Below are 141,394 nucleotides of genomic sequence, written 5' to 3'. Positions count from 1 at the left end.
GACATCTAAGGCAGGAGCTCTTTCAGAATCCTGCAACCACTTGGGCAAAATATCACAAATCTCCAGCAGATTTACAAGAGGTTACTTCTGCTTTCAGGTCCCTTAAACATGTCAGCTTAAACAGGAGAGAGCACAGCAACACATGATTATGGTTATGATTATTATTATTATTCACTCTATTTTATTCTTTTAAAGGCAGCAGGACCGTGTGAGTGTGCTTTACTTGTGCTGTCATCCTGAGTTCAAGTTAGTCACGCCATTGCCCCAACACAGAAAAAATTGATTGCAAAATGATTACCGGACATAGCTGGGACACAGGTGCTGCCAGTAGTGTTTAAAAATCAGCCAGCATGTAAGTTTTCTCAGTGTTTGGCTTAATATTCATTAGACTTTTATTTTAAAGCACTGCAGATGCCCTGTAAATGCAGAGGAACAAGACCTTTTGTTCTGAAAATTGAGTAGCAGAAGTACCTCAAAACTAGACTCAAGTACAACACTTGAGTCCAATTGTATAGCTTGAGGCATTCAAGCCATCAGTCCAGTTGAAACAGGAACTCGGAAAGCTGCTGCTCCATGGAAGAAAAAAGATTGAAGCGCAGCTCGAGTGGCTCTCAGTCCTATAGCTGGAAAGAGAACAGCATGCATGTACACACAAAGGCACAGAATGTCTTTTTGCAGTTGTTTTTTTAGTCACTTCCATCATTTATAGTTCATTTCCTGTTTGAATAATTGTAACTGTGTATTTCAGTCAGAGGATTTGTTTTCATCTCTTAGTAGTTGTTTGGCATCTTCCTCTCTTTTTTGTCAAATTTGCATGTCCAAGGAGTTAATCAATGTCTCCCTGTTTCTTGTTGGTCTCTTTTGCATTCACTTGTGCACCACTCTTTTTTGTTTTTTTAAAGTTCCCTGAGCCCCCTGAACCAGTAGGTCAGGCAGGCCTCCTATGCAATTATTTAAAAAATGTGCATTTATGCTTTAATTTGCAGATACCTGCCAGAGAATAGTAGTATCTATTATTGCTACTGTTACTCTACTTGGTTAAAGTAACTGTTACAAATAATCCAGCTGCATCTCTTCACCAAATGTTCAAACTTATCCTGCCTCACTTGGGCATCGAGGCCTTTTTAGTGACAGTGGAGCCAGGTGTCTCCTGCCAGTGCAACTAAAATAGTGTTTGGTAATTATCAGGCCGCTGAGAGTGGCACTGACAGCTTCCCACCGTGGTGTGTAAAGTCTCAGTGTTTGCATGCGCCTGCTGAATTTAACACTTTCCGCAGAACTTTGTGACACACCTTTGTTTTCGCATGTTTGTTCGTTGCTAATTGATGTCAACATCTGCTGCGATCCCTCAGCTGTAGTGTAAGTGTAATTCATGGGAACACAGGAACACGCAACGTATGAAATCGAAACCCAGTAATGATCCAAGAATCGTGTGATTAGGGTGTTGATGGGAACGCTACGTGCTCAGTATGTTTGTTACTTTATGGATCCATTATGTTGTAAACCAGAGGGTTTGAGTGGACCTCATTTAAATACTGTATGGCGTGATTTCACTTCCACACAACAAGGCAGTCACTATGGTCTGTATGTTTTTACAAGCACTTAAGTGTGTTAAGGCAACCGCTGTCCCACCCTGAGAAAGAAAGCAATGCACCTCAACTGGAACTCGCTGTGAAAGAGAGAGAAGAACCCTGGTGGCAGAGGATAATGGAATAAAATTCAGTGTGTGTCACAGCCTGCATATCCCGCCTACCCCCATGCATCACTTGACATATTTCCTAAAAATGGATTGTCTACCTGTGCAGTACGTGATATATCCATATTTCTATTTTTATCGCTGCCTTGTATTCACTGTTGGCTGCCATTGTGTTTGCACAGTTGGCTCAGTTTTGTTGCTCTGATGTTTAGTCGGAAAATAACCGTCAGGCCAGGTACAGTAAACAACAATGTGGTGCCATTTTGTCTGAGTCTTTTTATCAAACAATTTACAGCTTCCTGGTTTTGGATTTGGGGAGGGATGGGAAAATATCTTCTACACCACATTTCTTACCCACTCTTGCATATATTTTTTTTCTGATGAAGGCAAATGCATTAAGGTGCTTTTTGTATATCTGTGACTGACCAGGAAGACGGAAGGAACCTTCAGCCTTGGGCATTTTTAATTAATTAAATTAAAGATTAGCACAAAAAAATTGAAAAGTACTTAAGTAAAAAAAAAAAAGTACAATTTTGTAAGGGTTTAAAATTCATCCCCAAAATACTTGTGCATCTCAAAAATGTAGAATATCAAAAAAAGTTTTCAATAACTTGCATGCTCATTTCTTTTTGTTGCATGTTGAAGCTCTACTTGGAACCTTGTTAAGATCCAGCCATGCAAATTATGGTTTTTTGCCATTTTTCAAGTGGTCATAAACTTTTGGTCAGGACTGTATATTCCATAAACCTTTCTCAAGTAAAATATTTCATCCCTTTATTTATTTTAGTTATAAATCCAGTATCTCAGATTATTGAAAAACATTTTGAGTATCAGCTTATAACTATTCAAAAGGCATAAACATGGTGTATCCCTCAGTCTAATTCTATACATAAAACCCTGATCATGGAGAACACTTGAACGTTTTCCAGGCAGTCATAAACACTCTCCATGAGGAGGGAAAGACACAGTAAGTCTTTTCTATGGTGAGAGGTCAAACGCACTGCAAATTAAGAAAAGGATGTTTTTTGGGAAACATTAGCCTTTCAGAACAGCTCTGAATGCGACAAAAACCATATCTGTTTTAAGAGTCAACCAACTCCTAAACCAGTTAGAGCGTCGGAGGCTTCTTATCTGGACTAGTCTTTCTCCTAGATTCCAGAGAAAGATTGGAGAGGCACTGAATCCAAAGTGTTTGCAATCCCGTGTGAAATTTTTGCAGTCTGTGCCATCTCATCTTCTTGCATTGTTGGTCCAGTGTTTGATCACGTCCAAAGTCAATGCACAAGTTGGACTTTTCTGCATTGTAAATGAGAAATGTCCAAAATCTACATTGGATCTTTAGTCATTTGAGACCCTGGACTTGATTTGGGATTTCCATAAGCTATAAGCCATTATCATCTCAATTTAAAAAAAGCCTTGAAATATTTTGCTTTGTGTGTAATTAATATACGACCGTGGCTTAGGGGGTTGGGAAGGGCACCTGTAACCGGAAGGTCGCCGGTTCGATCCCCGGCCTCTCTGTCCTGGTCGTTGTGGCCTTGGGCAAGATACTTTACCCTACCGCCTACTGGTGTTGGCCAGAGGGGCCGATGGCGTGACATGACAGCCTCGCTTCTGTCAGTCTGCCCCAGGGCACCTGTGGCTACAACCGTAGCTTGCCTCCACCAGTGCATGAATGAATAATGTCATTGTAAAGCGCTTTGGGTGCCTTGAAAAGCGCTATATAAATCCAATGCATTATTATATTAAAAATATCCTTGTGAATTAAATTTTGAAAGATTTTTTTTCTTTTTACAATATTTATTTTTACAAATTCAAATCAACATTCCATGATTTAAATTATTAAATAGCCAGCCTTGATAGCCTGGGATTGGCCATCCAGAGGCTCTGCCCCTGACCACCACAGTGCACCCGTCCCCTACGGCGCCTCCGGCAGGTGGTGGGCCTACAGGAGGGCGGTCCCATGTGGTCTCTTTGGGCTGTTTCTTTAGGGTTCATTGCTTCTAAAGAGAGTTCATAGCAGCACTATAGACTCTCTATAGGCTTCTCTTTTTAGTATATTTATTTTATGTATTATTTTATTTTACTTTATTTATTATTCATTATTATTATCTGTGCGCTTATTATACTGGAGCTGACAGGGGGTGAAGGCCAGGTTAGCAAAAGAGAAGAGAAGTGATAATAACATAAAGAGAGGGAAAGAAAAAGACAGACCAAACGTCCACTGGGACACTTTCTGTTATTTTTGAGATGCACTAGTCAGTTATAAACATGTAATGTATGAGGGCTTTTGGCAATGCAGGTACAATGAAACATGATAAAATGTACAAATTTACAGTATAACTCTCATGTCATGTGAAACAGAATCCAGTAACAGAATTATGCTTTTAAGACCCACCAATTATCTCTGCTCTAAACACGGTGTTCCTGTTCAGAGGCGTTTGAGTCACTAACATCATTCCTGGAATGTAACCATAGTCTCGGTCATCATTAGTTTAGTAGCAAAGATAGCGGCCCTTACAAACCCAAGCCCCAACACATCACTACCAGCTTACTCACCGTTTCTTAGTCACGGAAAATGACCTAAGTGCTTTTGCAGCTTGTACTTTATGTACCTTCAGGATATGCATCAATCATTGAGAACAAATGCAAAAATTCTCCAAAGCATAGTCACTGCTAAAGCAGGTACAGGCTGAATGTGCCATGTACACAGCAGACACTCCTCGTGTTCTTTAATACAAGCTGAAAAACAAGAACATGGTTACACTTCATTTTCTAAACTCTGAAGTGAAGTGCTGTGATCTCAGCTGTCTGCTGGTGTCAGTGTAGGAAACCAGTGGCATTGGTTCACACATTGGAGACAAATTGAAGTTCAGGAAATAGCTTTATGGTCAGGGCCATCTTTTCTGGTTAGTGGGATTGAGGTAGATAAAGTGTAAACCACTAGGAAGATGCACAAACATTTACTTACTGAAACAAAAATGAATATTAGACTTCATTGAGGGACTGTTTGCACAATTAATAGAAGAAGCTATAATAACAGTGAATGGAAAACTGATCCAAATGATTGCTAAGGTGACTACAGGGGAGTAGTCACCTTAGCAACAGGGGTGACTCCTGGCTACTTCACCAACAAATGACGCACGATTGCAGGCTTTACATTGCACTGCAATTGAAACTCTGTGAATGTGACTTGGATTTACCCGTGAACAAGCCTCCTGGCCTGCTGTGCCCAGTCGGTCGCTTCAGACCAAGCACGTCAGTGAAGCCAGCCACACCCCCAAACATTTAAAACCCTCCTAATTATGGGATTATTTTCAAAATGAATACCAGCACATTGATCTGAAGAGTACATTTACATAATAATGTCACATTACTTGTGGAAAAAAAAAACTTACTGACATAGAGCCAAAGATTTTGTGGGGGCATCCCATGTGTAAAGCATTTTAAAGTACTTCTGCACTGGCTTCCATTTCAAATAGTGACTGATGTCTTTTGGCCTCTCTGTCCTACTGTCATTCCTACCAAGTCTGAATTGGTTGTGGCCACTTGACTAAAAGACACTCCTTATGCTTTTCAGCTGGTTCACAGTTTCCATCTGGAATATGAACATGAAGCACTTAAAGGCAGATAAAAACCGAATGATTACCAAAAGAAGGGTGGGATATTACAAGTTTCTATTACTTTTTCTTTTGCTTTTACTTTTTCTCACGTTAGCACAGAATCACCTGTGCTGACAGATCCAGCACACATGGTGCAACATTAGGATTTATTTAGACTTATCTTTGTGCCTCATCAAGAAAGGGAAAAAACGCCCCACTAAAGTTCACGCATGAACTCTAGACTATGTTGGGAAATTCATGTTGCAATATCGTTTACATGTAACATAAAGCGGGAGATCCATTTCTCTCTTGGCTGGCTGGACACATTACACCCACTCGCTTATCACGAATGCACCATGGTCTTGGTAAAGACCTCACAAAGACCTCATGACACCCCAACAGAGCACTTTGCTTTCAGACTGCTTGCTTATTTTTGGATATCAAAAGTAGAATGGGAGGCAGAGCCTTGTGCTTTCAGCTGCCTCTTCTGTGGAACCAGCTCCCAGTTTGGATTCTGGAGACAGACGCCCTTCCTGCTTTTAAGATTAGGCTTAAAATTTCCTTTTTTGATAAAGCATATAGTTAGTGCTGGATAAGGTGATGGTAAATCCTCAGTTTGTTACACTGCAATAGGCCTAGGCTGCTTTTTGTTTGTTGTCACAGCTTCCTGTTTCCTATCTCTTATTTTTATATTTCCTTTTCTTTCTTTTAAGACTCTGCATCCCTCTGCTCCAAATGCTGGAATCGTTTTAGCCAACAGCAGATAAACAGTGCTGCTGTATAACCCCCTCATTGACAGCCTGCACAAAGGCACAGGTGTAACTCTCACCAATGTAGAAGTTACAGATGAAAGGAGGTGGTTGCTGCCCGGCAGAGAGGGCCTCTTTGTTACCCAACGTTATTCCCATGCCACACTGACAACAAAGGCTCCCTTCAGCTTCTGCATCCAAGGTCAGAGGCCTTGTTCTTCCCAGCCAGGTGAGATAAAAGGAGGGTCCAGCTAACAGTCTTCCTGGGGGGGATCCGTCACCATCCTTATCCAGATCTGGTGTCCTACTTCACGAGAGAGCTCTGTCAAAAGACCCACAGGATGTTAAGCGTGGAATGTAACCCACCAGCATTTCTGAACCTTTGATTAATGCCAACGAGTCAAAAAAGCATCTTTAAAACGTAAACAGTTTCTCTTCCGATATGTACTTTAGATTTAAGTTTGGAATAAATCACATATTCTCTGCCAGCAGCATTTTCAGGGGTGTGTTAATGGGAACTGGTTAGTATAGTTTGGAGCATGCTTGATTTCATCGCCCTGGAAACAAAACCCACTTGATCCAATTATGTAATGACATAAGCCATATAGTCGCTGCTAAAAGAAGACTTTTCCAAATCCCCGAGGCACAGGATGCACAAGAAACACAACTCCATGCACAATCCACATTACAGCAACCTGTTTTTGCATCATACTAGTAATGTGTGCCATTCGGGAACACATTATACAAAATATTATCCCACAATTCATTTGTTTGTTTTTAATTTTACCTACAAAGGTTTCTGTAACTCACTGTGACATGACATAGACATGCAAAATGAGTTATTTCAATCTGATGCACTGATTATTACATTCATTTCAGTTTATACATTGAAGCAAATTTACACACAGAGTCATAATGAACAGAAAAAGACTGTGACTTTTCCTTTAAATGATCACTCTTTTATTCCATACTGAAAGAGGACACGCTTATTTTTCATGCCTCTAAAGTCATACGTTTGGAGGCGACTGGTGGGTGATCTCATAGTGAGCCCATAGACAAGGACAGGCAGGAATGACACACAAAATCCAAACAGAGTCATGTCTCCTCCACGTCAATGCAAGAGCCTCCATCTGGAAGCCTCTTTTAAAACTTCTGCAACTGACACTGGGCATGTCATGTCATCAACACTCCTCCCTGACGAAGGAAAAAAAAACGTCAGATGGAAAGTGTCAAGCAGCTATACGCCATCTGTTCTCTCCACCTCCGGGTTTTTTTAGAGCAGCACACTAGATGATCCAGTTTGAGAGCGCACGGAAAGGGAGATTTGATCGGGGCGGTTTTTTGTCATATTAGAGAAGAGCCCTGCACGTTATACACATGAGTATACATGAGGCAGTGTTTCGCCCCCAATTCTGTTGAAACATTTTATTTAAAAAAAATTCATGTACAATAATAATAATTTAGGTAGTCATGAGGGCATTTGGCCACTTTATGAGTCTTTTTAGCATCCATAAAATCAAAACACAAAGTTTTTATAAAGTTACAGTGTGTGATAATTAACACTTATAACACCACATGTTTTAATTCTTACTCAGTGGTTTTTAAAGATAAAACAAACATGACATAACTTGCTAATCTGGAAGCTTTCCAGCTGTCGATAAGAAAAGTTATTAATTTGGCAGCGATAAAGTGCTTTGATTGGGCAATAAGACTAGAAAAAAGCCATTTATCATTTACTATATGCTGAGCTGAGCTTTCAGTCTACCCACAGTGGCCTTTTAAAAGAAAAGGATAGTGGAGGATCCTAAAATGTGTTGTTGTATGCTTGCTGGTTTCAGAAAACCTGGATAAGGCCTGATCCTGGTTTGGAACAGCCTGTTGTGCTACAGTTATGACACTGAGGGCAGTCACACAATCAGAAGACTGCTTGACTAAGATCAGTGTAAATGCCAGATCCCAAATATGACTCCCAGTCAGGAGACTCATAGTGGGGCTTTTAATGTCCATGTAAATGTAACCGACTGTCTGAAATGGAGCAGTTTCTGTGTGCTGCTTTGTAAATCTGTTATAAAAGTCAACGAAAAATAATAATAAATTCCTCAAACGTGTCAATTTTTTTTGAGAATTAGTGAAAATAATATTGCAAAGTTCTGTCTAGTAAACATTTTACAGAAAAAAAGAACAAAACGAGTAGAAAATGAGGAAATACCCTGCTGCAAAATAACAAACACTGAAGTTTGAAGTGTGTTGAACTTTTACTTAAAAAAAATCATATTTCCCAGAAATGAAAACTAATTAGGGAAAACCTCAAAAAGAAACAGAATCTTGAACCGCACAACATATCTTATCCTAATCCCTGAGTCATGATAGGGGCCATTAGATTTTTTTAAGATTTTATCATCATCTTTAATGGGTCGGAAACCTGTGATAAGTCATGGGACTTCTCCAATGAACTGCTGTCAGTTGATTGGAACTTTCTAAATGTCCCACTGGGGGTTTTTCCAAGGCAAATGGCGTGCGACAACCCATGATGTCAGAGTTTCAAGATTACATGGGAAAGTAGGAGTTGCAAATCACCTGCTAAAGTTGACAGATTTTTGGCTACAAAGTCGACTCTGTTTCCAGTGTTGTATTACATTTTCAGCCTTTCCTTTCATTCTTACTGGAAGCAGTGCTATAAAAATCTGTTTCGGCCTTCTTTTAATTTGTATTGACCAAGATTTTCAAACTCTAAATAAGACTGAAAGACTCGTAGATAGAAAAAATAATTTGATAAGAGATTAAATTGCTTTTCAGGAGCTGCAGTACAAGCAACTGGCTATGGTTTCATGTGTGTCGTGGTTTTCCTTGCACGTGTGAGAAGGAATCATCAGAGCCTCAGATCCACTTCATCCACTCATCTGTCCCAGCCTCCCCCATCTCGTCTTCATCCAGTCAGCCTGAAAAACTGCACCACTGGGATACAGTGACATGATGTAGAATCATTCAGCATTACTGCTGTGCCATCACACACACGATATCCACGATATTCATTATATTCACAACATGAACGTATAACAGGAATTTCCTATTCTGTATTTTGAGGTAGGTTTAGTGTATTGTGAGTTTGAATCCAACTCAGTCACCTCAAAATATATCAGAATTTTCCAATAATTAAAAATGGGACAAAAAGCCATATTTTGACCACACCTAAAGAGACATAAATGTACATTTTGAAAAGCAAAACTAATTGGATGCATGGAAACATACGTCAGCTGGTTCACTCTGCTGGCAGTTTACTTTGCTCTCTTGTAAAAATGTGACATTATAATTAATGTCAGTGACATGCCAGCAGAGCAGTGCCGGGGAACTTTTCAGCTTGTTGCAACTTCTTGGCCGTTCTCGTGAAACCAGCAGTCACAGATTATTTCAAGTCATGGTTACGCAGCATTTCTTTAACATCCTGATTCATTCGTGCGACTTAGTTCCTGCCTAAACAGAAACGAGGAAGGGAGTCACCGTCCAGGGCTTACTGTTAATATTAACGCACCTTTCTTCTGAACTCTGAATTATTCGTTAGGTGGAATTTTATTTTTTTTTGTAGGCCTGCCGGAACAAATACAAAAAAAACAAGCATCTCTGATTTAATATTCCCGTAATAATAAAAGACAACATCTTTATAGGTGTTAGGGAAATGACATCACTTTCAACTCATGGAAATGAAAATTCGAGGAGCTGGAAAATGAACGAAATGAAATAGTTTTATTGGGAAATTTTCTTTGGGATTTTAATACGTTGAGCCTGTTGGTTTGGTCTGTGTCTTTCCTTTGTATTTTTATTAATTTGCAGTGAAAAAGTGCTTTACAAACTCGAGATGTGGGATTTAAAAGTAAACACTTAGGAGGGTGAATTTAAATACAGATTGTTTTATGAAAATTGCATAATAAACTAAATATATTTGACACCAGTTTTGACTAGATAGTTGTTTAAGCATTTGTTTAGGTTGAAAGATATATATTTAAGACAAGAGCAGCAATTATTGAGCTCAAATTTGTCTTTTTTTTCATCATAGAAGTTTCATTTATCTGATCCAATGTACAACTTTATGATTTCAAATACAAAAAAAGCACTGACAATGTGAACAGTATAAATTCACACATGGCCCTCTGGATACTGGCTTTCGTTTGCTGTGTTGATGGTTCTGGTGTTCTCAGTGCTATACTCCAGTGCCCACGCATAGTTTGCCTGCCTCCCTGCTGGTGTGCTGGTTCAGTGGCCAGTCAGGAGAACTCAGGTGCATCAGCACAGAAACCGAGGCTAGTGGAAGAACTGGCAACCAGCCAGACTACTATGGGAGGTCCTATATTCTCCTACACAGGAACACTCATAGTAGCCACATTACAGATGATAATCAGCCACAAAAAGAAAAAAAACCACTTAGAAAGTGGACCGTTTATGTGCATTTGGATTTTTTAGTACCCAAGAGAAAAGCTTAAGATTTGACTATTGAGACTTGCTGCTTATAGAGGAGACACTTCTATAGGTCACACAATTTATATAAGCTGTGCAGAAAGGCGTATCGCTCCTTGATCACAGAGAGCGTTTCGTAACCGCCCGAGGAGGCACCATCCTGCCCTGGATCGTGTTGTTTTTGTTTGTGTGTACGTGCAGCTTAAAAGTCACCCCATTGCTTCCATGACAAGTGCCATTTGACACACCGGTGTTTCTCTATTTAGACTGTAGTTCAGGCATTCCCCTACACTCGATAAAATCTCACTTGTACGTGTATATGAGTGTTTGGCCAGTGTTTGTCTCTATATCAGAGGGAGGTTTGTTGGAGGCAACATTACAAAGTAGGGACAACTGGGTTTCAGTTATCCTTCCTAACGCAGCGTGCATGACAGATTCAAATCTTTCAGATTTAATGAAACGTTGTGTCACCTGGTCACAAGAAGTGCAGATGAAGTACTATCTACATGAGGGGATCCTCATATCTTTTGACCTGCACAATTCCCATGATGCATGCCTGGTGTCACGTAGCACTCAGAACATGCCTGCAAAGTTCAGGTGACCATATTCACCTGTCGTTAATAATGAGGCGGAGCACCAAAATACATTTAATAACAAATGATCACCACCTTCTTTTGATATCCTACACTCACCTGTCCCTATGACTTGTAGGCCTGACCAAGAATTAGTCCAGAGAGGGCAGAAGACACGCCAAAAGCACACACACATAAAGAGATCAGAAACACAGATGAGCACCTTGGATCTAAAGAGCCGAGTGAGGATCACAAGAAAAACAAGTGATGATAATATCTTTAAACTAGTGAAGGGGAGAAAAAATAGATCAAAAATACCCCGATGTCATATTCCTGGTATGAAAGGGTTACAAAGAGGAATTGCACCCTTAATAACCATCTTTTGCAGGAGATTCGTGACCAGCTTAGAGATAGCGTGTGACTGTGCAGCCACGGTTACCCACACAGATAAAGGAGGACGGCTGTCGTGCACACAAAGACACCAGGTCTCACAGGTCATTCAGATGCCTGCACTTTCTTGGAAAGAGTGACAAGTATTAGGAAAGCTATGTGCAACCCCCCCTCACATGAGAGGGGAAATTCCATCTTTACACTTGTAAGTGTGCTCTTCACTCATTCACTGTTTATGTTTCGCTTCCCCTTTTAAGTTTAAGAGTAAAAAAAAAAGAGGTTTTGGATTCATTTAATGCACGTCTGTCATTTGAACAAGCGTATCCTTCGCATGCAAGCAGCAGGTGCTGTTTGGTCTGGCAGATAAAAACAGGTTAAGCCTCCCACACTATTTTTGCCCCAGTTTCTCTAAAAAGGCACAATCGCTTGAGCTGCAGACAGAGTCCTCTGAAGTAACGTGAGAAAGGATTGTTGTGATTTCTGATCAGGTTTGGTATGAGAGTACAACAGGCTTGCACACTGTTGCGTGTGAACCTCTGGCTCACTGCCAGATGAGACAGCGTTAAGGACAGGTTGCATAAGAACTGAGGTATGTTTTTATTTTGAAAGAGTGTGTGTCACGGAATATGGTTTAAATTAGAAATATGCCTGGTCAAGAGTCACGTAGGCAATTTATTTAGACAAGCGATGACACTGATGGTTTCCTGCTCTATCATCACCTTCTGGTGGTTAAGATAAGCAGGATACAGACAACGTGCACGCATTAAAAGGAAACTGGGGCTGTGGAAAATAGTGCACAGAGTCTGAATCACAATGAGGCAATGCATACATTTAGGGAAAGCTGCTATATTTGGGCTTTAGAAATATAAATTAAAGCTGTAAAGCCAAAACTATTATATTTGATACATGAGTTTTTGGGACCTTTCAGTGTGATTTTTTTTTTCTGAGAAACCTTTTGTGACTTTTTAAACCAATACATTGCACGATGTAGCAAAAAAAAAAAAAAATCTTACAAATGAAAACCTATATATGGAGACTAACATTTAATTTATTATTTTTTAATAGCTAAAGGATTAAAATAAAAACTCCAGTTTAAAAAAAATAAATAAGAATTTATTTCATGGACTATAGAATATATGTCATCAAGTTGTTTAAATCATGAAGACCGATGCACTATAGATGCTGAGTTCCAAAAAAACAGTGTAAAGGTTTTGTGTTTTGTAGAGTCACTGTGATCAGATTCTTCATTGATTTATTTTATTTTTCTATTTTATGCAATTATATAGTGATTTTGAATGTTTTAATATTCCCTATGATCTCCTGATTCCCTAAGATCTTTTATGTATTTCAAGTAAATATCACTTGTACTATTGTACTGCTTGCAAATATTTGTATTTATATTTTAACAAATTCTGAGTAAAGTTATAATCAAAGGTATTAGTAACTATTAACCGGGGAAAAAAAGAACTAAAATTGTTGTCATTACAAAGAGCCGGGTGAGGAATCTCATCTGCAACATATATCTGGTCGCAAGAATGCAATACCTCGTTTTAATGGCGCCATCGCGAGGAAAAACATCGCAATGCCCAGAGCTCTTTGAGTAAGTCATTTGAAATACTAAGTGTGCATCGTATTTAATAAGAAAGAGCACTTATCCTCATGCTAGTGCGCTTAATCATCATTGATAGTCACCTGACAGTCCCATTATGTCGTTTCCGAAAGTCTTAGTCAGAGATTAGCGGTCAGAGTTATCACGACATAACTGAAAGAACAAGGAAGAACAACTGTCAGAAAATGATTAACTTAAAAATGTTTATTTTGTTCCAACAAAATATAATAATTATATTAGGATTTGACTGTGGTTATTTAGCATTCTTTAAAAAAAAAAAAAGAAAAAAAAAGACCAAGTTTAAAATATGTGAGGGTAAGGCTTGCAAGTTAAACTAATCCTTACATGTTTGCCTTATAAAATCTACACAGATTTACCTACACTTTTTGTTTAATGCAAAATACAGTAGAAAAGGCGGTTTTGAAGTTCTGTATTTACATATTGTAATTACCCGCTAAGCACTTCCGGGAACTATCTGAAGGCTAATCGATTCACGTGACGATCATGTTCTTTTTAGTTTTCTCAAAAATTTGTTAACAATTAATGCCAGGGATACATAAGAGGGAATGACTAGGGAGGAATATAATAATAATAATAATAATAATAATAATAATAATAATAATAATAATAATAAAAACTGCATTAATTTGCATTTCATTCAAATTCAGGAGAAGCAGAAGTTGAATTAAGTATGTGAAGTCTCTCTCCATCCAACAGCCACATAGCAATGGGTTGATGTTAATTAGGACTACAACTCCCATGAATCGTTTCACTCGGCAGCACTTCCGCAAACGACCAGCGTTTTGGCGTAGAATGATAGAGCACTCCTCTACCGCTGACGGCATGGCTGTGAAGGCGATTTTGTTTGATTTGGACAACACGCTCATTGAAACGAGTCGGGCAGGTGAAGTGGCGCTAAAAAAGGTAATAAAATATATAAATTATTCACCTAGAATTTAAGTTATTTCCGTAAGCTAATTACAGTCGGGTTTTTCTAAGTTTTACATGGAAGAGCGTAGACTAGTGACGTCTTTCTGTCAACCCAATGATACATTTATTTTACTGTCTTCAGTTCGGGGCTCTTTATTGTCTATTTTAACTAACTGAGTGGCAGTTATGGACGTTTGCGCTGCTGTTGCCGCCTAGTTTTCACTTTTATTGTCCCATTGGCAGGACCGCATACGGAGTCCGGAAGGGGCCACTATTCAGCTAATCACTAAACAGCCAGGGGATCCGTTTGTCCTTCTTTCTAAAACTTTCGGAATAGCTGATCCTTGCAAACCAAAGTTTTGAACAGCTAGTGGATGGGTGAGCTCACAGACAGAGCAGTGCGTCTGAGAAGACCCTCCCCGACCCTCGCACTGTACAAGAGAATAAGGAAAAGGAGATTAGAAAAAAATAAGTTGTTTTATTTTTTTATTTATTTTTTTGCTACAAAAATTCCAAAGCCACTAAAGCATGGAAAAATCAGAAAATAAGCACATAATACATTTGAGGAACTAAAATCCTGTCGCACCTCAAAATTGCTTGTTTAGAATACCAGAATACTAAAGCCCCTACAACCACCTAAATAAATGCCCTTCTTTGTATCTTTGATTGTTGTTCAGCCACAGATGACTATTTTTATTTTTATTCTATGTTTTTTGCATTTGCTTAAAATGAAAAAAGGATTTTGGAGGCTAACATCTTGTGGCGAATTTCTGAATTTCATACAGACCAGTGAATTTTTGAAGACCACGCTGGGCCTTGATGACAGCACCGTCTGCACCATTTGTGACAAGTTCAAGCAGAAGCTGTTCCATGAGAGTTTTGACTGCTCAGCTGGTCAAACCATAGATGATGTCCGTGCGCATCACTGGGAGGAAAGCATCAAGGAGACTGTAGGGAATTGCTCTATGCCTTCTTTGCCAGCTCAGTGTTATAACATGTGGAAAAGCAGTCGCCTGGAGCTTCTCACTCTGTCTCCTCAAGTATGCAACCTCCTGAAACAGCTGCGCAGCAGTTACAAGCTGCTGCTGCTGACCAACGGGGTAGCACAGACCCAGAGAGAGAAAGTGGCGACGGCTGGATGTGAGGAGTTCTTCGATGCCATTGTGATCGCAGGAGAACACAAAGAGCAGAAACCATTCCCCTCCATCTTCAGGTTGTGTTTCAGCATGCTGGAGGTGGAGGCTCAGGACTGTGTGATGGTGGGAGATTCTCTGGACACAGACATTCAAGGGGGGTTGAATGCCGGAGTTCGGGCCACAGTTTGGATTAATAGTGCAGGGGGGGCTGTGTCAGACGGTTCAGTGAAGCCAGACTACACTATCACTACTGTTCTGGAATTGCCAGATATTCTGGCACAGCTGCAATAAGAACAACTGGTGAAGAGTGAATGAGTTTTACTTGAGATGTTGTGGGAATTTTTACCTATTGATATAACTGATTTAGATATGACTACTACTCCTATTAGTTTTCCAGTTTTCAACAAGGTCCATTTTAATTTAAGGTTTCTGGTTGGGATTTTAGACACTGTAATTTTGAACATAGAGTCTGTAACAAAATGTGTGTTGAAGCTTCACTATTATACACATGAGGTGGTCAAAGTAATTACATTTAGTTAAGAACTCTAGTACGGTTAAGATACTTGTAAAATTACGAGATTATTAAGCATGTTTTTGATTTGTTATGGTCAGGCACTGTTGGGTTCAAGGCATTTCAAACTGATGCTCTATTGTAATCACGTTAAATCTTTCCACAGCACGGTAATGTCATGCGCTTCTGTATTCAATTCAGTAATCACATTAGTTATAATTATTAGTTCAGTTACACAAAGTTACCTGCATGATGAAATAAAAACACGTGCTATAATCAGCTAATTTCAGCTTGTGTGCTGGGAGGAGTTAATTCACCCATTCATACGAATCACCAACCGTCCTATTAGTAGGTGACCTGCTCTATGGACTTTTGAAAATTGGAGATATGGACATTATTTCTGTTTTTATTGCACAAAAGTACAAGAGTGTACTGGTAAAGTGCAAACTGTGTCCAGGACAGAAACAACTGCATTATACTGCTAAGACAACATCATCTCATTGCAACCATCAGCACATACAGCACGCCCACACAAACTAACAGTGAGGAAGCCAAGCAGATGTTAAAGCTGAGCAGCCAAAGCCTGACCTTTAGTAGGTAACAAAGGCAGTAATGAGCAGTCAGCATTGTATCCTCCATTTCTACAGTAGAATCACAGTGCTGACCCATTCAAAGTCTTTTTGTTTAAACTTGATTTAGACTTCTTACTAATAAATCCAAAAACTACAACAAAGCAGTAGCTGGAAATGACGTACTGAACAGGTCGACAGTGTTGGTAGACTACTTCGAGCCAACATGTATTTACATTTCTAGGCACCTCAGGTTACACCAATGGTCACAGCATTTTCACTGAAGCATAAATCCCAGTAAGGTATATATAAGAGGCTGCTAATGTATTTAATGTCATGAGTGGTATAACAAATTACTTTCTCCAGTGAGTAATGTAACACATTACTTAAAAAAAAAAAAAAAGTAATGATCCCAACACTGTAGGCAACTCACCTTTTATCCAGAGCTGCTCACCCCTCCCTCTTTTCCACTGTTGTGATAAAATAGTTTTAGCCAGGTTTAATTTATTTTTATTTAATCAAGCTCGAAACAGTTTTGTTTGAAGAAAATACAATTTTGTGGGAAACGGACTCAGTGCCTTTACTTCATCCTGATCACTTTTACACTAATTTACTGTTAGTAGCACCTCAGTAAAGTATTAAGCATACACTATCCCCAAGGGGACATTTTCAGGACACTTTATATTTCCAGTGCATTTGGTGGTCATGCGTGAAATTTTAGTCCAATGTGGCACTTGTAGTATTTAATAATTTCTCTTAATGGATCTGAGTAGTCTTGACTTCTATTGTAGCAATGACAAATTAACCTGATACTGAACATTTTTATTCATCGCAGAAGATTGTCAACCCGTGCATCCCATCATACACTGATACTTGATCATGTTTTTTGGGCTAATAAAACTTCATGGACATCATGTTATGTCTTTGTCTTCTGTTGGCACGCATGATTCGAGCAGCTTTATTGAGACCCATCTGAACAACGTGTGCGGGGTTGGCGCTTTAAGGCATGAATCTTTACCTCCTATAAAATTCACTTGACTTCTAATTTGACTTTGATGTTCATTGCAGCAAGCTCAGCTACAAAGTAGCGGAAGACATAAGGAACAGACACCGAGTCAACCGAGTCACTTTTGCCACACAGGGTGCAGACAGTCTTACGGTGGCGCATGGATGACCAGTAGGGCGGCGGTTTCTCCAACAGAGGGGAGAGAAGGCTGCCACAGTCAACGCACACCTGAGCGACCGAGCGGTCTGAGCAGTTGAAGAGGCGATCGTGAAGTAAGAACGAAGAGCCGTGAGCCAGCAGGGCGTCTCGCTCCATCTCCCCGAAACGGATGCCTCCCTGCACGTTCCTTCCTCCTACAGGCTGATTGGTCACTTTGTCTCGTGCTCCTGTCGTCCTAACTTGAAACTTGTCGGAGACCATGTGACGTAGCCGCTGGTAGTAAACCACGCCGATGAAGATGTCCGCCTCTAGCTCCTGACCGCTCAGTCCGCTGTACAGCCTTTCCGTACCGTAGTAGTTGTAGCCGCCCGCCCGAAGCAGCTCGCCGAAGTAATCGAGCGCCGAGTTCTCCTCGGAAAAGGTGAAGGGTGTGGCGTCGTGGCCAAGGCCGTGTAGGGCGCCCGACTTGCCGGCCATGCTCTCAATGAGCATCCCGATTGTCATACGGGAGGGGAAGCCGTGGGGGTTGAACAAGATGTCCGGAGTCATCCCGCTTTCTGTGAAGGGCATGTCCTCCGCCGGCCACAGGCGGCTCAGGATGCCCTTCTGTCCGTGGCGGCTGGCAAACTTGTCACCGATGGTGGGATTTCGGGGCACTCGTACAGTGATGCAGACACGCTTGAAGCGGCCTGAGCCGCCGTCATTACTGCAGACCTTTATGTTGTCAACAATACAGGCCTCCTGACTCCTGCAAACAGAGAAAAGAAACCATAAAATGTGAATAAAACAGGTATTTTACAACTGAGCTGATGAAAAATGATCACACTGCTACAAAAATGTTGTCGCGTACTTGTAGTAGGAGATAAAGGTCTGTCCAGTGTTGAGGTTGATGTAGCTGTAGAAAGGGTCTCCATACTGAAGCACCGATCCGATGAAAGGCAGTCCATCAGCGTCTAGTTTTTCTTTCACTTTGGGGTCGCCTGGCTTGGTTCCAAACACCACGCCATCTTCTCCCTTCACCTTCTCTGCCAGGTCCACCAGCTCCGTCTTGTAGATACTTCCATGGGCAAAGCCTCTCTCCCATGACGACTTGTTCACAATCTGATGAAAACAACATGTGTCAAGATTTCAACCCTATGCGAATTAAAAATAGAGAACAGTTACATTTAACTCACCATGGCATCTTCCATGTCGTAGCCTGTGTAGGATATGACGGCCACGATGGCGTTGGTGCCGCTGGGGTAGTTGTCAAGGCCGTAGTGGTCGTACATATAAGGCCTGACTAGTGGGCTCTGTGGGGTCTGGAGCCGGTACAGCTTGTTATCAGAGCGATCCATGAAAGAGTGTAGCGGGAAGCCCATAGTCTGCTTACCTGAAATAAGGCGAATGAGCACAGTGGTTCATGGAAAATGTGCATACAGGGCAGGTTTGCTCAAAATTGTCAAAGAAAAGATTGAAATAACCTACCCATCTGACACTGGTACATGTTCCTGGGACTCTGGTTGTGGTCCGAGTATGGGATGAAGTTTGCCACCACACTGAGCATACTGTGAGGGAAGAGCTCCTGGTGTGTGGTTACTCTTGGTTCAATCTCATTCTCCAAGATTCCGACATTGATGTAAAGCTGCAGGCAAAGGAGAAAAGGTGCGTGGACTAAAACTGTGCTCTTACAGCTACAAAAAAAAAAAAAAAAAACTCCACTTTTAACACATTACCTGTTCAAAGGTGCCAATCAACTCTTGCTTGCCAAAAGCCAAGTTCTGTACAGGCCGCACCATGCGACAAGGTGTTGTGAAGAGGAACAGGCCTGGATATAAGCTGGCCTTGCCTGTTTTGGGAACCAGGACAATCTCTGTCCAGGGAGGAATCTTCTTCTCTCTTAACACCTGGAGGTATAAGTTTTAAAGATCAGTTTTCTGCACAGTATACACAGGTGACACCAAACAGGAGTTAGTATACCATGAACCTGCAACAGACAGTGCACAAGTGAAGTGAAGAGGAGAGTGCAAAGAGGGTGGAGTGGATGGAGACCAGTGTCAGAGGTGATAGCAACAAGAGCAAAAGGGATATAAGTAGGTAGCAAGACCTGCTCTGATGAACTGACAAAAAGAGGTGGAGCTTATGTTATCATAGCTTTTCACTGGGAGAGACCAGGATGGAGGCAATAAGAAATTAGTATAAACGAAGAGAGGCAAGGCTGAGATGGTTTGGATGTGCAGAGGAGGGACAGTGGATATACTGGACAAAGGATGTTGAAGATAAAGCTGCCAGGCAGGAGAAAAGGAGCAAGGTCCCAGAAAAGATACATGGATGGACATGCAGAGGGCCGATGTGACAGGGGAGGATGCTAGGGATGGAGGCAGATGATCCACTGTGGTGCAGCTAAAGGGAGCAGCTGACAGAAGACAATACCTTGAACCTGCGCAGTGATTCAACCACAACTGGAGCCAAGTCAGCCTCCACCCAGCCAACAACAGCACCGTCCAGGACCACAGGGTAGCAGTCTGCAAAGGCCCGGCCAGGAGTTCCATCCACTGGAGTGACACCTAAAAGAGCAGATACAACAAATGCATTTCAACCCAGTGACACGTGCAGAGACTTTACCTGGCCAGGCCTACGAAATATATCAATGACTGCCTGAGTAAATCTTTTATTTCAGCATTACTTTAACGATGTTTCCCTACAGGCAGGTCACTGTTATTGGAGTACCTTACAAAAAGTATTATTTAACAACTGATTCATGAAAGTATTGCTGTGTCTCTTATTTGCACACACATGTGCCGACCTCTCCTCTGTAATTGTCACAAATCTATAGAGTCTAGTTCTGTGGTAGACAAAGGACTAGCTTTTGGTCCTGGGTAAGATTGTACAACAACTGCCTGAAGTCAGTCCTCACCAAGCGAACAGAGCAGACCAGGCAGTGACGTGGTGGACAAGGTCAATGCCACAATTTCACAGCTGGCTGTCATGTGGTTCATGAGTCCACAAGGCTCGCCGTCTGGAGTGTGGACAGGACACAGGAAGCCCCAGGACTCGGGCAGCAGCTTACGCACAGAGGTGGTCCTCATCTTAGCGAACGCTGCTCCTCTGTGCACGCAGCGGAAGTGAGACAGGTAGCGAATGAAGTTCAGCTTGTCAGCTACAACGCACAGCCCGGTGTTCTGCAGCATGCCCAGACCTGTGGGAGGAGGGGGCACATTTTTAGATGAATGAATGTTTTAGTGAATTTTCAAAGCTGACCATGTATTAGTCTTGGACAGGACCTGTCTTAGACTGGAGGTTTCCGGTGGCCAGCAGATATTCAAATGATCTGGTCAAGTCAGTTCCCATGTTGAGCATCTTTATCATCATTTCAGAGCTCCATCCTCCGGTCACTTTGCTGCCTCTCTTGTCAAAGGACAGCTTCACAGACACCAACCATGCAGTCAGTCTCTCCTGCAAAAACATTTGAGTGGTTAAATCACACAACTGAAGGCTTAAGTGGAAGAAGACACTTCGTGTGAGCACTGTGGACAGTGTTGGGAAGGTTACTTTTAAAATGTATTCCACTGCAGATTACAGAATACATGCCCCAAAATGTATTTTCCACCGCCGTGGAATTACCAAAAGAGGGCATAGCCTAACATATGAATCAGGAAAAGACCGCCGTGTAATCCATTTATTTCAACAAAGTAAATGTATTCTGAATACCACCTTTTTAAACGGTAACTGTAACGGAATACAGTTACTCATATTTTGTATTTTAAATGCGTAATGCCGGTACAGTGGTCCCTCGTTTACTACGGGAGTTATGTTCCAAAAATAACCCGCGATAGGTGAAATCCGCGAAGTAGCCAACTTTATTTTTTTACAATTATAATAGATGTTTTAAGGCTGTAAAACCACTCACTACACAGTTTATACACTTTTCTCAGACAGGCATGAACATTTTCACACTTTTCACTGTTGTTTAAACATTTTCAAAGTTCAAACCTTCGTAGAAAAATAAGTCCAGTATTATAGAATGAAACCAAATCACCCGCGGTTGCCTTTAATGGTGCAAAACGTCTCGTCGACATTGTTGTGTTTGTTGGGGAGAAAACTTACAAACATACAGTGCAGCACTTCAGAGTCACACTGCTAGCGATCGAAGATTTATCTAAATTTAACAAGCTGAACGCATTCTGTACTAAACAGGAGACACGGCACGAAATTGATTGACAATGGTCTACAGCCAATCAGGATGCAGAACACAATGTGCTGGAAAAAAAAAAAACAAAAAAACAAAAAAAAAAAACACACACACATGGAAAATTGCACCAAAAAAATCATCGAAACAGCGAGGCCGTGATAGGTGAATCGCATTACAGCGAGGGACCACTGTGCATGTATTCCGTTACTCCCCAACACTGACTGTGGATATGGAGCAGTCAGGTAAAAGGACAAGAAGTAGTCCACAGAAAAGAAACATGAATGTAGTGAAGGAGGACATGCAGAGGGCTGCTGTGAAAGATGTTAGCGATCGGGTGAGATGGAGGCAAATGATCTGCCTAAGAGGAGCAGCTGAAATGCTACTACAGTCCTCCTGCTCAGCAAAAGAGAAAGGACAAAGACAAAAGAAAACTACGAAAAATATTGAAGATTCTTGCCTTCAGAAACATGAGGTAGAGCTGACCAGGAGTGAGCACTTCCTGGCACACGATGCTGTCGGGGTTTTCTTCCATGCACTCCTGCTTGGCAAAAGTGAAGAGCTTCCTTGTCATCAGACACAGCAGGTAGAACTTCTCCACATCTGACTTCAGGTGGATGCAGATACACTCACTGATCAAAACAGAGTAAGACCCTTTTTTTAAATAAACATACCACCAAAAAAAAGCAGAATAGTGTCAACTGTATCCATCCCCAGAGCTTACTTTAACAAGAAGTTGGCACACTGTTCATTTGTGTACCACTCAGGGAGGTTCATCTTAACCCTGAAGCGCTCTCCGAGGTAATTGAGCACCTTGCTGCGGGTGGTGCAGTTCTCCTCCGTGACGATGCGCAGCATCTCAGAAACACAGGTCTTGTAGAAAGAATTGTCCTCGCGGCCTTTGATCAGCTCCTGGTAGATCTGGAAGTCTGTGAAGTCCACCAGAGCCTGAGGAACATGACAGCAAATGAGCACACAATGAGCCTAAAGCATTTTTATCATAATCTGTTCTGTAATGAAAGCTTGTTCACCTTTAACGCAAAGCCTAGTGGGAGGAAGAAGAGCTCTTTCTGGTAGATGAAGTTCAGCATCACAGTCCCGTTTTCCAGATAATGCAGGTTCATGTTGATGGCTGTGTGCTCCTCCCTCACGCAACGCATAGAAATACCTGTGAGGAGAAAAAGCCAGTGAAAACATGCAGGCGTGGAGTCATTGCTGCACTGTTTTCTTTAGAAGTAATACTTACCGTACTGAGTGTAACCCTGACCCCTGTTCTTCCACTTGGGTCTTGACATGGCGATAGGATAGTTCCTCCTTGGCATTATCAGCATGCGGATAACCTTCTCAATTCCATTCACAATGAAATAACCTCCCATTTCCTGTCAAAGTTGAGGCTGGTATTATAGGACAATATTTAAACCCATCCTGGCTCAGTTTGAAAGTACAACTGCCATATCCTACCTCGGCTTCTTCGTGATGCTCTACGAGCTCTTTGGGGGACATGCCATGCAGGTTACACAGCTTGGACTTCACCATGATGGGCACATGACCCAGAGACTGCTTGATGATGCCTTTGGGAACTCCGTTGATCGACCAGCTGACGTCTGCCTGAAGTGAGGCAACACTCACCCAGTCAATATGGATTATTTTAATGTTGCTCTGGGAATATAAACACGACTCAGGCTTACCACTATTTTCCCTTTGTACGAGCATCTTCTTCCCCGGCACTCTGCTGGGAACACCTTCATTTCCTTGCAGATGTTCCCTTTGGCAACCACTGGGTTTTGGATGGCAGCTTCAACGAAACCAAGGCTGATCCGTTCATTTTTGAACATGAACTCTAAGGGGGGGATGGCCTGGGAAAGGTGACAGAAAAGTGAGAAACGTAAGAAAGGCAAAGATTATGGGAAGCAACTGCAAGAGGGATGTTCACAGCAGGTTGAGCTGAGAAAATACTGCTGGAGCTGATATCAGCAGCTAGTCGCCCAGCAGGAAACCAAATTCTTCACTCACTCATTTCATCGTTGTTATGGTGGCTTTCACTAACCTACCTACCTACCTACCTACAGTAACTCACTGCATATGACTGCACGGCGTGTTCAAGACAAGCTTACACAACTCCGAGTCACACAGTGTACGTAACTAATCGCAGTTTTAACTAGTTGGGGTTAATCGCTGGTCTTAATGAAGTGATTCATCACATTGTTGAAAACTTTAAAGAAACTTTTGCTGACCTGCACAACGCGGTTGAGTCCGTCTATGACCGCCTGGTCAAACGACTCGATGTGAGCTTTGGTCAGATCCTGAATGGCAGCATGCTGGGTGTCCTTCATGTGGCCAAAGCTTCCATCTGTCAAATTTTTCAGACTCGGACCTTTAGGAAGATCACTCCACTTACTTGAAAAATCCATGCTTACGCTTGTTTACCACATGTGCATGGTTGACACAGGAAGCACATGCCCTACACAGGAAGAGAAGCGTTTTCTTCTTCGCTTACGTTTTTTGAGTGTAAGTAGACTCGCTCACTGCTAGCTTAGCGCCATCTTCTGGGAGTAGTTATGCATAAAAATTCGTTTAGCTCAAGTGAAGCGAGTGGTGGTGATTGCGACCCTCTTCCAGGTGGAGGCGTTGTGGGACCAACAAACAGCGGTGGTTTTCAATGGAAAGAGAGGACAGAGAAACTGTGTTGATGGTGTTATAAGCTATAGAAAACATGATGTATGAGGTTGTGTGCTGGGTGTATATTTATGAGGAGAGGAGAAATAGTGTAAAAAGACTGGGTCCCGCTGTATTACTCAGGCTGCACTACAGCGTCTATTCACAGGCGCGATCCCACTACTGAGCGGCACGGGGGCTTTGACCTGCTTCGTTTCCGACCTGGGCCGGTGCACCCCTCCTTAGGCGACCTGGTGGTCCCGAGCTCCCCCAGGAGCACCATATCGATGCCGAACTTAGTGCGGACACCCGATCGGCATAGTCCGCTGCAGCTCAGAGCTCCTGAGCTCAAACGATCCGCCAGCCTCAGCCTCCCGGTAGCTTGGATTACAGGCGCGCGCCACCGCACCCGGCGAGAGGTGCTCTCGTTTATGCAGGCTTTAAGGTGTCTACACGTGACGTCATCAGAGAGGGACGCTCTATCCTCGCGGCACCTGCTCATTTAAAATAACATTATTATTATTCCATAAATAAAAAGGCTAAAGGTAAAGATTAAATCATAATGTTTCACATTACAAATTCAATTCAATTTTTTTTATATAGCGCCACACTGTAACAACCAATGTCTCAAGGCGCTTCATATTGTAAGGTAAACACGCTACAATAATAGAAGAATACAAGAAAATGACATATTGTAATGTAATAAAAGTGGATTGAAAATATGATTCAAAGTCTCACCAAGTTCAACCATTTTACTTTTCAAGGCTAAATGTTAGTAGGACACGTCCACAGATCAAACTGAAAAACATTTTCCCCTCCAAATCACTTTCGTGAAGACAATTCTTTGTCTTCCTGACCTTTGTCAGCTCCAGTTTGTAAAATCAATCTGTACTGGTTATCTTGACACATAATCCACAACTCCACTTATTACACTTTGGTTGCAGCAATCATTTTACACTACAACATTTAGTAAAGAAAAACAACAATAGTCTCCTTGAGCTGAGGAGTTGTTAATAAAACTGCTCTGTGCTGAGTCTGCATAATGACAGGAGGGTTTGTATGAATGCAAAAACTTTCATATAAAACAACTCTATTACCAGTTTGCTTCGTGCACAGGGAGTGGCAGTTTGAATATCCAGTGTCTGTACTGAATGATGCTACTTTAAGTGCTTGGTGATTTGGTGGACTGCCTCTATGTGATTAACAGACTGAAATAATGTTGTCCATGTTTCTCATCTTATCTGCTTTGCAATAAACGGTTCTTTAAAACTTCTTTAACGACTGAGCCTTTGCCTTGGGTTTGATGACTAAAGTCTCCACTCTAAAACGGGTGGATTATATTAAAATCTATGATTATTCACTCCAAATTATTTTTAGACACTATAACAGGTCATCCAACTAATTAGGCTGCTTTTCAATGTAACATTGTGATGTTTATTATACTGAATTGAAGTCTGCAAATATTAAAACTTAAATAACATTTGCAAACAGCATATTCCTTTAATATTAATTACCAGGCACTGCATGCAAGACATTATGATTGGGAGCTGAGCCGCCCTAAAAGTTTGAACCCAGAATGGCCCCAGCTTCTGATCTGCATTTGTAGTCATGTTCCCAGAGGAATGTGCCATATTCATTCTATTTGGCTAATGTTTCCTCACTTTTAACAGACTTCTGTTTGATAGCACATAAAGCACTGCTACATCTTAGTCAACCCATTTAATCCCACCGACAACAATTGTTGCCGTTTTAACCCCCATTACATTAAAAAAAAACTGTAAACATATTGTGTGTAGGGGAAGTCTAAGGACTAAAATGCATGCACTTATTTTACAAGGGAAAATTTGGGATTAAATGGGTTAAGTAATGAATTACAGGCTCTGTGTGCTAGAGCTTTAGAACCTACTGTCTTTCAAGACACTGGTGGCCAGCAGGCCAAGGTGGATGTAATATCGGGGGAGTATGTCTGTGCAGAGTTGTCTCATCAGTCACCTTTTTAATTGTTAATGTGGATTTTCCCTGTTTTGATTTATTTTCCCTTTAGTTTGATGTTGTTTGTTAGTCTGAGTTTTTCTTCAGTTGTGGCCAAACACATCAGCACTCTAAATATCCAGCACTGACCCACAGCTGTAAAGTGAAAAGGAAGTGAATTTAATGTGTTCTCAGCCAACCTTTACAATATCCTCAGCAAAAAAGATACAGTTAATATTATTTTATGTCGTTTCTTGGATGATTGGAGGCAGTAGACTACAGTCCAGTAATGACAGTGGGCATCAGTTGTTGTTCATTTGAGATTCTGGTAATTACACAAGAGACAAATTTGAGGGCTAAAAGTAAAATCCAGACAAAGACATGGCAGAATTTCAGTCTTTATGGCTGTTATCAGTCTGTGGAAGTATTTAGTCCTTAGGTAGGATGAATAAAGTCGAAATGTTTGTACATGTGATGTGCACTGCAGTAAAATTTATTATGAAGTCAAGACAAGCAGTTTAAGTAAATGTGACTTAGTTTTTATAGTCTCTTGATTTTTCCTTCTTTAAAAAAAATTATTTCAAAGAAGTAAAACAAAATCCAATTCTGTTAGTTTGGACAGATGTGTAACAATCCATCTACATCCATCCATTTCTTTTAGCCAACTTAAGCTTGTAGAAAGAAGAAAAAAACGTATAGGTGAATAGTTTCTGTGAAGTTGCAATGAGTGATGTAATTGCCACTCTTCTCCAGGTGGAGGCGCTGTGGGACCAACAAACCAGTGTTTTTTAATGGAAAGGACGGAGAGAAAAACTGTGTTGATGGTGTTATAAGCTGTTAAAACATGATGTATGAGGTTGTGTGCTGGGTGTATATTTCTGTGGAGAGGAGAAATAGTGTAAAAAGACTGGGTCTCGCTGTATTACTCAGGCTGCACTACAGCGTCTATTCACAGGCGCGATCCCACTACTGAGCGGCACGGGGGCTTTGACCTGCTTCGTTTCCGACCTGGGCCGGTGCACCCCTCCTTAGGCGACCTGGTGGTCCCGAGCTCCCCCAGGAGCACCATATCGATGCCGAACTTAGTGCGGACACCCGATCGGCATAGTCCGCTGCAGCTCAGAGCTCCTGAGCTCAAACGATCCGCCAGCCTCAGCCTCCCGGTAGCTTGGATTACAGGCGCGCGCCACCGCACCCGGCGAGAGGTGCTCTCGTTTATGCAGGCTTTAAGGTGTCCACACGTGACGTCATCAGAGAGGGACGCTCTATCCTCGCGGCACCTGCTCATTTAAAATAACATTATTATTATTATTATTATTACATAAATAAAAAGGCTAAAGGTAAAGATTACATCACAATGTTTCACATTACGCATTCAATTCAAATTTTTTTATATAGCGCCACACCGTAACAACCAATGTCTCAAGGCGCTTCATATTGTAAGGTAAACACGCTACAATAATAGAAGAATACAAGAAAATGACATATTGTAATGTAATAAAAGTGGATTGAAAATATGATTCAAAGTCTCACCAAGTTCAACCATTTTACTTTTCAAGGCTAAATGTTAGTAGGACACGTCCACAGATCAAACTGAAAAACATTTTCCCCTCCAAATCACTTTGGTGAAGTCAATTCTTTGTCTTCCTGACCTTTGTCAGCTCCAGTTTGTAAAATCATTCAGTACTGGTTATCGTGACACATAATCCACAACTCCACTTATTACACTTTGGTTGCAGCAATCATTTTACACTACAATATTTAGTAAAGAAAAACAACAATAGTCTCCTTGAGCTGAGGAGTTGTTTATAAAACTGCTCTGTGCTGAGTCTGCATAATGACAGGAGGGTTTGTATGAATGCAAAAACTTTCATATAAAACAAATAGAATAGAATAATCCTTTAATTGTTCCACAAGGGGAAATTTAGGTGTAACAGCAGCAAGAAAGACACATATACAAACAAACAGTACACAAGACACAGAACAGAAACGTACACAATTTTTACATATTTACATCAAGGACAATGGTTACCAAAAACAGAGTACTGTACCGTTATTAAATTAAATAAAATTAAATACAGATAAGAGGCAAACCCTGGTTATAGTGTGAATCGGTTGATAAAATAGTGCAAGTTACAGCGCTGATTTAAACCTCAATGTTTGTTGCGAGCAGTTTTGATTGTACAATCTGACAGCTGCAGGGAGGAAGGACCTGCGGAAACGCTCCTTCATGCATCGAGGATGCAGCAGTCTGTCACTAAAGGAGCTCTGCAGTTCAGCAACATTTCCATGCATGGGGTGGGAGACTGTCCATCAGAGATGTTATTTTGGCCAGAGTCCTTCTGTCTCCCACCACCTGCACTGGGTCCAGGGCGCATCCCAGAACAGAGCTGGCCTTCCTGATGAGTTTATCCAACCTCTTCCTCTCAGCTGCCGATAAACTGCTGCTCCAACATACAACACTGTAAAAAATGACAGATGCCACCACAGAGTCACAGAAGGTCTTTAAAAGTGCTCCCTGGACTCCAAATGACCTCAGCCGCCTCAGCAGGTAGAGTCTGCTCTGACCCTTCCTGTAAAGAGCATCAGTGTTGTGGCTCCAGTCTAGTTTATTATTCAGGTGAACACCCAGGTACCTATAAGAGTCCACTATCTCAATGTCCTCTCCCTGGATGTTCATCGGTGTCAATGTGGTGGGTCTGCGTCTCTGGAAATCCACCACCAACTCCTTGGTTTTCCCGGCATTGATCAGCAGGTGGTTCTGCTGGCACCAGTCCACAAAGTCCAGAGTCCACTGTCTGTACTCTGAGTCATCCTCACCTGTGATGAGGCCGACTATGGCAGAGTCGTCAGAGAACTTCTGTAGGTGGCAGCGTGGGGAGTTGATGGAGAAGTGTGCAGTGTAGAGGGTGAAGAGGAACGGTGCCAGCACAGTTCCCTGTGGGGCCCCCGTACTGCAGACCAGCGTGTCAGAGACACAGCCCTGTGACCTCACAGTTTGCTTCGTGCACAGGGAGTGGCAGTTTGATTATCCAGTGTCTGTACTGAATGATGCTACTTTAAGTGCTTGGTGATTTGGTGGACTGCCTCTATGTGATTAACAGACTGAAATAATGTTGTGCATGTTTCTCATCTTATCTGCTTTGCAATAAATGGTTCTTTAAAACTTCTTTAACGACTGAGCCTTTGCCTTGGGTTTGATGACTAAAGTCTCCACTCTAAAACAGGTGGATTATATTAAAATCTATGATTATTCACTCCAAATTATTTTTAGACACTATAACAGGTCATCCAACTAATTAGGCTGCTTTTCAATGTAACATTGTGATGTTTATTATACTGAATTGAAGTCTGCAAATATTAAAACTTAAATAACATTTGCAAACAGCATATTCCTTTAATATTAATTACCAGGCACTGCATGCAAGACATTATGATTGGGAGCTGAGCCGCCCTAAAAGTTTGAACCCAGAATGGCCCCAGCTTCTGATCTGCATTTGTAGTCATGTTCTCAGAGGAATGTGCCATATTCAATCTATTTGGCTACTGTTTCCTCACTTTTAACAGACTTCTGTTTGACAGCACATAAAGCACTGCTACATCTTAGTCAACCCATTTAATCCCACCGACAACAATTGTTGCCGTTTTAACCCCCATTACATTAAAAAAAAACTGTAAACATATTGTGTGTAGGGGAAGTCTAAGGACTAAAATGCATGCACTTATTTTACAGGGGAAAAATTTGGGATTAAATGGGTTAAGTAATGAATTACAGGCTCTGTGTGCTAGAGCTGTAGAACCTACTGTCTTTCAAGACACTGGTGGCCAGCAGGCCAAGGTGGATGTAATATCGGGGGAGTATGTCTGTGCAGAGTTGTTTCATCAGTCACCTTTTTAATTGTTAATGTGGATTTTCCCTGTTTGTTTGTTTTTCCTTTTGTTTGATGTTGTTTGTTAGTCTGAGTTTTTCTTCAGTTGTGGCCAAACACATCAGCACTCTAAATATCCAGCACTGACCCACAGCTGTAAAGTGAAAAGGAAGTGAATTTAATGTGTTCTCAGCCAACCTTTACAATATCCTCAGCAAAAAAGATACAGTTAATATTATTTTATGTCGTTTCTTGGATGATTGGAGGCAGTAGACTACAGTCCAGTAATGACAGTGGGCATCAGTTGTTGTTCATTTGAGATTCTGGTAATTACACAAGAGACAAATTTGAGGGCTAAAAGTAAAATCCAGACAAAGACATGGCAGAATTTCAGTCTTTATGGCTGTTATCAGTCTGTGGAAGTATTTAGTCCTTAGGTAGGATGAATAAAGTCGAAATGTTTGTACATGTGATGTGCACTGCAGTAAAATTTATTATGAAGTCAAGACAAGCAGTTTAAGTAAATGTGTCTTAGATTTCATAGTCTCTTGATTTTTCCTTCTTTAAAAAAAACTATTTCAAAGAAGTAAAAAAAATCCAATTCTGTTAGTTTGGACAGATGTGTAACAATCCATCTACATTTTAGCCAACTTAAGCTTGTAGAAAGAAGAAAAAACGTATTGGTGAACAGTTTCTGTGAAGTTGCAATGAGTGATGTAATTGCCACTCTTCTCCAGGTGGAGGCGCTGTGGGACCAACAAACCAGTGTTTTTTAATGGAAAGGACGGAGAGAGAAACTGTGTTGATGGTGTTATAAGCTGTAAAAAACGTGATGTATGAGGTTGTGTGCTGGGTGTATATTTCTGTGGAGAGAAGAAATAGTGTAAAAAGACTGGGTCCCGCTGTATTACTCAGGCTGCACTACAGCGTCTATTCACAGGCGCGATCCCACTACTGAGCGGCACGGGGGCTTTGACCTGCTTCGTTTCCGACCTGGGCCGGTGCACCCCTCCTTAGGCGACCTGGTGGTCCCGAGCTCCCCCAGGAGCACCATATCGATGCCGAACTTAGTGCGGACACCCGATCGGCATAGTCCGCTGCAGCTCAGAGCTCCTGAGCTCAAACGATCCGCCAGCCTCAGCCTCCCAGTAGCTTGGATTACAGGCGCGCGCCACCGCACCCGGCGAGAGGTGCGCTTGTTTATGCAGGCTTTAAGGTGTCCGCACGTGACGTCATCAGAGAGGGACGCTCTATCCTCGCGGCACCTGCTCATTTAAAATAACATTATTATTGTTATTACATAAATAAAAAGGCTAAAGGTAAAGATTACATCACAATGTTTCACATTACGCATTCAATTCAATTTTTTTTATATAGCGCCACACCGTAACAACCAATGTCTCAAGGCGCTTCATATTGTAAGGTAAACACGCTACAATAATAGAAGAATACAAGAAATGACATATTGTAATGTAATAAAAGTGGATTGAAAATATGATTCAAAGTCTCACCAAGTTCAACCATTTTACTTTTCAAGGCTAAATGTTAGTAGGACACGTCCACAGATCAAACTGAAAAACATTTTCCCCTCCAATTCTTTGTCTTCCTGACCTTTGTCAGCTCCAGTTTGTAAAATCAATGACACAGTGACACATAATCCACAACTCCACTTATTACACTTTGGTTGCAGCAATCATTTTACACTACAATATTTAGTAAAGAAAAACAACAATAGTCTCCTTGAGCTGAGGAGTTGTTTATAAAACTGCTCTGTGCTGAGTCTGCATAATGACAGGAGGGTTTGTATGAATGCAAAAACTTTCATATAAAACAACTCTATTACCAGTTTGCTTCGTGCACAGGGAGTGGCAGTTTCATTATCCAGTGTCTGTACTGAATGATGCTACTTTAAGTGCTTGATGATTTGGTAGACTGCCTCTATGTGATTAACAGACTGAAATAATGTTGTGCATGTTTCTCATCTTATCTGCTTTGCAATAAATGGTTCTTTAAAACTTCTTTAACGACTTCTTGATGCATTCTCAATCATCCAGGTAAGTAAATCTCCAAAAGCTTATTTTGTTCATCTGGACGTAGTGTTTTCAGTGGGAGAAACGTTTCGTCACTCATCTAAGTGACTTCTTCAGTCTCAGCTAACTGCAGGCTTGCCCAATCTTATAAACAGGGATTGCATTGCGGCCAGGGAGGCAGAAGAACATCACATCAAGAAGGCCCTGAGTAAATGTGGTTATCCCAGCTGGACATTTGTCAAAGCTGGGAAGGCGCCTAACGGAAGCTCCAGGCAATCCAGCCGAGATGGACAACCGCTGACTAAGCGAAAACCTGTAGTGATCCCGTATGTGTCAGGAGTATCGGAACAGTTGAGACGCATTTTTTCTAAACACCACGTCTCTGTGGCTTTTAAGCCCCAAAACACGCTGGACCCCCGACAGAAACAGAGTAACATATGTATGCTGTTAAGTGCCAGGAGGATTGCTATGATTTATACATCGGGGAAACTAAACAACGTCTGGCAAAGTGGCTGGCACAGCACAGAAGAGCTACCTCGTCAGGCCAGGACTCTGCAGTCTATTTACACCTACAGGCCAGTGGACATTCTTTCAACGATGAGGATGTACACATCCTGGACAGGGAAGAACGCTGGTTTGAGCGCGGAGTCAAGGAGGCCATTTACATGAAAAGGGAAAGACCATCTCTGAATCGAGGAGGGGGCCTAAGGGTACATCTGTCACCATCTTACAATGCTGTGATTGCAGCCATTCCCCATCTCTCTGTGAATGGTACTCATGGCCCTTGATCAGTGGTCTTTGATCAATGGTTGTTGATCAATGGTCGTGAGAATTTGCATAATTATGATGAAGGAACTGACCTCCCAGCCCACTGTTCCTTCAGTGGGCTGGTTTCAGTCATTATGCAAATGTACAGTTTATAAGATTGGGGAAACCTGCAGTCAGCTGAGACTGAAGAAGTCACTTGGATGAGTGACGAAACATTTCTCCCACTGAAAACGCTACGTCCAGATGAACAGAATCAACTTTTGGGTGTTCTTTAATGACTGAGCCTTTGCCTCGGGTTTGATGACTAAAGTCTCCACTCTAAAACAGGTGGATTATATTAAAATCTATGATTATTCACTCCAAATTATTCTTAGACAATATAATAGGTCATCCAGCTATTTAGGCTGCTTTTCAATGTAACATTGTGATGTTTATTATACTGAAGATTCAAGATTCTTTATTTGTCACATGCATAGTTATACAAGTACAACATGCAGTGAAATGTATCCTGACACGCTCTTCGACTGTGCAAAAGGGGAGAGAAGAACATTATATACATTAAGTGAATATATACATGGGGGACATTATGAGCAGTAAGTGGCATTGTATGCAGCAAGTAGGTGAATTTTGTACATTAAATGAATTAAATAAAATACACAATCTGAAAATTTTAAATTAAAAATCTGAAATGTACATTGTACCGGTGGGTGTTAAAGTGTCTAGAAGAGAGTCCTGTCTCAGTCACTTATGGATGCTGCGAGAGGGCGGGTGTGGGTGGGTAGGTTGGTGGGGGACATGTTATGGTTTAGGGATAGAAGCTCCTCTTGAGTCTCTCTCTCCTTGCCCGGACGGTGCGGAACCTTCTGCCTGCTTGCAGAAGTTGGAACAGTTTGCTGCCAGGATGGGGCGGGTCCTTCAGTATCTGAGCTGCTCTAGTCCAGCATCTCCTGGTGTAGATGTCCTGAAGAGGTGGGAGAGCAATCCTGCAGCAGAGTTCTGCTGTACGGATCAATCTCTGAAGAGCTTTTTGGTCCTTAACAACAAAACTGAATAGAGGTTTGCAAATATTAAAAGTTTAAATTACATTTGCAAACAGCATATTTCATTAATATTAATTACAAGGCACCGTATGCAAGACATTATGATTTACGAGCTGAGCCCCCCTAAAGTTTGAACCCAAAATTGCTCCTGCCTCAGATCTTCATTTCTAGTCACATTCTCAGAGGAATGTGCCATATTCATTCTATTTAGTTAATGTTTCCTCACTTTTAACAGATTTCGGTTTGATAGCTACATCTTGGTTAAGGAATGAATTACAGGCTCTGTTTGCTAGAGGGATAGAACCTAATGTCTTCCAAGACACTGGTGGCCAGCAGACCAAGGTCCAACATTTTTTATTTAATTTACTAAATTAATATCTTTCAAATCTTCAGACATCACTTTGCCTGTAAACATGCAATAACAGGTTCTCTCATACTGATGCACTGTAGCATTAATAATAATAGCTGAAAGTATTCGTGCTCCATGTATTTTAAAAAAAAACTCTTGCTTTGCTTTAGATTGCTTTTGTTTGTTTTTACATTTATCAATTTCAGTCACTGAAAGAAAAAATAAACGTTTCTGTGAAGTTGCAGTGTGTTAGTAATTGCTACTCCTCTCCAGTTGGAGGCGCTGTGGGACCAACAAACAGCGATGGTTTTCAATGGAAAGAGAGGACAGAGAAACTGTGTTGACGGTGTTATAAGCTGTAAAAACATGATGTATGAGGTTGTGTGCTGGGTGTATATTTCTGTGGAGAGAAGAAATAGTGTAAAAAGACTGGGTCCCGCTGTATTACTCAGGCTGCACTACAGCGTCTATTCACAGGCGCGATCCCACTACTGAGCGGCACGGGGGCTTTGACCTGCTTCGTTTCCGACCTGGGCCGGTGCACCCCTCCTTAGGCGACCTGGTGGTCCCGAGCTCCCCCAGGAGCACCATATCGATGCCGAACTTAGTGCGGACACCCGATCGGCATAGTCCGCTACAGCTCAGAGCTCCTGAGCTCAAACGATCCGCCAGCCTCAGCCTCCCGGTAGCTTGGATTACAGGCGCGCGCCACCGCACCCGGCGAGAAGTGCTGTCGTTTATGCAGGCTTTAAGGTGTCTACACGTGACGTCATCTGGAAACAGTGCAGAAAGCCGTTAACAACATTATTTTTCAGCAATAATGACCTGACATTAGTGACAGTAAAAACGTGACAGGTTAACACGCTTAACCCTACATAAAGTGTTTTGTTGTTGAGTTTGTGTTCTCCCTCACAACGTCATTCAGTTACTGAAGAATAAACCTGTAATTATGGAAAGTTTTTTTTGTTTTTTTAGTGGAAACTGCTGAAAAACAGCTTATGAGTCATATACAGTGCTTCATGGTCAAAGCTGTCTCTAGTGTTACTGTTGGTTCGGTAAGCAATACCATTTTTATAATAAAGGTGAAAGATCACACACATTCATGGCGTGATAATAATGCTTTTAATAGGGGAATCTATCAGTCATCTGGGAGCCTGTGGTAGAGTGCACATTTGGGGTTTGTTGTGTAATTTTGTTGAGATGACTGTGCAGGAAGAAGACCCAGATGAAACAGGTAGAGATTCAAAACACACGCAATGTCATTGTGATTCTGATGTTACTCTTTTAAGGGCATACATTTACACACACAATCCATACATGTAATCCTCTCCATGCCTCGCTCTGATGACATTACTTATGTGACAAGTCTTTTTTGTATATCTGATACAGGTAGTGACTTCACTGCCTTCCCATGTAATAAACTTTACTATACGTACAAGACAAAAAGAGGGAAAATTCCTTCAGAGAGGTCTCAAGTTGTAACATGTGGCAATGCGATGGCCTGCTTGCCTGACTGGCCTGTAAGTTATCTTTCTGTACTGCAGAAACAAAAGAGCAGGCCATCACAATATCTGGAAACTCCCTGGTTTGGTGTTCTTCCTCCTTCAGTTGAAACGTGAATAATAGACTGACCCATCTGTGAGTCTGAAGCCCACCTATGCATGAAGAACACACACCATAAAATTAGTGATTGCAGCTCTGTTTCTAGGTGTCTTCTCCCTGCCTGTCTTTGCTGGCTGATGTCTCAGTCATGGGACAATCCAGTCTGTCCCACTCTTTCTGTTTGTTACAAAGCCCCAGCTCTAAACTGGACAAGGACATTCTTGTTTATTAAGAGCAGAAGAAAGTGCTAGTTTGTGTGAAATTTGGATAATTAAGTGAACTGTTAGCATTTTTCACATTCAGCATACTTGGAAGGAAGCTCGTGGGATGGTGAATGCAGGGCTTGAACTCGATCTCTGAAATGTTCACATGGAAGGAATTAATGTGGGCTCCGAATTCACCTGAGCTGGATGTTCAGGAGAAGGTTTGGACCAAGGTTTGTGGTCGAAACAGAGTGTAAATGCTGAGGCTGTGATTTCTGTGCAACACACTACAGGATGTTTCAGTGTTTTTATGTTAAATCATAGAAATACGCAAAAATCAACACATACAAGTAAAAGTGTGCAGAGCTCCTCCTTTCTCTCTGATCATGGAGTTGTCTTCAGACCTCAGTCCTAGAGAGAATTTGTGGAGGGAGCTGAAGCTTTGAGTTTCGAAGCAGCAGCCAAGAAACCAAAATGATTCTGAGTCTCTCTGAAGAAGAGTGGTCCAAAATCCCTCCTGAGATGTGGCCAAACCTGGTGACCAACTACAAGAAATGTCTTACTGCTTGGCGCTGTTGGCGCTTGCCAACAAAGATTTCGCCACCAACTCATGTTCTGCTTTGGGGATCAAATACTTAGTTCACTCAGTGACATGCAGACCAATTTATAACATTCATGTCATCTTTTTTCTTGGAAGTTTGGTTGATATTCTGTTTCCTCCATCAAAATGAAACTAGTCTAAAAGATTGCTCACTTCTTTGGAAGTGAGCAATCTTGCAAATTCAATCAGGGGATCAAATAATTATTTCCCTCGTTGTGTTTTTTCACATTATGAATAGTGCTTTTTTAGTAAAAGTACCCCCACATAAGTTTATGTATGTATTGTATGTTTATATAGCATCTAAGATCACATGATCATACAAATATCTCAGTGGGTTAGAACAAAACGACGGACAGATGATTCAGCTGTGCCACACATCAGTTCTTTCGTCGCTATCTTGGCTAAGATTATTAGACAAAATTTTAATAATTTTTAGTTTCATTTCCTGGTTAACTAGTTTAAAAGGAATTTCTTCATACAAAGCTGGTTGAATGTCCCTGTTTAAGATCATGTGGCTACACCTCCTGGGGGCAAATGAGGTCAAATTATGTCAGAGAGAAGCCACATTTCATAAGAAAACCATGAGTAATAAAAGAAGGAAGAAATATCAGATAACTACGTGCGGGTGTGTGGTTTATCTGCATGATAACCTACTCATGTGGACTTTTCCCACGATAAAAGAAGCCACACCTAACAAATGGATTAGACACATTTTCTCTTTTTAACTAATTTGTGAGGCGTTCAAAGACAAATCAAAAAACATTTGTTAATAACCAGTCTCACAGCAGAGTGGCAAAATTTAGAAACAAAAACGGAACTTTTATTAGTGTCGTATTATTTCACCATCCACCTACCAAAGGTCTGGGTCATTTCTGAACACTCTGTAGCTCGTCTGCAAGCTGCGTTCACAGACAAGCACCACTCTGCTTCCCTCATCTTCTTCAGTGTTGCTCAGAAGCCCGAAATGCACATCAGAAATGCAGTCCAACATGTAGATGTGCAGAAACGTTTGCATGACAGAAGCAGTAACATGTTTTATTCTAATAATATTGTCTCTGATAAAGACAAACGTTCATGCAGATTTCCAATAAATCATAACCCAACAACAACAACAACAACAAAAAACAAGAAAAAAAAAAACAGCACACATTCCTCTGATCATGATACTTGCTTTCGAGTCAGGTCTGTGACGATAATCTGTTAACTACAAAAGGTGTAACACTGAAAATGCAGCAGGATTATCTTTGGTAAAGATGAGAAAATAGAGATATAAAACACAAAAGGAAAAACATGAGAAAATGAGTCACATGTGCAAAAAAACTCTAAGTAAGAGGAAATGACATCACTGAGGTTTTCTAATGAAAGAGGCAAATTTACCCCGGTACAAAAAAATAAAGGTGCATTTAAACGCCTTTTTTTTTTTTAACCAATATACATTTCCCTCTAAGGCACCCTTCCCTTTGATGGAAATGTCCCTACAGATTTAAAAACAATACTAAGATTTTGTTTTCTCTTCGTATTAACTTCAGTCTCTTACACATCCTTCATTCTCGAGTCTTCTTGAAAACACAGAGTAAAAGAAAGAAAGAAAGAAATGTTTTGATGATTCACCTTAATTATTGGGACACAAAACCTCACATATTTCAACAAAATGGTGTTTTTGTTTCTTTTCCTTTTTTTAAGGGAATCAAATGAGCCCCTAGAAACACACGAATGTGCAACTGTCAACTATTTCAGTCTAACAAAAGACAACAACTGAACAATCTGAAAATCATTTCTAACAAGCAGTAACACAAAACAGATTTGACACAAGTCGTCTTGGACGGGAACACCTCTAAAATCTTGTCTACTCACAAAGATTTAGTTCGAATGAAAAGGTCAAATATCTAAAGACCCCACAAAGCGAAAACAAGTCCAAGTTATTATGAAATTAACCACTGAGAGTATTGGGACTTCCTTAACGCCGCTGACTTTTCTTTGGTAATGACGATGTGGTAATGCTTACCACAGTGTGTTTTTCAACACACGGGGAAACAAGCATTTTATCAGCTTTGCTATGTTTTCCAAGTTTCCTTTAATGGAGTCGTTAAACATTTTTAAGAAGCAGTAAGACACTCTGTACAAGCTACTCTACGCTCACTTCACCAGCTCAATAACAAAAACCCACTTTACACTTTACAATAACAGTCTATCAGAAAGAAAACACAGACAGTTCTTTACAGCAAACAGAGCTGTGGGTTAGGGCTTGTATGCTACATGCTTTCACACAAACATGCTCTCTTCAGATCACATAAAACAAATTGATTACAGAATAACTGATGAGGATTTTTCCCTTTTCTCTTTTTGCCACTGAGAGGTCCCTGCAGCAGACTCGCTCCCGGGTTTACAGCTGAAGCACAGTCTCCCTGCTCACTTATGCCACCCAGCCGCCCTGATGTAGTGTCCACATGGTCAAGTCAGGAGGAATGTTCAGTTTCAAGGCCATCCTTGGCGACTTGAATGTTTAGCTCAATCAGACAAATAGTGTTAGCGTAACACACCAGAGCCTTCATCCTTCAGTCTCTAGAGCTTCTTGATTATTTCTAATATAAGTCAACTATAAAAAGTGATTAAAAACAATAAACAAAAAAACAAGAAGTGTCTGATGATTAAATAGCACTCAAACTTCCATAAGCTCACTAAAATGTCAAATGCCTGTTTAATGCTATTTTCTTGTGGACTTAACATGACTTTATTGAGCAACAGTGCAAAAGCTTAAAGAACGAGTACAGGTCACTGTAACAGAGCAAGCTAACTGGCAGGCTTTTTTTTTTTAAGGGAGAGTGGTTGGAAATGTAAGGCACTACAGTCTCAGTTGGAGCGTCTCTGCGTCTTTCACCACTTCGACCAATCTGCTTGGGGATGCCCGTCATCGTTCAGAAACTCCGAGAACATTTACTGACCAGTTCATTGCCATCCTCGCATTCAAAATATGCATAATCAGGAGCGCACGGATCTTTCCTGCAGTTCAGAGAAGTCCCTAAAGAGAAAGTCTCCCTCGGGCCAACGTGTGCAAAAGTACGAAGGAGCGGCTCGGCAGCTTGCTCGCATGTGCAGCATCTCGGGTGCAGAGAGGCGGCACGTGCGACCAATGAGGATGGGGGGATGGAAGAAGCTTCTAGCACAGAAGAAAAAGTGGGGGGGCATATTTATGCATGTGCTTACAGGCGAGTGAAAGGACCCACGTGGAGAGGTCCTCTCAGTTTGGGAGAGGAACAGGAGTTGGTGGTGAACAGGGAGGAGGAAGATGGGGAGGACGAGTAAGGTGAAGAGGACGCAGACGAGGAGTCGCCGCTGTTTAAGGTGAAGACACTGGAAATGGCCACGTCCACAATGCCTTGACATAACTCTGGATATAATTTCCTGCAGTAGGAAAGGATAAATAATAACAATGATAAAAATAATAATAAACATTTCAAATTTTAAACAGATGTGAAATTTGTAATATTTTCAGATGGAAAAACATTGCTAAAGGACACTGTAACATGGAAGGTACTGACTGTGCACAGGCTGGTGCGCCGTTGATTTCAATGAGCCACACTTTGAAGTTCTTGTCCACCATGAAATCAAATCCAAAAAGCTGGAAGCTCTGGTAGGACAGGTGCTTGGTGCTGATTGCGGACTCGATGCATGTCAGACAGCTCCTGTGAAACCAGACACCCAAAATCATCACTGATCATCCTTTTATAACAAAGTCCCTTTGAGAGCAGCCAGCATTTGCCAAACATCAGTTGCGTTTTCACAACAGTAATGGTTGTATACTGATGTTATTAACACTAAATACAAGGTTTAATCACACACAAACAGTCTTTAAGAGTTGTGATTGGGCGCTATATAAATTGTAAGGTAAAGGCCTTACAATAATACAAAGAAAACCCCACCAATCAGATGACCCCCTATGAGCAAGCACGTGGCGACAGTGGGAAGGAAAAACTCCCTTTTAACAGGAAGAAACCTCCAGCAGAACCAGGCTCAGGGAGGGGCGGCCATCTGCTGCGACCGGTTGGGGGTGAGTGAATGAAGAAAAAACAAAGACATGCTTTGGAAGAGATTCACAAATTAATAATCACTAATAATTATATGCAAAGTGGTGTAAAACCACTGATATATCTGTTAAAAAACAGTTATGAAAAGAGGTTCTGCTAAAAACCACAATCTTCCTTTTCCTGTACAAAACCACAGAATATGTTTAAAGCTGTGTTTGTTCACACAGGACGCAAGAAGGGTAACTAGATAAACGAGAGCGCAAACATGAACCCCCATGATAATGTTGGGAGGATCAGGTCCAGGAATTATTCAAAGTTCCTATTTCGCACGTTGTAGCACAACAGGAGAAAGTCCACATCAGACATGTTCTCAGCTAGAAATACTCTGTGCAGTTTGGACAAGAGAGCTCTCAGACGGGAGCACTAAAGAGGTAGGACACATGATACCCACCCTCTCTATGCATTCTCTGGACAATTACTCTCACATGGACTCAATCATCATGCAGACTTCGTATTAGTGAGCTGATAGAGTGTGCTTTAACTTAGATTGTAGCTTGGTCAGGTGATGTCTCGGAAGTTTCATCTGTTAAAGAGGTAAAAACCAGCAGGACTCAGGAAGAAAACGGGAATAATAACCACCTGGCAAAAATATCACTACAGAAAGCTTCTTTGTTTATTTTTCATCAGATTAATAAAGACTTGTCTCTAGCTAAAATCAGCAGCTTTAAATAATTTCCCCTAGGGATCAATAAAGTATTCTGATTTAACTCTATCTTATGCAGCTATGTGACATTATGTCTGATTTCTAATTAAAAAAAAATAAAATAAAATTTGGCCTTTTAGTGTGGCATAAAAAAAGCTAAGCTCTGCTCTTTATCTAAGAACTAATAATAAAAACAATAGCAAAATAGGTGCCTACTTTATGATCTGCTTTATCTGAGGTAATATGGTGGTCTCCAGCGTGACGTTGTGAGTGTTCAGCAGGTACAGCCTGAACTCGTCGAAGAACATCTCGTTCCCCTCCTCGTATCGGCCGTAGTTCTGGGAGTGCTCTTTCTGGATGCAGTGGTTAGTCAGGTGGCTGGTCATGTCCTGCAGGTCTGAGCTGTTGTAGGGCTCCGAGGAGGTCCGCAGCACGCCCTCGCGGTATAAGTAGATGTTATACTGATGGTCCACTAGCACCCAGCTCCTAGCAATAGCATAAACATAAAGCTAAGCTGTTAAATTGGGACACAGCAGTGCTTTCTCTGTGGGTTTAAGTTTGGCAAAAAAAAAAAAGAAAAAAAAAAGAAAAAAAAAACCTGCCTGATGTCAAATTTCCGATGTCCTGGCTCAAGAAGCAGAGGCTTCTCCAAGTACTTCTGAATAACATGAACCTGTCCCTGATTGTCAATATAGTCCAGCAACTCATTAGCATCGTGGGATATCAAAATACCAGCACCTGTAGTAATACAAAACAAGAAGAAATAAACACACACACACACACACACACACACACACACATTTACAGACATATTTATATATATATATGAAGCTTCCAAATAGTGTCTTGTTTTTAACCAATTAAATACTAAATATAGATATCACCTTTAGCTCCAGCAGAGGACTTGGCTATCCACACTGTACCCTCTGTGCTTTCTTTCTTAGCGTTATAGGAGGCCAAGAAAACTTCCCGCTCATCTGTCTTCGGATTGCTCTTCAGATGGCTGATGCCATTCATAGCAGGAGCAACAGGTGTGTTGAGGTTAGTGGGATAGATGATGTAGGACTCTGGAAACCAGTTACTGGAGTCAGACAGCTCTGGGCTGGTCTTTATTAGCCTAGTGTTTAAGAAAGGGGTCAGAAGGAAAGTGGTCATGTAATAAACTGCAGTGTCAGTAACATGAATGATGGCAGGAATGAGAGATTTGCACACACTTGACCAAGGATGCCTTTCTGCAAAGCTTGTCTGCCCCCCTGTAGTAATTCACCAGCTGCACCAGTCCGGGTTCATGGCCTGTAAGGTCACAGTGAGGATCCTTTACCGTCTGTTCATAAATCCGCATGCACAGTGCACAGAAACTCTCAATAAGAGAGACAATCTTTCCACAGGATGCAGCCCTGCACAGTCACAGCTGCTTTCTCATCCTGAAAGGGTGGACACCAAAAATAGCCCGAAAACAATTCTTAAGAAACAAGAAAGAAAGTCTGACTTACCTAAACGCCCAAAGGGTAATCTGTTCCGCTCACCCAGCATCAAGTTGAATCTGGGATTGTCTCTTTTCAGCCTCTTCCATTGCCCGGTTGAGAGGAGGATTTTGGAAACTTCAGCATAAACAGTACTGTTGTCGTCACGGGAAACAAAGGTGTACATAGGGGCGTTCATGATGCCGCTGCGATAGGGGGTCAGAGGTTTAATAAAAACGGTTTAGTGTGTGAGTAACTTAGCTGTCTGGCTAGTTGTGCGGCTGTCGGGTTGGCACTGCAGCAGACAGAACGGTTGGGGTTATCTCCTCTGTCCGTGCCATGATGATGAGTCAGTCATATCCCCTCCACACTTCCCAGTTAACTCAAACTGGTGCTCGGAAGATTAATTTCAGCACTCTGTGGCTAACATGTATTATATATAAAACACCATGCCACGTAAAGCAATTTCACATAAGTCGGCACAGGGTTATTTCAGAAGCACCAGACAAGGGTGTGACTGACACCGGCTACTGGGGCTGGTCCCGTCTGGATAAATTTACATCCCGTCTCCGGATTAGCTAACGTTATAGCTAACGGGCTGCGACAATTGCTAACAGTTATCTACGAGACACTTCCGGTATTTGTCCTCAAATGCAAAGGCAAAAGTCACAAGGAGCGGAAACATTAACTAAGTGGATAGTTTGCTGCACAATATCACAAACACGGGCTATTCTCCCACCGCCGGCGTGCGCTTTATTCTCTGAAAATCAGCAGCAAACCCTGTCATCCACCGTCGACAGCATAAACACCACCGCGCAACCGTTGTGGTTAGTGTAGTTTACGCACAGACTGATGTCCAGGATAATATCTGTTTAAATGTTTATTTTATATTTTTAAAGCAATTTAACACAAAATGAATTAGATATGTATTAAAAAATCTACTTTATTTTAACTCGATTTTGATTTAATTCAAAATCTGGATGAAGTTCAACGACAAGAGTACTACATTTCCCAGAATGAAACCCTCTAAAGCGGCAATGCCATATGCGTATTGTAGCCACGAGATGGCGTCGTAGACCTCACTAAAATTAGCAGACCCGTGTACTGTTGGCAACATAGTCCGCAGAAAAAAGTCTTTAAACTGAAGAAAAATCGCTCCACGTTTTATATTAAAGTTCCTCTTACTTTTAAAATAACTAACATCAATCACGAAACTTTTCGTGAAATTTGATAACGAGGTATATTAGCTTTTGTAGCCTGGACTGGGCGGAACTGGAGGATAAATGAAGCACTCCCTACTTGTGACAACTTATGGGTCTCGTTCCAATATGTAAAAAACTTAGTTGTTTCATTTCGTTTACTTTAATGTCCCAGTCTCGTCATCATTATTCAATGTTTTATGTATTCAAAAACTAAAATCGTTGCTTCTTTACGCTAGCTCCCTGTATTAGGTGAAAATTTATGCGACCGCCACAGTTGTAGATTTTTTTGAGAGCGAATTGGAACGAGACAGGAAGTCCTACTTTCGGGAGGGAGAACAAACTAGAGGCGGGAATTACCATTACTGTAAACATCGAATTAAAGTGTATTATAAAAGTTGTTACGAGTGTATTCATATATTTTTATCATTTTTTGACAAGATATCAGTAATAGTAAGTGACGTCCATTATGAATACTGTTGTTTGTTGTGGCACATTTTCAGATAACCGTTCAGACAAGTTGAGTGCATCGAGACTGATAACCTGTTTTTACTGCAGCTCTCCGTGGTTCAGCTACATATACAGAGATTTAGATGACTTTTAGCCTTGTCGCTGACTATTCATCGTTGGCGGTCATGCTCAGGGAGGCAGTTGTATGTTGCTTTATGTGGGGATGAAGGACTTTTATTTAAGTCTGAAAAACAACATGTATTTAGAGTTTATCTCAGCTGGGACGTGGAGTATCAAAGACATGGGCTTTTAACAGGAAGGAAGGATTTTAATGAAGGTTGTTCAGTTTCGATGCTAATGAGTGTGGCCTACCATTTTTAAAGCTGGATTCAAATCACGTGTTTATTTGTTTTTTATTCCTTTCATTTGTATCAAAATCACTGTAACTCGATGTTACTGCATACATGGTTATTTAAGTGTGTAACGTAATTAAGTGGCAATTTTTTCTCTGTATGGGTTTTGGGGAGATTTGTGCCTTGGCATTTACTGGTGTCATGTATTTTTAATAACTCTTGTCCCTTCTTCTTCACCAGGCTGGAGCAGGCCAGGCATGAGTGGCGCACACCTGGATGAATGGCAGAAGAGGTCCTTTGACATTTCATCTGGCAGCTGTACACCTGAACAGACGGCCGATGCCTACCGGGCCCACATCCTCTCCATTCAGTATGCATGGGCAAGCTCCCAGCTCTCTCAGGCCGGCATGGCCAGCCTGCTCAGGACCTACTCGGAGCGCTACGCTGCAGTGCTGGACTCGGATGACCCGCGCACCGGGCTCAACAACTATGCAGAAAGCGCGCTCCATCTGGCCCGCAGTCAGAGGAACTACAGCGACAAATGGGAGTCATCCCTCACTGCAGAGAGCGTGCTGGAGTTGCCCAGCGTTCAGAAAACAATTCAGGCAAAGACAGGAGGTGAGGGCTTTGTGGTGGCACCAGCTGATGTTAACATAACTGTGGGGCAAGAGGGTAAAGGTAGCTCTCTCACTCCTCCCTTTAAAACTGTGCAACCACCGCAGCTTAAATCAGAGGTTAAAATCGCAGCCAGTATCCCTGCTGATGTTTCTGTGGAAAGGCCCAGCAGTCACGAAGGGATTTCAGTCAATCCACCCTCATTCCCCCGACCTCCAGCTCAGCCACAGTCTGTGTTTAGTCGTCCTTCTCCAGCTCTCCCACATGTAAACCCTGGCCCCGCAGGGGTCACACAGCACTATCAGTCCTCCTTCTTTCCCACCTCCAACACATCGAAGCGGAAAAATTTTTACAACACAGACGGAGGTGATGTTGGCAGGGAGCCAAATGGCGGTCAAGTGTCATCAGACCCGCGGGCTGTTACCACCTTCAAAACAGCTCGTGAGCAGTTCGTCGTTGACCAGCAGCGAAAGCACTCCCATCACCCTCAGAGAGGTCAGGCCCCTGGGATGGCAGCAACTGTGAAGAAATCTCTGGGCGCCAACAGGCCTCGAGGTGCATTTTCAAAATTTGTGTCTCCCATTCCACGACAGGAAGAGGAGGGAAATGTGGCGAGCCGTAATTCCAATCAGGATCCTCAAATCCTGGACGAGCGTCTGAAAAACTTTGAGCCAAAGATAATCGAGCTGATCATGAGTGAGATCATGGACCATGGGCCTCCGGTGGGCTGGGACGACATAGCAGGTCTGGAGTTCGCCAAGACTACCATAAAGGAGATTGTGGTTTGGCCCATGCTGCGACCTGACATCTTTACTGGACTCCGTGGCCCGCCCAAAGGCATCCTGCTGTTTGGACCGCCGGGAACTGGAAAAACTCTGATAGGTAAATGTATTGCCTGTCAATCAGGTGCCACTTTCTTTAGCATCAGCGCCTCATCACTCACATCCAAGTGGGTGGGTGAAGGAGAGAAAATGGTGCGAGCTCTGTTTGCCATTGCCCGCTGCCACCAGCCTGCTGTCATTTTCATCGATGAAATCGACTCCCTGCTGTCCCAGCGGACGGACGGTGAGCACGACTCCTCGCGCAGGATAAAAACAGAGTTTCTGGTCCAGCTAGATGGAGCAGCCACTGCAGCAGAGGATCGCATCCTGGTGGTGGGTGCCACCAACCGGCCCCAGGAGATCGACGAGGCAGCGCGACGACGCCTGGCGAAGCGGTTATACATCCCCCTGCCTGAAGCCACTGCCCGACGGCAGATAGTGACAAACCTCATGGCTCAGGAGAAAAACCAGCTGGGAGAAAGCGAGGTGGAGAGGGTGGTGACAGCCACGGAGGGCTTCTCCGGAGCCGATATGACTCAGCTGTGTCGAGAGGCAGCACTGGGGCCCATACGCAGTATCCAGCTCAGTGACATCGCCACCATCACCGCGGCTCAGGTCCGACCCATCATCTACAGTGACTTCCACGAGGCCCTGAAGACTGTACGTCCCAGTGTATCATCAAAGGACTTGGAGCTGTATGAAGAGTGGAATAAAACCTTTGGATGTGGGCGTTAAACTTTTCTTCGTCTCCGTTCAGGTTCTGGGTGTTGAAAGAAATGGAAAATGTAAAGACGTTAAATGCTTTCTTTGTTCTGCACAAACTCGACAAAGTGGGAGGACCCAGTACTAAAAACGAAGAATGACAGTCTCATGAAAAAGCTGAAGACAAGTCTCTTTAATGCAGTCTTTCTGTTTTTTTCCCATATATTGCCAAATACCCCTATGATGGGAAGTTGGCCTTATCTGTGTGATGAAGAGCTGAATTCAGTTTTTTTTTGTTTGCCTATGAAAAACAGGGCTTCCATAAATGACAAGGAAAACAGAATTAGAGAAGAGAAACGGACATTTTTATTGGCTACCAGTTAAATAGTTATTTTAAGCCTCTGTATCAGCTTAGTCCAGTCATATTGGATTGCACAGGTGAACAGGTGCCTCTTTTATGAGTGCAAGTCTAATGTGTTAGTCTCTGTGCTAGTGGTCCGTTGTTTTGAGGTTTTTCAACACTACTTGTAGAGGTCAGGGTGTCGTAACATGAAGAAAAAATGAAGAAAACCTTACCTCGTTCCCACTTTGTACTGAGAGAATTTGCCATCTGCGTTCAGCTTTTTGGTCATTTTCAGGTGTTTGTGCCGGTCAGGCTGATTTTGTTCCAATACCAGTTCTGTTGCTTTGTGATTCGGTGTTAGGTAGTGTGTATTATACATAAACCATTTTCCAGTTGAAGCCCTGATTTCCATTTAAATTCCATCTAGTATTTCACATCAAGGATAAACATTCACAGTCGAATTATGACTTAATCCTTGTCATCTGTTTGGTCTTTTTCAGTTAACTGCATGGTCGAAATTGTTTTTGTCCTTAATAAATGTATATATCACACACACACATCTCCACAAGTTTTTGTCTCAGAGTGTGACAGTAAGCAATAAGTTTATCTCTAGACTGTGGTGACATATCCGATCCCATGTGATCCACAGAGGGCAGTGTGATCACGTTTGTTTGAGCACCACAACCACGGTTTGCCTGAAGTCTCACTGTCCTGAAATGTTCCTGAGGCTGGATGTGTTAATCATATCCGCGGAAGTTGGGCAACACGGAGAGTATCCTGGGTCTTGTGTTTAAAAAGAGAAAAAAAAGAAAAGCTTTGCCTGTCTTCCTGTTAGTGATTAAGACAGCAGTGTTACTGCAATACATCCCTTTTGCAGGGCCTCTATGTTAGTTCTGATCCATGGAGTTTGTGCCCGGTCAAAGTGTTTGCAGCTGTTTTCTCAGTGAAGACGTCCCTCACACAAGCGGTGTGAGGATTTTTAACATTATGTTTTTCAAGTTAAATGCCTCACTGGTCACACATGCACTACCACTGAAGGGGGCCATTATAGATTGTGCACACATGAAACAAAATCTCATGTAAATTTCATCAAGAAATCTTTGAGAATCTGGAAGACCATGAAAACGGGGCTTTCATTTATTTTTCATCTTTTTTTGTCAGGTCCCTGATAAATATTTCACACTTGTGTTGTTGGCCACTGTATAGAAACTTTGTTGAATTAGCCAGCAGTGAAAGTAGTCACACACGCACCCCACCCCCCCAACGGGTGGGCTTCTCCGATCGCGGGGACTCCTCACAGCTGAAACAGGACAGATGCACAGAATTCCTCTGGTGCTGACGGGATCTATAGAGCCCGTTGAGTATGGACTGAAAACTGTGCCATATGGTCTAAGCTTGTAGCTCAATTTGACTGTGGCTGTGAAGCAAGTGGTCACATCTGGGGCAGTGTGGTCACAAACAAACACATCACACAGTACATTTACAGGGAAGAAAATAAGGTCATTTTACTGAATCATTTTGAAAGAGTATTTTTATCCTTAATACGGATTCAAACTGAGGTAGAAATAAGTATAAGCGCTTGGTGTTGCTTTGTTTCCTGTGTTCACGTATATACAGTTGTGGAAGAACTACACAAGCTGTGCTCAAGTAAAAGTTTAAATGTAATAAGTAATAGGAATAAAATTCCAGTATTTGAAATCTTATGTTATTTGTAATATAGAAGTCTTACAGGTAAAATTGTTACTATATTTATTCAGTTCTTTCCAATGTATCCATATTGTGCAGTTTCCATCTGCATTGTTTGTTGCAGGGTCCACTAATTCCATACTGGCTTCAAATTGGCTAATAGGAAAGAGTACATCCTGCTGTTGTATGTCACAAATATTTTATTTAAAGAAAAACATTCTGTGCCACCAACCATGAAATTAGACCGTGTTTGCTGCTTATTAATGAAAAAGGGGGTTTCTTTGCTCTGTTTTACCACAGCGCAGTCTACACAGTGGAAAAATTGTGAAGAAGTCTTCCATAACTGCAGTTCCTCTAATGGCCACTTGAGGCTGGCTCCAAAACCAACAGTCCACAGAGACTGTGTTATAATGTCCAACTTTACAATGTTAAATAACATATTTACAGCCTGGTCAAAAAGCAGTCTGGACTCTATGGGTAGTTTACTACGTAACAGTGAGCTGGGTGAACTTTTTAAAAAATAATTAATTCACCTGGATTGTTTAAGTTTGTGGTCATATTCATTGACAGGTATATTGATGCAAGCAGCCAGAGATGATCTGGGTCTGCTGGACCTTATCCACTGCTTTGAGTTATTAAGGTGAATCCCTTTGATCTGCCTCTGCTGCTGAGGCATTTTAGAGTATTTTAATAGGTTATCTGAATAATACTATGGCGTGCTGTGTGAGACAGACTATCTAAGAAGTTTGTGCTGAGTGAAATTATAGCATTTTAGTAGTCTGTTATTTTGCACTAATAAGCTACATATGAATGTGTCTGTTCACATGTCTATTAATTATGATGATTTCTTTAACCACTTTTTTTGCTTATTCTCCAGCTTGCAGCACTGTTTAAATTGTAACAATTAAATGTAACATTCTCAGTCTGAAAGGTAGATAAATGTGAGAGTAAAAGAACATAATATGTTCTGTTTTGGGGTTTGTTTGTTTTTTCAGCCTTTTGATTAAATATGCCGAGTTCATTTCTGCTACTGAGTATTCTCTTCCTGAAGAACATGCAAACATGCCCTTAATGTCCCCATTGCTCATTTATTGAGACATATCTTTACATGATCAAACTGCATTCCTAAGTAGTGAAATCCATGTGAAGAAATGCCAAGACAGGCAATCAAATGTAATCTGCACTTGTTGAGAAACACCGGTAAAAACAGCGCTCCCATTTGCGAAGTTTGCAGTAAATGTTCTATTATGGTCTTCCACTAATGAACCGCAGCCCAGCAAAAGTGTGAAAAATGGTAATTTCAAACTTCTTGTTGGAACATGTTAAAGCCACCACTCTGGTTTAGTCTGCTTCTTGAAGGAGTATTTCTGTCCAGGGCTGAAAGGGGAAGTGAGATCTGGGATTCTGGCAGGGCCAGAGTTGGTTGGCCAGATTATCCCTCTCATGCAAATGCCCTCCCTCCCCTGTTGGGTCCTAGTCAAGCGTAGGGGGGTTCAGCGCTGGCCACAGCTGCTTCCCGTTTCTGCTAAATCACACAGCAGCCATCTGGACAAGGCTGTCTCAGCGCTCGACGCTGCCGAGCTCCTCTGCCGGCCCGAATGAGCATCTCCAGACAGACCTGGCCCTCAGAGCCCTGGCCCCTGCCTTCTGCTCCGGTGGCTGATCCTCCCTGTCCCAGCTCTCTGCCGCTCAGAGCACCATCCAGACTCTTCAGGTCCTGGACGCACGGCACATGTCGACATGCTTTTATATGAGTATGTGTGTGTGTGAGTATGTACCCTGCAATATTTCAGTCTCATATTGTCCCTTTGGTGATTTATTATCTAATGTAGCAAAATTAAATTTTAATTGAGTTGGTATTCGCCTTTTTTTCCCTGCAGAACAAGTCTGCAGTGTGGGTGTGTTTGTTTACTCTTCACTCCCTCTTAATTTTCTCACCGTCTGCTTTTTTTGTGTTTGTTTGTTTCTTTGCCCAAATGCCAGTCATTCACTGTTTGTTACCCTTTGACAGCTAGAGCTGCCAGCATGAATGACATGTAAACTTAATTATTTCACAGACTTTGAGGAGCGTGTGAAGAGAGCGAAATGTGGGAACAAATCTGAGGGAAACTTTCCGTTAACTCCCGAGTTAATTTTGCCGAGCCCGACCCCAATTTGTAGATTTTCACATTTCCTTTGGCACACGGATATCCAGGAGGTATGCTTTCTCCTTACTTCTACAGCCATCTTTAAAAGCAGGAAAAAAAACAATCTTCCCACACTATTTGCATATATAAAATATCCTTTATTGATATTTTTGCAAGCATTAAGCTCCCTTCAACTGAGGTCAACTTCGTTTTCGTCTCACAGGTCAAACAATTCTTAGCCATCAGGTATAAAACAGAAAAGTCCAGGACAACATTTCCCTCTGATAACACTAAAAATAGCTTCCAGCAGCAGTCATGGATCAGATAACATCATACACATTTAGTACAGCCGAACTGAAAAAGAAAAAAAAATGCAGCTTTGGCTACTCTAAGAGACAAACATCGATCACTGTAATAAATACAAAAAACAGACAGGCATGTAAATGTATAAATAACGTGAAGGTTATTACAAACACGAGCAGGTTAAAACCTTACAGGGGAGCTGTGGGTCTATCTACACTGATTGTTACGTTACTGATTGTATTTATGTTACACTGGGTTTGCCTGCACTGGAAACAGCCGCAGAAGGAATTGACATTTTTTTTCTGTTATTCAATACAGAAAGGTGTCAAAGCAAAAAGGATGTAAATCCTATTACTTTAAATCTTGAAAAAAAAGGAGGAAAAATAAGACCTTTGTATATTTACATACACAGGTGACGTGTATTTAAGAAGTACTGTTCTTCATTTCTGTGAGGAATGAAGAACAGTCTTTATTTACTTTGTTTTCTTAAAAAAAACCCTAAAAAAACAGAATAGTTCGTATCAGAGATGAAAATCAATGTTTTTAATAGTTGTATATTTATTTGTGTGTCAACAAACATGCATACCTTATAAAAAACACAGACATTAACAGTGTATTTTACATGATGTATTTATATTAATTTATTGCATGTGCTTGCCTGTGTGTGTGTGTGTCGATGTGTGTGTGTGTGTTCTATCCTGTGAAAGTGTGTGTGTGTGTTCTCTGGTCGACGTGGCTCAGTAGCGATGCTCTCCTCGTGTTATGTGAGAGGAGAACTCGTAACGATCTTGACTCCGGTGACCGCAGAGGTTGCACTCGAAGGGGTCTCTGAAGCCGTGGCAGCCCATGTGAATGGTGTACATGACGTGGTCCAGGAAGAGGACGCGGCAGTGTTCGCACCTGTACGCCCTCACCTGCTCCCCGTCTGCTGTCACTACTTTGAAGCCCTCGGAGGCCATCTCCATGCCGGCCCGGATGGCGTCGAACTGCCTCTGCTGTTCCTCCTTCACCAGGGGAAGCACGCCGTTCCTAACCCCCTGGGTGATGTGGTTGGTCAGGTAGATGAGGCCGGGGGCTGCTCCGGTCGGGCGATCCTCGTTGTTGCTCTCGGTGTCCGTGGAGTCCTGGCCGCTGTGGCTGGGCGAGCCGTCCTTCTCGCTGGAGGCAGACTTGGAGTTGGAGAGCAGCAACAGGTTCTCGGCCGCACTGTCTTTGGCTGACAAGCCCGTCCCCGCGTGGGCATCTGTCGCCGGCTTGTGGAGGGGGTAGATGGAGCTGAGGCCCACATCGGAAGAGGAGGCCGGGGAGGTCTGGACCAGAGGCCGGAGCGACTCGGCGCCTAGGTAGCTGATGGCACTGTTGATGGCCTGGTCGATGACGTGAGGCTGGATCAGCTCGCCTGCTCCTCCGTCATAAGAGAGGTCCGACAGACGTTTGTCACCTGAAGAGAAAGAGAGACAGAAGGGCAGGGTGAGGTTCGTACTACACTGACACACTTTCACCTGCATCCTATCATCTCACCATCTTGACACTGAGCCTCTGGCTGAATCTTAAAATGAGTCACTTCAGTCTACCTCTTGATCTTCTATTTTTCTCCCTCTTTTTATGTTGTTTGTTTTTTTGTGTGGAGATAAATCGCTTAAATGTAACAGGTCTATGCAGAATCAATGTAAATAATTCAATGTAGTCTTTTCCAGTGACGATTAAGCAAATAAAAGGTGCAGTCTGTGATCAGGCTGCACTGCATAGAACCAGGCTTGCAGAGAAAAATGCAACCCCAATGAACACAAACAGTCACAGTTACACTTTTTTTTCTTTCAGCAAAAAGCAGCGAAATTGTATTGACACAAAAGAAGCAGATTTCAGCCCTTACCCACAAACTTCTGTGGCATAGTGCTCTTACGTTTAGCTACATTATTAGCTAGTCTGTCTAGCACCAAGGCTCTGTCAGATCCCGTCTGGCTCAAGTCTTCCCTCTGCTCATTCTGGTTGCTTTCTTCCTTTACTACTGGAAAGCAAGACAGAGAAGTAGATTTTAGCGTCAAAGTAACTGGAGTTTGTCCTGCTGGCACAAGCCTGATGGTGGTTTTCTCACAGAGCACAGAGCGGACTATTCTGACACACGTGAAGCACTTGGTTTACAAATATAACATTTGCTCATAATGATCTGTTTCCAGGTTTTAGTGTAGAGCTGTACAGAACACTAAGTATGACGTGTCTGAACTTATATAGACAAAGAAACTGACTTAATTAGCTCGGATACCTACACGAGCCTATATTTAAATGGAAATGTATCCTGTCTTGTTTTTTAGCAACAAAGACAGTGACTGTGATAGGCTGCTGTTCTGTGCACAGTTTCCTGCGTCCCGTGCTCAGGATAAAGTAGGTCATTAGATCTGGGTGAAAGTTAAAGCGCACGCCTCGTGAGGCACCAACCTGTGTAGATGGTGTTTTGCAGTCCCATACACTGGAGGTAGTTGTGACACCTCTCTTTGTGCTCTTCTAGAGAGCTGCGCTGCTTATAGCTCCGCCCACAGTAAGCACACTTGTGGGGTTTTCCAACTGCAAAAAAACAAACAAAAAAAAAAATTACATCAGTGAAAACAGAGCAGTGCAATATTTTATTTAAAGTCTGATATTAAAACTTTTAAAAAAAAATAATTAACACTAAAGTGAGTTAAATGGCCATTTGGTTGCTTCTTCTTGAAAGAACACCGGAAGGAATTGATGTTACGAATGCATTTTGATCAGATTAAGTACAAGATAAGGGCTGATTAGGGATCTGGCACAACCAGTAGTAAAAGGGGAAGAAAAGAGCACCACCTACAAAAATACAAATGACAAAAAAAACCCAAAACAATTTCTGGGAGGCCCTGTGCAAGAGCTCACAAGTAGAAGTTTATGTCTTAGGATGCAATAAGCTCTGCTGCTGCAGATAGTGCTGAGCTCATGTCCTCTGTATTTATGGGTAACTCAGGTAACAACTTAGTGTAGAGCAAACACAGTGCAAACTGAAACCTTATGATGGAGAGCTGATGATTTTGCAATATTTTTAAATACAGAGAAAAAAAAGCATAAACCTAAATTGAAAAGTGCTGAAGATTAAATCCAAAATATGAAAAACTCTGGGCAAAGGGAGGATTTTTCTGCCCATACCTGGACAGACAAACAAAACAAACTCAATCCTGGTTTCGTGAATGCTCATAAAAACAGCTGAAACAGCTTTTTATTTTTGCATGGTAAAAATAAGTGGCTAGCGTTTTGTTTGTTTTTTTATGGAAAATAATTAGCCTTTTTTTAACATAAATTTATATTTAAATACATTCCTTTTGTATATTAGGAGTGACATTACTATGATAATAGTATTCTATGTCTTTAATATTATAAGTGCAGTTGTCTCCAGTTTGAAAGCTCTTCAGGCTGAATTTATATGATTAAAATTCAGCTCAATAACCAACATATATCAGATGCTTTAATCTTTCTAACTTATTTTTTTGTAGGTGCTGTTACATTTACGTTGTAAAATGACACAATCGCGATTGTTATCCCTTCATTTTTCTGACAAACTCTTCAGAAGGAGAATTCTGTTTACACCCAAATTACACTAACACGTACTTCTGCAAAGCATTTGAAAAAAAAAAGTGACACCATATCTACACCCTGTCAACTTCCCTTTACATAGTCCCAGCTCACGCTGCATGTGCTGCAGAAGTTGTTGTGCCTTTTGTAAAAATCGTCCAACATAAAAGTGCAGAAGTTTTCAGCGGGGGTGACCTTTGCATGCTCACCCGAGTGTGTGCGTAGATGGCCGGTGAGGGCGTCCCTCCTGCGACAGGCGTAGCTGCACAGGTGACACTTGAAGGGCTTCTCCCCTGAGTGGAGCTTGATGTGACGCAGCAGGTTGCCCTTCTGGGTGAAGGAGGCGCCACACTGGGTGCACTGGAATGGACGTTCTCCTGAGGACGAGAACAGACAGAGCAGACAGACGTTACTGCAAAGATGTAAACACAAGGAAAGAAAGGGCGGGGGGGGAAGACAGAATAACTTGTATGTTTTATTGGCTTCTAATTTTAGGATTTTATGGATCGGATCAGACAGTTTGTTTCATTTTTAAGCTTTTCCTTGAGTGCATTAATCTGACTGTGTTTGTTCCTTCCCTCCACTGACAGCGATAAAAGTCTTCGTCTTTTCTGTGCGGATGGAAAAGCTGCAGGGACGCGGGAGGTCGCCGCACTACAAGCCGGATGATGCGGCGTCTCCGGGGCGGAGAACGATCCAGCAGCCTGTGGGGAGGGTTTCACAGCAGAGTGACACTCCATCTCTCCATGCTCCCCCTGCCCCACCGACTTCTGGCGCTCTGATCGAACAAGAGCCTTTCAGACTCAGCCTGCCAGCTCCGTAATGCACCATTGCCTAGGTCAATTTGATCTGAAAATCTCATTTTTTCCTCTTCTTCGTCTCTAAAATAAGAGCGGCACATCACAATGCAAATTCAGCCTCATTTGAATAAAGCGAAGGAAACACTTTGTGTTGAGAGCCAGTCTTCCTGATCAGCGCTTCTGGAATAAACCAATATCCATCCTCTCCGAGTGTTGTGGCATTCTGTGAGAACGTTTTAATATGGCTTTCTTTTTTTTTCAAAGGCCCCCCCACCCACGTAAAATAAGAGTCACCAGTGAAGCAGCAAAAATATATAAAAAAGGAAATTCATTAAAAATGCATTTCAGGAGCAAAGACTCACCACAGAATATTTTCTATTTAAATAGGAGGCACTTCATTATATCTTTTATTGTACTTTCTTTTGCATTTACATTAGTCTACTGTTCCTTTCTTCCATTTTGAGTTTCATTAGTTTCTAAAGCCTGACAGTTAAGTGCCTTTTTCACAAATGTTCCCCACCACTGGTTTGGCTCCATTACAATAGAATATCAATTTTGAATTCTGAAAAACTTTTAATAGCCAGATAATTGTCACTTTGCAGAGATCCCATTTAATTGCTGCATATATCCTGTTTCTCAACTGAGGGTATGTTTTCTTTGGACCAAGTTTGTCTCCGCTACTTTATCACACAATAACCTGATCAGTTGCTTGTCACGTGGCAATTCAGAGACTGTTAGATAAACAATCACGAATGCTAATGCTAACCTTGAAGTCTATTTCATGCACGATATTAGGCTCTGCACGCACACAGCCAGATGCAAGCATGCTACAAGTGAGTGTGAGGAACACTGCAAAAGAAGTTAATCTCAGAGAGTGTGTATTCAAAGACACAGAGCTACAGTATGTGCATGGTGACATTGCTTGTGTTCCTGAAAAGAATTTATGTTTGGCTAAACAGGCGGAGGAGCCACAGCGCACACCTCTCTACCCCTAAATCCATCTCCTTTATACTAACAGTGAACATGGGTGCAAAGCAAGGGCAAGAAGTGTTGCAGACGGCGTGGCTTACCAGTGTGGCTTCGCTTGTGCACCATCAACACATTGGGGCCAATGCAAACTATCCCACAGATATCGCACTTGAGCTTCCCGTTGGGCAGCCGGATACCGCCGGCCGAGGAGAAGGCCTTGGCTTCGGGGCTCGGCTGTGAGCCGTTCACCTTGGCCCCGGAGGCATCGATCACGCGCAAGTCTTCCGCGCACTCCTCCTCCTCCACACCGTTCATGTCACAGGCCAGCCCATTCTCCTCATCACTGCGAGCCTCAACTTTAATGTTACAGGCTGGAAAAGAGGGCAAGGGGGGGCCACGGTTTAGAATACGAGCATTTTTGTTTCTTGCATGATGTTAAATACTAAAGATGGGCAATTTATCAGTGTGATATTGATACTGTGGCATGAGAAGTTAGAGAGCTGTTTATCCTAACACTGTGTTTTAATATTCCTACTTTCAGAAATCTTTTTTTCATTCAATTCAATTCAATTCAATTTTATTCAATTCAATTTTATTTATATAGCGCCAAATCACAACAGAAGTCGCCTCAAGTTTTTTGTTTGTTGCTTTTTGTATGAAGAACCATGATGCTGAACTCATACTGTGATTTCCAGCTATTAAACTGAACTTTACTGATTTTTTAATTTGTGACAAAATATACCTGGCTTTATTTGAATTTATTTTTATTGTTTTCAGTGGAGCTCTGCACATTCTCTGTTTACTCCTGTTGGAATAACCACCATAAGCTGTAACACAGAAACTGCAACTGCCCTAACTAGGGCACCAACAGCTTTGTAATGGCAACTTCCTTTAGTGCACGTTTTCTTGTGAAGAGGGATGCTGCATCAGCCCTTCAGAAACTTTCCCTCCTATTTCAGACATTTTTTTCTGAATTTACAATTAAAAGGCAAAGCTCTTCGTAAGGGCACACAGGTGGACATCGTGTCTACTCTTTGAGGATGTCAGTGAGGAGATGAAGAAACATGCCGATCATCTCACACCATCACACTTTGGTGAAGCAAATAACAGCAAGATAAACAGGAAACAGAGACACAGGAAGCAGTGCGAAACTAGGGACACGCGCGGTATCTATCATAGCAACCGAGCGAACAACACAGATATACAGCCATGTGGCCTCTTCACACTCGTATTCATTTGCAAAGGTCTTCGTGTCATTTTGTACATTTCTAGCTTTTTAAAGTGCAGAAAGAAAATTATACCCGAGCGATCAGCGCCTGCTCTTATCTTATCTGTAGAAAAGCTTTTAAAAAAAAACAATACACACTGTAGCGTGTATTCGATGTCCAGTGTTCCAAGGAAAATAGAAGTGCCCTGTGTGATTAACTCTCAGCCGCTTCATTTTCCCACCAAAGGACTTAAGAAATATTTAAGAGAACTGACAGATCATGTAAGTCCCGCAGCTACCAACCTGTGGTTTGCATGTCACAGTGACAGCCTGATTTCCCCATGCCTCTACCTCTGTTTGTACAACTGAAGAGGAAGAAGTGGAAATCATGAAATATAGGAATCCATGGAAAAGGGGAAGCTTCACAAAGAGGGCCTGTCTAACTGAAATACCAAGAATTATGGAGAAGTGACAGAAAGGGAAGCATGGGAAAGGAATTGTAAAACAGCCTGTAACTGAAACAGTTTTTTTTTTTTTTTTTCTAAGGCAGGAGTGTTGTTTTCACCGAGAGTCACTGAGGGGGCATAAATCCCCTAATGTACATTTTCCACAGAGGGAAGAGTGAAACATGAGAACTGAGTAGGATCATGAGATGTTGGTGATCATCCCTTTTCTCATAATCTGACAGTCCATACCCACACTTTTGAAAAAAAATGTGTTTTATTTATTTATTTATTTTCACATGGGAAATAATCTCATCTGTTAAACTGCTGCGTTTATTGGACAGACTTGTATTTTGCTGGGGAGATAAGATAAAAGACACACCAACCATGCAAAGAAAGGAAAGAAACAGTTTTGCCGTCTATAAGAAACAAAAGTGTGGTTAGAATGCTAAATTGGCCATCATTTATGTTACATAACCAAGTAGGAATTAGGGGCTACACAGCATTCAAAATGTCCTTACAATGCACCACAGATGAGCATGACATGTGTGTGGGGATTGCTCTGTTATTGTGTTTAGTTTCAGTTACGAGCTCTCTGTTTTTACAGACGTTTACGACTTGTTTTAACGACTATTTACGGACATTAAAGAAAAACTATAAAATCTGTTTCACCCTCAATTTGATCAGTGACTTAAATTAGCTTCAGTCAAATATGTCAACCATTTATCTGTTACTTGTTGCTATCTTTCTGAGTTTCACGAATCAGCTGTTTCACATTATATCGGTTAAAATAACAATTGTCCTTGTTTAAGTAGCTTAACATTGCTGTTATCCACTAGCTATTAGCTAGGTGTTTAGCCATTAGCCTGCTCAAACTTGCTCTATTAGAACCACTTATTTGTGGGTTTTTATCAAAATTATATTGGACATTTCTCTATTGTTTTTATCCATCAAACTGTTAACCATTATATTTAGCATTAGCTTTAAGATCTCCTTCTGGTTACTTTTAACTATAATCATTTGTCCCTTAAATTTAGCTAGCACTTTTGATCATTTATCTGTTACTTTTGGATAACACTACATAGTTCTATAATTTATCTATTACATTTAGGTTACTAATTGAACAATTAACCACTACCACATATTTGGGTTTATCTGTTGGTTCTGACATTCCTAATAATGATTCTGTTACTTTTTAAGCTAACCTTTCTGTGACAGCTAACTGTGTAGCACTTCCAATTCATGTACACTCTCAGCAAGTCATGTTTAGGTTATTCAATGTGATACAATTAATTAAATTAAAAAATTCAGTAAGATAAAATAAAAATAATCTACTTCTGCTACTGGAAAAATGTGTCTACATTCATGAATGCAAATGCAGAAATCCAGCAGTTCCCCTGGTAAAGTTACCTCGTCACTGATTTATGGAATGTTGTTGCTAACTGTCTTTACAGATACAAACAGAAATCACAAGATGTGTAGCCAGAGTCATCTTTTTTTGAAGATTTTACGTTACATTTATTGCAAAGTGTACGTCTATGAGGTTCTCACTTTAACCACTGAGGTTTTTTTCCTCATTGAAACAAAACATTTACATGACTATGTGTTAGTGTAGCTTTGCTGTAGGGATTTTTTTGAGTACAAGTTATGAATTTGCATTTGCATATCACAGAACTCGAAAGCAAAACTCCATAAGTAGCTATACCACTTCAATCCTGCTAATTTAATTTATGGTTTTAGCCGCAAAACCTTCAACTGCCACAGCGTAATGGATAATTAAATCTTAATCTTAATCTTTAAATGTCGATGGACTTTGTAAAATGTACATAAATTACGTGCACATTAGCTTTTGAAAGAATTCTCTAACCCCCCAAAAATACAGAACTGATCCAAGAATAACGCCTTTTAACAGTGAGGCAGGTGTACAATTTCAGGAAATGGTTGAAACAAAGCGGGTGGAAAAAAATGTGTTTATCTATTATCATCTAATACACCAGTGAAGCTTTGAGATTATCAACCAGCTGGAGCAGAAGGGAACCATGAACGCTGGGCTGACACCCACTTCTCATGGATATGGGGAAGTTGTGACTAAATTGGGAATAGGAAGAAAGCTTTTGCTTTACATCGTGTTTGTCATGAACATCACACATCCTGATTTACTCATTTTGGGAAGCAAGTGTCAGATCACAGTAGACAAACAAAACAGGTCTCAATAAAGTGGTTATAACCTGATACAGATCTAATCCTCACACTACAGACAAAGAAACAGCACGTCCTGGAGCAGTGACTGGAAAAATAATTAACAAGTAAAATGCTAGAGCTTTAGAAAGGCATAAAAAGAAGAAATAAACTAGCTGCATTGACAAGGATGCATAGCGGGTAGGAAGCATCACAGCACTGTGCTCTGCAGCGTGGAAACACAAGGAGCCACTGGAGGTTCCTGTTACTGAGTTGTGCTGCTCTCACTGCCTGAAAATAACCCTGTGTGCAAAGTAGTGGAACCACAAGTGTTAAACCACGCCAGCAACACACTGAACACAACTTGCAGGAACACCAAAAACAGCCTGCTTTTTGCCCTCACACAGTTTTTTTTTTTCGTTTTTTTTTTTTTTTTTTTTAAACTCGCCTCCATGCTTTCGGGAACTAGACTGCTCAGTCTCCTTCTCAGTCTCATGTCTCTGACATAGCCGAGGACCTATCTGAATCACTGAAAATGAAAGCGAAATCATTTCACTGGGATGTTGTGAAGGTCATCTTACAGTCTTGTGACTTTAACCGAGCCTCTGTCTCTGGGCTTATGTTCGGTGTAAGAGACACAAGGCGGTAAAAACGTTTCTTTCACGAAATGGTTAAATACGCGTCACATATTAACCTCCCTCATGCGTGTAGTCATACATGTGTAGCTTCTACCACAGCGAATGTGCGCCAACAATGACGTTCCCAGGCTATAAAGACTCACTTGCAACAGGAAATAACCTGGGTTTCGAGGTTTTAAGCTTTCGATACTTTGAGGTCCCATGTCCCACATATAGTCCCCCCTCTTTTTTCACTAAAGAGAACTGAGCAGCACATGATCCTGGGCGATAATTATAACTCATTTGGGCTCTTATCACTGAGGCAGTGATGCATAGATGTACCAGATACTTGCACTTCCCTTCTTTCTTTCTGTCCCTTATATATAGACACACACTCGTGTGAAGGGATTGAAAAGAAACTCGCACGCAGAACATAAAGTCATACACCCAGCTGCACCTTCTTTCCCTTCTTTACAGGCTGCCAATGAAAGTCAAACATTTAGATAATCCTCTCGCCGACTATTTCCCATTTTTTTCGGTTGACTAAGACGTGCATGTGTGATGTAAAACGTGCTTCCACACACATCCTCCGTTACTCGGCTGAACACGTGTTGATTGTTTAGACTCACAGATTCCTGCCTGTGTCGGGTTCAGCACCTGACAGCTCAAAAGTAGGAAAGAGAGAGCCTTTGTGAGTAAGCAGGTGTGCGACCTATGTGGTGTGGTGATGCGCTCTCCGAGCTTGGCCCCGTTCCTGAACTCTTTATCTCCAGGAGTGTTGAAACTGCCTGATGGCAAGTTCTTCTTAGGAAACTCTTACACATCCTATTTCAGTTTCCTCTCACATCTTATTTTTGACTGTGTGCTGCTAATCTTTGCCGTTATCTGGATGTAAGTGGAAAAACACTGATAAGATGGTCAGTTTTGAGCCATTCCATTTTTTTCTTTTTTTCTTTTCTTTGCATTCTATCTCCTACATGTGATATTTAAAGATTTCAAGTGATTCATTCAATAGATGAAAGTAGCTAATTTTTTTGACATTAAAAAGGCACAATACACACAAAACAACTATACTGTTTGTCCTATGAAAGGTGAATGCTATGTCTGGTTATCTTGCTGTCATATAAAACCGATCAGCCTTTAATGACCAGTAAACATTTCCTGTTTCACAAACCGCCCATGTTAGGAGACTTGAGATAAACATATGTCACTGATGTGAGTCCCCCTTGCATTCTCCATCCTGATTTTCACCATGAGATTCCCTGGCTTGCTGTTTGCAAACTCAAATCAAGGCCACATTAGCTATTCCTTAAGATTCAGCTTATTAATGACGTGCCATGGATCAAAGGGATTTTTTTTTTTTACCTTTCCTGCCAATGACCTAAATGTGTCTCTTTGCAGCTTTAAATTAATTTTTCCAAGGGATTTGGAACAGCAAATATCTCCCACTGGATGTTCATTTGATTAATTTTATGCTTTTTTTTAACATATATGTCACACTTTTGATCCTCACATTACTTTCACTTAAGCGCTCTACTCTGATTTGGATGCTTTGGGAATGATACGTCTGACTACTGCTGGGAAGGCCACTGCAGTCGTTTAGGCTGGTTTTTGATTGCCGCTTCATGGGATATATTCAATACATCAACGTAATTTTGCTATCACACACTGATTTTTTTACTTTCATTTTAATTCACAGAAGCAGCGGTGACGGTCAGGCTGCGCTTGAGTTACCTTTGTCCCCTCGGTTGTTCTGCTGCTGGGTGGAGCCGGCTGACAGGTCTTCAGGGACAGCCATGGGCTCTTCTGCCTCCTCGGACGCTTCATTGGCAGGGGGACTGTCCCTGTCTGGGGGGAGAGACACACACCAGCAAACACCCATCACTCACCACGGCACCCCTGCGACATGACTCATTCAGGGGTAGCAAAATTACCTCTCCATCCTGTAAGAGCCTGTTTGTGGGCCTATTGTATCTACTTTGTGCATTCTACGGCTCAATCATGCAGTAGGCGAGCTTTTACCTGGCATCTGGGCTATTTCCTGGGCCTCCTCTGTCTCCATGCGGTGCAAGTACTCTAATGGGAGAAAGATAGAGATGTAGGTGCGTGTAAGTTTAATCAAGTGCAGGCGCAGGAAACAACGTTATAAAAAGCTAGAGTGGAGTAAAAGGGTGTACTTCTCGGTGTGACTCCATAACCTCGCTGAGATCGCTCTTGTCACAGCCGCAGATACACCACTCTCCCTCACATTACATTACAAAGAATTACAGACATTTTCATTACAAGTCTGACAGAAAGACGGAGCACGGAGAGCAGCTCGGGCCCCGACTGATGGGGGCCCTGCCGGTAGCGCAGGGTTGCCGGGAATAGGCTTTCAGACCACATTTGTTATTTATTGTTAATTTCCTGCCACATAATCATCCCAAAATGCAAACTGACTGCCGCAAAATTAAGCAGAAAATTAACTGGCCCCAGGTCACCGGGGATGCGGGTGTTTGCCGTGCCCAGCTGATCGGCGTTCGTGTTCTCTCTAATTTACTGAGCATGCATCGCTGAGCCCGCGGCCTGAGTGCAGACACACGCAAGCCACAATCAGAAACAAAGAGAGGGAGGGAAAAGAGAGAGAAGAAGGAGATGAGAGAAAGGCTGCGAGATGTGCATGGAGAGAAGTAGATGGCTGTGAAAGGGCAAAAAGTCAGAGGAAGGTGCAGAAAAAGAAAAGAGACAGAAAAGCAGGCAGAAGGACAGAGAACTTCTCTTTATTTATTTATTTTTACACTCCCCCCCCCCCTTTTTTTTTTTTTTTAGCAAGAAGAGGCAATCGAGTCCAGAAGCGCTCCTCCGGCCAGGGCTGCATATCTGAGGAGTCACCAATGCTCGTGGCCCCATTAATAATGGATGGCCCTCAAGCCTGCAGCAGATGGGCCCGACAGCCTCAGCCCCAGCTCCGCCACTTCAAGAAGCCCTCGGTGGGGCCGCTGCCCAGTCCAAGCAGCCACACAGGGAGAAGTGAAGCTCCCGAAAATAGCGAAACAAACCCAGGGGAGAAGGGGAACCTAGCCCTTCCTGTTTTACTGACAGATGGCTCCACACATTTGGAACAAATAGTGGGAAGCAACGGGGCCGCTCTGTCGCAACGCACAAGATTCTGCGGAGTCAAGTCAGGAGCTCAAAGGCCTGCAAGACGCCCAGGATGCAAGTGCGAGAGGAGGGAGAAAGGGTGGCGAGGGGGGGCAGGGCATAGGTCACTGGTGCAGATGATTTGTTCAGCATAACACGGGGGTGTTGCGTGTTACTGCGCCGAGCGACGACTCGGCAGCGCCGTTCCTCAGCATCTGGAGTTTGCAGGTCGGGGGCAGAGGGAGGTGTATTCTCATGTGCCCTTTTTTTCTGGGCAGATGGTGAGAGGGGAAACACGGATGTGTTGGCGGGGGGGCTTTGACAGAAGTTTACAAAAAAGAGAGAGAGTTCCTACATTCAGCCACAACCCACTTGCGTAGGCATGTGGAAAGTAAAGTGCATGTAGAATATTCAGGAAATAATTTTTTTTCGTTCAGAGCTCTCAGTAGTATTACACTCATGGCGCTTTTTTCCTTCTGTTTACCGACAGCTCTGTTTTTACTTTAAGTGCTTCTACTTTAACATACTTCTGGCATTTGGTGATCGTCAAGTTAAGACTCAGACTGAAAGTAGAACTTTTTGATAAAAGCCGGAGCACGACTAAAACATTTCCATCTAACTATCCAGACTTATTAATGGTTCTCCTTCTCAAATCAGAGTGAAAATATTGTGTGTGTGTGTGTGTGTGTGTGTGTGTGTGTGTGTGCGTTGGCGTACGAGTGTCAAAGTGTATGAGTGTACGAACTGGGGGCAGGTGGAATCTTTCAGGCGGTGAAATAGGAGTCACAGAAAAGACTTCTAACACAGAACGCAAAGGGGGGACTGGAACAGTTTTGGTCGGAGTACGTCAACTGAGGAGAGGCAGGAAGAGGCTTGTGGGTTGACAGAATTTTCGGTCCTCCTCCTGTGTGTTTGTACGTGCGTGTGCGTGTGTGTGTGTGTGTGTGTGTGTGTGTGTGTGTTTGGTGGATGGTTGTGGCGGTGTGTCGCTGGGGGTGGGGGTAGTGAGGTGCAAAGCTACACCAGGGAGCAGGGTGGAGATGAGAAACACACGAAACCGTTAACAGATACTGAGGACCACACCAGCCAAGTCTGGATACCCTGGAGAAAGCTGACACAGTGGCGTGTGTGTGTTTAGATTAATGCACAGTTAAAACAAACTGAAAATATGAAGGTTTTTTTTAAAAGAGACACTTCTTGAGAGTTTCACTTCGAACTTTCTACTGATTAAACGTCAAAAATATGACTGAAGGCCCAGTATTTTTTAAACAAGTTTATACTTATATTTTTTGGCTGCAATTAAATATTTTAAATAAATTAAACTATATCTGCAGATAAACAGCAGTGCTGTGACACGGCTATGTGAATGCAGCTTCATCACACTTCACCTCACATCAGGAGCCTCACTTTGAGTGATTTCTACTCATACGCTCCACTCAGACTTTCCACTTTTAACTGAACAGTCTCAGTGACAATTATCGAAAAACATCTCAAATAATAACGATCCGTCCTGTGAGTTTTGCAATAAGTAACACCGCCGTGGGCGCCTTCTTATCAATCACGAGGAAAAGAGATGATCCCACACTGCCAAGCAACGTGGTGCGCGGACACCTCTGTTCATGTGTGCATGCAGAGATGCTCATCAGTAATTCATGAAATGTATGGGTGGAAGTGGGCAGACAGTGTTAGCAGATGTGTTCTGGGAGTCTATCATTGGAGGAGGGTGGTGGTGGTGGTGGCGGTGATGGGAGAGCAAAGGTGCGCTGAAGAAGAAGTTTCCTTCATTTGCATCTGACACACTTCACTACTCTGCTATTCAGACAGTACAATCATTTTAATAACTGTCTGTCTTCCTCTAACCCCCTCCACCCCCTCCCCCTTTCACACCCCCCTCCTACTTCTGTTTCTACTGACAAGAAAGATGATGTATCTGCAGACAGATTTGCAGCACTTTCAGCACTTCTCTTTCCAACTGAGCAATGAAAAAAAGCCCTATGTGCGCAGGTACTGAGCTCCGTTTACAAGTTCAGAAATCAAAATGACTTTTCTGCTATTTTATTTGACTTTTCGTTTAGTTTATTTATTACATTTATTGTTAAAGTAGATAACTGCTTTACATTTGCGGAGAAATATATTTTTTCTGCTTGACAGTAAACTTGAAATGTGTTAATAAAAAAAATAGGACACATTAGAGAAAGATGCTTTCCAAGTTTTAAAAAAATTAAGTAATGCCAATTTATTTTACGTCCCACAAACGCCACTTTTAAACACGCAGTTAATTATAGTTAATAAATAATAATTTAGAGAAGGGTTAAATATATATATTTGAGGAAACTCAGCTTTCTTGGACTTCTGTTTTTTATCGCGTTTAAAAAGAAGAAAAAAACCCGATCATTTCCCCCATCACTTCGGCGGTGAATCTTTCAGTTTTCAGCCTGGGCGTTGATGAGCAACTTTTTCATCTTTGAGCGTCAGCAGCGTGAAAAGTTTCATCAGTCCTGCCTGTTTTCTTCCCTTCACACAGACGCCTTACCGGCTAACCGAGACTGCGGTTCGATTCTGAACAGGCCGACACAAAGATTAACGGAACGAGAAATGCTCAAAGCGACTGATTTATGTGTAAACTCGAGCCGCTTGGGAGAGCGCGTTTAGTCGGTGCGTACTGATTTCCTGTTTAAGCAAAAACATGTTCGCATTAGTTTAGGCCCCGGTCAATTTTGCGCTTTCAACAAATTAAAGAAAATTATTTCCTGAAAAAAAAAGTTCCTTTTAAATATCTTAATAAACTTGAGGCACTTTTAAAACAGGGCCCTAAAGTTTACAGAGTGCGCACATCTGTTGCAACAGGTGCCGTAGCCGAAGAGGGAAAAACAGTTAAACGAGTTAAAATGATAACGAGCCCCGAGCCGATCTGTATGAATTCTTAAAGAAAATGTGATTCGGGTTTATATAGAAGTCGAATTAATTGGAAAATAATTTATCCATATTTCCCGAAAGAGAGAGAGAAAAAAAGACGCAAGGAAAATGGGGAAGATTTCCCTCTACTTCCCTTAAATTACTGCTCGTAGCTTACAGACACAGACAACACTTTAAAAACAATATATTTCCCTCGATATATTACTGAAATACAGTCTTGTTATTTAATACGTTATAAACTCTGTGGCAGAAGAAAACTACGCGCATCAAACGGGATCTTGATGCTGAGGCGCACCTGCACCGAAACTATAAGGAGAGTCTTTTCCAGTCAGGCGCAAATGTCTCCTAAACCATTTCACTGCCATCGAAATCACTTTAGAGGTCTTGACCTAGCCTTTGAGGTGAGAGCCGAGCTGAAATGTGCGGTTGAAGTCACTTTACCTGCTATTCCTTGAGTTTGCAGTATGAAGTTCTTCCAACTCTCCCCGGCTCCATGTGCAGAAGGTCGCAGCGCCGCGGCGGCCCCATGGAGCTGCGCCCTGAGTCCCTCCCCTCTCCACTGCACTTCCTCGTTCCAGCCCAACATGACTATGTCTCTCAGCTCGGCTGAGGCATTTTGCTTGCTTTTATCCACAGTCTGCAGTGGGGAGTCGAGCCACCGAACCCCTGGCACTTGCTTTGTGCCGTGCCAATAAAAGCTGACACCCAGTAGACCATTACTGGCAGCCATGCATGAGATGGGATGAGGCGAGCGAGGAGAGTGGACCATTCATTGTTTATTTATTTCATTCACACCGAAGAAGCTGATTGGGGTTGGGGGAGGTGGGGGGTAGTGTGGGCTGGAGGGTGGGGGGTTACTCCTCACTTGCATATTGGACAGCTCCCCTTCTGTCACCTGTTCTGGCACTCTGAAGCAGTCCATGAAATTAACACAAGTGTTTCCCATATAATGAGCTTTTCTTCTTCTTCTATTTAATGTTTCATCCAGTTTGCTTCCCCCATCCCCCCACCCCCACCTCTCTGTGCTACCTCTAGCGTCATAGCATCCTGTCCTGTACCTTAACACAGCACGAATGCAGCGTACACAATCAGGATTACGTCTGAGCCTGAGCAAACAGTTGCATCTCTTAACATTAGCCTCCTTTATTACTTCCTGTTTTAAAATGCGTGTACAGTAAGTGCATCCTCTCTCAGTCCTGCAGCAGATCATCATTCAGATATGCATTAATTTACTGAAATGTGGTTTTCCCTCTGGTTTCATGAGCAGGAATCTACAAACCAACACTGGGCCACCGGCTCCAAGTGTATCATATGTGTTAGTTTCAGATGCTGCCACTGCTACCAGCATTCACATTAAAGTCAATCATCTAAGTTCCAACGCGGTGACAGCTCACATGCTCTCAGTTGAGCTATCACATCTGCTTACAGTACAACGATAACACACGCAACTGCTGCCCGGTGACAGCCGCAAACACTATTATACAACACTGTACTTCTAAGATGTTTTCTGGCCTACAGTTTGTTTTATAATGCTAACCTGTGTGGCAGCTTCTAAACCAGTGCTATAGGTGATTCTTGAGCGGACTGCTCACATATGGAGTCTGAATTTGTTCAAACAAATATACATTTTGGACTGAAAATGAAGAAAATTCCAAATAAAACAGGAATTGCACACCACCGTCGACTTTAAAACTCACTTTGAGATACGTCCCGTTCAGTTCAGTTTGAACCCCTGCTTGATCAGCTGTGTTTACATGTATAAATGAACCTAGCTCATTAAGTTGGAAGAGTTTATACTTCATTTTACAGAATACGTGGTAGTTTATACCCAATTATTTTCACCATCTCCTTGTGGCTGTTTTTTCCCAGTGTCCCACAAGCCCCAAAGAGGGCTCTTATCTCAGGAGAGGCCGTGTGGCTGGATTGCTGAGTCACCTTTCGCGGGAGGCTGCCCTTATCTCCTAAGAAGCACAGCATTCAGTTGGTTGCAAAAGGAGGAACTTTGGGCAGGAGCAATGCGGCCTGCTGTGTCTTCATGGCCATAATATGGATTGCAGCAATGCTCACTGACTTCCTCATAGCCTCACAGTCGGTGTTGCTTTTTTTTTTTCTTCTGTAAGGTCCGTTTTAACGCATGACATGCAAAGGTGTGAACACGCTGCAGGATGGGTTAACTCCTGAGGTCATGCAAAGGGAAGGCTGGGACGAAAAATGTGACTCAGCGCTACTGGCGAACTCAAAGATGTCGGTTCATGGCTGTGATCGCATGCGATAAGAGATGCTGTCCCGTTCAGTGACACAGCAGCTTCACTTCAGCCGAAATTTTAGAGAAGTACCAGCAGAAGTGGGATCAATATTCAGATCTTCCCTCTAATGCCTGACTTGTTCAATTCTTACTGGTCGTTTGGAAATGCTCTCGAACTTCAAGGTTTTATAAGGTTATTATAACTCTGTAGCATCAAAAATGACACATGCATCATGCATGGAGTGTGACTCAAACTGCACAGAACCCTTTGCTCTCTCAGGTTAATCCACAACCTGAAGCAAGCCATGTTGTTGTAATTAATATCATTATCTAGCAAGCCTCAAAACATCATCAGGCAATGTAGCCGGCTGACTAACATACAATAGGCTGCGGACGGTTCTTATTTCATGGATCTTTAAGCAGTATTCACTGTTTCACATTTGGAAGCATGAGCAGCATGTAACCCTTAATTGGTTTCAACACCTTAATAAGTCAAAGACGTTCAAGACCGATAATCACATTAAATAGTCCAATTTATCTAAAAAGTCAATTGCAAAGTGAAAAACTCTCTTTCTTTAGGAATGCATTATGCTGCGAGGATGTCAGAGTAAATTAAATTCCCCTCTGCACACTAAAGCATCAATTTCCTTATGGTAATTATCTGCTGGAATAGACGTGTCACTAGAAGGAGTCAGGCATGCTTGACATTTAGCCTTTTTATGGAGCGGCGATGAGTAAAAATTAAGATGAGGAAAAGGAAATTAATCTGCAGCCCGGGCAAGCATTGAGAGATCCTGGAGGATAGTGGCTGAATCAATCATGGTGTTTGTGAGCCTGTTTTGAAAAGGAGCCGGTGATGAGATTCAGACCACAGGCTGGAAAATCTAAGCTGGAGGAGGAGGAGGAGGAGGTTTTTAGCAAATAGAGTTATGATTGCTATGAGAAGTCTTACGTAGTCCTGTTGGTCTTAAACACAAAGTAAATTGGGTGCTATACAGTGAGGCCGTCTCACTCTCAAGATTATTACCACTGTCGTGTTGTACGCTGAATATGTATTGTACCACCAGGTGAAATAAATACTAGAAACATGGCTGCAGACAGCCACATTATTAGGGGTTAAATAGTGAGCTTTAAAAAGTGGCGTTGTCCTCTGCAATTTCATGCATTTGTACGCTAAGCTAAGCTGTTAAGAGAGTCCTGCTATCTAAATGTGCAAGAAAGCCAAGGAGTTAATTCCTCAACTTTCTAGTCTCTTTCAAAAGTCATAAAATCAATGCAAAACAGCACTAATTACAACTGAAAAGGCTCGCTTTAACAAAACTAACAGCTGTTTTTTAGCATTAGTTGTTTAGCATAATAATCTGTGGCTGTTAGACATCAATCACCAACAGAGCCGTGAGCTGATATCGTGCCAAAAGGAAGGGTGCTGCCTCTAGATTCACTGGAGTCACAGCAGCATAAAGGAAAAGGGATAAATCTTAACCTTTCCATGCACATAATTCACTTTACTCACCAATGTTCTCAGCGATGCATTAACTGGTAACATCTTTAAAAAAAAAAGAGAGCGAGAGATAGCACTTACTGCACTTAATAATGCTCTGTTACTTTGACAACTATGTTGGAAGTTGTGCAGTTCTCCGTCTGTGATGGGTTTGATGGAGAGCTGATGTCATATTGCTCGCTGTGTAAAGAGTGCTTTGGACAAATATCAGCATGAAACAGGACTGACGGAGTTCAAAGGCAGTTTAGGGTCATTAAAGAAGACACAATGGATGATATTTGCAGACTTGCTAACATTTTTTTTCAGTCTATATTTGGGAGTCAAATGTGTCTGTCCAGAGGTCAGGGGCCTACGTGTGAGGGCAACGTTTTTTCATGCTTTCGCTTGGGCCAGCGAGCTGCTGGTGTTCTGTGGTGAGGTTAGCAGCATTAAAGCAATAAGTAACGTTTGCCTCCAAAGTCTTCATGTCAAAAATTAGAACTTTCTCAGCTTCTCAGTTTTTAAAAGAAAAATTTGATCACTTTTTATTTAAATCTCTTTTGAGTTTCCTCCCTTTTTGGAAATGTAATAATAAATAAATAAATAAAACACAAATGACACTAGATATACAATAATTAAAAAGAAAAGATGCATGCATTAGTGATCACACAACCTAAAGTCCTCACATGTATCAACTGTGTGCTCAAGTACAAAATCCTCATGAAATGTAAATCTAAACAAAGTATAGATGAAGAGAAACAGGAAAACCATCTCATCCCTATTTCCTGTCTAAGCGTCAAGCTGCACTAACCGCAGACATAAAGCTATTGCTGCCAGGCACATCATAATAATGTCAATGTGCATTACAGTCACATCTACAGAAATCTAAGCAATGTATATACTGAAGCCTACAGACAGCATTTTCAATGCAGATTAGCCTGTTTAGTCATAATGGATCTGTAAAGCTGCCGTAATTTGTATACTATTAAAAACGTAACGATAGCACTAAAAATCCTGACTTTCCTCAATATTTCGCCCCTCTCTTTGCCCTTCATGACAGACACACACACACATGCACACACATAGAGTAAACGAGCAAGCAAGCGAGTCAGTGAGAGAGAGCAAATATTTAAGAGGACAATGCAACGCACTCACTACCCAGAGTTAGAAAACCACTCATCTAAATCAGGGAAATTATGATAATGGGGCATCTCATTATTCTTTAACTCACTCTGAATAACTCACTGACATCACATCATCGTAGATGTATTCATATAAACAGATTGGATGGCATGAATAGGAAGCTGACACCTTCGAGCTCTCTCTCATCTCGTTTGTCTAAAGTCTTGCTGTGGCGCTTGTGCACCAGACAGGAAGCACAGGTCTCACGAAGGGGTTGCAGGGAGGCACGGCGGTCACCGTTCTGGACAGGGGCGCCGTGTGCCTGAAAACAGAAGTTCCAAGTTCTTCGAATGCTCTGTGAAAAGATGTAATGATATCCATGAGTCACTGAATTACACATTGCTTTAGATGACGCAAAAATCTAAGAACCTAACGCTAATCTTCGTAGTGAAACACCGAGCAGCTAAGGCTGCTGCAGGCTGACAGAAAAAAAAAAAAAAACCCTCAGGCACTTCTGTTATGAGTGAGCATTAGTAAGCAAAAATCCCGGGGATGTCTGACCGTTGTAGCAGACAGTTAATCAATCCAAGAGCTTGTCTTTTTTTTCTGTTTTGGGGAAAAAAATATGGGAGGCCAAGCCTAATCAGCAGAGGAAACAGATCGCAGGGGGGTGTCAGGCACCAGGAAAATGGATCTGGGTTGTGAAAAACCACCATTACCACGAGCTGCTCTGGATTCAGCCATCTGGAGATGCCTGCTCCAAAAGCCGGTAAAGTTCGCTAAACTGGGGCCCAACTAGGAAACAGGTTTGCACATCCTTAACAGACAGCCAACACTCCCAGAGTGGAGCCATGTTTGCTCTGCACAGTTAGGGGCTCACTCATGTCAACGCACGTATTTTCAGTGTTGCGCTGGCAATTAAACACCTTAAGATTTCCTTTTTAAATAAACCTTTTCAGTTTCTTTTGATGAAATTTGCTCAATTTTAGAAAATCATCGGTGTAATCCTCCCCTACAACACATATAACATCTCTCAAATTCCTACCTGTCTGTCTTTAGGAATGAAGCCCGTTGTTTTTAATCTGTTTTTTAACATTTCCAATTACTGAAGCCTTTTCCAACTGACCATTAACCTGCACCTCACCTGCCCACTCATGCAAAAAATAAGGTATACTAAGCTTTTAAGCAATGCCACTCAAATATGTACAGCACCCAAAAAAAGATAAAGTTCAACAACAAATCAAATTAAAAAGTAGGAGCATTAGAAAACAGTGATTATTCAGGACTTATATTATTTCTTTGAGCAGTTTTGTTGACACTGTTTTTATCTTGTCTGGCCATTTCCCTAAAACAGTGTCCGCTCTTTTAGTTTTACTAATTCCATGCTCTTTGTTTTATTTTTCTCCAGACTGCACACATGTTTATGCATATTTTTTGCATTTTGCTTGGCTCTGTGGTGTAGTGGTTAACACGTGCACCCCACATCTAAAAGGTCCCCAGTTTGACTCTTAGTGGTGATACAAACTTAGCCTCAGAAGTTAGTATGCTTCCAGTGCCAGTCTCAAGCCCAAATAAAGGCATCTGCTCTGGCTACACTTTGATATATAAGGTAAGCTGAAAGTATTGTCATTTGTGTGTATTTCTGCCACTGTGGCGAGTTGTAGTCACATTTTCATAGACACCAGTAAATAACGGGCACCTGTATGGTGAAGTTAAGAGTGCAACTTCATGTCTATGGATTGCATTAGACCGCCCTCTAGTGGAAAATTGTGATGTTTGCTTTTTTTGTCTAAGTGGATAAAATGCTGGGAGAAAGAAATATCAAGGTGTGCAAAATAGTAAAATAATAAACTCAATTACCCCACAAATTTATGACTTACTTATTTCACAAGATGTCAAGATAAACAATACAGACTATATATTAGATATTTTTTAAATGTCATATTTTATAGGACATAATCAGCAATAACAACGGAATATGATTAAGTGAATATATTGAGTTATCAGAGTTCGATTCAGACTCACCCAGATGAACCTGCAGAAGTTGCAGGAGCAGCAGAGTCAGCATAGGCAGCCATGCCTGTGTAGCCAGGGATGGTGGTTCGGCTGGCACAAGGAAAAGATATTACAGACATTATGTCTTGTAAATGAGACACTGAATCTCAATGGGACGACATGTATATACATGTATATGCTTTGTGCTTAACAAACAGTGTATGTGTGTCTGTGTACTGGGTGCAGTTTTCTGGGGGGGATGAATGGCATCCATCAGGTCTGCATGTTTTTGCTTCTGGTTCATTTTTTTTTTACTCCCAAATGAGGACAACCACCACCCACCACCTCACCATACTGATCTTTAGTCCTTAAAGTTGAGATTTCAACAACAAAATCAGAAAGCAGACTTACATTATGACAGTATCTTGGTCCTGTTTCCAAGCTACCTTGATCCTTGCATCACTTTTCAGCACTCTACCAAGCCCCAACAGGCTGTTTCAGCCTGAAAACAATACAGCTAGCTAAACAAGAGCAAAATAAAAGCATTCAGAGCACATGACTGATCATTTAGATTAGAATTCCCTACAAGGTGAGATCTGCAATGTCTTATTTCCACTTGTTGAACTGCAGCCTGCACGGAGGCTGCTACCTGTGAGACCCCACGAGAAACACCTTAACATGCAGGCATATCGGAAAAAATGTGACGCTCCCTGCTTGTTGGCTTTCCAACTGATGGTGCAGCAACGATTCCACAGAGAAGGAGCCACACTTCGACTTGGAAAAAAAAAATCAATCCTAACTTGACATGCACAGCATGAATAACAAGACATGCTCTCCTCCCTGTCTGTGCGGACATTTTCACAGATGATGGCTAAAGACGGGCAGAGTCCTGCAGATGACTCGCTCACAGGAAAGCAGAGAACAAAGCAAACACCTGTCAACAAGGTGGACGTTTTGTTTTTTTTAAATGCTCTTGTGGTTATTTGTTGAAGCTTCAGACTGGTTTAGATGAAGTTCATAATTATTCTAAAAGTGTTACACTGGTTCATCGATAAATAAGAAACACACTAACAGGTCCACTGTGGTTTTAGAATAATTTCCATTTAAAAAACCCTCTACTTTTTTCCACATGCCACACTCTTTATGTGTACAATGACGGTGAGTCTCACCGTGCTGTCGGCGTGTGTGGAGGAACGACGCTCCTCTTCACTGTCAGTGGGTGGAAGTCTTCATCCATGTTGTCAATGTTATCCATGTTCTCAGAGCCGACGGTGCCACTGCACATACATGAGAGCCCACTCAGTAATGAACTCGAAGGTCAGCGCTCAGAGAAAATATGCAGAGTAGCTGGATTCAAATAAAATACTGCGCAACTAAGAAAATAGCTGGATCAAAACATGACCACCTAAAACATTTTCTGTTTAAAGTTGCTCAGTGTTTCATGGTAGCGGCAGGTTAAAGTCATGATGCAGCAGAATAAATGTGGCAGGGACTAAAGAGCTAAAGGACCCCAAGTTTTTGCACAGTACTCTGTTTGGTGGCACCTGTTAATATCAAACGTAAAATACTCACGTGTACAGAGGGATCTGACCTGATCTTGGATATGTACTGCAGCTGAACAAACCAAAAAAACAGGAAGGTGTGTGACAAATTTGCATCATAAAAGGGACTAAAAGAGAAAATTAGCTCCTGCTGATGAACTAAAGCTTACAAAGATATTGGTTTCTTGGCATCATTCCTCAGTCGAAGCTGTCGCCTGTTCCACTCGGCTCCTACAGACTTAGAAAGAACAGAAACAATCACCGCTTCATCACAATTTTCCGATCTACAGATCAGCTTTATTTTAACACTATAGGTACAACACATGAGCAGCAGTGTTTATGTTTTAACCTCTAAACTAAAGCATCAAACACTCAAATCTTTACTGCACTCATGTGAAGAATTAAAGGATAGGCCTGTGAATATTTTTCTGATTCTAACTGATCCCACAAAAAGACTAATGATGGGGTTTTCAGCTACTGTGAAACAGCAGTCCAGTGAGAAACTGGTTCAAAAATAAACTGGAGTGCATGTGTTCACTGTAATGAAGGAACATGTTACCCCAGTGCTACAGTGTAGCTCACCAGGGTGTGTTCAGTCATTTTTGCTGGCGGGGTGCTACACAAACTGGATCAATGCGGTGGGAAAAAAGAAAATGCACTCACACACACACACACACACACACACACACACACACACACACACACATATATATACACAGTCAAAACACTGCAGAGAACGTGAGACACAGCGAGGGAGTTTTTCTGTGCTGTAGCAGTTAAACAGATGCGAGGCTCGCTGTATTTTGCACCCCGCTCACAGCATTTCTGTTCCTTTGGATGTCATGTTTTATAGGCTGTAAAAGAACTGAAATGTCAGAAATTTGAGGCATGCTATAAAATTAATTTGTTAGTTCAAGTAGCTGCTGGATGTAGCAGCATCCACGGCATCAATGCCAGAGAGGAGGACCAGATATATTTTGGCCTTTTCACGTAAAGGACAAAGATATACAAAAAGAAAGAAATATTAAGCATCTTTCTGCATATCTGCTGTTTTCACTCTCCCTGCTGCACACACTGTATGCCAAAAGGTCAAGACTGACAGGTGATGAACTGCATTTCTTCATCACATTCATCGCTTTTATTAAAACCAAATACAAAATATTAGCACACCTATGCATGGGTTATTATGAAAATTGCCTTTGAGAAACAATAAGCATCCAAAATCCAATTTCCCTCAGTTGTGGGAATGATCTAAACCCCCAGAAGCCCTCTGCTGGGGCCAAGAAAACAGAGCTCATGCCTCGGCAGTGTTTGCCAACATGCGAACACTCTCCATGGCTCACCTGCCACAGCTGAGGTCGGCTGTTGTAGCGCCTCAGTGAGGCACGCTCACTCACTGGGTCTGCCAGTTTCTCCAGGGTTGCTTCTGGTGCCTTCAAGTGCCGCGGTACCTTTGTAATCCATCCAACGTCCTCATAACTCCTGCAGAGAAATGAGGACTTCTGGCCATTAGACACGTGGACCGAGTGCCTTGAGTGCAATTGATTAACTTGATTCCCGAAAGTTATTTGCTTTAATTTGAATTCTTAACCAGCCTCCTTCGTTGCACAAAATATATTAGACAGCTTATTAACTGGGGAGCCGATTCTTCCCCGAGGCTTTAAGCAAGGCTACAGTTCATCTGCATGATTTCATTAAAGAGTAATTAACACAACAAGAGGACGCATTGTTCCCTGATGACATCAACGGAGCACAAAATCAAACCTATTCCCTCCCGATAACCCTCAAAGCAACCACATCGTGTGTGGACTTCGCATAGCAGTAATCAGGAGGTAAGCTTTGTTCAATGTTATTGTTATTGAAAGGAGCCAATTAAAGGTGCCTGTGTTCTGACCTCTGTGTTGCAGAAGTGTATCTGAAGTGTCGAACTGCAGGTGAGATATCTGGCCCGACTCCTGGATCCTTAAAAGCAATATCAGAAGATTTATCAGTATCATGTTCAACTGGAAATCATGAGGCTCCCGTATGTATTTTTAACACATCTAATAATGAGTGCATGTTTTATTTTTTATCAGTTATTATTAATATAATTATACTCAACATTATTGAAAACCATTATTTTAAAAAACGCTATTAAAAACCATAATTTCTCTCTTAAATTCTCACCTGACATCAGACCATTAATTAGCGATGGCACCAGCCAAATGATCTTTCAAATTACCCCTGATAAATGCAGAAAATCTGACACAATCTGTGAAAATTCATCTGAGCTCAGATTCATCAAGTAAACATAAATGGATAATGAGGCTCATCCTACGGGGGTCAATGATGTCTGAATCAAAATTTATGGAAATCCATCCAGTAGTGCTCGAGATCTTTCAGTCGTGACCAACAAACAGGCTGTAATTACCACCCCTAAAGCTGAGTGTGCCTAAAAGCACAAAATATCAGGATGTTCTCTAAATGACTAATGCAAAACAAAGACACGCAAATTCCTATATTCACTCCAAAGTGCGTTCGAGTGAGTCAATCGCAGTATTTGACGTTTTTACACATCAGCGGGCAGCATTCAGATTCTATTGGTTTTGCAGCTTCGTGCATAAAAGAACGAGGCATGTAGACACAATGCTGAAAACACAGCAAAACCAGAGGAATAGCAAATGCAAAGCAAAAGTAAACTGGCTTTTCCTCCATTAGTTAAAGAGGGAGATGAAATAAGGGTATAAAGTAGACTCCACCAAAAAACCATCCTAGCTACCACCTAATTCAAAGCCAACTAATTTCAGTCACATGTGTAGAAATAGGACAACATCCTTCTTTCTACAAAGAATGATGGCTGCCTGGTGACCACATTAAATTGTTTTACATGCAACTTGCGGTGACCAAATGATTGCTCAGAGCTTGAGGGCGTGCACACTCATGACAACTTTTGATTGCAAGGCGATTGCAAAGATCACCAGATAGAAGGCAACTTCTGTTATCAGTCTGCACGAGCACAACTCCAAGGGACTCGACTCAACTGGCTGCCGTCTGGTTGTATTCTGGTTATCTTCCTCTTGAACAAGAAGGATGCAAATATAACATATATTAAATATACATTTCTGTTCAATGTGTATTTATTTCTATGCAGACAGCATAAGCCATGTTATATCAACAATTTATTACACTTAATTTCTGTATTATCAGAAACAGACTGCATGTAACTGCCAACTTGACCCCACCCTATCACAGACTGATAGCAGACTGATAGTGGACTGATACCAGACTGGCTCATCTTATGTCAACATTTATGGCAAGTGTGATATGGCAGAAGTGAGATAAGTTTATCTTATTGGATAAAACAGATACTGACAAAGTTTAACTCTGAGGACCTAACTTGCAAAACCTGTTGTAATACTTAGCATATCACAAAATGTAAAAAATAAATAAATAAAAATGCAATAACATCGAATAATGAGGGAAGTATTGTGATAATATTGTATCTTGAACTTTCTGGTGAAAGCTTCCAGTATAAAGGACTGTTTGAACTAATTATAATCGTTTTAGCTAGTAGAAGTATGTGGAGGATGTTACATTACTATATTTGCAAGAGGAAAAAAAACTAGCACAATGCAGTACAGGAGAGGAAAAAAGACTAAAAGGCTTATCGTAGTGAATTCAGCTCTGGCTGACTGCTCGGATCAGCTGATTGGGATGTCTGTAGCATTCCAAAAGCCTGTGTTCCCAATAGAGAAGTTGCATCATGCCCTCTTGTGGACATCAGGGTGTTTCTATCATCATCTGCTGTAAACTGACTTAGATCAGCAAATAACTAATAAGCCAATATCAGCTGTTTGCCGATCTAAGCAGATAACATCGGCTGTATGGAATCTGCTGTCTGATATAATTATTTGTTTTACACATCCTGCAGTATTTTCTGTGCTGTTCCAATTATTTTGTTGTAGATATCAGGGATCGTATTGAAACCTAATATGTGAATATGTATGACCTTGAGCGTTGCTACTAGCAGATACATAAAAGAGAAGATGACTCAATAAAACATTGATAAAACACTATCATCATGAATCTGTCATCCTGGAGCTTTTTATATTCTGGCCATCAATCACTGTACTGCCAGAAAAGAGTTGAGAAGGTCCATTGATTTCACTGCGCATGTGTTAACTTCCATACTAAAAATGTATTATCACCACTGTAATCCTGAACTTCACACTACTTAAATACAGGCTTTAATCAAGTCTCTATTCACTGAACAAAATACCTATCTGCTATAACTGAGCACTGCGAGACCTCTCTTAAACAACAATAATGTGTGTCAAGGTAATTATGGACATTTCAATTAGCAGTTTCAGAAACAAAATAATAAAGCAAGGTTATGTCCTCAAAGTGAAAACCTGCCCACATAATAGCAGTATTATGTGAGGTGTGATGAGACTGTAAGTGAGGCACGCATTTCTGATTTAATACTTAATATGTGCTTGTGTTATGATAGGAAAGTGATTAATTCAGCAGTTATGTGATGAAGTGTAATGATAGTAAGCAAGCCAACAGCATTAGTTCAACCAAAATGTTTCCAGCATCTGCACTGTAGTAAGATTTAGTATATAAATCAACAAAACTTTAATGTGCTCAGAGGAAAAACTGAAGAGGGAAAACTGATGAATTGTTAATGTGTGAAGTCTTTCATTTCTCATTTGGGCAAAAACAAGCAAATTGAAGATGTCACACCGTCGCACTTCAGTACGGACACCAGTTCAGTCAGTCATCACTCACCTGATTTCCAGGATGTGTATCAGGCAGATTGTTCCTGATCGTCACTGTTGTTGGTGTCCTCAGTGAGTGAGGTTGAATTTTAACAGGATCACTTGAACCTTAGGATGACACAACAACAATACATACTCTGACAAATTGTGAACTATAACTATGCACAGTAGTATCTGCCCTCAAGGTCAAATTACCCTGCAAGCAGGCCCTGGAGCAAAAAACAGCCATGGTCCCTGCTGACCAGCTCCCAGTCTCTGTGAATTGAGTATGAATGTGGTGCCTTTAATTACCCATCAGGCACAGAGCACACAACAGCCTACAAATGCCAGCTTAAGCTTAATTATACAGTATTTAGCCTGGAGATGTACATACCAACTAGCTATTACCGATGCTCTTTAGTAGCTGCTCCAGGTATTTTATGCTTTGAGTTGCTGTAATAATTTAATTGCAGAATAACCTTTATATATGTTATAAAACCATATTATGACATGAAATGAGCTGAGCTGTTGTTTCAAAAGCTAACTTTGGCAGTTGGGATGGGTACCGGTTCTGACATAAACGGTAGTAACCAGACCGAAAAGCAGCGCACATTTCGGTGCTTTATTTCGGTGCTTTTTTTCCCCTGAGCCAATTCTAGCCAATCATTTTACGTTTCCGAGAATAGTAGGCGGGGCCAGGTACGTACGTTCTTTTAGAGCAGAGCTACAGATTAAAAATGCCCAAAGCGAAGCGATCAAAAGTCTGGCTGTACTTCACAGCAAAAGATGCAAACTCAGCAGCCTGCAACAAGTGCTTTAAGCTGATACTGTGATACTGTCAAAGGAGGTAACACCTCAAATCTGATGAAACACCTGGCGACGCATAGCGTTTCTTTTAAAAGCCGAGAAATGTGCCGTGTTTGATAGCTTGCTGCGAGACCTCACACCGTGCACATCTACTGCGGGTGTGGTGCCTGTTATCGGACCTGGAGTTAGCAACATCCCCCAAAAACCCGAAGAGTAGAGTCCTGGCCCCTAGCCCTGCCAGTGTAGCAGAAATGATGACGGATGATGATGGCAGCAGCAGCCGTTCTCCTCTGCGTGAGTAGCTTCATGTTGTTCGTGTGTAATTAACGTTGAGTACGCTAACCACATTATTACATTAATGCATGTAAGGTGAACTAGCAAACACCGTCGTAGTTACATGCGGCTGTCTTCTTGTTTGATGGCAGATACTCCCTTCACCCTGGCCAAAAAGGCTAAAATGACCAAAGAAAAAGTGGAAAACAGTTAAACATGTTTTTGGACAAAGTTTGTGTTTTTTTCCATTGTTTAAGCACTGCTTCCAGCCAAGAGTGATACCATATATGCCCTATAGCTGCAGAAAAGGCTAACATTGTTATCTTTTTACAAAAAAACAGCTGAACATGAGAGGTTTTTGGACCAATTTTGTGTTCTCCATTCTTTAAGCACCGGTTTGAGCACCGTTTAAGCACCGGCACCGTTTCAAAAGTACCGGTTTGGCACCAGTATTGGATAAAACCTAAATGATATTATCGTTAGGTTTTATCCAATACTAGTGCGTTTACTGACGCACTAGTTTTAAGCGTGTCAGTAAACAAAAGGCTTTCATTAATGTTTGCGTATTTACTGTAAAAATGTAGCAAAAGCTTAAATGTCAAAAAAACAGTGAATGAAACAAATTTAACTTGGAAAAGTGGAAATGGAAAAGTACTGCGCTGAGAAAATGATGAGTCAAGCAATTTGTGTTTAGCACTAGCCAATGCTAGCTAAACAAGGCAGCAACATTTATCTTAAAGCAATGGATTGTTTAATCCATCCATTCGCTTCCGCTTATCCTTTTCAGGGTCGCGGGGGGCGCTGGAGCCTATCCCAGCTGTCATAGGGCGAGAGGCAGGGTACCCCCTGGACAGGTCGCCAGTCTGTCGCAGGGCTAACACACAGGGACAGACAACCATTCACACTCACATTCACTCGCACATTTACACCTAGTGGCAATTTGGATTATCCAATTAACCTATCCCCGCAAGCTGCATGTCTTTGGACGGTGGGAGGAAGCCGGAGTAACCGGAGAGAACCCACGCAAACACGGGGAGAACATGCAAACTCCACACAGAAAGACCCCGGCACAGATTGAGCAAGGTGCTGGGAACATTTTTGGTGGCCTTGTTGACAGTTGCTGGAGATTTGTTAACTGCACATCAATGATGTGAATCACCCCAAAGGTGCTCTATTGGACTGAGATCTGGTGACTATTGAGACCATTTGTCTACAGTAAACTCAATGTAATGTTCAAGGAACCAGTTCAAGATAATCTGAGCTTTGCGACATGGCACATTATCCTGCTAGAGCAGCCATCAGAAGATGAGTCAATCTTAGTTGTAAAGTGATGAGCATGGTCAGCAACAATCCTCATGTAAGGGGCACAAAGTGTGCCAAGAAACACCAGCAGCCTGAACTGTTGATACAAAATGTAGGGATTCATGCTTTCATGGTATTTACGACAAGATCTTATTCACTAAGTGTCCAAGTCTGACAACGTTAGATCAACTTTGAAGTTAGATTTCACCAACAGCAGCAAACACAGCAGCTCTTATCGACAGAAAAGGTCAAGATATCCTCAACATTTCACCTCAGTATCACTATCACTGGACAGAAGCTTCACTCACTCATTGGACCCATTCAAAAAGTGTTAAAGCCTCCTCCAGAGTAAATAAACATAGACACTTCTCTGACAGCTGAGGAAAACCGTGGACTAACAGCCAACGCTCACAACAAATGAACAGTAGTTAACTCAGGGGTAAAAACGTAAAACTGATTTTTTTTTTTATTGATACATATTCTTTTTTTTAAATTCCTGATTTACTGCTAAGTGTTTATATTGTTTTAATATGCTAAATTATAGTGTGTGCAAAAATGTCTTTTTACACAAACATTTGCGCCCACCAGCTGGCTATGGCTGTAACGGGATGCAGTATAATGTTGTTGATTACTCTTGGCTGACTAAACTGTGAAAAGTATAATTTTAAAAAAGACAATTTAAAGAAATAAAACATATTTGTTCTGCAGCGGCCACCACAGTTTGGATCATGCGCTTGAATTGGAAGGGGTAAGAAAACAGAATTCAGTTGACTGCAATCTACTGCCATCTAGTGGTGAGATTCTACACACTGTAACTTAAACAAGGAATTTTTGATAAGAATGCTGCAATACTGTATATTTATTTTTTCAGTTTCTCTGTAAAACTTATAGATTTTTCTAAAATACTCAGACCAGCCTGTCAGACACCAGTAAATCACCTTTCTTCCCTATGCTCAGTTTCAACTTAAAGCTACACAAACGCGCTCCTATGTATTTTTAGATGTAATGATACAATAGTCAATGTGTTGATTGGCTAATTAAAGACTTACATTAATGAGCAGTTGAACAGGTGTCTAACATTTTTCGAGCAAAACTGGCTTCCACACTGAACTTCACGCTGTGCCTGCATGAAAACCACTAATATGAAGTGACCAGAAGGGGGCACTGCAGCACCCAACAGCAGGTAGCTACAACTAATAACTTGATTCATTTGGGTGCTTTATGTTTTGTTTGTTTGCTTACTGTTTCTGTAGAGTCTAATATATTAAGATTTTTATACATTTATTCATTATTTAACTTATTTTTAGAATTGTTTTTATGAGAATAAAATCTCTAGTGTTTCGATCTGTCACCCTGCCGCAGCCATCATCCATAATCATTACAACAAAAACAAGAAGATTGATGAAACAACCTTGAAACTCGACCAGAGAGCGTGGTGATACTGCAGCTTTTCAGCCAAGGGATAATTTACTCTTTAAACATTTTTTAATTTGTATTCACAATGCAACAGCTCAGCAGATTTTCCTTTGGGGGCAAGCGTATTAAACTGACAATTTTTTCAATTGTTGGTTATTCATTTGGTGCATCGTGAAAAACAACTGAGACAATATCCATATATAATATAGTCAAACGTTATGTAATTCCAAACATCGAAGCACAAATTTAAAGGAGCATTTACTCCCATATGAGATAAAGAAAAGCAAAAGGTCTTCATATTTGATGAAATTTCAGCTTATTTTTTTGCCTCTAGGGGTAGTTGCCCTGTTAGCAATCAAGCCTTTACCACTCAACAATAGATGCACTATCTAATTTAAAGGCTCTGACTTGCACAGTATTTAAAGTAGGCTTCTGTTTGTTTGTTTTTTACCACTCAGTCTTGCTCTCAGGGCCTCATGGGGGATCCTCCTGGAGTTCCAGGCCTTGTCCTCGCTCGGGTCTACACATACCACTGAGAGGTTTGGGGTTGTTTGAGGCCTCTCTCTGAAACCGGGAGGGACCCACAGAGCAGAGGGCACATGATCAAAATCTATGAATTTCTTTCGATCTTTGAGGCCCAGGACTACCTCAGCCCCAGCACTCAGCTGACCACAGCAGGGGTCCAACAGGGGGACATCATCTCGCAAAGGAGCCAGGGTGACACGCTCAGCAGGGGGCTGAAGTCTAAGAGAGCCTGCGTGTCCAGTTTTCGGTCTATCTCTCCCACCATCTCGGCGCAAACTGGAGTTCAGCCATCTGATGACGTGAAGCTCTGAGGAAAAAGGCTCGAAGGGATCCAAAACTGCAGTCATTACCGCCTGGGAGGAAATTCCTTGAAGGCTTCTGTGAGTTTGTGCAGTGAGCGCTCGTTGCCCAGAGACTGGGTTCGTTTCCTGCTCGGATCAAATTACTGACATGTAGACCTGTGTGCTGAGCGTGGAGGTGCAGCTCCACATACCTGAGCACGATATTCTGTATTTGTAATAATATAATAGAGCAAAGGTCTAATAAACATCCCCTGGTATCCATTCTGGATGCCACACCACGCTGATTCACTTCAGGGGAGCATTCATAACTAATAATGTTCCCTCTGAGCTGCTATATTTTGGCAAGCTACGCCTACTAATTTATCACTCTGACCACGTAAAAACATTTAGTCAGTCATGCCCTGGAAAAATACTCCACACAAATGTTGTTTTAGTGGCAAATGATAAAGGGAAGACTTGGCCCAGCCTCAGGGTTAGTGAACTGTGTGTCTCCTCCTCGGAGAACGCCACATTACTTCTCGTGATTGGTAAGGAGCCGTTTTAACCCCCTCCTTTTTAAAAGTTGCCCGCTTTTCCCCCAAGAAACCACAAGATGGAGCAGTAGAGCCTAGACGTAAGATGAAGCAGAGCAACACAGTCCCTTTTGAATTCAATGACAGTCCACAAATATCACAGCAAAAAATAAAAGTCTCAGCTGTACTGTCATGATGATGCATTATGAATTCAGAACTACCAAGGTGACCACAAGTCCAACACCGACTTTGACCGAAGTCCCTGAAGACATATTAAAATTATTTATTAAATTAAATTATTTATTTATTTTTGCTCATGAAGGCTAAACAAGTTGTTTTCCAAGCCTGAAGTGCTTTTAGCCGACAGAGAGACTTCAAATGTAGGCTCTGTTTTGTTTTTGTTTTTATTTATTTTATTTTTTTTTTTTAAAGCCGACAGTAAACTAAATGAAAATTATGTAAATCACACAGCAAAAGCAAAAAAGTGTTTTTACAAAGGCTGTAATCTGGTGAATGTGCAGGCTTTGAAAGAGCTGTCTCATATTCACTGAAGCCAAAAAGCACAGGAATACTATGTGCCTCGCTGCCTATTAATTAGCCTCCTCGAGTTGTCTGAAATTTAATGTACAAATGTAAATAAATGCCCCACAAATTTACAGGCACGATGCGGCGTGCGTGCTTTATAATGAATACTGAAGGCACCCTGGCTAGGTGGCATTTTTTTCTTGGGAGAGAACTGATGCTAATGTGTCAGTGGTGGTGGTGATGGTGATGCTTGCTGATAGATGATTTTTACTCGGGCTGTCATTAGGAAATGTAAACACCCAAGAGCTGTTGAAAAGGATGTGTTAAAAATAGCCTAATTAGAGTTATTCTGATAACCGACTGGTGAATATGCCCAACTCCCACACAGTGCTCCTCCACAAAAGGAGAGCAGGAATGACACTTGTGAAATCTTCTGTGGCTTTCTTTTTGAAATTACTTTTTTTTTTTTTTTTTTTTAAATCACACCATTTGTCACAACAGTCTTGTGGCTTGAAGTGTGTGGATTTTCAAGTATTTTGTAGGAATTCGGTTATATGTGGGTCTAGAGGTCCACATGACTTACTGGAGTTGGATTCCACTAATCCTTCCCTTATGAGAGGTTATAACTGCATCACACTGTATTCCTTCCAATGCTTTTGTCTCCCAATTATTTCAGAGGGTTTTTTTTGTTGCTGCAGGATTTTAAATACCAGACTAGGCTTGAGATGACTGTATTATTTTTTTTCTTTTTTGCAGGGAATCAGATATTTCTGGAGCAAGCAGTCATTACCATCGGAGCAGCCCTTGTTACTGAATCCTGTGTTATTAGTCAGCTTGTCTGCCATTCTCTAGACTCCTCCACAGTCTCAGAAATAATTTAAATCTCACATCTCGCCTGTGGTGCCAGGTCCAATGCTATAGTGCGGCAGCCACTAATTTGCACAGTCTGCATTCATCTGAGAAATAACTGTTGCTCTGGATTAAGAGCCGCTGTTGTCCCCGATGCTGCTGTCGCTGCAGAGGGTCATCAAAGCAAACTCCCAAATGTAGCGCCGGCTTTCTGAAGACAATATAGGCCGATGCTGCTCCGGGGCAGCAGAGCCAGTATTTTTGTTAATTAGAGGGTTGAGGGTGAGTCGGTATGACACCTCAGGATCGTACAGGCAGGGCTAGGAGGTGAGGCGGCCACCTGGCACGTGGGGAGCGTATCATCACGGGGCGGAGAGGACGCTTTAGAATGGGGACAGACAGCATCGTTTATCATTGTAAGAAGGAGCTGCAAGAAAATTAAACAGATAAACGGGAAGAGATGAAAGACAGATATTAATGTCTGCAAGTGTTCGTATCACTCCCGCATAAAGCTTTGATATATTAGGCAGCAATACCTGTGGGGCCACAGCTCATAAAAGTAATTCCTCTATCCAGCCATCTCTGTATGCATGATATGCAATAGAGTTCATACAACAGAGCCCCATCGACGTTTGTTGCATAAAGCATCCGCGGCTGGGATTTCGTCCGTATGTCTTGTAAACTGCTGAAAATGCATGACCATATTTATAGCACAAGGGCCCTAAGTCATAACTCGTGGGTCAAATTCATCACACTGTAAAGGCACTGAATTGATTACTGCCCGTTGACCATGAATGCATTAGATTAGAGGGCAAATTGGCTGCAGTGTAGTCTGTGTCATGCTGTGTGTGGCACCCTCAACCATTTGGAAAAATCCAAACAGAGTGCATAGATGTAGCTCCCACGAGCAGCAGGGGTAGCCATGTCCTCAGAGAGTGGCCGAAGGCTTTATTGTAGCGCTGCTTCCCTGCCCTCGGTTGCTGCAGCTCTCCGCTTGTCACACTGAGTTAGCTCAATGAAGTAATGAATATGCCGCTGTACATTTTTCATGAGGGAGGTGGGAGTGAAAAATCTGCTCCTTATAATGCTTTTAATATGGAAGTTTTCACACACCCTCTTTCCCCCGCAAAGCCCTCTCCGAGCTATCATGGAGACGCATGAGCATGATGGTTTAATGTTAACATTCCCCAGGGGAGAGTCAGCATAACGCAATGTCACTTTCAGTGATGAATATGGTGACTGCAGCAGACATACAAGCAGCTGTATATCATGACTAAGTTGGGATAACGGTGGCGTCTGCCCTCCTTTGAGAGAACGCTTTAGCTGCACAGGGGGAAAAAAACTGGTGGCCAATTCTGTCACTTGAATGGGTGACTCAGGCACATCATTACAGTAATGAATTAGTTTATCAGGAAGCGCAACCATAAGCTTCCAAAAATGGAGGGCTATTAAGTATTCAAAGATAAACGCAAACGAACACAAGGAATAATCAACAAGTAAATAATTAGGCAAATGATTCCGGCTTGGCATGTTTGCAATTATTTTAAATGAACTATTTAAAATCATTTAACGTACAAGAAAACAAATACCCACGCAGTAGATCTAAATAGTCAAACATTATGCTAACAAAGATGGTGGTACTGATACATCACTGATACTGATACAAACTAAATAAATTATATTAGGACTACAGATCTTTCCTTTTTCCACATTTCTGTCTGGAGAGGCGTTAAACACGAGGATGCAAATGCAGACACCAAAGCAGACAGAAATAACAAAGTCAAACCTTTAATTTGGCCGATACATGAAGTCCAAATGAACAAAGTCCAAATAGCAAATGCAAAAGGGAACAAAAGCTGAGATCCAAAATACACAAGGGGAGCAGAGAGCCATAAGGGGAAAACACAAGAGCAAACAGGGAAGGACAACTGATGTCTTGGCAAAGGACAAAGGAAAGGCAGCACTGTATATATGCTGAGGGCTGACTGAGGGACAAACAGGGCATGTGCTACTGTTACAATGTGGATGTTTAGATTACAATGTGGCTTCAAATAGTGGTTTAGAAAAAGCTCAGAGTTCAGATAGTTTGTTTCTAAGTGATGATTCACCCATCTGCCTTTTTCAGGGGCAACGAATCAAATGGCTTACACGAAGGGGGAGGAGTTAAAATGGCATCTTTCAGACAGTGGATGGACTTGGGAGCTGCGCAAAGGTCCACTTTGCAGTAACTAAGGATTATATTGAATTATGTAAATCATGCACATCTGTGACAGATTTTAATCAACTGAAATTGTTTTTAAACTGCATATTCACATGTTTGTGTTTAGGAATAAACATGGGATGCTTCAGTACATCTATACAGTATTGTGCAAAAGTCTTGAGCCACCCCTCATTTCTTTATATTTTGTTAGGAAAATGGGAATCGTGAAAACATACATAGAAATTAAGTATAGAAGGCAAACACATAGTTTTAATTTAATTAGCTTGAAAGTCAATATTTGGGATGACCACCTTTATTCCTCAACGCAGCCTGAACTCTCTTAGGCAAGCTTTCTTGTCATGTCTTTTAATAGTCTTAAGGATTAGCTATCCAAGCTCCTTGAAGGAAATACAAAACTCTTTTTTGGCTTCCTTTTCTTCTGTTCTCTATCAAAATGAGCTCACACAGCTTCAATAATGTTGAATATCGAGCTCTGGGGACTGATCGTGTTCCACTGTATATTTTTTATGTCCAGGTATGCACATTGGTGGGGTCATTACTCAGGAAAGGTAATGTCTCAAACATTAGTTTTTCTTAAAAGTAATGTGTAATGCATTACCTTTTTAAAAAACTCAGCGCAGCATGTTACTCGCGGGGAAAAGCAATTAGTTACACAACTCGTTACATTACTTTCTCGTTACTCTATGAAATGACCTGAAAGGGACTGTCACAAATAGTCAACAATATAAATCTGAGGCTACAGTGCACACTAACACACATCTCTATACACGTGGTAATTCTTTTAGTTTTTAGGTATGGGGACAAAGCAAAGATAAAAACCAGTCCAAAAACACTTCAAAGCAATCGCTACAGTCTTTCTACTTTAGAAACATGAACAGGAAGAAATGGAGGCTGCAAGTCTGAGTGCTCATCACTGCTTTTGCTACTTGTTGATGAGCAGGGTCTGGCTGTTGGGCTGGGGTCAGTGTGCACTCAGCTTTAAAATCACTTTGGGCTGTTGGCTGATTTCGTGTTAGCAAACTGTCTATGCAGATGTAAGAGCTTGAAAAGAGCTGATGTTGTGTTAGCAGTATAATGCACTTGTCCCTGTCCTGGATGCAGTTTCTGCTTTACCATCACGCTTCTGTCCTTTTGTGAAATAAAAATAAATTGATGTCCATATCTTCACTCCTTAAATGGCTGCATGAGCCACCATTTTTCTCCTCCCGAGCATGAGTTGAAATCAGCTGATTGTTGGAAATGCTAACAGGAATAACAACATATTTGTAACTGTAATGTAATTACTGAATTTAGTACAGTAACATATTACATTACTGTGTTATTACAGTAATGCATTACTTTAACACTGGGAATGAATGCCTGGTGTTTGGGATCATTGTCATTCTGAAAAATTAAGACTATGGTTTGCTGTAATAATATAATTTATAACCAATTCCTTACTTTGTTTATTATGTGTAGACACTGGTTCATCACTTAAGTGAGTTGCCTTTTATGCTTGAAGGATTCGTAGGTCAGGGTTAAGTGGCTTAACAAACAAACAAATAAAATTTCCCCAAGACTTGCACCGTACTGTAGGTCTGCAGACCTACCAGATACACAAGGTTAACTGCTCAAGACACAATTTCTAAGACTAAAATCAAAATATAGTTAAAAAGGAAAAATAAAGACGTGAAATAACTAGCTAAAAGCTCCCCAAACAAAGAAAAACAGGAATATGATAATAAAGGTATTGTAACAATATCCACTTTATGCACTTTTACTTAACATCGACTTCAGAATGAAATGAACAGATAACAGGTTACATTGAGGAAAAGGTACTTTAGCTCATCTGTTAAGGATGCTGGGCTGTTTCGTATCATTTCTGCTTTTAGAGATATTTTTTTTCTCAGCCTCGAGGTGTCTGAAGACACCACTCCGCATCTCTGCTTTTGATCTCTGCGTAATAACACACGTGTGATTTTCAATTACAAATAAGACACTGCATTAGGCAAAGATACACCGAAGGTAATGGACTTCCTCTGTTGCTCGGTAAGATGGACTTGTCCCTCAAGACCTCTGTTTCCATTATTAAACCACCTGCACAGTGCCCGCCTCTACTGTTTCCATCCCTTCTGACCAAGGTGAAATTACCTGCTTTTGAACCTTAAACATTATAAAAAGAAAGAAAAAGAGCCGCAGAGTTGTCACCCACAGTCTCAGCCTTCACTGCCCGGCAGGACGTTTTGTGTTCTTTAGGGCGGCAGCAAACAAAATATGCATTGTTGCGGTCTGACATCCCTATAGTTTTCATAATCAAAATATCCCAAGGGAGTGAACGGCAGCATGTGAGCTGGTGGCTAATACATTCACCGGCCACTCTCCCAGTATGAATCAAGACCTGGATGATGAATTACCATAGCAGGGCTTGAGAAAAAAAATGAGAACACCCCAGGATGAATGTTGTGTTGCAAATACAAACACTTAGTATTCCGCAGGGCTGAGACAAAAGCGGCTTCTTTTATGATAACCTAACAATTCACTGTGCCATCTCCAGTCTAACAGCAGCTTATGCAGATGTGCACGGCTCAGGAGTGCTCTGCTGTACTGAGGATCACCCCCCACCACATGCACACACGCACACACACCACCCCCTTGAAATTGTTCAGCAAGCAGGTCACATTGGCGTGGGCTGCCTGTTGTGGATAAAATGCTGAAACACTGTGCTCCGAGACACTCTAAAGCCTTATCACTCACCTACCTGGCCTATAACAGTCTGTGATGGATAGGCCCAGATTGAACCTGCAGTCTCCTGTCCAACCCATGTCATTTAGAGAAAATAGATTTGCTTGCTCCTAGGCTTAGATTACTTCTTAACTCAAACAAAACCGAGCTATGGGTTGCTTCCCATACACTACGCGACTTAGAAAAATCTCACAAGAAAAAAATAAAACAGCTCTTAAAAAGCGTTTAAGTGCAGTGTTTGTCAGCGGCTGAGTTGTGTGGCACAGCGGTATGAATGGGAAGCGAGTCAACGCTGCAACGGTGACCTCATTTGGAGGCAAGACAAGGCAGTGAGTTGAAATTGAAAATGTGAATATCCAGCTAATGGCAGAGGGGAGCTGGAGATATAATACCAGATCTATAAAGGACAATTTGAGGCCCTCCACTCTTGAGACTCGGGCGCTCAATCATGAAGTGATTCACTCAGATTGATCAAGGAGCGTTGTAATCACATGGGAATGTTACATGTGGCTCCAAAGACGGCTCGCATAAGTGTCAAGAGATTCAAAGCTGGATTTAATGGATCTGAGGTGATGTGCTTAGAAATCCTTTCAGAAGGTGCAAATAGAATCCTCAGAGCATTTTACTGGCATTTAGCAGCTGTCCGGTGAAATTAATGTGCAGAACAGAGGAATAAATTCACCGTCAGAGAAACAGAAGGCTGGAATTTACTCAGTATTCTCACAGCAGAAATTCAAAGGGCCGTGGCCCTCTGAAAGAAGAATCAGAAATCTACTAATGAACCGCACTGTTGATAACAGTCCCGCATTAAGCAGAAAGCCTAAATGCACTTACAGATAACAAGCTTTCTTTTATTTAAAGCGATTCCAGTTAATAGCTCGCTGCTCCCTCTGAAATTGAAATAAATGCCGCAAATGTGATATTAAATATTCATAACCTTCAGCTGTCATCTAGCTTTTCCCCGTTTCAAGACAAACGTGCAACAAAAAACATGATCCAGCGTAATTACTCACTTCTAATAAGTGTGAAGGTAGATGAGTGGGGCGTTAAGGGAAAGCAAAGCCAACTGAGATATCATGAGCTGCTTTTCTCACTTATATCAAAGTTCCCAACACTTGAGTTTCATGAATGCAGCCAGGTAACTTCCTTTTTCTTTCCTATTTTTCTTCCTCCTCTTTCTCACAGAACATTTTCACATCTGTCTAATCATTGTCTCCCAAAGCTTTTAATGCCTTTGATAAGACTGCAGACAGATAGGCCCATTGACTTAGGCTTATGTGAGTCTAAGAGAAATCATGACAGTAAACTGGTGCTTTTAAAACTTTAGATGGAATATGGTGCTGAAAAGGTTTTATCTAAAGCTTCAATCAAACTGCACTTTTATACTGAGCTTTGAAGAAGAGCCAGCCTGTGAAAAAAACATTCATATTGTTTTGACATATTAATGAAACTACCTGTGTTTATGTCGTGTTTAGCTCTGCTATGTGACGTAATGATTCTACACAAAACAGCAGGAGGAGCCTTATTGTCAGTTTTAAAGGCTCCAAAGGGTTTTCACCCTGAGTTTAGGTGGTTTTAAGCAAATAGTAGGCTGAGATATACATTTAGAGGAGTGTGTCAAAAATTAAGAGTCGTACCTATAGATCATACACAATAGTCGTGGGCAAAAAAATGGACAGCTATAATCTTCATTATTAAAGACATTTAATGCACATCTTAAACAGCAAACTGGGTCTGTGACCATATTTAACTCCTTCTTGTCTAATATGTCATTTATGTTTTTATATCTATATAAGGCTTACATAACCCACCTTGGCGATGTAGATGTAAATTGGCAGTTTTGCCATGTTTACACTTCATATGTTTGGTATACTGATGTTTGGTAACATGTGTTGCCCCTGTTAAATAATTTTTTTTAATGGCTCAACATACTGTACAGCAGGGGTCTCAAACTCCAGTCCTCGAGGGCCGGTGTCCTGTAACCTTTCCATGTGTCCCTTCTGCAACACACCTGAATACAATTAGTAGGTCATTAGCAAGACTCTATAGAACTTGACTGCATGCTGAGGTGGCAATTCAGCCATTTGGTTCATGTTACAGCAGCTCATGAGTGAATGAATATGGTGCAAAAAATGTACTTTCAGTAGATCATTTTCCAAACACTTACATTTACTTAAATTTACTTGAGTGGGGTTAGTGTTGCCACTTCAGCATGCAGTCAAGTTCTATATTCTTGCTAACGACCTACGATTTTTTTTATTCTGGTGTGTTGTAACATGGAAAAGTTGCAGGATACCGGCCTTCGAGGACTGGAGTTTGAGACCCCTGCTGTATAGCAAGTGTCATAAACCCTTAAATGCACAAGTGTTTGACAAATGTAGATCCACTTCAAAAGCTGAAATTAATAACATTATTTGCTCATGGACCTTTAAAAAACAGCATAATAAACAATAAACAATCCGATGCCACTTAATGGCCACACTTTAGTGCTTTGCCTCTTATGTACCAGGGATTGATTTTGCATAACATAAATAAATAATGTTCTTAATATGATGACACTTGAAGACAAAGCAAATGTTTTTAAAAAATCAGTGCAATAAAATAAAAATGTTGTCCTAAAGGGCTCTTTAATAAATACAATGAAATATTTTTTTCAGAGAGTAGCAACATCCTTTTTCATTTTTACTTTCTCTGAGCCCAGGCCGGCACCTTATGTGTCTTCTAAAGTTCTTTGAAGTTGAGTGCACTGTTACACTGGACTCAGGTCTAAAAATAGTCTTTTAAAGATTCACTGCTGTCTTTCTGCAAGTTTGATGTGATGCAGCCATACACATGTCACATATCTTATTACACCTTTTTTAAATCTATATAATCTTCCTGAGTGTTAGTAACTTGTGAATATCAATGTATCACCTCATATTAATCAGCCTGCCCCTATTCTGTACCATAAGGTTAATGTTAGGACTACACAGACTCTCTATATGCAAAATAAATCTTTTAAAATGATTCTGAGGCAGAAAAATACATAAGACAGTTTGACAGCAGAGACAAGTTAAACAAGACTAATACCCCATACTTACTAATGAGTGGATTGGATCCCATTTGAATACATATGCTGATCATTTTTAAACCTCTCTTGTAATAATTACAGTGATGATAACCCTATTCTGGGAGGACTTGCAGCTCCTCCTGTGTTTGATTCTCATCCATCGTGATATTTTAGGTTCTTTGGTTTTGTTTTTTTAAAGCTTTCTTAAAGATTTAAAGGGGTTTTTTTGCATCACAGGAAGTAGAATATGTGTTTTTCTACTGGGTCTGGGACCACTCACAGTCAGCTGCCATCTTCAAAGTGACTTTGTCGCGCTAAGACGGCGATAAAATGGCAATAAGACAGAGTAAGTTGTTGGAATGGGGTCAAATCAGCAATTACATGCAATCTGTTTGTGATGATATGGTGATTAACTGTGACAAACTGGCAAAAAATTGCAAATCTGTTGCTGTTTGTTGCAAATCTGTTGCTAAGTGCATGCACAAAAATTCACGTTGAGTACTTGGATTCAGTCCAGCCAAAAAACAGGTTTGAATTTCAGAAATTTGTCCACAAATAGCAACACAGTTGCTGTGGGAAAGTAATTTAACGTCAAAATTGCTTAGGTGCTCTGCAACTTTGCTTTTACATAGGAATATAACTAAAACACAACTGCTTGACCACCAGCTGTAGCTTAGCATATAGAGCAGGTCATCTACTAATCGAAAGGTTGAGTCCCTGGCTGCTTCAGCCTGCATGTCAAACAGTCCTTGGGCAAGATGCTGAACCGCCAGTTGTTCTCCGATGCACATTAGATAGAAAGCACTTAGGCACAGAAAAAAGTACTTGTGGGAATACGTGTGAATGTGTGATGAATGAGGCGAGTTGTATAAAGCACTTTGAGTACTCAGGTAGAGTAGAACAGCGCTATATAAGAACCAGTCCATTTACCATTTTACCCATCCAGCCAACCTGATGGCGATCTATCTGCATTTATAAATTAGCAGTTTGTCTGAGAGTGTGACTGCAGTCAGTCTCAATCAGACCAGATTGTTTGGAGACAGGTTGCCTCCCACCATGCAACCTGTGCAATCACCTCGCAACCAAACATGGTGGCCCAGATATAAAGTGTTTTGCACATTCAACCTCTGGGCAATCAGTTGGTCACTGCAACTACTTGGAGTTGGTCTCTCTCACCCAAAAAAAAAAAAAAATCAATGCAGTCACCTGGCAACCATCAACGGCAAGCAGTGCTATTTTTAATCTAGTGCGACTGAGCCACTGATGTAAGGTACTGTGCAGGTAGGACCAGCCCTGGCTTTGGTTTGATCTAATAAATGTAGAGTGTGTGTTTACTGCAGATCTGCCATCGTCAGAGCGTTAAAGTGTGTTATTGTATGGCCATGGTAGAGCTCTGGGAGCTAACTCCTGATGCTCAACAACCATAATACTAGCATGCTGACGTTTGTAGTCTTTAACGTATTAGCATATCAGGTGTGCTAAAACTGCACAACTGAGGCTGATAAGATTTGGCAAAACAAATGGGCAAACGTCTATCAGATAAATAATAAAATAATGTAAGTGAAAAATATGACCCGTTGGTAGCACTAGTCACCAATGGGACATATTTCAGTGAGGGCATTCCTCCTGGCCACCTGGACAGACAGCTAACATGGAAAAAATTAACAGAGATGGCTTTAACTGATAAAATAGAATAAAGGAATTAGAGGTGTGTGTTATGCTGCAGGATTTTACTCATTAGCCTACAGTAGAAGCAGAAGTGTCGAGCACACTGCAGCTCAGCGATTGTGTCATTTGCCATTAAGTTTACAACATATTTCATAATCTCTTCTGAAGAGCCAATAACTCTGGAAGACATTTGATTTTATGCCACATTGCTGCGCTCGAAGTCACGTCTTCACGCCGATGAAGATTTCAACTTTCTTTCGCTGACCGAGAGTTTTGGTTGGTTTCTCAAAATACGCGATGCTTTCATTTCAAATGACAGAGCTGGCCGATTGCTATAAATGAATAATGAATTTCATCACCTACTGTAATATGAACACATTTCATCTCAGCGCAGCAGCGTGCATTGTCCAGAACAGGGGAGAAGCCTAATTACATAGCTACAGCATTGGGGAGACCGGGCTTAATCTCTTATGGGTTTCTCCAACAGATGTATCCAATTAATGGCCCGTCTTTGAAGAAATGTAGATGGCTACTTCTCTGGGAATTTTATTTCAAAGTAAAACACCCAGCCTCATTTCTGATGAGCAGACTTTATGCCCAGTCCTAATTCTTTTGTCCAATACACAGATCTGATCTTAAGTAACTGCTGAAATATGAAGTGATTTAAAGAGAATCGTGAATGTTAATGACCTGGACAGAGACGCTCAAGGGAACTGATAGAGGCCCTGTGCTGGAGCCATTACTTTACAGGCTGAGTCACAGCAGGTAAGCTGCTTGGGAAATTACACATAAGGGAGAATTATCTTGTAAAATGAAAGACTATACAGATAAAAATGGAAGCAATCCCTCTAAATGGAAGAAAAGAGAGAGTGTGTGTGTGTTGTGGGGGGGATTAGTGTATAGGAAAGAAAAATCCCACAATCATTTACCACTTGTATGCACAAGAGCAAGTCCAGCTTTCCTTGAATGAATGAGCCTGATTTGAGAGGACACTTACAGTCATAGGAATAGAGGAGTTAAGGACAGCCAGAAAACCTTAATAGATCTGTGCCACTGCTCCCCCGCTGCTCCGAGAGAAGCCTGTCACGTAGCATGTACATGCATTTAGGCTTATTTACCTCGATCCCTTCGGCTGTCTGACAGGCACGTCTCACCGCTGGAGATGCAACATCGTTGTCTGGCAACCTCTTGATCAAAGTTTTGCAGCGGGGCCAGCACGCTGCACAGAGGGTGACACAGCTTTGCTGCTAATGTAAAAGATGACAGGCGAAAGCGTGAACACAACATATGCACGCGTTTATCCCAGCCTGCCTTTCAGTGTTCATAACCTGGACCTAAATTATTCATCTTCATTTTGATCTGCCGCTCGATTGGCCCTTACGGCTCTGCATTCGTTATGATTAATCTTCAAACTAAAATAACGAAGGCAAAAAAAAAGAATATATGCAGCAAGTCAGATGACCTTTCGGTTTCCAAATTTTGGAAGCAAATTGGAATCAATGAGATCGAATTGTCCAGTCTGGGCTTTATTAATGGAGTTGGAAATCCAGGGGCAACTCCGGAGCGTCTACACTTCCAAGGGCTCATGTTTATATTGGGATGCTTATACCTACCGGAAATGAAAGCCCTGCATTACTGAGGAACTTAATATCCTCTTTGACAACTTATTAAATATTTACCTGTAGCTTTCACACAGATATCATCCAGGAACTTCAAAACCGAAAAACGTTCCCATCTAAAAAGGGAAGATTTGTCACTTTCAAAGGCTCCTCTGATACTCTGATCATTTATTCCAAACAACAAACCACCAACAATCATTTGTTGATTCAAGTGAAACTGCGAGCTTTTTGTTTTTTCCACGTAGTAAGTCTGTAAATGCAAATCACCATCAACATAAAAACTCACAGCTATAAAAAAACAGGTACCGTCGGAACATTTACAGAGCACAGAATGGCATTTATTTGAAACATGAACACACTGTACCGAGAGAAATACAAAAAAAGCACTTTCAAATCAAAGCACATTTGAACATCCAGAAAAAAAGGATAAAAGAAATCAGGAAACAGTCGAGTCCTCGTGAATTTACTCATCTTTCTTCGTTGTTGTTCGCCTGTAACTCTGCACTGCACTGTCCTACACGGCAAGTCTGCACCCTAGCACTGCAAAATGAATCGCGCACAGTCTAGTCTGCACTTTGGTGGTAGAGGGACGGGTGTCGAGATTTGTCGGATGACACCGCGGGTTAAGAGACGTTGAGGCTTGCACCTCCAAAGACAGCTGTGTGTGTTCTATACATTCTGTTGTTTTATTGACCTCTGGTCCAATACATTGCTTAATAAAATACAGATACTATAAAAAATAGTCTTCCACTGTTTCAGCATTAATGACTCCTATATTTCGTATATATATTCATAAATAATTTAATACATAGATAAATAGATATTCTGTGTGTGGATTATAAACTTTCATAAAAGCATCGTTTCAGTAATACAGGAGTGACTACAGTATTAATGCTGAAATGCTTGAGGGGTGCTGTCCGACCCTGATGCCCGGTAGACTGGGTGAAAGGCTGAGAGTGTGCATGCGGCTCGGCACTGGTGTTGCGTGCCAATGTCCCTCTCTCGTCGCCGTGCCAGTCTCTAGCTCCGCTGGCACTCGTTCTTACTGCAGGTGGCTTGACGCTCAATCTGCCACGTGCCTTCCTCGTATGTGCAGTAGCAGATTGTGCACTCATCGATCTTCACCTCTCGGCCAGCCGGTATCACCGCCGTGTCCGCGTAGCAGTTTGGCCCTGTAGGTGGTAGAGACATAAAAGAAAGAAATAAAGAGGAAAACAGGGCACGACAGACAACAGGGCTTTTTCAAATCTTTCACAGTGGAATTTCAAATTTAGCTTATCCATTTTTAATATGTTTCTTTTTGTGTTGTTGGCACAGTGTCACATTATCGAGGTCAGACTCACACTGAGAGCCCTGAAAAATGCGTGATTTGCTTTGTTCCTTTGAATCGCAGTGCTGTGGGAACTGTGCTGTGGTCAAAATAAACGAACACAAACTTGATGATAATCAAGGGGATTGATTTATTGTTAAAATTCTGCAAATTCCCTTCATGTACGTGCAGGAGTCATTTTAAGGTTGCACTTGTCGGTTCTTTTTTGCCTTTTGAGCAGCCAAGGACTCTGCTCGGTGTGAGGGAAAAACGCAGTTCAAAGACTGAACACGACTGAAAGTCATGTTCTTTTGTGCTGCTCGATGGATCTCAATCAGTTATAAATTCCTCAAATTCCCAGACAGCTGTGTCAGCCGGGGCATAGCTGATTTATGAAATAGGATGGTAAACTGGTGCTTGTCCTCCAGTTAATTTCCATTCATGAATCTGGTGAGTGACAATAAACATCAATGTTAAGATACTTTGATTGTTTTCACTGATGTCTGGGAACATTTACTTTATGTAAAAACCTTCATCCAAAAATATATAAAGGCAGCTGGTTAGTTACAAAAAACCGATACCACACAGTAAGTTTTTTCCACTGCTTGGCCTGTTGTCACCAGCAGCTTACAGTGATTTACACTCACTGGCCACTTCATTAGGGACCCCTTGCTAGTACCAGGTTAGACCCCCCTCATTTAACCAGGACCTGGAATTTCCCCGATATTTTGGTCAATGCTGACATGACATCATCACATAGTTGCTGTAGATCCATGATGTGAACCTCGTTTTCTACCACATCCCCAAGGTGCTCTCCCCGTGGAGGCCATTTGAGGACAGTGAACTCATTTGTGATGCTCAAGAAACCAGTTTGAGATTATTTGTGACATGATGTGTTATCTGGCCGGAAGGAGGTATGAGAAGGTGGACAGGGGGATAGTAAAGAGATGGATATGTTCAGTAACAATATTCAGGTAGGATGATGTGTTTACATGATGCTCAGTTGGTACTAAGACGCTCAAAGTGAGCCAAGAAAATATCCCCCACACCATTACCATCACCACCAGGCTGGACCTTTGCTGCTGTAGCCCATCAGCCACAAACTTTGATGTGCTGTCTGTTCAGAGATGTTCCTCTGCAGTTATTTGACTCACTGTTGTCTTCCTATCAACTTGAAGCATCTGACCATTCTTCTCTGGCACCAAAAAGTCGATTTCAACCAGAGAACTGCAGCTCGCTGTGTATTGTCTCTTTCTCGGGGCATTCTCTGAAAACACTAGAGATGGCTGAGATGGGAAAATCCCAGCAGATCAGCACTTTGTGAAATACTCACATCAGGCTGCCTGGCACCAACAACCATGTCTTTGCCACATTCAAAGTCACTTAAATCACCTTTCTTCCCCATTCTGATGCTCGCTTTGAACTTCAGCAGGATGTCTTGGCCATGTCTATAAGCCTTAATACATTGAGTTGTTCATTGGCGGATTAATTATTTGCATTAAAGAACTGAAAGGAGAGTATATTTTAGAGTATATTTTAGCTAATGCCAGGATTAAGGGTTGTTGGTAAGGGAGATTATGAAAACATAATGTTCATGGCTAAAGATTCGAGAGGACACAGCCTAATGGCAGACAGTCAGTGCTCTGATGCAGTCCAGACCTATGCATCAGTTAACTAGTGAGCTACAACCAACCAATTATCCCATACAATGACTGCATCAACCACCAACAGCACCGGAGTTTGTTCTCTGCATTCTGACTCTGCCAAATGTGCATGCTTAACAATTGCACTGATTTAACCCCGGCTATTTCCAGTACACAGAACACAGAGTTCCACTCAGGACAGAGCAGCAGCTCTATTTCCACTGTGGTTTCTTTAGCTGGTGCTATTCTACAATACATCAGATATACTGTCACTCTTGCTGATGCAATCTGAATGCATTTTATACATTTAACATTCATATTTTGTAATTGTTTTCTAATGTTTTTAATGCGGTGTGCAATTCAAGCTGAAGTAGGTCGCTATTATGGAGGGGAAAAATTTTGATAACATGTACAAATAATTATTTGGATGGGAATAAATAGAAATTAGTCATAAAGGAGCACTGGCAGAACTGCCTGGCCATATATTTCAGCTTTTCACAAAGGCTGGTGACGGAAAACCTTCTGTGCAAAAGTACATTGTGCAACGAAGGCCAACAGGACACATGCCAGTTTGAAAGTGGGGCAGGACCTTCAGTTATTGTTAAACTGCTAATTTTAGATGTCATATCTGTTGCATTGACCAAATGGAGTTCAGTGCAGTTGGTTGTCTCGTGTGGTTTTTTTTTTTTTTTTGCTTTAAGACAGTTTCATGACATCCAGGAGAAGCTGAATGCAGTCAGTCAAAGAAGAGAATGAGCTGAATGTGCTGCTCGTCAGTTCATTTCTCTCAGTGGAAAATGGGCTCTCTCATCTGGGCTTTTCATTGACTGTTTCCCAAAATAGTGTTCTGTTATGGGAATATAAGAGGCTCGGAAAAAAATAATGGCTACACAAGCATCAAGAACACCCTTGCTAACACCCTTTCTAGAGTCATTTCTGATGGCAAGGAAATGAAAGGCTTTTCACATTTACCTTTATGATTTCAGGTTTGCGCTTCTCTTAAAGGTGGAATTTATGCAGCTTCCACTCTGCCATCTATCAGCAACCGGCTTTGAATCCACTTAAAATACCCATTCCTGGGAAATCATTACAATGTTCTTCAGACCACTGATTGACCACTTATGGTTTAACCAGAACAGCCCTTTGATTCAGCCCCAGCTCCCATCAGGATAAAGATTACACTGAATTCTCAACGACCTGAATCAAACGATTATCTCATCCACTGTCATATTCTGAAATTAAGGCATTCAACTCAATCCTGTCTTTTTTTTTTTCCTTTTTAAATTCACACTCTGTACTTTTTTTTTTTGTATGGTTTGCACATGAGAGGTATTCAATTACATTTCTTTCCACGCTCCTTAGATTGGCTAAACCACAAGCACTGTAAAGCATATGTCTGGCTGAAGGCAGCTGCTCTCCTCGTGCAACTTCAAGGCTGGACTGTGAATTGTGCATAAAAACAAATTAAGCACTGTTACACAGTGGTTTAATATGGTTTTTGAAGTGCACCCCAAGGGACTGCATCTTTTTTTTCTTCTTTTTTTAACTATTTTGCAGGAAATTGGCTCTCGCTAATGGAAATTTTGATGTTAGGTAGTGGTTGTTAAGAACTGAACAACTAGCCGAGAGAGTCGACAGAGAAAATAAAAGCTGTAGTCCAACTCATTTTGGTGCTTCTTCCCATCTGGCAACACTGGAGTGTACAAAGAAATCTACTTGCCATGCTTACAATACAAAAACATAAGCGTCCTCCTCCTATCGGACAGAATTACTTTCTTTTGGTCCTAAAGTGTAATGGGAATGTTTTTGTCTAGTGAATGTGCCCGCGTCCTCGACCAGTGGCTGCAGAAAAAGTGCTCATAAATCATCCATTATCTCTCCAGCCGCACGGCAAAATATAAACACTGCAGGAATTGCTTCCACAACAACAGGTATAGCATAACAATGGCTATTTCCCTTACACTAACAAGGTCTTGAGCCACTCTGTTGTATAATTAAGATGCTGATAAATGGGGAGTCTTTCAGCTGCAGCCACCGCGTTTGATTGGACGCAGCGCCCAGAAGGAGCGAGCCTGCGCATCAATCAATGTGAACAGTTTGCCGAGGCCTGTCAAAATGTCAACCCCAACACGTTTATAAGTCTGTACATGAACGCGCGCGCGCGCACGCTATCTGAATAACAACTCATCCTGTGGCCCGGGCTGCTGTCGCTACTGATTCATCATCATTAGTAGCATTTAAAGCACAGAGTCTCCAGTAAGGGGATGCATATGTCAAGGGTGTGCTAGGAGAGAGGGGGAAAAATGCGAAAAATAATCTCCCACTTCGCGGCATTAATGAAAAGCACTTCCTTCGTGGAGCCGGGATTAAAGCCCGTCATTGACAGTTGCATGACACTCATTTGTGTTAATTAATGCATGGATTTAGCCCCGCTGTGCTTACTCATTCCTGTCACCCTATTATTCTGCCATTCGTATCACACCCACCTTTTTGTCATCGCTTCATTAATATAATATAATATATCCCCATCTCTCCGTCACTCACTGTGGCAAAAAAAAGGGTTTTATGGGCACATCAGGCTTCACAAGAGCTTTTGAAAAACACCCGAAGAGGCAGAGACAAATGGACTGTGCATGTGCATGAACAGTTGGACCCAAACTGTCAGTACAGCGTGTTAGAAGTTGGCATGGGAAGCATGTGAAAGAGATAGCCATTAGCACCTGTGGCTTTTGGCTCTGTAGCGGCGCCAGATAATGGACGGAGAAACGAGGACACATCCTGATGATCGCACCCCTTAATTCTGACATGTTAAAAACCTGCAGAGCCGCATTATAAGGTAATGGAAAGAGAAGAATAGCCGAAATCACTCATCTTAATGCATTTCTTGGGTACATTTGCATTATAAATGCAGAATAAAAACGAGGCTGCTTTGTAAGGGCAGAAAGAGGGAGAACTTTGCAGGGATTTAACAACAATATGAATAATTTCTTTCAGAGATGCTCGGTGAGACTGCTTTTCTAAGTAACCGCTTCGCTTAGAGAGCCGCTGACTCTTTGGTTTTGTGGGAGTGCCACCTTGTGTGAAGGTTGGTTCGCGTATGCGCACAGATGATCTTTGCAGCCAAGCTACGCAGCTGCACTCGAGCAGCTCGACTGTCGTGACCAATGTCCTTTAAAGAAAGGAGCCTCGGGAGCCATCACAGCAGTGTCCAGGTGACAGTCTTTGCTGCAAGACCTTCATTTGCATAATCCTTAAAAAAAACAGTGTGTTTAAAGGTCTGGCATCAGGCCTAGAACATGTTTTTGTATCGTTTTGTTCCTCTATGGTTTTTTTCCTGTACTGAGAATGTATTTTCGAGTCACATTAAAATTGACTTTTATTCAGGAGAAAATGCAGAAAATAACACTTAACAAGCAGACGAAAGCCGAAAAGCATTCAGTGACCCAGTAGTACTATAATGCGACTAACTATTATCGTCATTATTGCGACCTTTCGCTATTGTAATCATAACTCCAAGTCCAGTAATGGGAAAGAAAATGGCCTTTAGATAATAAAAATGTTGTGGTCCAGCAAAAAAACTTAAACAAAAAGGGGGAAAAAGGAAAAAACTAACTCTTTTGTGAATTGATTAGCTTATTAGATTAGATGCAAAATGCCCTGCATGTAATTCCACGTTTGCCTAAAAAATTAAACCAGTGCGTGCATTAATCTTGATTTCCTCATGACATTATTTATAACAACAAATACTACACATAAAGTTTGTTGCTGGATGTCATTATGTTTGTCGTGTAATAAGGAAAGCTCTGAATTTCTCTGCACACAGCATCTGTGTGGATACAAGGCTCTAATAAATGCCACGCTCTGTAGGGTAAAACGTAGAGGTCACTGCTACCTTCCAAGTAGCCTTTCCAAGACTAAAAACATAAGCGTTAGTGTGTATGTTAGACTGGCATCAGTAGCAGTCTTGTGTCCTTTCCAAATGTGAGGAGTATGCCATTAGCTTTATTATCATGTGAGGTTACAGGTTACGTTAGAAAATTATCTGGAACAGCCACAGCGTGGGAGCCAATGTGTGAAATTAGAATAATGTTCTCATGCTCGTCATTCGGTTTGGGAAAGTTCACACTCCAGCAAGTGCGGCTAGATTGGTGTTAGATACTCCAACTCATCAGGTATTCCCCTTTTTTAAATTCTTTTCTCATGTAACAGAAAAAGGAAACATCGAACGATAAGTTTCTCATTACGGTTTAATTTACTTTTCCCTTTTTTCAAAAGAAAAAAAAAATCTGGGGATGAACAGTTTCACCCTCACTTATTTTTTACCCTCATATGATGTGTGTGCATATTTCATACACTTAAAGTAGCCTGCTTTTACTTTCTTCCGTGAGAAATCCATCGCTGTACATGCTGAAATGCTACTGGAATTTCAATGATAAATTAGTCGCAGTTATTACTGTAAGCTACATTATGGCGTGAGAAGTGTTTGATAAGTGTACCAACATTAGCCTAAGGGGCTTAGCAAACAGTCAGTAATGAAGCAGCATTATTTTTGCATTCATTGACTGAAACTAGCTCTGTTAGCTGCACTATCTGTGGCATCAGAGTGAAACGGGGGATGCTTTAAATGGACAAACCAGACCATTTTATATCCATACAAACAATTTCCCTTTTGACTCATGTGTTTTTTGATGCCTGTTTTTTAAAAGGCCCGTCTATGAATCATGCCTTTCTTAATTTAAATGAGCCCGTATCCCTCTTGGCAACCAGGCTACCGTGTCTCGTGCTGCTCTATTTGAAGTGATTTTGGCTCCGGTTCATACTGTTTATCACACCCCCCCTTCCAGATTAGTGTTGACCCTAATGTCTGAGTCTTGAAGAGCACCACTTGTTTCCTCGTGCGTTGCCAAGGCAATACCCTGCAAGAGCAAAGGACAAGAGGGAGGGGAGCCACGGCTGAGGTGCAGACGAGAGAGACTTCTCCTGCATCGATTTTTTTTTTTCCCTAAGCGTTCTTCAAAAGCAGATGCAGTGAGAGAAAACTTGGCTCAGAATCTGCAAGAACGGAAAGTGCCACATCTATACCAATGTGTCCAAGTAAAGGAAAGCAACACGTCAAAACATATTGGCAGGAGGAAAAAAACTACAAAAGGGAGAAAAAGACAAACTCCAGCTTAGAATATAGAAAACATGTTTTCCCCCTTCAGCTCGCATTGACTAGATGTTCTTTGCATGAATCGATGCTGTTTAATTAAACTTTATGGCATAGAGCGAATGATGGTCACAAACTTTTGAGGGCTATGAGACCATTTAATTGCAATGTGTTCCACTGCTTTAAGATAATGAGTGAAAAATGATGAGAACCTGCCCCCATTCACAGCTGTTCTTTGATATTCATGAACAAATGTCTGGGGTGGATGTTAGTGATACCTCTTACTTTCATCTTCCTCCCCTGGCTCTTCCCCGAGTGTCTCCTAGCATACAGGCTGAATAACACATCTGAGGCAGGGTGCTCTGCCATAAGCATTGATTTTGCATGCCTGAAAAGGCCAAGATAATGCCTGTGCATAATTGATGAACTTATCAAACATTGAAATACCTCGTTGTATTTTTATCAATAGTGAGGAAAATGGTAAAGAGGCGAAGTGGCTGTTTGCAGGGGAATGAGGGTAAAAGACAGGAGGGATTACTTGTTGAATGAGAAACCACATCTGAGGGTTTTTTTTATCTCTACAGATTTTAATCTTTCTTTCATTTTCGCTTCTCTTCGGTGCTTTTTAAAACATAAAACTTGCCTGTGCACACTACCAGCCTCCTTCCCCGTTTGGTGTCATCTGGGTGAGTGTTTAATTCTTTCTCATTAATGAGCCCGAGCTTTGATGTGACACTTCGGATGCACCGCGGAACCTGGGAGGTCTTAACATCTGCCCACACCTCAAACAACATCTGTAGACAAGACAAACAACAGAACCAGAGGAGGAACTCTCCGTCGACGACCTCTAACAACCCCTCTCTTTTTTTTTATTCCTTTTTGCATCATCTGTATTTTATCACGGAGCCACCTCTTCGGCGCTGTCTCATATTGAGCGCTGCATGATCAACAGCGGCAAGATGGGAGCTGACAATCGATGATCCTCGTCATCTAAATCATGGCGCCTGCAATACCTGGCTAAGAAGCATCATGAATAAAAGACAAAGTGAAATCCGATGGATAATCGTTTTGATATTGAGAGGAGCTGAAGGGAAGATCAGTGGTGTCATTTGGAGTGATGTCTCATTTACTTCTGTTTACATCTAATTAATATAGCCTCCAATTATTTAATACGGTGTCCCCAAGTTAATTTTTCACATTTTTATTGTTCTTTGTTGTCAAGTCCAATTAAGTCCACAAAGAGATGCGTCTTTTGGGGTATTTTTGTATTAGTTCCTGACAGAGATCTTAGTTTTCTGGGAGCGGATGGCGCAGCGTGCAGAGTCAGACTTTCACAAAAGATATGTGGTGTTTGTTTGTCGAGTGTTTACGCCTCCTGTTTGCACAGCCGCAACCCTGTCAGCCGTGGTCACAAAATCACGAGCCAAAAATGATTCCCCGTCCAATAAGAAGTTGTTAAACACACACTGATACCAGACTCTCGATTCTGTGTCAATTAACACTTTGGGCTCTAATGTTCACAGCTATCGTGAACATGCGAAAACACCAGCAGGAGGCAGAGCAAAAGTGAGGAAGGAAGTGTAAATTATTGGCACGATCCTAAAAATACATAAAAAGTGTACCTGCTAGAGTTAAAAACAAAAAAAGCACAGCAGCCCGACTGCTGCACAAATGAGGCGTAAATGTTGCCAAAGCCTATTTCTGTATTCTCATAAATATCACTGTGCTCCTGTAGATTATGCTCCCTAAAGGAGTTTGAGAGCAGGCTGACAGACGCCGCATGACGATGACGAGGCTTCTACTTTTAGCTAAATCTCATAAAGGTGTATGCATGAAAACAAGTATTTGAGCCAAGTTTAAAAGAGCACTCTGGTCATTTAGTGCTTCACTTCACTATATTAAGGAACAGAGACAGGAAAGTCCAGATTTCCATAAGGAAACTGAGCAGAGTCTCACTGCGCCCAAAAGTGGAGGAAGCAATTTGGGGTTCTCATGTTTCTTCGAAGATTCAATTCATGACAACTGGTTTGGACATTCATGATGAATGAATCACTGAATCATCGGTACAAAAGCAAAGACCTTTGCTCGTAAACCGACTGGTGGGAGAAATCATTTCGAGATGAAACATCCAGTCACTAAGCTGAAAATTGAGCATCATCACTTCATCATCATCGTCAGAGCTAAACGTAACAGCGTTTGGTAAAAACAGATCGCTCTGAACTTTTGGCCAATTTGGGTGTAATTCAGAATATATGGTGCACAAGTGTAACCCGATTTCCAGCTGAGCACACAAATAATTGTAATGTTAAATCAAGCAGCAGGCTCCCGTGTTTCTCTGTGGAAGCACACCGAGGGCTTCATTAACGTTTTTAAGAGTGGAGAAATAATGCTTCCAGAACCAGCAGGTACTCCCCCACTGGAAAACTCTTAAATATGGTTAAAAAATCCAAATTTTCCCCAAGTTAAAGGGCAACAGACTGCACATAAAAGATGCACTTAGCTGCCAATCACTCACTGTTTGCAGATTAGACTAGTGTTTCAAAGATATCACTTTCTTTTTGGAAGTTATAGGTGAAAAAGGTGTTCTTTAACACCATTTAGCTTGGTTTGCAAGCTGCATGCATAATCTGTACATGTGAAACACATCAATACAGAACAGCCTACCTGCTAATTAACACATGAGCAGAATAACTCAAGAATCACACTAAAAATAAATAAATAAATAACTGGAGCACAGACATCTTGGACGGTCTGTTGGTATAATTAACCACACAGCAAGCCGTATTATTTGTCAGATAATTACAGATCAAAAGGTCCAGTAAAGTGCCTCCAATTAGCCGAGGTGATGTCTAGCAGCAACACTGCGTGTGCATGTGTCCGCACACACGGTTAACTCAAATCAGTCACGCCTTTAAACATATATAACTTTCAAAGTTAGACAGGTGAGGTGATAGCATTAACTTTAAGGAGCATGGGTGCTTCCTGGACTTTTTAAAGCGGTGTGTCACAGGGTTAAGAACAAGTCATAAATCACAATATGCAAATAGCTTTGAGCAGACCTCCTGCTTCCATAAACATGCATGAGGAGATGCAGCTGTCCATAAGAAAAGAGCACAACTGCAAACCAAATGCAGTCTGGTTACGATCATAAATATGTTTTATTTCATTGTTGGGTAGACGAAAAAAGAATGTCTCACGTCAGGAAACAACGGGCAGTCATTTAAAAAAATCTGTTATATCACCTCTATTATTAGCACTTTTATTGTATTTTGTTATTTAATATTGACAATGATGTGCTGAGCAGGACAAGTTTGTTTTCCCCCATAAAAAACGATGCCCAGTCCTTCTTGTACCCACTATAATTTCCGGCAATGGCTGCATTGAGGAAACAGCATCAACCTTGCCCCTGACAAAGAGCAAAACTTCCACACTGGCTTCATTTTTCAGCTCTAGAGGTTGTCAGTTGGCTAAAATATAAAATCTCCCAGCTCAAGCTGAGATTAACTTGATGATGTTATTAGGGTCATCAATTTAGGAAGCTCTAACAACGCCACAGAAGACGTGCCCTACTGTTTTTGCAGGCTGAGTAGTGCTAACCCGTGTTAACACTTTTAACCACACAGTCCCCATGGGGTACAATATTCCTCGTGACGGTATTAGCTGTGGCCAGATAACATGTCATCCCCTGTATATCGAGCCGCGTTCATTGAATGGTAATGTGTGGTAATCTTATGGTAATAGGGACTGACGTCAACCTAAAACTGAAAATCCTTATCGGGTGAACGAGCCCGTGGATTTGGCGGTACTTGAGAATACAAATGCCCGCTCTCTTCAATCTGCCACATCTCCGCGCATACTGTACGGGATCTACATTCGTCTCCTGGACTGACGTGCCTACAAATGTGGCCCAGCTAATCCACTGGGCATTTCACAGGGGGGAAATTATGGAGCACTGCCCAAAACTGTCCAAAAAGCACTCTCAGCATGATCAATATGTGCATATATATAAAATGTGGGTGTACAGCAAAAATAAATAAATAAATAAATAAATATGGGAGAACAAAGGACCAACATGTATTCCCCAAGATTACAGCAGCCAAATATTAATAAAGCGAGCAACGCTCCAAGACTACCAATCTTTTTCAACTTGTTACCACTGGAAGGTTGTGAGACAGGCTTCTCATTTGAGCGGGACGATCTCTGATTGATGACTAGTCATGAACATTCATTACATGCAAATTCTAATGTCTATAATACTTCCAGAGTTTAAAATGATACATGACTAATGCTAATGTGATATTCTGGGTGCAATGATAATGAACTGATGGCAGACATATGCTGAAGAAGAGGTGTTTTTTTGTGTGTGTGTGTTTTGTTCATTTAAGCCAAATTCATTCATCATCATCTGATCATCTGTTTCAAATCGACTTCTAATTTTCCCATTTGGCATTTAATGCGTAAAAAGTTCCAACAGACGCCCGGAAAATCAAAATATCTCACTTGCAGTTTTACCCGGAAAAAAAAAAGACACTACCAGCAGCGCTTGTCACCTTGTAAGCGGTTCATACAGACGAAGCACTTTTACATGCAGCGGGTTCTGTTTTCCACATGCAGATTGTTTGCTCTTGTTTATAGCAGACAGCCTGCGCCGCTTTAAGATTCCAAGTCAGAGATACATATCGCAAGTCATCATTCTTTTTGCTGAAGGAAGCAATGTTGCTGACATTGCCATGTTGCATTAGAGTCACGCCAAGAAAACAAGGGGGCATAATCTAGGACATGCTGTCTGGAATCATCGGAAACAACTTCATATAATCGACTCTGAGCTGCAGAATTCCTTCTTCTCAGGCAGGCCGAAGCTCTCAAACCAACGGGATCATAAACTCCACCCCCCGCCCCCCCAACAGCAGGAGGAGCAGCAAAAAATGCAAGCGTATCTCAAATCTCAGTACCAGACAGTAGACGGATTTGGAACATAAGCTACAGAATCAATCAAACGACTCTCGAAATGACATTAAGAATGAGGCAGAGAAAAAAGTAATATTTACACAAAAACAGGTCACGACTCAGAACTCATTAGCCATATTTTTTTGCCGTGACTTCATTTAAACAGATTTGATCCGATGTGGCAAGATACTGCACACACTGCAGTGCAGCATGCTGCCTGCTTTGCGTCAGTGAAATGAATGCTTTGCTACCTTGCTCTCATAACTCCTGTTGTGGTGCCCTTGAGCAAAAACTGGCGCTAGTGGGGCTTTCATGCCAATGCCACTGGGAGACCGACTGCACTGGAATGAACTGTTCACCGAAAGGCTTGTTGAAAGAAATCATCATCTTCACTCACCACCCTTGCAGATGGGACAGCACTGATCCGGCTCGTACTCCGGGTCCACGCACTCCGTCTGTGGGCAGGCTGCCACAGAGCACAGCACCTCTCCGCTCGGCTCACACCTGCACTTCTCACACGGAGACACCTGATAGCAGAGAGAAAAAAAACAGCAATTAACGCTCTTACAAACAGTTCATCACATGTACAAGTAAACACAGGCGACATAAAGTCCTCCCATATTAATTAATTTCTTGCCATCTTTGCCTAAGATTCATTTATTTCATGTCCATTTAGCCAATTTTCTGCCTTTCTGCAGCTCTCTCTGTCTCTCAAACACACACAACAACCTGCACACACAAAACACGCCTGCCTGTCTGGCTCCTTTAAAGACTGTGTGCACTCAGTGTCACAAAGCCACATCTATAGGGAAGCCCCATCTTTCTCAACTTCATTGCCAATGAATGCCTCATTTTAGAAAGGGCTGAGTCGAGAATTGAACTTCACAATCGAATCAGGGGGATATGGAGAAATCAATAGGAATGGGAAACAAGAAGGAAGATGCTTCCAATTTTCTCGCCGCGTGATCGGAGTCAGAAATTACGGAGTTATCCGAGCGTTCCTGTATATCTCAAAGTACAGCAAATGTAGGACAAAGGCAGAGCGCACTTTGAATTACATTTAGCCTGCAGCCTACAGTGTCCATGCAAAGCTCAGTTTAGCAGCTGCATGTATAAAGTCATATACATGTAGTCTTAACAAGAGAGCAAAGGTTAATTCCAGCATTGCTGTAGATTGCAGAGGCTTGCGCCTCCGCATGGCACTCCACTGTGAAAATGGAGTGAGGTAGCACTTAGCACAATGCCCCAGAATGCAGCAATCAAGCATTAAAACCTGCCTGTTGCTTAGTTTCAAAGCACCCCCTCTTCACACAGCACAAAGGCTGATGTATGCGGCTAGTGGCAGTAGAGGCTTTCTGTAGATTTGGCTCAGCAGAGAGCTGTCGGCAACAACGTGAGTTAGAGGAAGACATCCCATATTAGCCCTAACCACCTGGTGAGACACTATCCATTATAAATAGGAGCATTAGGCGCTGATAAATGAGACCTAACGCTGAGACCGTGGTGCAGTCCTGAGCCGAACCTTTCAAAGTGGTGTCAGAAGATAAAACAACCATCTCACCAGTGTATTTCTTCTTCCTCAAACACCCACATGCAGCAGTGTGCTGCGCTGTGCTGTTGTAACACTACTATAACTGTAACTCTTATCATGTGTATCAACAAAACTGAATATGGAAACACTCTGCTGAAGCTGCACTGCTAAATTCAGCCTCCAGTAACATTGTGCAGAGGAGAAAAAAAGGGGGAAAAAAGACAAGTGCTGACCTTTGCCATTATAAATTTGCCTGCCTGCTTGCATGCTGCAAGGCGAGGTAACTAGCTCCTGTGTAGTGCCTGTGATAAACTCCACTCATGGCGAGGGAGTGTTCTGTCAGCACTTCTTTCAAGTTGGAGCATGTCAAAAATGAGTGAATGCAGTTAATGGGCTCACCTTAAACTCTTCTAGCGAAGCATAGATCTTGCCCCGAAACTCACAGTAGTTCTTTTTCTCCTTGCACTGCGGGCAGCACTGGCTAGTGTCCACTTTGATGCAGCGAGGGTGGACCTTGGGACATTCTGGCTTGGAGCACAGAGGGCCTTCATCTGTGCAGAGGCAAGGGCACGTTGAAGGGCCCGGGGTGAACTGCTCGCCGATGGCAAAAACAAAGCCGCTCTCATCCATGCAGCCTTTCCCCCTGTAGTCTGGGTACGCGTACTCATCGATGGCGTCCAGGGAGAGGGTGACGTCACTGGTCGGAACTTCGTCTATTTGGTTCAGGCTGTCCTGTTCGCTCCACAGCTCCTGGGAATTCTCACCTTTAGATCCTCGCGCCTGAGTGCTGAGGTTTGACCTGGCAGTCCTGTTGGGCCCTACAGCATTGATTTCCTGCGGCTGCTGCTGGGCCACGTATCCCAGCGGCTCCTCTGCAGTCTGCTTGTCCTGATGTTTGTCCTCCCTAGCTTGGGTCAACACCCTTTCCAGACGCTCTTGGCTCACCGGTAAGGTCGCGATAGGATTACACAGAGCGCCGCTCATCATCAGGAACCCAAGAACAAAGAGAACTTCTGCTGTCATGGCAACGGAGTGCAGCATCTCTCCCCACCACCAGCGAGGTGGGAAAACACCTTGGCTCACATAACACACTTCACATCTCAGGTGTGAGCCAGTCCATCTGGAAAGAGAAAATTAAACTGGGGTTATGTGCTCGGCATTTTGTCACTTTTTATCCAAGGTGTGGCTTTTGTCTCATTTAGCCTCGAGAACAGGGCAAGAAATTCACTTCAGAGCACTGCTTCATCATGTCTGTCGAACACCCTGCCGAGTGTGATGCAAGCCTGCAGGATCAGTGAATTGGATCATCAGGACAGGGAGCATTCATGGGGCCGTTTTAGGAAATCGATACTGCTTCATACTGTAACACTTCCCTGCATCAATCGGGCTCAGCGGTGATAAAGTAAAAGAAAAATGGTCAAAAAAAACCCAACAACTTGAATCTGGCACTCGTAAGCTCTCGCTCCTCTTAGGGAGAATCAGGATCAATGTCTAGATTTTTTTTCTTAAATGAATCCCAGACAGCTGTACAAAAGGAAAATTTGATTTGAAAATAGAACATAATATCAGTCTGGAAAGACAAATTTCCTTTGCTAGAGCTGACTGCAGTGGCCAGCTTTTGCAGGCACCATTAAAAGTTTCCCTCTAAAGCTCTGTCTCTCTGTTTTTTGTTTTTAAATCAGAAGTAGAAGCACATCTCTTTCCTTACAGTTTTCAGCACTGCCAGGAGTCAATATACAACAGCTGAAGTCAAGGAAAATCCCAGGATCAACTGCAGACGCTGCACACACTGCAAATTTCTGAAAAGCTGTAGTCAATGTTTTTGTTTTTGTCTCCTGCTTAACTTGATTTACCGCGCCGACTTGAAATTCAAATGCCCGCTACGATGCTTTGCTGCATTCAGTGGCCTACTTCCATGCATTTCCCTACTCCCACCAAATGCTCGGCTGAGCTCGTCGCCGAGCTCCGTCTGACGGGCTTGTCTAAGCGTTGACATCCGCGGCCTATTTCGTTAAACAGACAAGGTGAGATTACCCCTCATCGATTGACTCGACAATTAACTTAAAACCTGTCTGCGTTTGTTTAAGAAATAGTTCACCATATTGATTGGTTTGTCAGCGTCAATGAACACAACTAATTTCCAACAGCGTGTTTAGGAGCCCTAAACAGCAGGTGAAGAGCTGAAATGGTGACGCATACAGCAGAGATAACAGCCGCATTAATTCTACTGCGAGGAAAACAAAGTCTGCATGTTTTAAGCCACGCATTTTGATATTCATTAATTCTGCTCCATTCTGAAGGGGAAAAAAATGCTGGAATTGACTGCTGGCACACCAGTGGTATTTGAGTAGTGTTTTAGCTGAATTGCTACGTTTGAGGCTGAATCCTTGGAGCTGCTGTGGAACTGAGAGGAAGCAGAACGAGGTGCATACCGATAACACTGTTGCAGCTGAAAGAGAGAGAGACAGAGAGACAGAGAGAGAGAGAAATGCCTATGCCTCATTAGCAAAAAGGACCTCATTTGGCTTTTTTCAGTCTCACCTCTCCACCTTAACATCTGCTACTGGCTGTCACATTAACGCCGCTGCTGGTTTTTGCTGTTGTGCTCTCCATCCAGACTGAGCTCTGGGTGGCCCTCAGGCTTTGCTGGCATTCGGGAGCAGAACTATCCATAACATCATGTTAAAGGACGCGAGGATGCCAATAGATCTATATTTGCCCTTCACTGTCAACGGCTCCCACGGATAACAGGCAACAAGTTAATTCCAAAGGTAACGCGGTCGGTACGGTGTGTGAACAAGCTGATAATGAGTCATGGTGGTGTCGTGTCTCGCAGGCGTTCTCTCTTTTCTCATTATGTAAAAGTTGCTCGAGTTTGTGTAACTCTGACTGTCACTTCGCACAAGTGTGGCAAATTGGTAATGAAAACGTCCCCTGCGAACACGTCAGCGTTGTGACTTACTAAACTTCATCTGTGCAGCGTAACAAGAAGATGCAGTGCATTTCATAACCTTTAAGCGGGCACGCAACGCGAAAAGGTGCACTTGGTTAAGTGACATGAAATAACAGTTTGTGTTTGTGTCCTGTGAATAGGCTGTAGATGTAAGACGACCGTGACCACTGTGACGTCTGTGAAGCCTCAAGCTGAGTGTTTTTCAGCCGTCAGCATCTTGGTGTTTTGACACCAGACACAACATGACTCTAATTGGGACCAATATGTACAAAAACGTCATGTCTTTCCCATCCATCCGTTTTCTGCTTAGCCAGTTTAGGATCACAGTGGGGCTGGAGCCTGTCCCAGCTGTCATAGGGTAAAAGGCCGGGCACAGCCTGGGCAGGCCGCTACTCTGTCACGGGGCCAACACAGAGTGAGAGACAATCGTTCATGCTCACACCTTTGACCGATTTAGAGTCACCAATTAACCTAACCCCATGCAGATCTTTGGACTGTCGACTGTGCTTTGCATGCTGCTGCAACATCATCACACAGTCACCTCTATTTATGCTCGCTGTTAAGGTGCAGTATTCTCCTGTACGATAGGTGTCACCACTCAGACAGTGCCGCCACATCAGCGCTGATATAGGAAGCGAAGAAGTCAAGACTGGAAGCAAAGACATTGCAAAGTGTTTGGGGGGGGGTCAGATTTTTTCCACAAAGTCTCATCTTTTCAAGTTGTTGCAATATCTTCTTCAGTATATCTATATATATCTCGGAGATTCTGTACTGATATACCATTAAAACAGCCATAAAAACCAATAAACATCAGCATGTCTTTCATCCTGTCTTCCTTCTTTCACCCCAACCGGTCGCAGCAGATGGCCCCGCCCCTCCCTGAGCCTGGTTCTGCCGGAGGTTTCTTCCTGTTAAAAGGGAGTTTTTCCTTCCCACTGTCGCCAAAGTGCTTGCTCATAGGGGGTCATATGATTGTTGGGTTTTTCTCTGTATTTATTATTGTGCGATCTCCTGTACAATATAAAGCGCCTTGAGGCGACTTTTGTTGTGATTTGGCGCTATATAAATAAAATTGAATTGAAATTGAATTGAATACAATCGTACATTTGTGCATTCAACACAGCTGCATTCTAGGGTTAATGCACCAGATTACAAAAATCAAGAGGTGCATGACCATGAGTCACACAAAAATATTGGCACATGCCACTGCCACTGAATGTAACCAGCATAAACATTATTTTAGATCTTCTTGCTATAGGACAACTGTGTCATTTTTCCATCCAGCAACACTTCAAGTTAGATATTTAGACCATAAACACTTGAAAAACGTTTTGAAGATCACAGATGAGCCATTTCCCCACAGACTAATATACAACACTATGATGCACGTCACTACAGGAGTCGCCCCCTGCTGGCCATTAGAAAGAATAAAGGTTTAAGACATTTCTTGGTTGATAGATGAAAAATCTTCACAAAGTAAAAAAAAGTCAATCATTTTAGTTTGTGCTTATTCATTTCAAGGTCTTCAGACCAGCTTTAAGATCCATCCTCACTGGTTTCACTCTATGGTGCTATAGCCCGTACATCTATTCTCTTCCTATTCAGACAATAATAAGCACTGAACACACTTAAGTCTCTTTTCCATTATTCCTCCAACATACAACACAGTCAAAGGGTTGCTAACTATCCACTTACAGAGATGATATACACTGGTGACGTGAGCACTCACTACAGAACTACATGTGTACCCACGGCTGAAAATAGTCCTAAACAAATGTACCATTTACTTGCTTTTGTATAACTTCTACTTCAAGCCACAGTTCCCTGCTGTTTTTATGAAAACACATACTCCTGATAAAATAAAATAAAAACTATTACATCTAAGACCCATTTCATTACTTCAGGAATCAATGGGATAGCTACTAAAAGCCGCAGACAGGTTTTGGTTCTGGTTTTATTTATTTTTCTTATTGGATTTGTTAAAGGTAAGAAAATGATACAGCAGCATCTTTTTTATCTGTTGACAACAAACTCTTTACAAAATTATGCAGATTCTCAGCATCGGCAAATCAAATTGTTGCCTACATCCATTAGCCTTATCCTTATGCCATCTTGCCATTTTCATACAGATCACATCTTTTCCAAATGTCTATCTAATTAATTCTCCAGCACACAGCATAATGTGTGCCAAATGTCAGGAAGATTTACAGACTGGATTGAAAACACTGAAAACCTTTTCACTGTTCAAGATGCCTTTGTGGATACTTCTTCTTTACCACTCCTCAGGTTCAAGTGATGGCAAGCTTTTTTTATATTTATAATGTTGCATATAAGCTATTTGCTGAAAGGTCATGGATTTATCTTTGGCCTACAGCTCTGCAAAGAATTCTGGGTTTTTTGCTTCACTGCTCTATCTTCAGTGCTCGCAAAGACATTCTGGCAGGAAGGGAAAAAACACAACGAAGAAGTGCCATGAAGATACAACACAGTGTCAGTCTACATGTCGCTGCAGAATACAGCATTGAATATTGCATAAATTGTACGCATTAATCACCTAGTGTCTTTCACGCTGCAACCATAGTCTCTTTAGGGACCTAATTGTGATGTAGCAACTCTGTGTTTTTGCCTGCCGAGGTAACAACAGCGCTCTTGCACTCGGTCACAAACCCTGCACAGGTGTGACCTCAAAGCACATCCCAGATTTATGCTAACTACCGGCTGCAGCCATCAATCAAAAGCATACCAGAGTTTATATAAGCTGGTATCAGTGAGTTCATTCACACGTGTGACACTTCAGAACACCCACTTCTGAGCAAAATAAAGAAGGAAATTCAGCTTTGTAAGTGGAAAAGCAACTCTCCAATTAACAGCAAATACTTATCGCTGGAAAACAAACACTTGATGGAAAATTAGGTGTGTTTATGTGTATATATTTTTATTTTTATGGGAGAGCAGTCACTTTTTGAACCACACAGAGTCTAGTGAATGTGCCGTTTTCCCCGTTTTTTTAAATCACTTTGGCAAGTGGCAGGATTCTGCACTGTGCCAACTGAAGTGGTGCAAGCAATTATCAAGTGACATAAGGTGCTAAAATGAGATTAAGGTCTAGGCAAAGACTTTTTTTAAGTCAGTTAAACAAGAAATATGTATGAGAAAAGTTCAAATCCTCAGACATGCCGTTTGTATTATATTACAGTGCCTTGGACCAAAACAGTTACACTAACACATGCATCATAATAATGCCAATAAAAAACCAGAAGCTTATCTTTGCTGTTGTGCTGAGACTTGATCTGACGGTCGTCCAATTTTTGATTAATAAATAATGATGCAAACAGACTCCAGGAGAACAAACCACACACCCCGGGAATACAATATATATCTCAAATATACGACTAAAACATCTCTGGAGTGGTCATATTGTATTAAAGTTTAATGACTGGGACTTTAAAGCAGGTTATGGTCGGCCGGCTTTCAGACAGCGATGTGAAAGTTGTCGGTTCAAACCTCAGGCCTGACAGGCTGAACAGCAGGAAGACCTCTGCTGGAAACTGACAGCAAAGGAAGCAGATTTCCCGTGAAATACAACATCACATTCATTAGTATAAAAAGCAGATTCGGGTCTCTAAATTCCTGCAACACATGCGCTATAAATCATGCACTACTATAGAAAAATGCGGCTGTCTTGTCAATACATTTCATATTGCACTACACCATCCAAATCCCAGATAAATGTCTTTGGATTTATTTTACTGGCTAATATAAGTCTAAGGGAGTTAGATGTCTCATGGGTTTAGCCATCCCCAAAAATTATTCATGTCACTTTGTAGGTTAATGTACTGTCTGTAAATGACTTCACTGCACATAAAATGTAATTATTTCTGTTTGTATGGCTGATGTAACCTATTAAATATTCATATCTTATTTAATATTTCCTTGCTTGCTATATCAACACTGTTTTATGGACATTCCTGTGTTTTGTCACCTTCATTACACCCAGCTTATAGCAGAGGAAGGGCTCTGCCTTAATACTTTCCTGCAAATTGGTTTTTAATAAGGTCAAATAACATATTTAAGGGAGAACATATGCAATTATTAATATTCTACAACCAGGCAATGCATAGGTCAAGAAGAAAAGCACTGACAGTGTTCTCCTGTTGTAATGCACTTTCACTGATCATAGATACATCACAGTACATGAAACTTGCCATTAAATATTGTGCGTTTTTATTAAAATGTATTATTTATTACGCTATTTGTTTCGACTGTGCCTTCAAAAGCAGCCTTTTGTTTTTTCCACCTATATTTTTCCTGGGAAAAATACTAAATAATTTGATTTTCTCTGGATAAATTAGATCAAATTTATAGATACTAAGTGCTAGCCCAAAATTTAATTCCAGGGTATTAAGAAGATGTAAGAGATGGATGCATATCAGCATGTCCATTTTAAAAGAATGGGAATTGCCTTGCTGTATGTTACAGATTGTTTTCCCCTCCTCCACCCCAAACTTCACCTGATATGCCTTCATATAGCTCTATCCTTCAATTCTCTGCATGCAGTTAGCATCAATTACCATATACACAGAGGATGTAACCTTGGAATTGTGTCTATCTAGCTGAAGGGAATTTTACAGGGACATGCAAACGCGTGCCCTCTTGAAAATTTCTGTTAGTACAGTTAAATGGATAAAAGATGTCCTAATTTCCACTAGGAATAAAGTTAGAGTGAGAAAATCGAGAAAAGAGGAAACAGCTGGGCACCCTGCTGGGCACCCGGCATGGTCAGTGCTTAATAGCTAATCTTTTGGCAAGTAACACTACTTGCTGTAGAAGTTAAGAGTCATTTATTTATTTACTCTGAATTTGTTAAATATTCTTGCAAAAGCTTCAATTTCTTTTGAGGTCTAGCCACAGATTTTTCATGGCATTTAGGCCGACAGACTATCAGAGCCATGGGAAAAAAACCAAACAGTCTTTATTTGGTATTTGACTCTGAATTTTAAAGTGTGTTCAGGATCATTGCCCCGATGTAGAAGCCAGCCTCGTCTCATCTTCTCATCTTTTTTTACAGACTCAAACTGTGATGCTTCTAGAGTTTGCTGGTATTTAATTGAATCTATTCTTCCCTCTGCCGGTGAAATGCTCCCTATTCCGCTGGCTGCAACAAAAGCCCAAAGCACGACCTATACACCCCTGTGAAGTTGAAGAAGTCTTCTTTTCATGAATTCTTCTTTTTTTTTTTTCCTGTGAAATCTACCTCAAACACATCTGTGTTTTGCCTTTCTTGCAATCCAGGAGGCGGCTCTCTCTGAACATTGTCTTGGTCTTCCAGACCTCAACTTGATCTCCACCACTCCTGTTAGCTTTCATCTTCCTAACGAACTGAGCAAAGAGCTACCTGAATGCCTTCCTCTCATAGTAGTCCCTTGTTTTGTAGGTAGAGTGCTGCTTGGGTGCAGGATTTTTTGACACAAGCTTTCAGAAGTAAGAGTATAAAACTTTGGAACTTCCAATGTGATGTTTCATTATGACAACTGTGAAAAAAGCCTTGTAAAAATCTGAAACCTTGGTAAAGATATCCAAGCGTATGGAAAGACTGGGGGTAGTAGCTGTGGCTCATGAGGCAGAACTATTAAATTGAAAGGTTGATGGTTCAAGCCCTGGCTCCTCAAGTCTGCATGGCAAAGTATACTTGGGCAAGATACTGAACCCGGAGTTGTGGCCAATGCATTCATTAGATTGCCAATGTGTGTAAATATTAGATAGAAAGCATTTCAGCACAGGGAGAAAAAAGGTGCTCATGTGAATGAGGCACGCACCTTTCCTGTTTTCACACTCTGCAGTTCTACACAACAGAAATGACAGACAAATCTATCTCCAAATGTTGAAATAGTTTTTCCCTTTTTGGAGTTCACTTCATTTTCTACTCACTTAACTGTTCACTGTTGCAGAAATGTGGACCAACCTTTTGCATGCCACTATAATTATCCCTTGATAATACAATTTTGTTATTCTGCTCCAACCATTAAAATTGCAAATCTAACTCCTGCCGGTCCCCGTGCTATTTCTTTTGAGGACCGACAATGCTTCCACTTCCATCTGACATTTAAATATTTCTGTGGCTTCCTGCGCTGGAGTGAACGGACTCAACATCCAGCCTCGGTGTTTGGCACCAGGACCAGTTCAGTCATTATCGTCGCTGAAGTTATAAATCCCCTCTGTCAAAGGCCAGAGTTTTGTTTACATCTCAGGCAACCGAACATAGTAGGTTTGACCACTGAGGTGCAGCAACAATGATTAATCAAGACGGGATTCAGCCTAGCTGCTGGTTCACGCTTCAGTGAAGCTCACCATCGCATTGATTCATGACTCATAAATTATTGTCGTTTTCATTACACAGCAGAGCGAATATGGACGATAAGTCCTGCCACAACAACCTGAGATCTGAGTGCAATTTTTAGCTCCACCTTGACAAATACGATACTATTATTCATATAAATTGAATTGGCAAGGTTTCAATAACACAAACCGTGGCGCTTGAGTTGTGTAAAGGCTGACCTCCCTATTACTTTCTTCTTAGATGTCACTCAGTGAGGGCGGTTGATGGCTGTTCAGTCTCGCAATAATGCTATAAATAGGGTCAAATGTACTGAGGCAGCTCACTCATCTCCAGGAATTTTCTACACCCCAACTAAGATGTTTGTTTCTAATTAGCATTTAATCGTAATTAATAGGAGTGATATTTAAAAGAATAAATAGGACAATTTGCAAGTCTGATCCCAGTGAAACACTTCACGGTGACAGAAAACGATGGGAAAGTGATGCAGCAGTGGCGAGACTACAGTATCAGCACCCTTTTTTGTTCCCCTCTCTGTGTAAGGCTGGTATAGTACACAACGTATGTCTGACAAGCAGCGCTACCAGATAAGCAAACATCACATTCACATTGTCTTGGGGAATGCAACTCCTGCGAATGTCCCTATGTAAAATCAAAGTGGATGTCATTGAGAGGAAAACCATCTCCTCAGGGCTAGAATAAACTCAGACAGACAAATATGCCCTCGCCACTGCGTGCACTTCATTTATTGCACACAGATTACAGATTCTCCTACTTAGACTCCTCCAACAACCCAACATGCCATCAACACAACAATTTACTCTGAGGTCTGCTTCAATTTATGACAAAGCCGATCGCAGGGGATGAGATGTGAAATGCTTAGGCGGTGGTGACTTGTGGGCTTGGATCTGACAGGGCTGAGAGAGTATTGAATTAATGATGCTGCGTTTTAAAATTCATTTTCATACAGATAAACAGTGTGAAATGATGAAATCCAATTAGAGCAATAAGGGACACTAAGGCAGGATCCAAGAGCATAAAGCCATCTGCCAGTGAGTAAAGATTGCTGCAGGGCTGTCTAATTGAATTTTGTCCTCTGACTGTAAATCTTACTAGTGACCCAAATCAGAAGAAAGTTTGCCTAAACATGCAAACCAACAGCCCTTGCAAAACTGTCATACAGGCTTTAAGGTTATATGCAGTGCAAGAAGGTAAGTGGTTTGCTCGTGCAACAAAGCCAACTAGGGAAAGTCTGAGGCTGGAACTATATTAAAGAAAAGAATAAAAAAGCGGGTTTTTTGTGTGTTTCTCAATAAGAACAAAGAGAAGTGATGATGATGATGACAGTGATGGGTATGCAGCTGGAACACACCCAGAACGGAAGTAGCATTTCAATAAAAATATGAACAAATCAGAACAGAATTTACCAAATAATAACAATAACAAAAACAAGCCTACAGTATCACAAAACATATAGAATCCTTAGACCCTATCATGATCGCCCCCTACTTTTCTGGATACTATGAATATATTAAATAATGAATACATTGGATTGTGGGTTTCGGCTGCCTGCTCGGATCGGCTCGGCTCTGCTGGTAAAGGCTGTGCTGACTGGATGGTGCACCCCTAAGTGTGTGAGCAGAGTCTGAAACCTCTCTTAGAAAATCCTCAATCCTATTTTACATATTAAAAAACCCCACATAATGAACTTACAATAACAGCCACAGGTGCAACAGTAGGTTGCAACAATCTGCGTTAGTTTTCTCCAATCAAGCTAATTTGCATGGGATTAGGTGATAGGTGCAATTAAATGCAAGCACGGTGGCTTTACTGTAACACGGAGAGTGGGAACATCAAGGAAATGCAAAAGAACATTAGAGCAGAAAACACAAATTAGCCTATTCACAGTCAACTAAGTTGATGTGAAGCCCGAGCGTTCAAGCAATTTAAGACAAGCAAATAAGAGAAGAAGAAAAACCCCCACACAGGAACACTGATGCATCCTTATTCACCTGTGATCCTCGGAGTGTGTCCGTATCCGTGAGTGCGCTGGGTTCAAACACACAGCCTTCAGCCTGCTGGACAGCGGAGCTCAAGACAGCAACAAATGATGTGTAGTGTAGAGATGGGAACAGGCGCTCGTTAAGCCAGTCAAATGCACAGTTTCCCCGGAGGATGCTCGCAGGTCATCAGCGTGCTGCGCTCAACTTTCATCGGCGCAGTGAGTGAGAGCGCTCCGTCTGCGGCGAACAGCCGCGGTTTCAAAGCGCTACTGATGTTCCTGCCCTACACTGGCACTTTATTTCTCACGGTGACAAAAAAAAAATTAAATAATTTAATAAATGGGGGAGAGAAGAGAGGCAGCAGCGCTCCGACGTCACGTTCAGCCGAGAGACCGCTAGATGGAGCAGTTAAATATGGCTCCAAGACAACAGGCAGTCAATTAGTGAGCCCGATGGATGTTTCACAGGTCGGTTCAGAAGGTTCACTCACTGCTGTGATTAACGACTTTACCTAATTATCTGGAATTAGGGAGTCGTTTTCCATGGCGCACTTTGGTCTTTGGGGGTAATTTGGTGCCAGAAGAGAAAAAGACTAAAGCACCTGATGTAAGATTCTGATTAATTGTTGCATAAAGATGTTTTTTGTGTGTGTGGCCAAGATTCCTCCTCTTAGCTGATTTATCTTAACTGAAGCTGTGAATTGCATCCCCTCAACAGCCCGCTGTTCATCAGTGTCACATAGTCATGTAATCCATAGAGATCCCGTTTTATTGTTCATTTGCCTGTTTCATTACCAAAAAACGGCCTTAAATGGTTTAAGACATTATTTCACATTAGTTAGTCATTATTTATTGTTGCCAGTGGGAGGTGAGTTTAAATAACTAGCAGCACAAACTCGCCAATAAGTTGCCACACTGTCAGTTTTAGCCTGTTTTATTTTCATTTTCATGCGTAAAACTTTTTTTTTCTTGCAGTCCAAGGAGATAGCATGCTTCATACTTCACTGCATTTACCTGACAGCTGTGAGTAAAAGATAAATTCCTGGGCACAGCAGCTGAGCAAAAAAATAAATAAAAAAATCTAACACCACCATGATAACCTGTTCACAGCACAATATCCAGCAGGTGTATTATCTTAGCTGGTGCTGTTAGAAAGGAAATGCCATTAGCTTAGCAACTATGTGGTCACAGAACAAAGCTGAGCAGAGTGACAGTTTGACCTGATGCAGCCATAACTGATGTTCTTCCACATTAGCTCCACTTTGCCCAGCTACATTATATGTAAACACACATACAGTCTACCTATATAGTAGCTGGATGCACATTTAGACTTCAGATTATTGAAGCCACGCTTTTAATTTTACTTTGAAAGTGAATTTGTAGGATTTCTGTGCCCTTTTATGAAGCCTTTTTGGTACTTTTACCTTCTCCATCACTGGTAGCATTACCTGAACACACAAAGAAATTATCCAAGAAATGCAGTTGGTAAAACAACAGCAGCACACTATATGCTGTTCAGGTCTCTAAAAAATTATTCATTATATGGATAAAACAAGCAAACTTTAAGATAAAGCAAAACTTCAGAAATATAAATCTAAGGGATATTATTTACAATAGCAGACTATTAGTTGTATATTTACTGCTTATACTCTGGAATAAAGCCTCACTTTAAGGATTATAAATGTGAAGCTTCATAATAAAAAGTCTAGCATACAGACCTATTGTGTGTGATGGAAGTTTAAAAAACAGAAATCCCAATCTGCACCACAGACATGCAAGTCTGCAAAGTATTGCAGCCATTTTTCATCAGGGCCTGAGCGACAGCCCTGCCTTCCAATTTGCCACAAACTTTGAAGTGCCTATACACCTTTAAAAAATTATTTATTTTCTTATTTACCTCTAAATAGCTTTTTTTTTTTCAAAACCACATTATGGCAGCAAGCTCCAGCAATGGCCTGCTCACTCCTGCCTGTGTCAGGTTGAAAAAGGAAATCATTAATATAGCATTAGAAGCTGGCTGTGAACTCATAACTGCCCTGGGCACACATCAACATACATGCAGCAGCGTTCAGTGCACATACACCTTCCCCCAGGTTGAAATGTCATCCTTCACTGTCATTACATTTCTGCCCCCATTAACTATTGATTATCTCCACTTCAGCATTTGGAGCCCTGCTGTGGAAATGGCCCTTGTGGCTTGCTACGGATCAGGCGGAACAGAAGTGCTCTCCTCCTCCTCCTCCTGGGTTTTTACGCTGAAAAGGGAGCAAAGTCAGATTCGCCAAGGGGCGAGGGTAAAGAGGGACAAGCCGGCAGGGACACGCAGAAACAAGGAGTGACTGCACTGTACCCCCACCTGCCCATTAGCAGCACGGTTGAGCGGACGACTGGAGGTTAACTTGTTCTTTTTTTTGGCACCCATGAGAATTTTGCCACAGCATGTGTTGAATATTTACTGTGAGGTTCAGCTTCGCTTCTGTTTTCTTTCAGGAGAGTGCAGGTAGAAAAGTTTGTTTGGACAGGAGCTGCATGCCCTCTGCCACAAACAAACTGCATCCTTAATACTATGGAGTAGTTTGTGCAGAGTTGTCTTCGCACTCCTGCCAGTCTCTATGTGGCTGTGTCCTGCTAATGGACTCCCTCATTTTTTCTATATTTCAGCTGTTGAATGTTTTACACGTACAGTCTGTGGAAGCAAATTCAGTGTTTGGGGGAATAAAAATAAAGAATAAAAGTTGATCTCTGCTAAAGCAAGCTGACTACTACCTTATTAATATCAGTTTGTTTATGAGGTTTGTTTCCAAGTGTAGAAAACTGAATCACACCAGAAGGTTTCAGAATCCCTCATTTCTACAAAGGGAATAAAAAACACGAATCCTAAACAGTGTATATTCAACAAAATAGCTTCAACACTCTGAGATATTATCCATAATTTCAGCTAAGTGGGTATGTGTGGTATATACAATTATGGCTTAAAGCCACGAGTAAACAAGGGAGAAATCCTCAAGAGTCCAGGTTTATATTTATGACTCGGAGAAATCAGCAAAAACATGGAATTCTTTCACCACCGACAAAATTAGAACAAAAGCAACCAATCTGCATTCGTAAAAAGTCCCATTTATTTCAAAGTCATTTCATCAACAAATATAATAAATCTGCATTCTGGTATTTTTTGGAGGGTGGCGGTGGGGTGGGGGTGGGTTACCACACCAGGAACACATGAATAAAACATTTATTAAAATAACTGATCAGCGCCCCGTTTCGGATGCAGCCTTCCCCCACTCGCCGAGGCTGGAGAGTAAACAAGAAACAAGCCGGTGTACGGTACGAGCGAGTGAGAGTTAGTCAGGCCAGTCCCTGCTTTACATGATTACTGTGTAGAGTGAAATCCACTAGAATCCAATGTGGCTTTAAGATAATCCCATCAGAACTGCAACAGTGCAACGCTACTACAGAACACCCAAGCCTGTTAGCACTGATGAGAGCCTATAGTGAAAGAGAGGGAGGGGAATATGACAGAAGAGTGGAACAATCCTTGTTAAAAAAAAAAACAAAAAACACTTAACACACTGACGTCTACAGTGAAAAAACCAAAAGTTTAACAGCCTGCTGCCAACAAAAGCACCACATCTTTTATTGCTAGTTGACATTTTCTAGGAAAAACTAGTCACACAGATAGAAAACTAAGTCAATAATTGCATCGGGATAAGTCTTCATATAAAGCTCTGGAACACAAATCCATTTGAAAAATAGCTTTTTTATGAATACAAGCCTGAGTTACAAACATTAATTGTTATACATATCCATGAGATAATACTGACTTAATATGCACCTCTACTGCCTCATTTAATTAATGAGAACATGTGTTGATACTGCCAGCCTTTCTGCCTCTGTCTAATGTCATCCTGATTTATGGGAAACAAATGTTACACGGGGAAAACTTACACACTGGTGTAAGCCGATTTTAGGCCTATATACTTGCCATCCTTTTTAATTAGGTCCTATCGGTCGGCTACAATGCCTGGGCTCAAAAGCAGGTGTCAATAAGGAGCAAACTTCTGCCGCTCTGACTTTTTGACGCCGGAGGTTGGCATTTTTGCGGTGTAAGGGGATAAACCCTGCGTTAGGCTGGAAGCGGCTGCTGGGTGGACGGCCAGCACGGGGAGCGTTTTCATGCCAAGCAGGCTGGAAACGGGGACGGCGTAGTGTGGGTTTTGGATGGCTGGTAAGGTGGAGGGAGAGTGGACGTTAATTGTGGTGGGGGCTGGGGTGGTGGCCGCCAGGACGGCCATAGAGGTTGCAGAAGTGGAGGCAGTGGAAGCAGACTGTGAGAAGCTCATGTTCAGGTCAACTGGGGTCGCAGAGGAAGCGGCCTGCATTGTGTATTTAGCCATCTCTAAGCTGCAGGCCGTGACGATTGGAGGGGCAGTTGGAGACGGTGAAGGGTTAAGAGGAGAAAAATGGAGAAAGAAAAACGGGAAGAGGATGGGGGGAGAGACAAAGGATAAGGGAGGTGAGAAAGGAGAAAACAAAAGAATCAAAGAAGGAATGTGTTAAAAAGCAGAGACAATAAGGATTTTAATGCAGTCAAGAGAACGGAGCAGTGAGTTGGAACAAATCCAGCCTCACCCTGAGCACAATATCTCTGTCCCAATATAATAGCTCAGTGTTTGGCTGTCTTATCATCAGGCTGCGAGTGATGCCCCGCTGGACGTGGCTGTCCTGCGTAATGTCTTACCTGGCATTGATGAGGTACTGGGCCACACTGATGCTGGCTGGTGAACCTGTGATCGTGACTTGGCGCATGGCTGAGCCATCAGTGGCGCTGGCAATTTTGATGTGAGCTCCAGAGACCTGGCGAATCTCATTGATCTTGCTACCCTGTCTTCCAATTATGCAGCCAATAAACTGGGAGGTGGAGATCAGAAACATGCGAATAACAAAACAGGAATGCAGGAATTAGATTTCACAAAAGAACCTGGGAGCAACTGCCATGGCCGTTTTCTATAGAGGGAAACCACATTTCTCTTTATTATCGTGACAACAGAAAACATATCCACAGTCCATTATGCCCATCAGATAAAACAGATGATACATAATTTATCACCACTAAAGCACTGGCTTTTATTTTTTGCAAACTGATTGGTATTTTGGCAAATATGTTTATTTCTTGTCTCGCTGAGAGTTAAATGAGAAGGCAGGATGATATATTAGAAACAGAAGGAGCGTCTATCTTGGCTCTGTCTGCAGTAGAAGTAGTAGTGTTGATGGTAAACAAGAAATTATTTTTAAAAAATGATATGATAACATGTTAATATACATATGGTAAATAATTCAGCAGCAGCCATTATTATCTGAGAGACAGTGCAATAGAATAAGTGGCTGTTGCACCTTATCACTGGTTCCCACCTGCTCTGTAATAGAAAAAAAGAAGACAGGCTATCTACTCTGAGTGACTTCATTGGAATCTTCTGTAAACGCAGCAATAACGTTGTGAATTATTTTGGTCACTAAGTAGTGCAGTGAAACTCTGACACCTTAATATTCCTACAGTGTGAAGTCAGCAAAATCCGCCTCTAAAGCTCAGTAATTACCTCCGCCGAGAAGGTTATGTTTTTGGTAGCGTTTGCGTGCGCGTGTCATTCTTTCTGTAAACACATTAGCTCAAAAAAGGTTTGAATGAATTCTGATAAAACTTTGCAGGGGTGCAGAGCGAGGTCATGTTAACAATCCATTAAAATCTGGCTTACACCTACCAAGGTCTTCAAGGTCAACTTAATGATTTATTGTTCAAAAATTGAATAAAAAAAAAAAAAAAAGGCTTTTGACTTAAAAACTGGGATTCTTACAAGTACGGTGTGTAAAAAAAAAATTATGATTTTGACCTCTGACCTCTTCTTCAAGGTTAAAAGATTGATCTGAAGGTCAAAGTGATAACTGACCTCTGACCTCACTTTTACATTTTAGATCTGCCTATTGACCCCAAAATGTGTTATTTTTACTGCGCTACTAACTTCTTGCACAAAATACAGTAGAAGTCCATTAAAAGTAAGAGAATGAGATGCCTTGACGGAGGTTTGTGCTCTCAGGGTGGTTCTTGTTAATTATGTTGCTTGTTTGGACAGCGTAGTGCTACGTTTGCTAGCACCCTTGCTTCATGGTAAAAAGGTCCTGAGTTCAAATCAGGGCTGGGCCTCTCTGTTTGGAGTTTTTACGTTCTCCCTGCACTTGTGTGGGTTCTCTTGGGCTACTCCTGCTTCCTCCCATAGTCTAAAAACACGTGTGGGTTTTATTAATTGAAGATTCTAAGCTGGCTGTACGAGTGAATGGTTGTCTGTCTGTGTCAGACTGGTGGCATGTCCAGGGTGTACCCTGCCTCTCGTCCTATGACAGCTGGGATAAGCTGCAGATCTCTGCGACTCTGAACTGGATACGTAAGAAACTGGATGGATGGTACAGTGACTTCCTGGAGTCTTCATTATTTTCCCTCAATACTCAAAAAAGACACTTCTTTTGCCCAAGAAATAGACACCCATTAAATATTATAACTTGTTGATTTTACAGTTTGGTTCAGTCATTATTAAACTAACAAGATACAACATTAAAATTCAGAATTGACAGACCAAAGCTGGGTATTTCTCCCCCTTTCCCTGCCTCCGTGGTAAGCTTAGCTAACAGGCTGCTGGCTTTGTTTTTATGTTTACACACCTGAGAGTCAGTCGTACTCATCCAAGTCTCAGCAAAAAAAGTGCATTTGCCAAAAAGATGTTTCCTACAACATCAAGTTCTGACATGATTCAGTACAGATGAAACCAGGACTGTCTGTGTCTGAAGCAGCACAGTTACCGGTAACAGTCCTCTAACAGCAGTCCGTAGACATCTTTTCAATAAATCTGTTGTGGATTCCTTTTGCAATAATCTATGTCAGCCAAAAGCAAGGACTATTTAATTTCCGCAGCTAAGTAGGTGAAACATTTGTGTCCAAACAATTCCTCATTATAGCTGTCCTCCTAGAAAGTTTTAATGAAGCCAAATGCATGGAGATTATCAGTACAGGTTTTAGTGCCGGGAGAACACAAACAATGTAACACTTACATCATTAGGTATTGCCAGCTCTTGTGAACTTGTGGGGGCAGATGCATCCAATCCTGCAAAGTAGGACAAGGAGCGCTACCAACAGTTTGGCACTAATGGCTTCCACTTTCATAGCACGACAAGTTGCCCTACTTTGTCTAGTTTATCACTGTTACACTGCTAAATTAAGAAGCAGAAAATAGCATAGGGCAAAATAATCATTCTAAAAAGACAATACATATATACATAATACATACATGCTGCTTGACTATGACTACCACACCAATACTTGCTATGTAATCAAAATATTGTAATGTATTGTGCTGAGTTAGTTGTGACGGAATATATGAGTACGTGGGGTGGTTGAGGTCAGGGATGGTCTGGCCAAGACAGTGTTAGATTTGGAGGAGAAATGTTGCAAAAGGTGGAGGATGGGGTCAAAAACTTAGGATTTGTTTTTGTTTGGTTTTTCTTTGGAGAGGGAAACTGGGCAAATGGGGCTGAAATTTGGGTTTGATGGGAGAAATGGTGAGAAATGGTTAAATATTTACTAAACTGTAAATATTTTTGACATTTTTCACATTTCCCTGTCAGAGAAAGCTGCTGTTTTTTTTCTTCCTTTTTTAGCTTATATATCATTCTGTCTGCTTCAGTCTGTCGCATATTCTTTTCAGTGATAAATATTTCAGTGACTAACTTTCAAGGTAAAAAAAAAAGAAAGCTGGGTGGCTTAACCTTAAAAACCTACAATTGTGTTGATTGTTCTTGTTTTGTTTTTTATCTTATTTTCATGTGAAAATCGATGAAATGCAGATGCATGCACATCACCGCAAAGCCACCGTCTACTCTCAAAGAAATCCTTGATCCTCACTGAAGTGACAGCAGTGTTTTGATGGTGTGAGTCGAAGAGGAGTGATGAGAGAGGGATAGATGGACTTCCCTGGGGAGCCGTGGGTACGTACCAGGGAAGGTAGGGTTGCTCTGCCCAAGGGAAGGGAGGGGGATATGCTGCATAGCCAACTGGTGAAGCTTGGTCAACTGCAGGGTAGGAAGGAAGTTAGAGCTAACCAATCAAACTGGATTATTTCAGAGGAGCTGACAACTACATAACAGAGCCAATCTGAAGTTCACAAACATCACACATAGTGTCAGTATCAAGAGATTCATTTTCCTCAGAAAGCATGCTGACTTCTCATAGCAGTCATCTGAAAATACAGTCACATCTCAGGCTACAAAGCTACAAGTGATCATGAACTCTTCAAATCTTCATTTCCATTTCAATCAGTGCATGCTGCTACCGTGGGTTAGTGTTAGTAAAGTCAACAGATCAGGGTTACTGAAATTTGATCTTCGCAGAGTAGGGTACACAGAGGGCGTATCGGTGGCTTGGAAGGAGTGGGCAGGAGTAGGTCATTAGGACTGATGTCAGTCACTTAAATGAACATACTTACATCTTGATGTGCAAAAGCATACTGCCCTGGAATTGCAAAGGCCTGGAAGGAAGAACAGATGAGATACGGTTATGTAAGCGGGTGGTGCAGACATGTTATAACGTGTTACTTGAAAAATGAATTTGTCACAGAGCATCAAGAGCAAAGTCAGTGCAGTGAAAATCCATTCCTTTCCCCTTTTCCATGGCTCTAATGTTTATAGATCTGACGGAATTTCATCTAAATGTCATCTGCTGTTTTTTACCCCCCCTTCTCCGACCATTAGCTGCAAATCCAATAACATAAACAGATGTCTGATAGGTCAAAGCAGACTCTGCCAAATTCAGGACAGCGCCTGGGCAGCTCGTGGAAAACATCAGCCTTAGACACAACATGTAAATTATTCAAGTAAAAGCAAGTTAATCCTAAATGTTTGGCGAAATGCATGTAAATATGATCAGCTAATGGTTGTATAATTACACCGTTTTGCCCCTTTAGTAGCAGAAACACCCCCTGATGATCAGTGAAATTTTGAAACCACACAAAATAATAAGTCCACTCAACTGCTGCTTGTCTTTAAATCAGCTAAATTCAGAGCTAAACAACTCCCCTATGGCTACTTACTTGTGCAGAGTGCTGTGGTGCTAATACTGCATGGGTTCCAGCAGGTATGACCTTGGGACGGTAGGGAATAGTTGCGCCTTTCGGTGGAGACTGGAGACACAGTCGTGCAAACCAAAAGGGAGAAAAATTTATACACTGGCGCAGCTGAGAAAAAGAACTCTCGCTGGCATTGATGCGTTTTATATCCTCCTTTATAGCACTGCCTGAATCTTTTTATACCCCATTCATCTGCTGAGAAAGTAACATAAAAGATCGGACCAAAGAAAACTGCGATACAACTGGGAGCACAGCTGAAAATGGGGAATTGGCAAGTTTTTGATCAAAATAGAAAGAGGTCAAGTGGATACTAAACCCAAAATCCAAACTCAGAGCTCCTCAGAATACATTAAGAGCATGTGCTGCGATGGGCAGTGTGAGAAAAGTTTAAAACGGGGGTCTAAAAACGTGAAGGAGCTTTGACAGTACAGTGTGATTCAAAACGCTGACATTTTAACAATATGGAAAAAGTAGTGCATTAATATCCAGTTTATATGTTTGTTATATAATAGACGTCTGGGTACATCAGACAGACAAGGTTAAGAACTATCAATATAAATTATCTGGGCTTTAGCTTTGAAGACATCCTGAATTTACTACCTTCCTCTGCTCTCTAAATAAATGTGACATACTTGACTTCTAAATAGAGCCGCTGAACGTGAAGATCATCTGCTGGCTGACAGCGCTTACCTCCAGCATCACAGAGCAGATGTGTCTTACACACTGAGTGATGGCCTGTGGAGTGCCGGAGATTGTGACAGCCCTCTCTGTGGAGTCCGGCAGCATGTCTCCTGCCACCTGAACCTGAGCGCCTGTGGTCTTAACATCACCAGACAACAGAAAATACAAAGGCTATTTATTGCTGAAAAGAGCACGCCATCACCCAGATTGAAATGCCGTTTCGAGCACCCCACAAATTATCCTGAACACATTTTGACATGCAGGGAGCAGCTGCAAGCCAAATAGCAATGTGCGCTCCAATATTTGAAGAGGCGCACACAAATATTGTCCATTCAGAATGAGTATTCAGGCCCTGCTCATCCTCACAGGCATAATCAATGGGATTTTCACCCACCCCCCTCCCCGCCACCCCTCCAGAAAACATACACATAGCTTCACGTAGTTTAAGGCAGAGAAAAACAAGAAGATTTTGACTTGAGTGTTTGATACTCAGGGTGTCAGAGCGCCAGGGAGACTGTTTTCTGTGCTTGTTTGGGTGCAAGAAAACAACTTCCTGCTGCAAAATGAAAAAAAGAAAGAAAACGACTCATACCTCTCGGATTTCTTTGATCTTTGAGCCTCCTTTGCCAATCAGTGAGCCACACTGGCTCCCCGGGAAAACCAGGCGGAGTGTCACAGGTGGCTTGCTTGTCACGTTGCTGTTTGTCATTGCTGCGGTAATATCCTGAGGGAGATTTCCAAAATATGTTGTTTTTCAGTGTCGACTGTACGGAACATCAGCGTTATTTGACAAGTCTTTTTGTGTGTGTGTGTGTGTGTGTGTGTGTGTGTGTGTGTGTGTGTGTGTGTGTGTGTGTGCGTGTTGAGATGCAAGACTGGAGAAAAGGTGCAGCCAGCGTCTTTCATGCTTTTGGGCGTACCTCTTCAAACTTTTGCGCAATCATGGAAAAGGCTCTAAAGATGCCCTCTGTAGGTCCTGTGATGGTGACTATCCTCTCAGGGGACGAGCCCTCTGATATGTTGATGCGAGCGCCACTCTGGAAGCAAAGCCCCGCAGTTATTCCAGCTGTGATTTGATTCGATCTGCCCAACAACGTGAAATTATACGCCCTTTCACATTACAGATGTCAAAGCAAACACTCACCTCCTCCCTCATTTTCTTGACTGTTTCTCCTTTCTGAAATCAGGCAGGAAAACAAGTCAGTTCGATTGGATTTATAAGAGGAATATAACAAGACAAACAGAAATAAAACAGCCAAAAATCAATAAATGGTGATGGATTGTAAAATAAATCTACCTTCCCAATTATGCTGCCAACTTCCTGCGGATGAAAAGATAACAGCGTGTTAGAAAGTAGCGGGACACAAGATGTTCTCTCAACAGTTTTTCAGCAGGATGTAAACATTTTAAAAGCTATTATGAGACCGTTAGGCTATTACAACAAAAACGCACTGAATGATTTGAACTATTTACAAATGTCCATTACCTTTCCATGCATCAGCAGCCTCAGCGTCAGTGTAACGTTCAAACTCCCATCTGAAGCCATTTCTTCCTTGTCAGACATTCTCGTTTTCCCAGATGTAAAGTAAAACACTCTGCAAGGATTGAGAAATTATCAGTATTTCAGGTAGTTCAGGAAATATCATGTAAACTCAATGCATGCAGACTGAAGTGAACATTACCGCTGTAACATTTGACTATTTATGTACAGGGTTTCATTCAGGCCTCCATCGGGTACTGCTGCTTTTTATCTTTTTATTCTGAATTTCCAGCGAACCTGAGATTTTTGGGTTATCCTCACTACTCGTGCTAACTACCCTGTCCTTCTGTTTACAGCTAAATTCCCAGAACGGCCTGAAATATGCATCATTTCTTTTCCTCAACAAGATTCAGTTGGAAAGACCTTTCTGGCAAACTAAATGTTAAAAGCTTTCATGAAGTGGGTGTAAGCTGCATTACCACTGTGGAATCCATCTGTGACACAGATGAAGTAGGCCTCTATCTGAAATTGTTGTGGATTATTACCTTAACTAGGATAAACGTTGAGTAAGTGGAAAATTCTCCAAAGATGGAACACTCACTTTTATGCTGCTGTATGGAGCCACGTACCCTTTTGGGGGATTTTTAAGTTAAATGATGCTCTCTGAAGAGTCATGGACCATTGTTGCTTGTCTTCTGATCATGTAGTTGTGAGCGGGGGAAGATAAGCCTATCGCTACGTGCAATCTTCACATGGGACTGTGTCTTTAGTTCCGGCTAAATACAAGTTGTGTGACTCTCTTGGAGAAGATAAGATATAAAGGAAGCTACTTGTGCTGGGGAGGCCTGAGGATCAATTGATGTGTGTGTCTGTGTGTGTGAGAAAGAGACAGAGAGAGAGACGTGTCTCTTAATATCACACTGGCACCACGCAATGTCGACTCTGCTGTGGCCGCGTATCCAATTCTTTGTATTTGTAGAACAAATAAAGAATGTCTCGATGCAGTGAAGGACGGCCAGCTTATTGCACCGTAACAGACAGAGAGACGACTTCAAGTCTATAAAGCGCCAAGGTCGCAGTGTTCATTAGATCATCATGGTTCTGCTGAGAAGTGATTTTTCTATTTACTTTTAACGCTGAGTTTGTAGCTAATAAACAAGATAATCTAAATAGAGAAAAAAAAGGTAATTTAACAAGAGATTGATGTGATTGTGGACTAACTTAGTAATCACTCACATGTGAGACATTATCTAAAACCTTTTTGCAAATGATAGATTTGCTTTAGCTGAAATCTTGGTCACGTCAGAGAAAGCAGGAATATACTGGCTATAGTGGCTTGCTGTTGGCAAGCATGCATGAAGTGCTCCCAGTTAATCCGCAGTTAAAGTCAATCCTACTCTAACGTTTTAACAGTATGCCTAATGACAACCATCTCTCATTTCTTTATATTTTGCATCCAAGGAGCCAAACTTTACTTGAGTTTGACCAATAGTTCTACAGGATTTCTAAAGGTGTTTTAAATACTGGCTGCTTCTCACTCAAAAGCTAGTTTTTCACAACCAGTTGTTCTCTTATTTTCATTCATATACTCCATATTGCATGTTGTTATGTATGAGAAAACATAAAATATAATACACATATACAAAAATATATAAAAAAGACTTTGTCCAAAAAAAATTGTTTCAGTGGAAAGGGTGGCTGTGAAGAAGCCATTCTTAAGGGAAACAGGGAGAAAAGGCCGTATGCCGAATTACTCAAGACTTATACAAAAAGTCAAAAGTATCAGGTCTTATGAAGTGAGGAAGACATACATCACAGACAGAGGTACAACAGTGAATGTCTAAAGCCATCTGTAAAACATAGTGGGTGCTCTGTCATTGTTTGGAGCTGTATTTTTTAGCCAGTGGTGTTGGAGATGTCGTCAAAACTGGTAGAATCATGAATCCAGAAAAGTACTGTCAGATTTCCATCCACCATGCGTCAGATAGGCAGCAATGTCATTTTTCAGCATGACATTGATCCAAAAAACACTGCCAATGCAGCAAAAGCACAATGGAACACTATCAGTCATGTATTGGTCTCCCCATAGCCTGGTCATCAGCGTTACTGAAGCAGTGTGGGATCACCTCGACAGAGAAAAGAACAAAAGCCAGCCAACATCTAAATAAGAGCTTTGAATGGAGGAGAAGTATTGCTGAAGACTACTTAGAAAAATTACAAGAAAGCTTGTCTAAAAGAGTTCAGGCTGTGTTGAAGAATAAAGGTGGTCAGGTTTGCTTTGTCTACTGTATTTCCATGTATTGTTTAACTAAATCACTGCATCTGTTTTCCATTTTGATATAAAAATATACACAAATGAGGGGTTAATCAGGACTTTTGTTTAGTACTGTACACCTGTTAACTTTTTAATAAAGAGTTGGATGAGACATCGGCGTAACTTTGTGCTGAACATCAGGGGGGTCGAGATCTCTGTCTAAATAAATAAATAAATCTGGGTAAATTCCAACATGATTAAACATGCAACTATTTTGCTGGTAATACCTGAAATGAGTAAAGAAAATCAACAGCCTATTTAAGCAAGATAATTCATAATTTTATTAATGGGGGGTTATATTGGTAGGGTCTGATTATTGGGGGGGTCATAACCCCCCTAACCCCCCTGGAAATTACGCCCCTGGGATGAGAAGATTGACACTATTCATTTGTCTTTATGAAGTAGGGTTCTAGCCAGTCAGCTTAGTTTAGCATGAAGACACAATTCTGCATCTTTGTTTAATCAATAAAAGAATGAATCACAAAAACAACACACTATGGTTTATCTGCCTGCCTCCTTTCTTGCTTCAACCAGTTGGCAGGCAAACAGTGGAGCTCTCCAGGAGCTGTTGAACCCAGTCAAGGATTTAGTGACCTTTGGACTGAAACAGGCTAAGCTAACAGGCTGTAGCCTCATACATATGTACAGACGGATAACCCTTCAATGCCAAGTGTTTCACAAAAACTGTCATTTTTATGACCTTCCCATAGACCCCAGCTTTTATACTCACACAAACCAATAAATACAGTACTCTGTGCCGCCATTCCACACCTAGAAAAAAGAAGAACAGCGTGAATGTGTGGGTTTGATTAAGACATGCTAGTACTAACAACAAAATTCATTCAGGAGCTATCCAGTTAAAATGTTGGTAATATCAGTGTGATGACAAGCAAACAAAAACGGGGTTTTCCAGCAGCTGAGAGAAGCTTACAATATGGTATTGTTCTAGCACATTCCAGTGTTGATAATACCAGACTGGGCTAAAGGCCTTAATCCAACCAATATCTTGAATAAGTGGAGGGTGTCTTTCTGCTAACAAGAAGCGCAGCTATTCTCTCCTCTGTGCATCATTATAAAGTTCCTGTGAATACATCGAATAAAGCGAAACATCTCTGTCTAATCCTATAGGCCGGGATTTGTTTAGCTAATGCTAAGACCCTTTTGACCTATTTCTGTCACCTCTAGCATGCAGGCACCCACTCAAGACTTCCCGAACAAAACGCTGGTGCACAACAGCACCCACAGAGTATACATGATAAAACAGATAATCTACAGGAACTCAGCTCCGGGAACAGGCAGACAGAAGTGTGCTTCAGACAATAAAAAACAGGGTATTATCCCTCGGGGGAAATGGAGAACAATGTCTAAGTGGATTACTTGAAGGATTTCGTATGAAAATATATTCAAATTTGGAGGCTAAGACGAAGAATGATGGAACATTTTGAAATTGAAACAGTACTGATAAAATTACAGCATTTCAGGAGATTATCACTTGCAATTGTTCTCCAGTTTAGGAGCAATGCTCTTAAAAGACAATGTTTCAAATTACTTATCTTGCTTATCACAACAAGCCAACAGCATTCGCTTCTTAAAAATCTCGAGCAATGGCTATTTATAGCTATTTTGTGAGCCACCACATATCAGAATATAAGTGTGAGTCCTCTCAGTGTGGCATTCCTCCATCAACACAAAGCCTCCAGTATTGGAGATTCATCGCATGTCTGGTTTAATGTGTTAATTAATTCAAGCCCAAACTATCTCTTAGGGGAACGGTGCAACAAAATGCATTTACAGCACGGCACAGAGTACAGGAAAAACAAGCAGCTCAAATTATCTCAACCTAATGGGAGTCAGGAGTAGTGCATTAAAACAAAGCCTCTCATTATTCAGCTTCCATTAAAAGTCCACCAGCAACAACTTCAGCTTTCTTTCTGGCTAAACCCCAAGGTTACTGTAGTATGCAACAATGTTCCCAACAAATTCTCTTCAGTGAACAATCACCAGCTTGCATTTGTAGCCCAGTGCAAGGCCTGTAATGCATCAAGAATGAGTGGTTTAAAGTACTGACCTTATATACAAAATACTGGTTCCGTGCTCTTATTTCTGGTATTCAAAAAGAATGGCGTTTTAGTTTGTAGTCCGTGCTCAACGTATGACCCTTTGTTGTCAGTTATCCACAGAGTGGACAGATGGCTCCCTGTGCCCTCAGACCGGCTGGAGCGGAGGCTGGCTTTGCTATTAGTCCCTCAGCTTAGCCCAAGATAAGCCCCTACGCAGGGCAAGTGAACCCGCATCTCTTGCCTAATTCTCCCTGTCACAGTCACCAAAGAGGCGTTCCTCCGCATGGAGTTCCACTAGCTGAAGAGGCCTAAGGGCAGGGCAAAGAGGCTCTCCGGCTGGACAGTGTCCAGCAAAGATAGAACCAGCTACAGTTACACCACAACAAAAAGACCCGGGAAGGTCTAGCCTTTTGCAGTCATCAAAAAAGCGCGGTGAGATGGTGAAGAGAAGCTTTGTTAACTGATGTTGGTTCGTGTCTAACGACTCTGCATGACTGCTGTGTTTTTCATTAGATTTTCTGAGAGCTTCCTGCCAGCACAGGGCAGGATTTTCTCTAAAAATAAATCTCCTTGTAAGAAATCTGTGCTTTCTTACAAGAAACTTGACTAATTGAGGGCTGGAAAGGACAATGTGGCGTGTGAGGTATTTAGTGATGTTAAGCACAACGTCTTCGTGGGGGGCTTTGCCCACCCCCCACCCCCCCTTCATACGGCCTCTGCCCTCCCCCACAACAAGCCCTTCTGCCCTTGTAATGAGGCCATACTGGATACAATACAGCCCTTCTGCACAGAAAAAATGTATTCAGCTGAGCCCCAAAATTGTGAAGGAAATGAATCAGTGAAGCATAAGTGGCATATTTAATTACTATTCAGTGCGTTGCACGGAGACAATGATGGCTGCTGCGAGTCTCATGGCCGTCTATCAGACATGTAAGCAGACATTCACTTCTCAGCTATGATTTCAATTCAGCTTCCAAGTTGCACTTCTATGATTAAAAGAGTAATGTCCTCGTGAGAACAGAAGAATGAAGGCTGTCTTTATAAGTGTCGATGCTGACTTGATTTGACTCGCTTCACTTTTTAGGAGACCTTTATTTCAGAGTTAAGACAAGGTTAGAGGTTAAGCTGTAAAAGTAAGCAAAAGTTTATCCAGTTATAACAAAACAGGCTCAACAGGGTGTCTCTTTGTGTCCAAACTGCAAGCAGAATCAGAAGCACAAGAGGAGCATCAAAGCATTCAAGGGCATAGCATGTGACACAGTATGTGACAGCTATTTCTATCCTTTCAGAGACCATGAGATGATCTGGCATTTCATGCCAATCACTTGTGACTAATTTCTTCTCCTTCATGTACCTTGTCTGTCAACTAGATTAAAAAGTCGGGGATTAGATGTAATTGGATTACAGTGAAGTGATTACTTAGACCTGCTGGTGTAATCAGTTACAGTTACTGAAAGCAGAGTACATGTAGTGGTTACCCATGTGGGAAAAACTAGATAAAGGATCAAATATACACACTGCTTTCTAGCTCTTTAGCTAGCCCATCTTAATCATTACACGGTATTATTATGAACTAATCAATATTTTTAATCAGTCACTTCTGATTAATGCCCTCCTTTGTGCACCCTGTTAGCCAGCGAGGCTAGGAGTCAGATGACATGTAA

The 141,394-nt window shown here is 41.7% G+C and overlaps 9 protein-coding genes and 2 long non-coding RNA genes across 24 annotated transcripts; 5 read left to right on the top strand and 6 right to left on the bottom strand.

The window, feature by feature from the left end:
- Positions 1-13,820: 13,820 nt before the first annotated feature.
- Positions 13,821-15,933, top strand: nanp (N-acetylneuraminic acid phosphatase). Of its 2 annotated transcripts, none has more exons than XM_025897572.1 (2): positions 13,821-13,991; positions 14,771-15,933. In XM_025897572.1, exons 1-2 carry the CDS (start codon positions 13,827-13,829, stop codon positions 15,422-15,424), a joined length of 819 nt encoding a protein of 272 aa, XP_025753357.1. In that variant the 5' UTR covers positions 13,821-13,826; the 3' UTR covers positions 15,425-15,933. The 2 variants fall into 2 exon arrangements, with proteins under 2 accessions (XP_025753357.1, XP_003441284.3); XM_003441236.5 differs by having other exon boundaries at positions 13,824-13,991; positions 14,783-15,933.
- Positions 15,934-16,711: 778 nt separating this feature from the next.
- polr1b (RNA polymerase I subunit B) lies at positions 16,712-23,957 on the bottom strand. Its single transcript, XM_019366918.2, has 15 exons — positions 23,781-23,957; positions 23,235-23,402; positions 23,008-23,154; positions 22,793-22,925; positions 22,578-22,714; positions 22,271-22,494; positions 22,007-22,178; positions 20,642-20,813; positions 20,275-20,556; positions 19,791-19,924; positions 19,094-19,264; positions 18,846-19,002; positions 18,554-18,750; positions 18,229-18,479; positions 16,712-18,126 (listed from the first exon to the last, which is right to left on the bottom strand). Exons 1-15 carry the CDS (start codon positions 23,955-23,957, stop codon positions 17,244-17,246), a joined length of 3,405 nt encoding a protein of 1,134 aa, XP_019222463.1. The 3' UTR covers positions 16,712-17,243.
- A 13,691-nt stretch (positions 23,958-37,648) lies between these two features.
- Positions 37,649-43,642, bottom strand: ttl (tubulin tyrosine ligase). The gene is made up of 7 exons (XM_003441079.5): positions 42,856-43,642; positions 42,577-42,655; positions 42,247-42,479; positions 41,965-42,100; positions 41,579-41,848; positions 40,174-40,317; positions 37,649-40,036 (listed from the first exon to the last, which is right to left on the bottom strand). Exons 1-7 carry the CDS (start codon positions 43,022-43,024, stop codon positions 39,835-39,837), a joined length of 1,233 nt encoding a protein of 410 aa, XP_003441127.2. The 5' UTR covers positions 43,025-43,642; the 3' UTR covers positions 37,649-39,834.
- Positions 43,643-44,280: 638 nt separating this feature from the next.
- fignl1 (fidgetin-like 1) lies at positions 44,281-47,863 on the top strand. Of its 2 annotated transcripts, none has more exons than XM_005473802.4 (2): positions 44,281-44,477; positions 45,068-47,863. In XM_005473802.4, the coding sequence occupies exon 2, from the start codon at positions 45,085-45,087 to the stop codon at positions 46,996-46,998; it is 1,914 nt and encodes a 637-aa protein (XP_005473859.1). In that variant the 5' UTR covers positions 44,281-44,477; positions 45,068-45,084; the 3' UTR covers positions 46,999-47,863. The 2 variants fall into 2 exon arrangements, with proteins under 2 accessions (XP_005473859.1, XP_005473860.1); XM_005473803.4 differs by lacking the exon at positions 44,281-44,477 and adding an exon at positions 44,561-44,811.
- A 3,398-nt stretch (positions 47,864-51,261) lies between these two features.
- ikzf1 (IKAROS family zinc finger 1 (Ikaros)) lies at positions 51,262-68,015 on the bottom strand. 5 transcript variants are annotated; one of them, XM_005473805.3, is made up of 8 exons: positions 67,694-68,015; positions 63,239-63,292; positions 62,951-63,064; positions 56,873-57,142; positions 55,212-55,379; positions 53,860-53,985; positions 53,297-53,431; positions 51,262-52,864 (listed from the first exon to the last, which is right to left on the bottom strand). In XM_005473805.3, exons 1-8 carry the CDS (start codon positions 67,980-67,982, stop codon positions 52,161-52,163), a joined length of 1,860 nt encoding a protein of 619 aa, XP_005473862.2. In that variant the 5' UTR covers positions 67,983-68,015; the 3' UTR covers positions 51,262-52,160. The 5 variants fall into 5 exon arrangements, with proteins under 5 accessions (XP_005473862.2, XP_003441120.3, XP_005473863.2 ...); XM_003441072.4 differs by having other exon boundaries at positions 53,297-53,428; XM_005473806.3 differs by lacking the exon at positions 53,297-53,431.
- On the top strand, positions 52,772-56,007 carry LOC109204853 (uncharacterized). Its single transcript, XR_002064381.2, has 2 exons — positions 52,772-52,898; positions 55,593-56,007. It is a non-coding gene; the product is annotated as an uncharacterized LOC109204853 (long non-coding RNA).
- A 2,660-nt stretch (positions 68,016-70,675) lies between the features above and the next one.
- Positions 70,676-80,944, bottom strand: spmip7 (sperm microtubule inner protein 7). 2 transcript variants are annotated; one of them, XM_005473820.2, is made up of 11 exons: positions 80,769-80,944; positions 80,591-80,650; positions 80,406-80,503; positions 77,530-77,597; positions 76,979-77,117; positions 75,806-75,873; positions 75,667-75,708; positions 75,264-75,371; positions 74,125-74,205; positions 72,289-72,454; positions 71,011-71,043 (listed from the first exon to the last, which is right to left on the bottom strand). In XM_005473820.2, exons 2-10 carry the CDS (start codon positions 80,622-80,624, stop codon positions 72,316-72,318), a joined length of 777 nt encoding a protein of 258 aa, XP_005473877.1. In that variant the 5' UTR covers positions 80,625-80,650; positions 80,769-80,944; the 3' UTR covers positions 71,011-71,043; positions 72,289-72,315. The 2 variants fall into 2 exon arrangements, with proteins under 2 accessions (XP_005473876.1, XP_005473877.1); XM_005473819.4 differs by having other exon boundaries at positions 70,676-72,454.
- Positions 80,945-81,427: 483 nt separating this feature from the next.
- Positions 81,428-90,319, top strand: LOC102076913 (uncharacterized). Of its 3 annotated transcripts, none has more exons than XR_003213389.1 (4): positions 81,428-81,475; positions 83,465-83,504; positions 83,818-83,939; positions 84,631-90,319. It is a non-coding gene; the product is annotated as an uncharacterized LOC102076913 (long non-coding RNA). The 3 variants fall into 3 exon arrangements; XR_269724.4 differs by having other exon boundaries at positions 81,439-81,475; positions 83,465-83,939; positions 84,631-85,077; positions 86,793-90,319; XR_003213388.1 differs by having other exon boundaries at positions 81,439-81,475; positions 83,465-83,939.
- An 8,156-nt stretch (positions 90,320-98,475) lies between these two features.
- vwc2 (von Willebrand factor C domain containing 2) lies at positions 98,476-124,337 on the bottom strand. Its single transcript, XM_003441235.5, has 4 exons — positions 124,042-124,337; positions 113,142-113,862; positions 111,609-111,738; positions 98,476-99,335 (listed from the first exon to the last, which is right to left on the bottom strand). Exons 2-4 carry the CDS (start codon positions 113,781-113,783, stop codon positions 99,184-99,186), a joined length of 924 nt encoding a protein of 307 aa, XP_003441283.1. The 5' UTR covers positions 113,784-113,862; positions 124,042-124,337; the 3' UTR covers positions 98,476-99,183.
- Positions 124,155-126,776, top strand: LOC112842046 (uncharacterized). 3 transcript variants are annotated; one of them, XM_025897795.1, is made up of 4 exons: positions 124,155-124,499; positions 125,007-125,054; positions 126,193-126,424; positions 126,522-126,776. In XM_025897795.1, exons 1-4 carry the CDS (start codon positions 124,185-124,187, stop codon positions 126,533-126,535), a joined length of 609 nt encoding a protein of 202 aa, XP_025753580.1. In that variant the 5' UTR covers positions 124,155-124,184; the 3' UTR covers positions 126,536-126,776. The 3 variants fall into 3 exon arrangements, 2 of the variants coding, with proteins under 2 accessions (XP_025753580.1, XP_025753581.1); XM_025897796.1 differs by lacking the exon at positions 125,007-125,054; XR_003213629.1 differs by lacking the exons at positions 124,155-124,499; positions 125,007-125,054 and adding an exon at positions 124,527-124,638 and having other exon boundaries at positions 126,193-126,776.
- Positions 126,777-127,128: 352 nt separating this feature from the next.
- Positions 127,129-140,097, bottom strand: zgc:110045 (poly(rC)-binding protein 3). Of its 3 annotated transcripts, none has more exons than XM_025897669.1 (14): positions 139,739-140,097; positions 138,401-138,441; positions 135,363-135,471; positions 135,174-135,197; positions 135,021-135,053; positions 134,797-134,913; positions 134,469-134,600; positions 133,886-134,014; positions 133,160-133,249; positions 132,557-132,598; positions 132,068-132,143; positions 131,127-131,179; positions 128,770-128,939; positions 127,129-127,517 (listed from the first exon to the last, which is right to left on the bottom strand). In XM_025897669.1, the coding sequence occupies exons 3-14, from the start codon at positions 135,438-135,440 to the stop codon at positions 127,481-127,483; spliced, it is 981 nt and encodes a 326-aa protein (XP_025753454.1). In that variant the 5' UTR covers positions 135,441-135,471; positions 138,401-138,441; positions 139,739-140,097; the 3' UTR covers positions 127,129-127,480. The 3 variants fall into 3 exon arrangements, with proteins under 3 accessions (XP_025753454.1, XP_003441282.1, XP_013124561.1); XM_003441234.5 differs by having other exon boundaries at positions 127,129-128,432; positions 139,739-140,080; XM_013269107.3 differs by lacking the exon at positions 138,401-138,441 and having other exon boundaries at positions 127,129-128,432; positions 139,739-140,081.
- Between the last annotated feature and the right edge of the window lie 1,297 nt (positions 140,098-141,394).

The sequence above is a fragment of the Oreochromis niloticus genome, linkage group LG13, assembly GCF_001858045.2.
Source record: "Oreochromis niloticus isolate F11D_XX linkage group LG13, O_niloticus_UMD_NMBU, whole genome shotgun sequence".
NCBI lineage: Eukaryota > Metazoa > Chordata > Actinopteri > Cichliformes > Cichlidae > Oreochromis > Oreochromis niloticus.
Note: the sequence above shows the minus strand (reverse complement) of the source record. Positions and strands in the feature narration are given on the sequence as shown.

Bases quoted from the DNA above. Each gene is read 5' to 3' on its own strand.
- vwc2 (XM_003441235.5), bottom strand. From the start codon at position 113,783: ATGCTGCACTCCGTTGCCATGACAGCAGAAGTTCTCTTTGTTCTTGGG. The intron at 111,739-113,141 runs GTGAGCCCATTA...CTCTGCTATCAG, and splicing joins CTTCGCTAGAAGAGTTTAAG to GTGTCTCCGTGTGAGAAGTG. The intron at 99,336-111,608 runs GTGAGTGAAGAT...TACCACCTACAG, and splicing joins CTGTCCCATCTGCAAGGGTG to GGCCAAACTGCTACGCGGAC.
- zgc:110045 (XM_013269107.3), bottom strand. From the start codon at position 135,440: ATGTCTGACAAGGAAGAAATGGCTTCAGATGGGAGTTTGAACGTTACA. The intron at 134,914-135,020 runs GTGAGTGTTTGC...CTTTGCTTCCAG, and splicing joins TCAAGAAAATGAGGGAGGAG to AGTGGCGCTCGCATCAACAT. The intron at 134,601-134,796 runs GTACGCCCAAAA...AATCTCCCTCAG, and splicing joins TTGCGCAAAAGTTTGAAGAG to GATATTACCGCAGCAATGAC.
- ikzf1 (XM_005473805.3), bottom strand. From the start codon at position 67,982: ATGGCTGCCAGTAATGGTCTACTGGGTGTCAGCTTTTATTGGCACGGC. The intron at 57,143-62,950 runs GTAACTCAAGCG...CCTCTTTTCCAG, and splicing joins GAACAACCGAGGGGACAAAG to CCTGTAACATTAAAGTTGAG. The intron at 53,986-55,211 runs GTGAGCATGCAA...GTTTTTTTGCAG, and splicing joins CCATCTACGCACACACTCGG to TTGGAAAACCCCACAAGTGT.
- fignl1 (XM_005473802.4), top strand. From the start codon at position 45,085: ATGAGTGGCGCACACCTGGATGAATGGCAGAAGAGGTCCTTTGACATT.
- ttl (XM_003441079.5), bottom strand. From the start codon at position 43,024: ATGAACGCCCCTATGTACACCTTTGTTTCCCGTGACGACAACAGTACT. The intron at 42,656-42,855 runs GTAAGTCAGACT...GTGACCTTACAG, and splicing joins ATTACCCTTTGGGCGTTTAG to GCCATGAACCCGGACTGGTG. The intron at 41,849-41,964 runs GCAGGTTTTTTT...TGCTATTGCTAG, and splicing joins CATCGGAAATTTGACATCAG to GAGCTGGGTGCTAGTGGACC.
- LOC112842046 (XM_025897795.1), top strand. From the start codon at position 124,185: ATGCACAGTTTCCCCGGAGGATGCTCGCAGGTCATCAGCGTGCTGCGC. The intron at 124,500-125,006 runs GTCGGTTCAGAA...TTTTTCTTGCAG, and splicing joins GCCCGATGGATGTTTCACAG to TCCAAGGAGATAGCATGCTT. The intron at 125,055-126,192 runs GTGAGTAAAAGA...TCTCCACTTCAG, and splicing joins ACTGCATTTACCTGACAGCT to CATTTGGAGCCCTGCTGTGG.
- polr1b (XM_019366918.2), bottom strand. From the start codon at position 23,957: ATGGATTTTTCAAGTAAGTGGAGTGATCTTCCTAAAGGTCCGAGTCTG. The intron at 22,715-22,792 runs GTAAGTATTACT...TTCTCCTCACAG, and splicing joins TCAGGGTTACACTCAGTACG to GTATTTCTATGCGTTGCGTG. The intron at 20,814-22,006 runs GCAAGAATCTTC...ATGTTTTTGCAG, and splicing joins TCTACCTCATGTTTCTGAAG to GAGAGACTGACTGCATGGTT.
- nanp (XM_025897572.1), top strand. From the start codon at position 13,827: ATGAATCGTTTCACTCGGCAGCACTTCCGCAAACGACCAGCGTTTTGG. The intron at 13,992-14,770 runs GTAATAAAATAT...GGCGAATTTCTG, and splicing joins GTGAAGTGGCGCTAAAAAAG to AATTTCATACAGACCAGTGA.
- spmip7 (XM_005473819.4), bottom strand. From the start codon at position 80,624: ATGGCTGTTTTTTGCTCCAGGGCCTGCTTGCAGG. The intron at 80,504-80,590 runs GTAATTTGACCT...TGTCATCCTAAG, and splicing joins CTCCAGGGCCTGCTTGCAGG to GTTCAAGTGATCCTGTTAAA. The intron at 75,709-75,805 runs GTAAGCTTTAGT...TGGTTTGTTCAG, and splicing joins GCCAAGAAACCAATATCTTT to CTGCAGTACATATCCAAGAT.